At 39.7% G+C, this 142,500-nt stretch overlaps 3 protein-coding genes and 1 pseudogene across 8 annotated transcripts in view; 1 reads left to right on the top strand and 3 right to left on the bottom strand.

Annotated features, from left to right (window-relative positions):
* The first annotated feature begins 27,202 nt into the window (after positions 1-27,202).
* LOC135106772 (arginine/serine-rich coiled-coil protein 2-like) lies at positions 27,203-94,053 on the top strand. 5 transcript variants are annotated; one of them, XM_064016066.1, is made up of 11 exons: positions 27,203-27,361; positions 34,420-34,479; positions 36,752-36,798; positions 46,907-47,101; positions 62,966-63,058; positions 68,307-68,407; positions 78,991-79,135; positions 83,856-83,944; positions 85,782-85,987; positions 86,955-87,243; positions 92,330-94,053. In XM_064016066.1, exons 1-11 carry the CDS (start codon positions 27,299-27,301, stop codon positions 92,524-92,526), a joined length of 1,485 nt encoding a protein of 494 aa, XP_063872136.1. In that variant the 5' UTR covers positions 27,203-27,298; the 3' UTR covers positions 92,527-94,053. The 5 variants fall into 5 exon arrangements, with proteins under 5 accessions (XP_063872136.1, XP_063872138.1, XP_063872135.1 ...); XM_064016065.1 differs by lacking the exon at positions 27,203-27,361 and adding an exon at positions 27,523-27,651; XM_064016068.1 differs by lacking the exon at positions 36,752-36,798 and having other exon boundaries at positions 46,920-47,101.
* A 6,584-nt stretch (positions 94,054-100,637) lies between these two features.
* LOC135107110 (uncharacterized) lies at positions 100,638-101,668 on the bottom strand (annotated as a pseudogene).
* A 5,462-nt stretch (positions 101,669-107,130) lies between these two features.
* On the bottom strand, positions 107,131-108,246 carry LOC135106682 (uncharacterized). The gene has a single exon (XM_064015954.1). The coding sequence runs from the start codon at positions 107,901-107,903 to the stop codon at positions 107,307-107,309; it is 597 nt and encodes a 198-aa protein (XP_063872024.1). The 5' UTR covers positions 107,904-108,246; the 3' UTR covers positions 107,131-107,306.
* A 17,180-nt stretch (positions 108,247-125,426) lies between these two features.
* The window catches only part of LOC135106771 (inverted formin-2-like), a 24,302-nt gene continuing 7,228 nt past the window's right edge, over positions 125,427-142,500 (bottom strand). For both annotated transcript variants that reach the window (XM_064016063.1, XM_064016062.1), the window contains exons 6-16: positions 141,715-141,830; positions 141,064-141,223; positions 140,136-140,308; positions 137,319-137,398; positions 132,147-133,359; positions 129,832-129,948; positions 128,918-129,058; positions 127,962-128,140; positions 127,031-127,140; positions 126,453-126,628; positions 125,427-126,195 (exon numbers count right to left, since the gene is read on the bottom strand). In XM_064016063.1, coding sequence (XP_063872133.1) covers positions 125,956-126,195; positions 126,453-126,628; positions 127,031-127,140; positions 127,962-128,140; positions 128,918-129,058; positions 129,832-129,948; positions 132,147-133,359; positions 137,319-137,398; positions 140,136-140,308; positions 141,064-141,223; positions 141,715-141,830 — 2,705 coding nt within the window. In that variant the 3' untranslated portion in view covers positions 125,427-125,955. The remainder of the gene's footprint in view (positions 126,196-126,452; positions 126,629-127,030; positions 127,141-127,961; positions 128,141-128,917; positions 129,059-129,831; positions 129,949-132,146; positions 133,360-137,318; positions 137,399-140,135; positions 140,309-141,063; positions 141,224-141,714; positions 141,831-142,500) is intronic.

The raw sequence follows: 142,500 nt of genomic DNA, 5'->3' as shown, positions 1-142,500 counted from the left end.
CCTCCCTATCCATACACTGTTTTCTTGAAGCCAGCGCTCCTGCCTGCTCCTAGACCTGCTCTCCATTCACTTTTTCGTCCTCTTCCTTTCCATCTTCTTCCTCTCCTTTTCGTCCGTCCACTTCTCCTCACGGCACTCCAGACTCGCGGGGAAATGGAGAAGAGTGAAGAATCTGGAGAAATTAGGATCACATCTCGTTCTTGTTAAATATTTCAGCAGGCGGTGGGTGGGCTGGTGGTCTTTCTCGGCCCGTCTGGCGGCTGCTACATCCTGCCCAATAAACTACAAGGGGGGAACTGCTCTTAACTCCACCAACCGACCCACTCTCTCCTTACCCTGTAGATTTCTTCTTGTCGTCCTCCTCGTCCTCCTCCTCCTCTTCTTTCCTTTTCTTTTCCTCCTTTTCCTCTTCTTCTTCTTCTTCTTCTTTATTATTATTATTATTATTATTATTATTATTATTATTATTATTATTATTATTATTATTATTATTATTATCCCTCCTCCTCCTCCTCCTCCTCTTCCACTTCCTAGCCCTGCGCCTCTCCTCCCTCTAAGTTCCCTCCTCCTCAGTTCTCATTTCCTCCTCCTCCTCCTCCTCCTCCTCCTCTTCTTCCTCCTCCTCCTCCTCCTCTTCCTCCTCCTCCTTCTCCATTCATCCATCCATCCATCCATCCATCCATTCATTCATCTATTCATCCATCCACTGGTAAAGACGCCATTATTTCAAGAACGCTGCTGCAGGGGTTAACCTCGGGAACCCATCACAGGTGCTCGTAAACAATGGTGAGGACAGGCTTTTCGAGGTACGACTAGTGAGCACTTAGGTCGTTAGGGGGTAGTTCACGGGAAAAGTTATTATTGCGTCCCTAGGTACGTTCAGTGACGGGGCGTGAACAGTCAAGGACACTAGTAGAGGAGCAGGTTTGGATACACTAAAGTAACTACAGTACTCGCGTGATAATAGGAAGAACTCGTAGTGTTGTAAAGTAATTCGTCCTTACTAAAGAAAATCACAACAAAGGCCAATTTAGTTAAGAAGACGTTCCACTACTTCTCTCTTAAAACGTTTCAAGGCATAGAAAGGACCAGAAACAGAAAGCGGTAGAATTTACTAGTGAAAGATATGAAAGAATGAAGGTAATGGTTAACTCCTGCATTAGTGAGATGAACATCATAAAGGTGAGAGGAACTAGAAAGATTTGTACAATGAGGGCACAGGAGGGCAGGGTAGACATGCATCACAACAAATTCAAAAGAGAAATTACCATGTAAATAACGATAGAAAATTCCAATCAAATGTAAAAGATTAAAGATAAAGGGATTGAGCTACTGAGGCACTGAACAACGCAAGGTTTTTCCTGCTCCATTCAAGAATTATGGAAAGATCTTAAGCTAGGTGTTCCGTGGCTTTTCTGCGTGAAATGTTTAATTCCTGTGAAGAGGGGGGAGGGCAAGATGTTACGCTGAGGTCAATTGTGAATGATAGAAAGATGTTGGATGATAGGACGGAGCCCTGTTGAACACCACCGTTAATAGTTTTAGAACAGTGGCCTTACCGCTGGCGCGTTAGAACAGCCGGAAAGGAAACTTGAAGCAAAAGTGGAGGGGCATGAATAGAAACCCATGAGAGAAAGTTAGGATGGATACCAGACTCTATCAAAGTTTATGATGTATAAGGCAACAACAAAGGTTTCATTAAAATCCCTAAGTGAAGATGATCAGAATTCAACGAGGAGAACAAGTAGGTCACCAGAGGAGCGTTCTTTATGAATCCATATTGACGATTAGAAAGAAGCTTGTAAAAAAATTGATGGTTAAGAATCTTCTTATTTAGAGTAGACTCTAAAGCTTCAAAAAGATACAAAATCAAACTATAGGTTGATAGTTTCAGGAATTGCATTGGTCTCTCTTCTTAGGACATGTTAAATATAGACAAAATTCCAGCAAGGAGAGGTGGATGTTGATAGAGTCGCAAGAGTTTGACCAGGCATGGAAGTAGAGCTAAGGAAAACAAAAGGAAGGACTCCATCAGCCTTCCGAGAGTCAAAACCAGGGAGAACACAGAAAGCATCGTTTCAAAGGATTTTGATAACGGGAACAATATAGTCAGGAGGTGGAAGTGAAGGAAAAACAATCCAATAACCATCCGGTGTGGGATTGCCAGCGAATGTCTTAGAGAATTATTCAGCTCTCGAGATCAAGATGTCATTGGTTCCGTATGGATGAAACAGAGTAGGAAAATATAAGCAGTTGAAGATATTTTTGGCCAGGTGCCAGAAGTCTCGAGGACAAGAGGATCTAGTAAGATTTACATTGATGAAAAGACCGTTTGGGAAGTTCAAGTTTAGCATGATTTCGGCCACATATATAAAGGGCATGAATTTCAGAAAATGGAAGGTTAAGGTGCATTTGTGAGCCACCTCTCTACCCTGGACAGCACGACAACAAGCTGAACTGAACCAAGGTTTACAAGTACTAAGGTTGCAGAGAGTATGCGGAAGGTATATACCTTCATGCCAGAGACGGTCACCTCTGTTCAGCATTCTGCAGAGAGAGAGAGAGAGAGAGAGAGAGAGAGAGAGAGAGAGATGGATATCCAACACAGAAACAATAGTCATTTCTGGGAAAATCAGAGAACTAAGTATTATCTCAGGTTTTCCCATTTGGCAGAAGCGTACTGGAGCGATGGGACAGGATCCGGAAAAAAAGTTTGCTATCAGAGAAGCCCAACAGATTGAACAGTTTGACAGAATAAGTTAAAGGGATTAGGAAAAGATAAAGAATGTTGTTTGCATCTCCAGTTTCTGATGGCAATCAGGAATGTGGTTAGGATGCTGCACCAGTTGCACGCATAGTATAGCAAGCTGGTCAGTGAAAGATGACAGCCACATTTATTGGTGAACATTGAAATCCCCAAGTATGGAATTCTCAGCTAAAGAAGATGAGTGTAGTCCATATCTGAGTTCCAATAGTGATGGAATTCTATACAGTCGTATGAGTAGGTGAAAGATACACAGTAGCAGAGTAAGAGTGACAATGAAGTCTCAGGCAGATGGTGGAAAATTTAGGGAATACGAAAGGGCAGGAAAATAGCAATTTACTTGTCGTGTACGCAACTATAACGGCCAGCTTTGGCTCGAAAAATGAAGATAGAGAAAATACGAAAGAAGAAAAAAATAATAATTATAAAATAAAATGCACTGGCGTTAGTAACCTCAAACTTGACTTTAGTAAGGAGGAGACGAGGAAGTGAGGCGATGTTTCGCAGAATGAATATTATATCTAAGGCAGTGAATGTTGCAAAGATCAATAAAGAAAAAGTTGGAGGAGGCATCATAGTATCTTGAGTTAGCATATGATGGACAGCCGACCTGGGGACATTAGTATATCTACAGGGACTGCCACGTGTAGGCTGGACGGCTTCTTGCAGCTTCCTTTATTTTCTATGTTCCTATGTTCTTGCTGTCCCGTAGAACAAGTCTACGAAAATATATGCCATATTTCATACCACTGTATGGCGTCAGTAGATAAATGGTTGCGTGTGAACCGGAGCAGATCACTAAGTTGTCACACACTGTAACAACTGACTGCAACTTGTACCCCCGCTTGTAGCCTCCTCAGCATGTACTTATGTCTGTGTACATTTCTTACCAATTATCAATAGAAAGATCACCACGAATCGGGCATCCTGTACGTTCGAGACTCAGCGCTGTGCAGGTGAATAACACACAGAGTAGATTGTCCTTATGGCATCTCGAAAGTTAAGTCATCACCTCAAAGGGGTACCTTAGCTTCACCCACATCTAAAGGCACGGGAAGGATTACGGTGCGGGAACACAACACACACTTAGGGATCACTCTTGAGCAGCCTTGCACCATCTAGCAACATGAATACTAATACTTCAGGCGTAACAATCATGCAGCTTCTTCATAAAAATTGGGAATCAGTTAGCGAGACCGATCAGCTAATATTTTTGTTTAAATTCGTGATAAGAACACCTACTTGTTTTTAAATGATGAAATGAAGATCACTTGTGTGTGTCAATTCGCATTCCCTGCAGAATTACTAGGAGTACGAGTAGACCATACCGCCCCTTGTTATTTTTGTCAGTGCTTCACACTGTGCCCCGAAACTCATTCCCCTGAGTAACAGCTCATCCACTGTTTGTTTTTCCTTAGGATATTTCAGACAACAAGCATCACTTAGTATCCAGAATCACACTGTACTAATGACATGGTCATAGAAAGTTTACGTTGAGTTCAGCACATGCGGGAAGCAGTAGATTTCATCAGCTTTCTGAGATTTTCGATGACGGAAGGCAGTGATTCTATTTCCAGATTTTCGTGTACGAAGCGCACCCCTGAGAAAAAAAAAGTGTGATATATATATATATATATATATATATATATATATATATATATATATATATATATATATATATATATATATATATATATATATATATATATATATATATATATATATATATATATATATATATATTTATTTATTTATTTATTTATTTATTTATTTATCTATTTACTCTTGTTATTTACAACGGCCCATATAGTCTTTGTAGTTTATGAAGAAAAAGTCATTTTTCTCTTCAAAACAAACACACGTAAAATAAACCTTCAAATACATTTAATTTCAGCACAATCACAGTCTTGATATACCTCACCGCCCTCCCCAGCCCCAAACCTTTCCCTCCGCTCCCTTACCAGGCCTGCTCCTCTCCCACGACGCCACGCCCGCAACACACTGACAAATTACGTGTAGTGCGCATATATATATATATATATATATATATATATATATATATATATATATATATATATATATATATATATATATATATATATATATATATATATATATATATATATATATATATATATATATATATATATATATATATATTATATATATTTATATATATATAATATATATATATATTTATATATATATATATATATATTATATATATATATATATATATATATATAAATATATATATATATATATTATATATATATATATATATATATATATATATAAATATATATATATATATATATATATATATATATATATATATATATATATATATATATATATATATATATATATATATATATATATATATATATATATATATATGTATATATATACATGTATATATATATATATATATATATATATATATATACATATATATATATATATATATATATATATATATATAATATATATATATATATATATATATACGAGTATATATATATATATATATATATGTATATATATACATGTATATATATATATATATATATATATATATATATATATATATATATATATATATATATATATATATATATATATATATATATATATATATATATATATATATATATATATGTATATATATATATATATATATATATATATATATATATAATATATATATATATATATATATATATATATATATATATATATATATATATATATATATATATATATATATATGAAGTGAACAGGGATACACTAGACTTTCCTTCTTCATGTATTGCAACGTTTCACTTTCACAGAAGGCATCATCAGGCTAAAAAAAATTATAAATATAAGTACAACGAAAGAAAAATCATAATGAAATATCACAATAGGGACACAGATTAAAACACAACAGCAACCAATAAAGGACAGGCAGGCAAGCAGTAAAAAAAATCAATGTGACAATAACTTATCAACTACAGCTTACACATGACAAAAAGAATCAAACAAAATAAAGGTATAAAGGTCTGAACAAATCTTGTGTGCTCTCGCTTGTGATGTGGTGAGGACCGTTAGTTCTCACCACACCACCCTGTACAGCAATGGGTCTGCGATCGCTGGTGGTAATGATAATATATATTTACTTGAGATATTGTTTATTTATACTTTCCTTTATTCTCTCTCTCTCTCTCTCTCTCTCTCTCTCCTCTCTCTCTCTCTCTCTCTCTCTCTCTCTCTCTCTCTCTATATATATATATATATATATATATATATATATATATATATATATATATATATATATATATATATATATATATATATATATATATATATATATATATATATATATATATATATATATATATATATATATTTATTTATTTATTTACTTATTTACGTATTTATTTATCTATCTATCTATCTATCACCTCAGTCTTTCATGTCGTAGAAAATTCATCCAGAGAGTTTGGTAAGGTGTAGCAATAAGAGTTAATGTTGCATAATACACATAACGAGCCTGATATGACCCTCGCCTTTCCAGACAACACATCTCCATATCTCAGCCTCTGTCCCTCGGGCCACGCCGCTACTCCACCCAGCCTCGCGAGACCCTCACTACTTAGCCTCGGAGTTACTCTTGTCTCTAGTCCCGCTCAGACGTTACCGCAGGAAGTGGGCGTGTGTGTTGTGGTGTGTGTGTGTGTGTGTGTGTGTGTGTGTGTGTGTGTGTGTGTGTGTGTGTGGACTTTTTATTCATAGCAAATGTCTAGGTACGACAGGAGTGCTGTTAGCGGCGACAGTAAGCCTGGTGTGCAGGAGTCAGGAGAAGACGGAAAGAAAATGGAAGTGTGGTAACATAGCTGAACCTCTCTCTTCATCTCTTTGTAGCACCCGGCCTCTGCCTCCCCGCCTCTCACCGCAGGGACGGGGCAGCATTAGACCATCCCTTGGGGACGGACTGAGAGAGAGAGAGAGAGAGAGAGAGAGAGAGAGAGAGAGAGAGAGAGAGAGAGAGAGAGAGAGAGAGAGAGAGAGAGAGAGAGAGAGAGAGATCACTAAAGTAACAAAAAAATAGACACAATAAATAGCTGGCCAACACTACTTAACCAGACATTCTTGGACGGAAAGACAGCAAAGTGTTTTCACCGTTTTGCTTCGTCGATTGTCATATTATTATTTATGCAAAACTTTCATTGATGGCTCTCTCTCTCTCTCTCTCTCTCTCTCTCTCTCTCTCTCTCTCTCTCTCTCTCTCTCTCTCTCTCTCTCTCTCTCTCTCTCTCTCTCTGTCTCGTATCTTTTTAGGTTGGGAGGCGTCTACTAATCTAAGGTGAGGGAGTTAGGTAGTGGATTGCTGAGTACGAGATATGATGATGAAGGCGTCTGCGTTGAGAAGAAGACCCTTGCTTGCTCGCAAATTCGTTACTTGACGGCACCCTGCACCTGATCTGTCCAGCGTCGGTCTCTGCTGTAGTGACTGAAGTCAGCGAGGGACAGACAAGACTGCTTGTCATGACTTAATGACTTATAACAAATTATATATATATATATATATATATATATATATATATATATATATATATATATATATATATATATATATATATATATATATATATATATATATATATATATATATATATATATATATATATATATATATATATATATATATATATATATATATATATATATATATATATATATATATATATATATATATATATATATATATATATATATATATATATATATATATATATATATATATATATATATATATATATATATTGTTGAGCGCAGCAATGTAAGGTGATGTAGAAAAAAGAATGAAGAAAGAAGGATGAGAAATAAGAACAAATGAAGGAAGGAGAGAGAGAGAGAGAGAGAGAGAGAGAGAGAGAGAGAGAGAGAGAGAGAGAGAGAGAGAGAGAGAGAGAGAGAGAGGCTGGGGACGAGAATTTGACACATTTCTGACGGGTAGCCTAGCCCGCAGCTCTTAGTATAACATTTACCAATGCAGATGCTTCTTATATTCTTCACTTAATTTTCCTTATTTCCCATTGTTCATTCAATTTGAATCTCACCTAGCATTTAGTAGAAGAGTTGCTCTTGACGATCCATTATCGTCAAGAGCAACTCTTCTACTAAATGCTAGGTGAGACTCAAATTGAATAATCAGTATTCATCCAGGCCCCATAGTTTAGTCACCAGAAATTTCAGAAAAAGAGTGTTTCATTCATGTAAGCCAACTCTGAGGCAGCGGCGCAGGGTTGGGTATATCCCCCATCCCTGCTCCTCCCCTTCTGCTGTCATGGGACAAAATACCAATTAGGTAAAATTAAGAAAAAAAAGTGGGGGAGAAGACAATGTCATCCAAATAACAATAATAATCACTGGAAATTATTTTTATAGCTTAAAGGAACGGTCATGAATATAAAAAATTCCTTTCTTCTTGGCTATGTAAACAAAATTTTGTATATACTTTTGGAATCAGTAAATTTCAGAACATGAAAATTAAATGAAATTGTAAGCTATAAATTGTTAAATTAATTGTTGATATTTGGAGATGGAGCGAAGTAATATCCCTTGGTTTACAAGGCAACTGGAAAATAACCATATCCCTGGTTTCTCTTGGGCCAGTCACAAGAAAAATCCCAATAACAAAACTTTGTAGATTAAGGAAAAATATGCCAGTACTAATAATATAATGTATTTTGAGAGAAATTCTATGTTGATTTTTAGATCCAAAAAATTATTAATAGATAGTGTTAGAATCCAGGAATGCACGGGACCATTAGCAAAAATGTCCAAGAATAATTTGTGAATATTGAAGGGGTCTAAACTATTAAGGACATTGCAAAATTATGTCTTATAGTTAAGCAGAGGACTAGTTCCAGAGATGTAAGACGACTAGTATATGAGACTGGGCGCGAGATTTCGGCATCAGAAACTAATTGACATCGTCTAATTGGCGTTCGTCAGGGCCTGAAACCATGGATTGTTTGAAGGTTGTTGATATGAAAATAACCATTTTTGTACCTGTATGTATTATTTATTATTGGTGTGAGAGACTAATTGACATCGTTGTCCACAGAGAAAAGAAGGATGTAAAATTCCCTTTTCCATTTAGTTATTATTATTATTATTATTATTATTATTTATTTATTTATTTATTTATTTATTTTTATTTATTTATTTTTATTTATTATTTTTTTTTTTTGGGGGGGGAGTGGAGAACAAAATTTTTAATGTAAACAGATTAGGAAAATTGTTCTTTGATAAGGTAGGGGTCATACACCAGTGAATGTTACACACAATTGAATGCAACACCTACACAATTAGGGTGTTTTTTTACCAAAAAATAAGGTAAACCCTTGAGGTACCAATTAATTGTTATAACATATACATTTAAATTTAACTATTATGAGCTGATTAGTTATCATTGCTCCCGGTATAGAAGGTCCCACATCTCCAAGGTAACAGAACTAATTTCTAGAAACGTCATTGTGAATCAGGAGAGAAAAATAATTTGAACACTTTATTTGTTATTTAAAAGCTAACTTTAATAAAACTCAGTCCGGTTATCATGGAGTTTTTCCAGTGTCTTATAGACCTCCGGCTAAAACGCTACCATATAAAGCATAGCTGAACTTTGTTGCAGTGAAAGGTGAATTACCTTCCTGTTCGTTTGTGGGAACTTGTCTGTATTCATGTTGTTGTTGTTGTTGGGGTGTCGTGTTAAATGCTACTGTTAGCACTTGGGCAGAGTCCTCAGCCACAGAAGTGAATAGCTGTGTAGTGAACTTTACTCCCTCCTCAGGTCCTGACAAGGCCTACCATCCAGGAGGTAGTAAATAACACTAGTCAGCGAGAGATATACAGTAAAATCCCTCTCATCCGGCATTCGAGTATCCGGCGGCTTCAAGTATCCGGCACATTTTTCCCCGAGCCTTAAAATCAATAAAAAATCAATGTGTAATCATAAAATCAATTAAAATTCCCGTGCAAGGCATACTTTGTCCCCTCGCCACCAGAGCACACTGCTTTGCGCCACCCGCGGCCCACTGCACTGTGTTTACTCAGTGACTCAGTCCCGCGTGTGCACTGTTTATCGCCTGACGCCTTCATCATGCCTAAAGTTGTAGAAAAGAGGAAGCGTGTTGTGCTTACACTTAAGCAGCTGATCAGATCAGCTGCTGATTAAGATCAGCTGATCTTTGTTATGGTAAGATGCGTGAGTGTAGGGTGATGATTGTGGACATAATTTCACTTCTATTCAAGTATCCGGCAATATTCAAGTATCTGGCATGTCGGCGGTCCCGTTGATGCCGGATAAGAGGGATTTTACTGTCACATTTTGTTGGACAGTGGATGGATTTGTTACTGAGGATGGTAGTCCATCAGGATTTTATACCTCAATCTTACTTATATGTGTTGTTGCTCATTGTAATTGTCTCTCCTTAAAATGTGACGATCAGTTCTTTTCCAGCTGTTGGAGTTGATTGAAGATTAACTATTTCCTTGTCTGTTGGTGGGAGAAACAGACTGGTGAACTCATTTGTGTAACCTGGTGTTACGACCAGTGGTAAAGGGTGCAAGAGTCAAAAGAGAACCTTGTAGCCCGACTAAGCCCTGTACCCAGTCATGTAGAGGGTGACTTGGGGGAAGCTATTCCAAATGAAGCAGCTGTGGGAAGGGCAGGGATTTGTGGTTGTAACAGTATATATATATATATATATATATATATATATATATATATATATATATATATATATATATATATATATATATATATATATATATATATATATACAAAAAAAAATGTTTTCCTCCTTTTCAGTGTGTGTGTGTATGTGTGAAGACTGCTAGTGTCATACCTACAGTAATGTGTCGTTGTGATGGCAGTCGGCAGCGTTACGAAAAAATAGCAAAACATTTGGCTCTTACTCTCTGTGCTATTTATACTATTAACATTTGCTGCTCATTGTATAAACCTTGTTCTGGTATCTATGGTGTAAATATGACGATCTATTTATTTCAGCTGATTTATTTTTATTTCTCCATTTTTATAGTTTATGCAACTCTCCATCTTGATAGCAGCAGAGCTCCGGAGCCACCAGCCACACTGGGCACACCAGCCTCGGAGAAGTAGGGCCGAGCTTCTCTCTGATTCCACTAACTCCTCCTCCTCCTCCCCCTCCTCTTCCTCTTCCTTTTCTTTAAAAAAAAGTGGCAATGCGGGGAAAACGGGTCCCGCCGCGCTTCAGAAAGGTGTAGTAGTAGTGGATGCTGGGGGTGCACAGGCGGCTCGGAGGAAAGCGGCGGTGTATGAAGCGAGTGGTCATGGCGCGCTTGTTTGGCATGCGGTAGCCACGGGGCAGTTGTCGCTTCGTCTCTTGATTAAAGGCAGTAATTTTTCTCACTAAGCATTTTTTTTCCCCCGTGTTCAGGGGTAATTTCACTGGCTATGGTGTTCATTGAATAAATAGTATTGATAGATTCTTTAATAGGACGAAGTTGGGCTTCTTGTCCAGACCAAATATTCATACCTGTAGAATATAATGCAGAGTATAATCATGATTTGATAGTTACACTGCAGCATTTGAGAGGAAAAAACAGACTGGAATGCTTCGCCGCTTCAACAGAGTAGCACACAGCTTGGTGGTGGTGGTGGTGGTGGTGGTTAGTGTGCAGCAACACGACACCGTCTATTGTATCTCACGCTGATTGGCTAACCTGACCTTACTTGCTTTGTGAGTGTGTGTGTGTGTGTGTGTGTGTGTGTGTGTGTGTGTGCTAATAAACAAGGTGACTGCTAGGTAGACAGATAAATGCTGTAACCTGCCTTATTCAGGAACACAGACTTTTATGGTACGAGTATATTCATGAGTGAAAATTAATTTCCTTTGTCGTCCTCACTAAATCTCCAGAGCCGATGTTTCACTTAATAACTTACTGCACAACACTTTCTCTCAATACGTACAGTCAGCCATTCACCTAAGTCACCTGCACGGCTTGTTATTCAGTGAAGCTTCCCATTATCATGATTTTTTTTTTTTTTTTAGACTGTGTATAGCGGCTATCGTCAGATCAGTGTGAATGCTCATAAATGGTTATTGTGTTGTGGAAATGTTTCAGATGGAATAATGGAAACATTTTCAAACAACTAAATTGCTAACTTTTGTGCTCTTGTGGAAAGAAATGTAAACCGAAATATTTTGAATGTGAAACCCCAGCTCAGTCCTAACGACCAGGCGTGTGCGAGAGTGATTCTCTGGTTCCGCCTAAGCGCCATTCTTGTTTTTCTGTTTAGATTTTCAGTGTTTGTGCTTTGATGTTCTATCTTTTCACGATGTTTTTACTTTCCTTTCCAAGTTTTTTTTTTTATTCTGGTTTCCCTTCTCGTTTGTTTTTTGCAACGTTGTTCATTTATTTTATACCTTTTGACGTCTGGTATTATTTTCGGTAATTTAACTCTCTATTTGGAAGTTTTCGTGCTTTATGGTCAGACTCGATGAAATTACTGGACGGACTGATACATCTACTCTCAATATCCAAAAGCTTAGGCCATAGACGAATGCTGTGATGTTTGACCGTGTTCTATGAAGCGTCCTTCATAACATTCCTTGTGCCACATGGCCTCCATGGACACGCATTAGTTAATTTCGCTTACACAGAATGTCTTCTGGCAGACTTTCCAACTTTTCAAACCTTGGTTGTACAGTTTCATAATTATGCAGGGGCACACTGAATTCTTTTGAGATGGTCCCTTGCACAAAAAATAAACCCCATGCATGTCCATGCAGAGTGTGTGTGTGTGTGTGTGTGTGTGTGTGTGTGTGTTCAAATATATATATATATATATATATATATATATATATATATATATATATATATATATATATATATATATATATATATATATATATATATATATATATATATATATATATATTATTTTTTTTTTATGTAGGAAGGATACTGGCCAAGGGCAACAAAAATCTAATAAAAAAAATGCCCACTGAAATGCCAGTCCCATAAAAGGGTCAAAGCAGTGGTCAAAAATTGGTGGATAAGTGTCTTGAAACCTCCCTCTTGAAGGAATTCATGTCATAGGAAGGTGGAAATACAGAAGCAGGCAGGGAGTTCCAGAGTTTACCAGAGAAAGGGATGAATGATTGAAAATACTGGTTAACTCTTGCGTTGGAGAGGTGGACAGAGTAGGGGTGAGAGAAAAAAGAAAGTCTTGTGCAGCGAGGCCGCGGAAGGAGGGGAGGCATGCAGTTAGCAAGATCAGAAGAGCAGTTAGCATGAAAATAGCGGTAGAAGACAGCTAGATATGCAACATTGCGGCGGTGAGAGAGAGGCTGAAGACAGTTAGTTAGAGGAGAGGAGTTGATGAGACGAAAAGCTTTTCATTCCACCCTGTCTAGAAGAGCAGTATGAGTGGAACTCTCCCAGACATGTGAAGCATACTCCATACATGGACGGATAAGGCCCTTGTACAGAGTTAGCAGCTGGGGGGGTGAGAAAAACTGGCGGAGACGTCTCAGAACACCTAACTTCATAGAAGCTGTTTTAGGTAGAGATGAGATGTGAAGTTTCCAGTTCAGATTATAAGTAAAGGACAGACCGAGGATGTTCAGTGTAGAAGAGGGGGACAGTTGAGTGTCATTGAAGAAGAGGGGATGGTTGTCTGGAAGGTTGTGTCGAGTTGATAGATGGAGGAATTGAGTTTTTGAGGCATTGAACAATACCAAGTTTGCTCTGCCCCAATCAGAAATTTTTGAAAGATCAGAAGTCAGGCGTTCTGTGGCTTCCCTGCGTGATATGTTTACCTCCTGAAGGGTTGGACATCAATGAAAAGACGTGGAAAAGTGCAGGGTGGTATCATCAGTGTAGGAGTGGATAGGACAAGAAGTTTGGTTTAGAAGATCATTAATGAATAAGAAGAAGAGAGTGGGTGACAGGACAGAACCCTGAGGAACACCACTGTTAATAGATTTAGGAGAAGAACAGTGACCGTCTACCACAGCAGCAATAGAACGGTCAGAAAGGAAACTTGAGATGAAGTTACAGAGAGAAGGATAGAAACCGTAGGAAGGTAGTTTGGAAATCAAAGCTTTGTGCCAGACTCTATCAAAGGCTTTTGATATGTCCAAGGCCACAGCAAAAGTTTCACCAAAATCTCTAAAAGAGGATGACCAAGACTCAGTAAGGAAAGCCAGAAGATCACCAGTAGAGCGGCCTTGACGGAACCCATACTGGCGATCAGATAGAAGGTTGTGAAGTGATAGATGTTTAAGAATCTTCCTGTTGAGGATAGATTCAAAAACTTTAGATAAGCAGGAAATTAAAGCAATAGGACGGTAGTTTGAGGGATTAGAGCGGTCACCCTTTTTAGGAACAGGTTGAATGTAGGCAAACTTCCAGCAAGAAGGAAAGGTAGATGTTGACAGACAGAACTGAAAGAGTTTGACTAGGCAAGGTGCAAGCACAGAGGCACAGTTTCGGAGAACAATAGGAGGGACCCCATCAGGTCCATAAGCCTTCCGAGGGTTTAGGCCAGCGAGGGCATGGAAAACATCATTGTGAAGAATTTTAATAGGTGGCATGAAGTAGTCAGAGGGTGGAGGAGAGGGAGGAACAAGCCCAGAATCGTCCAAGGTAGAGTTTTTAACAAAGGTTTGAGCGAAGAGTTCAGCTTTAGAAGTAGATGTGATAGCAGTGGTGCCATCTGGTTGAAGTAGAGGAGGGAAAGAAGAAGAAGCAAAGTTATTGGAGATACTTTTGGCTAGATGCCAGAAATCACGAGGGGAGTTAGATCTTGAAAGGTTTTGACATTTTCTGTTAATGAAGGAGTTTTTAACTAGTTGGAGAACAAACTTGGCATGATTCCGGGCAGAAATATAAAGTGCATGAGATTCTGGTGATGGAAGGCTTAAGTACCTTTTGTGGGCCACCTCTCTATCATGTATAGCACGAGAACAAGCTGTGTTAAACCAAGGTTTAGAAGGTTTAGGACGAGAAAAAGAGTGAGGAATGTACGCCTCCATGCCAGACACTATCACCTCTGTTATGCGCTCAGCACACAAAGACGGGTCTCTGACACGGAAGCAGTAGTCATTCCAAGGAAAATCAGCAAAATACCTCCTCAGGTCCCCACAACTAACATATATATATATATATATATATATATATATATATATATATATATATATATATATATATATATATATATATATATATATATATATATATATATATATATATATATATATATATATATATATATATATATATATATATATATATATATATATATATATATATATATATATATATATATATATATATATATGTGTGTGTGTGTGTGTGTGTGTGTGTGTGTGTTGGGTAAATATGAGAGCAAAATAAATAATATTCTATGGCATTAACACATGCATATTATGATGATGATGATTATTATAATTATGTTACTGTTGCTGCTGCTGCTATTGATGACAATGATGATAATGATAATGATGATGATGAAGGGGTGGAGGGAGAGAAGAACAAATTCCTAGTGAAACCATTAGAAAAAATATATTTATCAATGAATGAAGATAGGTGACTTTTTCTTTTCTCCGATATGAGAGTGTCGAATAAAACCCGATGTCCATTTTACATTTTCCACAATGTGTGGATCATTTTGAAACTAAACCAGCCTTCCAGGCCTTTTGAATACTGACTTAGGGATTCTTGCTGCCATGTGACCTTTATACCTCGGCTGCCCTTGACCCTAACCTATAGTCACATCCAAAATCATGCAAAATTCTGTTCTACACCTAACCAAAACTCTTTCTTCAGTAACAAATGTCGAAATCTAGCTAGTTTATCTTCTCTTGACTTGTGACATCTCGCCAAATAATATCTTCAACAATTTCTATTCTTCATTTTCTCCAGCCTCCCCCCCGCCCTATATCTCATCTAAATGGCTCCACTTTCCATCCTAACGATGTAAGAGTTAATCAGAACCTTCACTTTTTCATCCCTTTTGCTGCTAATTTGGGAAATCTCTTCGTGTTTCTGTATATCCTTCAGTTTTGAGCTGCCTCCAAGAAGAAGCATCAAGACATGTCAAAAACTAAATTAGCCAACCCTTTTGGTCCGTCTGCTCCTGACTCTTTAGAGGCGGCATGGTGTGCAGACTTCTTTTATTTTATTTTCATTTGCCTTGACTTGTTTCCCTGACACAAGCACAGAATATATATATATATATATATATATATATATATATATATATATACACATATATACTACACAATTTCTTCCGTTGATGCTACTTATTGGTACAAGTTAAAGACGTAAAGAACCTTGATGGATTCCGATATGCATATCGTAATTGTAGAAAAAAAAAATGGCTCTAGTGGAGCGAGAAGTGAATGTAGTAATGAGTTCAGAGGCGCTTTCCAAAATTCTATCCAAAAATGTACTCAGCCTTATATCTGAAATTGCTGCAAAGGAGTGAAGCACAGTATTCGGTTTGTCTTAACGGCAAAGCTTGACATGTCCAGCCCTGCCTTCGCTCTCATCTCTGCAGCTCGCGTTCATCCATCACACTGCTGCTGCTCCACTCACGGCGCTGAGCAACAGGTTTAGAAAATAAACAAATCCCAAGGCAAATCCTGGTTTACTTAACACTTACGTTATAGGTTTTGGGAGCAAGTCTGAACAACAGACAAGGAAATGTTTTGTATATCTTTGTGTGTCCAGTACATCTGCGTAACGCACTGCATACCGTTCACTGGATTCAGTAGCCCAAGTAAAAAGATGAATGACTGATTTACAGAATTTATGGCTGTTCGGATTAAAGACATTTATGAAGCAACTGCCTTACAGTATCATGCCAATAGTTCTACTGACTCGGTCCATGACTTTAGTAAAATAGCACTGCGGACCCACAGCTCAATATACCAAACCTGAAGATTTGTGTGGGAGTAAGAAGGCGAAGACAGCAAGGCAGGATGACACACACCGGCACCAAGAGATAACCTTAGAGCAGAGTTGGTGCTGGCAGGAGAACCCCCGCCGCGGTGGCCTCCGTGCACCACCACCACCAACACCACCACCTCCGCTGCGGGCTCCTCGCTGCGGGTCCAACGAGCCGCCCATGATGACACTTTAATACAGATCAAAAGCAGTTCTAAGAGAGATTTAAGTTACCCAGCCGTTTCTTACCGACGCGGAGGACATTATGCTAATACATAGTGTCTATAGAGGCCCTCCTCCTCCCGCCAACCCTCTTCCATCATGACCACTCTCTCTACTCCCCCGCCCCCTACAACACACAACCTCATAACCTCATGTCAACCTCATGTCCCACATCGCCTCTCTCTCTCTCTCTCTCTCTCTCTCTCTCTCTCTCTCTCTCTCTCTCTCTCTCTCTCTCTCTCTCTTATCTAAACATTACATACAGAGATAATGAGATAACACTGAATTGCGAAAAGGACCTGTGGTCTTAAGCTAAAAATTATCACTATCATGTGTCATTTATCTGAAATCTGGTCTTGATCGTGACCACGGGAGGGCTTCGTGAACGATGTAGTCACTTTACTGTCAATATCAGACACTCGTACCTCCCTCGCGCACTTCCCTTGTCACTGTTCGACACTGTCACTGTCAGACACTCTTTCACACATTCATCACTTCAAGGCATTGTCACTGTCAGGCACTTTTATTTCCCTCGTTACTGTTACTGTCAGTTATCATGCGGCTGTGTCCGGAGCCAGGCGTGGGCGGCACACTTCACTTATTGGGAGGGCATCCTGGTGACGTCCACTGCCAAGGTGAAGGTGTTCCACAGCACTGCTATGTCGTGAAAGGAGGCACGCTGACACCTCACTGAGCGGCACCTCGGCACAGCGAGGACATTGGACGCTACCGCTCTCGTAGTGCGTTCACTCCTCCAGGGGAAGCTGAAGCGCCGTGAAGTAAGGTGTTTGCTACACCTGTACCTTATGCAGCACTGTGAAAGCATTCATTCATCTTCAGTGTTCCAGTTTGTCCAACTGGCTGTTGGGGACGTCTTGTTGCGTGTGTAGGTGGGATCGCCGCTGCCCCTGCTGTATCTGCTGCTGTTGCTGCTGTCTCCCCGGTTGAGGTTGCTGCCCCTGGCCGCCGGCACCGTAGAGGAGGCGCTCGGGCCGACGCTTCACCTTGTCCAGCTGAGAGAGGTGGGACTGGGCACTGTTCATCCACGTGAGGGGACTGACTATACATGATGGGCCTCATCTGCACCTTGTACAGCGTCGAGTAGGTACTTCACTCGACGCAGGAGTGTTATCCTCAGGGAGACCTTGCGTGCCACCTTCTCCAGGTGGCGGTCAAAGCCGAGTTTGGAGTCTACCTCTATTCCCAGAATGTTGATGTGGTCCTTGATGGTAAGGGTGTCTTCTTCAAACTTCACCTGGTCTTCCATCAGCCTGTGGCATCCTCCTGTGAACTTGAAAGGGTCGGGCTAGATTCAGAAACGCTGTGCCCTCTCACTGCAACTATTTTCAAAGACCACAGAGATGATTAACCTAGTTCTCAAGAGCGTTTCTCCTGTTAATAATGTAGAAATCTTGTTAATCTGTCACTAGAACCATAAAAACATCCTTAAAAACTCATGGAACTTCAATCAGAGGCTTCTGAATATACGATAGAGGCGTGAGCAGCGTTCCCTCGTACCCAAAACTGAAAGAGTCTTTTTTAAACTCAATAATGTAGTCGTCGCTGTCGACTACAACGCACACACACACACACACATTATTACCAATTTTTCTATTCTTCTCATTTATATCACAATGATTCCGCTTGCAACCTACTTTAATGTTTGCCTCTAATTAATTTTATGTTGTTGTTGTTGTTGTTGTTGTTCTTGTTCTTGTTGTTGTTGTTGTTGCTGCTGCTGCTGTTGTTGTTGTTGTTTTTGTTGTTGTTGTTTCTCTCTTTCACCTACGTTCACCTTTCCCATCTGCTGAAGCGTGGTCCCAATGAGGTCTTTCTTGTTTGGATCAGGAAACAGAGCACCACACATGACCTCGCCTTCATTGTTTTTACGTGCTCTCCTTGACTTAGAAATTGTCTGCAGTTTAGTTATCTTTGCTTCACATCCATTGCTGGTAAGCGTACTATACTACATATGGATGGATTACATGTCTTTAGTTTGAAGCTTGTACAATGTGCTTATCAAATGTTTTGTTGTATACTGATGTTTCCTTTTTAGCGAATTTTCAATATTGTTTGTTTTAAGTTGAATCCAGCAATTTTTTCGGGAATTTCACTTTTATAGTTTTATAGTTATAGTTTTAGTTATGCTCTGCGTTAGTAATAAACAATTATTCACTTTTACACCTGCTCATCTTTAGACATACTTACGTGGAATGAGAAAAATGCAAAGTGTAAATGGATAAGAAAAGGTTATCTCAGCTTTCCTTTCTCTTTTTTCAAATGCATCTATGTCTGTGCATCTATTTTCACATGCACGTTGTCTGATATGACTCACATATATGTATGCTTTCAATGTGCAGTTAGTGTACTGTATTTGGTGCTCGGTGAAAAATACGTCTTATGTAATCATGAAATGTCTCGATACCCTATTCCTAAGTTTGAGACACTGATCCATGGCTTTTAATTATTTTAGGAAGGAGAGTTTTACTTGATCCGATTTTACTAAAGCTAGTTGACTATCTGATGAACCAGCTTTTAGTTGAGCCTTTTTGTAATACCAGCCACATTTGTCACAGTTTGCTACTTCTTTTTAGGAATGATGCAAGGACAAGATAAATCAGTACCAGTCGTAAGTCTCACACAAGGAGCCTACATGCGCCCCTTGGTTTCACGCGAGTCTATATATTAGTGCGTTAACATATTTACAACCTTCAAACGCACCGAAGTATACACACTTATCTGTTAAGAATAGTCATAGCTTTCAGACACATCTGTCTACATATTTACAAACAAATCACAAGTCTGTCATGACATTAGTCTACCTAGATCATGCGTCAATGTTCACGGGGATAGACAATACAGGGATGAGAGAATGGGGAAGGCTGCTCTCAAGCTGGCGACCTGCTGGTGGTTTGAGGATGCTGCAGCGAGTGAGGTTATTGAATGAATGCAAAACAACTTATAACGCAGAATGGCACTTGAAAGAAATTACCATCAGGAATCACAAGCGTGGGAATTTTTATCCTGATTTTGATCTTGATGGTACAGGATTGCTCTCGAGTCATGCCTTTATAACAACAACTTGTGTAAGGGAAAAAAAAAATATAAAAAAAACTAACAGTATCCACCATACCACTAATTTCTACATCTATGTATGTCGCATACCACATTATCTCTAAGAACTACAGTATTGTGAGTATTTCCAAATATTATATGCAATGTTTTCAAACTACTGGTTAAGTTTTGAAAATATATATGCAAATTTTGATAATTTCTCCATTTGTTTCTTTTCTTCGCCCCTGTTTATTAGAATGTCTGGTACTTATATTGTTTGTTTCGTTGGTTTTAATTCAAGCAAGTTTTTTTTTTTTTTTTTTTTTTACTAAAAAGTGTCAAGCTATAAGCTGTAGAAATATATAATTCTACATGTACACGATAAATGTGTGCGGAAGCGGTGTTCGTGATGGTCTGTTGGAAGCAAAAAGGGGCGTCAGTAAGATTGTTTGGAAACCATTAGTTTAAGGAATGACGATAACTGTCTACCATTACAACAATACAAAAAATGAATTATATGTCCAAATCCTCCAGAAAACCTTTTTAATACTTAGTCGCGGTCACCGAGACTGAAGGTTGCGTCGTCGTAAGCTGGCAATCTACCCATCAACACTGTATCCAATAATCCGCTTATTCCTATTAATAATAATTATGATAATAATGCAGCAAAGCTGTATGCTGTTGAATATAGACAATTTTGAGTGTCAAATAAAGAAAATAATAAACGCTGCATGTATAAATTATGTATTAAGGGAGATGAATATACAGCATGCAGGTTGCCAACCTTTAGGCTTCGTGACCTTGACTGCAGTAGTGTAGGTCCTATCACCCACATTCTTTTTATCCCCCGAGCGGAGCGAGGGGCTTCTGATTTTGTTATCGCACACCTGTACAACCCACCACACCGCCTGGCCCGTGGTGGATACAACGATGATTTGGCCAGGAACACCTTTTGGTGTCCATTGCATATAAAAATTGAGATTTCAGTCTCGGAAATACCTCCCTTTTAGTAACTTTTGACGGTGCATCTTTCTTATTTTATGACATTTTTCTTCGTCAGACTTACTGTTTTGCTGTATTTGGCATATTTCGATATATCGGCATGTGAGCGACTTTTGTCTCGCAACCCGCGCAACCGTAGCCTCACAACTTCTTATCGAGCTCGAGCGCGTTAAATGCGGCACGCACCATTTGGAACCAGCTGAAAAAGCATTAAAAAAATAGCATCGCCACAAACTTTAATCTTGTACTTTCCTTCATGTTTCACACTTTTCTTATGTCAAACCTTCTCTTTTTCACTCAACTCCTAAACACACACACGCACACACACACACACACACACACACACACACACACACACACACACACACACACACACACACACACACACACACACACACACACACACACACACATACACACACAAAAAAAAAAACGCTAAATGCGCGATTTTTTTTTTTTTTTTAATATAGGAAGGACACTGGCCAAGGGCAACAAAAATCCAATAAAAAAAATGCCCACTGAAATGCCAGTCCCATAAAAGGTTCAAAGCAGTAGTCAAAAATTTATGAATAAGTGTCTTGAAACCTCCCTCTTGAAGGAATTCAAGTCATAGGAAGGTGGAAATACAGAAGCAGGCAGGGAGTTCCAGAGTTTACCAAAGAAAGGGATGAATGATTGAGAATACTCGTTAACTCTTGCGTTAGAGAGGTGGACAGAATAGGGGTGAGAGAAAGAAGAAAGTCTTGTGCAGCGAGGCCGCGGGAGGAGGAGAGGCATGCTGTTAGCAAGATCAGAAGAGCAGTTAGCATGAAAATAGCGATAGAAGACAGCTAGATATGCAACATTGCGGCGGTGAGAGAGAGGCTGAAGACAGTCAGTTAGAGAAGAGGAGTTGATGAGACGAAAAGCTTTTGATTCCACCCTGTTTAGAAGACCAGTATGAGTGGAAGCATACTCCATACATGAACGGATAAGGCCCTTGTACGGATTTAGCAGCTGAGAAAAACTGGCGGAGACGTCTCAGAACACCTAACTTCATAGAAGCTGTTTTAGGTAGAGATGAGATGTGAAGTTTCCAGTTCAGATTATAAGTAAAGGACAGACCGAGGATGTTCAGTGTAGAAGAGGGGGACAGTTGAGTGTCACTGAAGAAGAGGGGATAGTTGTCTGGAAGGTTGTGTCGAGTTGATAGATGGAGGAATTGAGTTTTTGAGGCATTGAACAATACCAAGTTTGCTCTGCCCCAATCAGAAATTTTAGAAAGATCAGAAGTCAAGCGTTCTGTGGCTTCCCTGCGTGAAATGTTTACCTCCTGGAGGGTTGGACGTCTATGAAAAGACGTGGAAAAGTGCAGGGTGGTATCATCGGCGTAGGAGTGGATAGGACAAGAAGTTTGGTTTAGAAGATCATTAATGAATAATAAGAAGAGAGTGGGTGACAGGACAGAACCCTGAGGAACACCACTGTTAATAGATTTAGGAGAAGAACAGTGACCGTCTACCACAGCAGCAATAGAACGGTCAGAAAGGAAACTTGAGATGAAGTTGTAGCGGGACACAAGTCACCGCTCCTTGCACTCCGTTTTCTGTTTTATTTTCACCCTTCCGTTTTCACTCTCTCTACTGCACAGGCTCTTGTCTTTCATCTCTTTTTCATCACTTTATACATTTCTCTTACTTGTCACATTCTGTGCACGCTCTTTGACACATGTATTACACATGTATTACACATGTGAAGAAAGGAGTAGTAAGATGTATTAAGAATACATCTTACTACTCCTTTCTTCACATAGACATACACACACACATACACTCTCTTTTTCCATAATTTTGTATGTGTCGTTTGTTGTGTTTAGTAATTGTTGTATATATTGTTCATGTTTTTTGCTTAATAAATCCCGGGCCGCCGAAAGGCAAAGGCCCGCGTCACTCCAACGTGACAAATCTCAAAAAAAAAAAAAAAAAAAAAAAAAAAATGCTTAATAAACAGAGAATACTCAGGCTAAGTTTCCTTTGCCAGAGCTACACAGTTATGACACTGGAAATGTTACCCTTCAAGGACTAAATACTGCTATGACCAAGAGTCGTAGTTGGGAGCCTAAACTTCTCGCTTGAGCAACTTCCGGGCGGCCAAGTAGCACCTCACCTTCGCTACAAAGTTACAGAGAGAAGGATAGAAGCCATAGGAGGGTAGTTTGGAAATCAAAGCTCTGTGCCAGACTCTATCAAAAGCTTTTGATATGTCAAAGGCAACAGCAAAAGTTTCACCAAAATCTCTAAAAAAGGATGACCAAGACTCAGTAAAGAAAGCCAGAAGATCACCAGTAGAGCGTCCTTAACGGAACCCGTACTGGCGATCAGATAGAAGGTTGTGAAGTGATAAATGTTTAAGAATCTTCCTGTTGAGCATAGATTAAAAAACTTTAGATAGGCAGGAAATTAAAGCAATAGGACGGTAGTTTGAGGGATTAGAACGGTCACCCTTTTTAGGAACAAGCTGAATGTAGGCAAACTTCCAGCAAGAAGGAAAGGTAGATGTTGACAGACAGAGCTGAAAGAGTTTGACTAGGCAAAGTGCAAGCACGGAGGCACAATAGGAGGGACCCCATCAGGTCCATAAGCCTTTCGAGGCTTTAGGCCAGCATGGGCATGGAAAACATCATTGCGAAGAATTTTAATAGGTGGCATGAAGTAGTCAGAGGGTGGAGGAGAGGGAGGAACAAGCCCAGAATCGTCCAAGGTAAAGTTTTTAGCAAAGGTTTGAGCGAAGAGTTCAGCTTTAGAAATAGATGTGATAGCAGTGGTGCCATCTGGTTGAAATAAAGGAGGGAAAGAAGAAGCAAAGTTATTGAAGATATTTTTGGCTAGATGCCAGAAGTCACGAGGGGAGTTAGATCTTGAAAGGTTTTGACACTCTCTGTTAATGAAGGAGTTTTTAGCTAGTTGGAGAACAGACTTGGCATGGTTCCGGGCAGAAATATAAAGTGCATGAGATTCTGGTGATGGAAGGCTTAAGTACCTTTTGTGGATCACCTCTCTATCATGTATAGCACGAGAACAAGCTGTGTTAAACCAAGGTTTAGAAGGTTTAGGACGAGAAAAAGAGTGAGGAATGTACGCCTCCATGCCAGACACTATCACCTCTGTTATGCGCTCAACACACAAAGACGGGTCTCTGACACGGAAGCAATAGTCATTCCAAGGAAAATCAGCAAAATACCTCCTCAGGTCCCCCCAACTAGCAGAGGCAAAACGCCAGAGGCACCTTCGCTCAGGGAGATCCTGAGGAGGGATTGGAGCAATAGGACAAGATACAGATATGAGATTGTGATCGGAGGAGTCCAACGGAGAAGAAAGGGTGACAGCATAAGCAGAAGGATTAGCGGTCAGGAAAAGGTCAAGAATGTTGGGCGTATCTCCAAGACGGTCAGGAATACGAGTAGGGTGTTGCACCAATTGCCTGGGTCGTGGAGGATAGCAAAGTTGAAGGCAAGTTCACCAGGATGGTCAGTGAAGGGAGAAGAAACCCAAAGCTGGTGGTGAACATTGAAGTCTCCAAGAATGGAGATCTCTGCAAAAGGGAAGAGAGTCAGAATGTGCTCCACTTTGGGAGTTAAGCAGTCAAAGAATTTCTTATAGTCAGAAGAGTTAGGTGAAAGGTATACATTTATCTGCCATAACTTACTTCGTATACAGAATAGCCAGTTTTGGTTGACACCATCAGACTCAGCAGTGAGTATAGGATTAAGATATTTTGTAAACACTTGACAAAACAAAAAAGAAAAATGGTATTACGACGAGTTTAACTGTGGAGATGTTAAAACAAATTTTATAACATGTTTTACTTATCTTCGCTATTTTCATGTTAATAAATGGATGCTGAAATATATTATTACATTAAGTAGGAAAAATTCTCGTGAACACGACAGTGTGATCAGAATGCAGATAAAGCTCCACATATTGAAAACACAGTCATTTATAGCAACATGTCACTCGCCGCAACCATCACGGCGGCGCGACACTTAGCGCGGCGTGTGCAAGCGAACTCTGTATGAACAGTGCTACTCGTCTAAATAATAGGTAATAGGTGCTTAAGGCACCTATTACCCGATTATTTATAAATGATCTCAATCAAACTTCTTGTTCTATCCACTCAAACGCTGATAACACTGACCTACATCTCTCAGTGTTATTTGCCAGACGTCCCATAAAGCATAAATTTAACAGTTTAGCCAGAGGAGCTATAGAACGCTTAAGCTCTGATCTTTATATAATTTCTAGATGTGGTAGGGCAACGTTGTGTTGTTCACTGCCTCAAAACTCAATTTCTTCATCTGTCCACGACACAACCTTCCAAACAAATAATATCTCTTCTTCAGTAACACAGCTGTCACTCTCCTCTACGCAACATTTTTGCGCTATCCCATATAAAGGGATGATCAACTCTTACAACCTACTAAATAGGGTAGAGTTCAAAAGTTTTTCGCTTCATTCATTGACACCTCTAATACACTGCCCTGAATGTCTCACCCAGCGCCGCAGTGTTGCATCCCTTACTCTCTTCCAAAGTTATTTCCATGGCCACTGGCATTACAGCACAATACGTTCTACTGATTTTCACTTCTATTCTGTCCAGCCTGCTATTGGAAGAACATCTTCATTCTTTCATCCCTTTTACTGGTAAACTTTGGGACTCGCTACCTGTCTTCGTTTTTTCTCCCTTCTATGACTTCATCTGTCCCAGAAGAGCACTTTTGAGACACCTCCGAAGTTGAATTGACTAACTTTTTCTACTATTATCTTTTCCAGTAGGGATATTTTTTTTTTCTTATTTTAAGTCCTTATACCCAATATCTTTATCACTTAGTAAAAATAATTCGTTAAAAAAAACATGTTGAAATATCAAGAATAACTCTTAATGTTTTGGAAATCTTTGGTTTCTTACATTCTGTGTAAGAAAAGATTTTTTAAAAAGTTTGTATTAATGCATGGGATTTATCTTTTACTATTAAAAAAAATCAATCATTGCGACATAAATTGCCGTAATGTATGTATTCCCACAAGGGTACCTCTAGAATCCCTTGAAAGGGATAATGCTCACTTACATCCTAAAAATCAAAGGAAAAATAGGTGGGCATACTGCTGTTCCCCAAAGACAATGTCCAGATACCCCTGCCTGCTACATTACTCTCTCCTCTGAACCAAGCACCAGAACTCACAGCAACTGACTCAGATTTCATTACTGTCAGGCCCAGATTTCTATCTAACATTATCGCATCCACATCCTTCATATCATTCATATCAACATCAAACAACCAAAGGGACATCAGATATCCTTGCTCCAACCATACGCGGACAGGAAATGCAACACCCATTATAACACTCGTGATTTTTAACACCTCTTGAACAATCTACTATACAACCCTGCCTGTACTACACTTGCAAAACAGTCCATCTTCCCTATCAAGTATATCATAGGCTGCAATGAATTTGTAATCACTCAGTTCACACCTCACAGCAGACACTAATCATGCATCCCCTCCCTTGTGTAGTACACAGTCATACACACTGACCTGGTCCCATCACTCATCATTCTTACTGTCTGAAATAGAATCTTTACCTTCTTGTGAGCACGGCTGTTATAAAGGTAAAGGAGATCAGTATGGATGTGCAAGTATTTGAGAATATTGTGGTTATGGTATTATATGTACAGTGTATAATATTGATTTTTACCAACAACACTAAAGAATTTTATTTCTGAAACGAGCACAACATTACTGACCTTCTTTACTTTTACATTTGGGGAATCACACATGCATATAGCATTTACATAAAAAAAAAAAATAAATAAATATATAAAAAACAGTGGATTCAGGCCACTATTGTCATCTCGGATGAAATTCTTAATCTTTCATTTTTTTTTTCTATTTATGCATCCATATATATAACACGTCGCTAGATTTATCTGCCGCTTTGTGTATTATGGTAAAGTGTAAAGGGGCTACGAGGCGTTCTGTGCATGCAAATTTTTGAAGACTACCAAGTGCGAAAACTTATGTACTTGTACTTGGGCTTTATATAAGATTATCACGGTGCACATTAATAATTAAAAATAAGAGCATTTGTGCTGCTATATCACACAAAAAATATATACCAAATGAAGCTTTCTTATTATGGGAAGCGGGCAGAGTTCCAATATTGAGCGCGGAGAAGGACGGCCATTTTGAGGCGGTGTGTGGACTGCTCATGTGCTTAGCACAGCAGAATGAACGCCTTACAGTCCTATTCCAGTGACGAGGAGTCCGGAAATGAAGCGCCAACACATAAAGTGAGTATCTTGAATAACAGCTCGGTTTTGTGTGTTCTGTGTGAGGGGTAGCCAGGTGTGATGAGTGGTCGGGTCTTGTTTTGGTCTAGGTTTGTTTTGGACTCGCACCCGGGTTTGTTTTGGACTCGTATCAGGGCGTGTTTAGGTCCGGACTTGCACCTGCACTTGTTTCGGTGATGGACTGGTTGTGTTGGACAGGTGGACTCGTGTTGCATTGTGTTGTGTGGCTGTGGTTAGGGGCAGGTGGTGGTGGCTCTGCAGTGCTGAGGGCAGACTGCTTGTGCTGCGAGGTGGGACTACACTTGGGCCGTTCTAGATACTTACCACGAAACCTCCACCAACTCATTATTAACCTTACCAGATGGAATACTGATGTCACTGATGTCTTGTGACTCTTCACCCTCCAGTCTGCTTCGCGCCGCCCCAGCCTGGCGGGGACGGTATAATTAGACAAGTGCACCCGTCTCATGACAAAAAAAAAAAAAAAAAAAAAAATGTTCTCAGTGAAGTACTTGGGGCACACATAACACTGGTGTGTATCTTTACCGCCGCAATTTGTTCGTTCCTGAGATGTTAATTTTTATCAAATTTACCAGGTTTAGTTAGGTTGATTTAATGTTATTTTGATAGATTTCTGCTTATTCATATGTGTGGTGGGAGGTATATAAGAAAAAAAAACCTTGACCTGCGGCAGAAATGATTACTTAATTCATTCAAAGCTCATCAAAATCTACCACAAAAATATAATTTCATCCAAAAATGTTAGGTGCACTTATATATATTTACCGTGGGGATGCCTCCCTACCCCACCCCACACCTGCAGGTTGTGGCATGCACATTACTATTTAACTATTATTTATATTTAATCTTTACAGTGCTACAGCATTGCTTTACTTATAGTATACATGTCATTAATAAATTTTGTCATGTTTAGGATAACTATGTTATGTGCAAATTACCCTTGCAATATATTTATATTTACTGTAACTACAGATGATTTGAAAAAAAAAAAAACTATCTAGTACTGAATGAGTTAGCCATGCAGGACCTAGTTGCTCCACAAGATCAGTCCTCCACTTTATGATTTCCTGTCCGGTTACTCCAGCCCCCTACCCTAGTCACTCTAGCATACCATCCTGGTCACCCCGACCGCCAATATATTGTAATAGATAAATTCTCAGTTTCACCCAGCCAGTGATTTTCTAATGTGCCTATATTTTTCTGGTGATACCTGTAGTGAATTAATTGAATTTCTGCCTCTTTTGTTGCAAATGTCCCATTTTTTTAGTTATGCCTCTACCCCTTATCCCCCAATAGGGTGACCACCTGTCCTTTAAAATATGGAATCATTCCATATTGAATAGTGAAAGGTTGTGTTCCATTTTGAACCAATATGGAATGCCATTTGTTCCATATTTGCCTGTATGAATAGTCAAGCAAATGAAATAATTAATTCAAAATTATCGTGACCAATTATTGAGTCAAATATATAACCAGTTTTCAAAAATATGAGTTTGTTAGGGGTCGCCGTGTGATACGTGATCAGTACATGTAGTATAGTCTCTCCTTCCACCTCCACTACCAAAGGCTGTCAGTCTAGACAGGGGTGGGGGTGGAGAATGCTGCCAGTGTGCCAGGTCTCAGCTCTGTTAGTTAATACTGAGCAATGGCTATCTCTTCAGGTTCTCTTCTTCCTCCCTCCCTTCCCAGGTGAAGAAGCAGAGATGCCTTCAGAAATATTGACATGAATGGGAAACTGATTATTCATGGCTCCAGTAATAGATTACTGACAACTCAGCTGATAAATATATCAGCTGAGTCCAGATAACCTTAAATTGCTTCTGATACAGGGCACTTGTGGAAGAACTCATCTTCAAGCCACTTTATTGTGCTCCGTAATTTTGGGGATGGAGATGGCAACTCCGTCCCCCAATGATCTTGGGGAATCTGTGGAAAATTGGGGGTTTTGGGTGGGAGGAGCATTAAATCGAGTAATGTGCATTACAGAACTGGTTGGAAAACCATAAAATCACATGAGAAAATCAATGAAAAGATATAGATTAAACCTTTGGTGATAGTGGCAGCAGCAGCAAGTGTTGCTGTGTCATTGATGAGCAGTGTTGCCAACAATTTGCTACCTTTCTGGCACTATCTACTACATGATGAAATATTAGGAACATTTTTAGCTACTGATATCAAGTAAAGAGCAAGAAATATGGCAAAATGAGCTAAATACTACTCACATTATCTCAGGTATGGGATGTATTGTCTCCTTGGGACATGATATTTTCTTCTCTGTATGAGTTTACTTTATCAATTTAAGGTATACAATTAACATAAAACTATAAATTCTGGCACATGTGAAAGAAACAGTAATATAATATTTTGATGCCAAATCTTAGCAGGATATATATATAGAGAGAGAGAGAGAGAGAGAGAGAGAGAGAGAGAGAGAGAGAGAGAGAGAGAGAGAGAGAGAGAGAGAGAATTTGGTGTGTCTGATATCAGCCAGTCCTTTTGTCTCAGCACAGTTTCAGGCATCTCAGTATCCCTTCCACACAAATAACAATACATACTCAACTTTTTTGGATTTGCCAGATAAAACATTAGTACCCTCAGAAATCAGTGGAAAAATGTTTCAAACTAAATATGTAGCAAGAGACAACAAAATAAATGTGAAAACACTGAGAGCCTATTTGTGAATAGTTAGCTTATAATATCAGTTCTGTAGAGTGTGTAACATCAGATCCCATGGGTACTGTTAGCATAAACACTTTGGTAATATTAATGTTTTGTAGTACTTACAGAGTGTAAGTTTCTGCAGATATTGCCAGAAGTGAAAGTACGTGTTATTCTAAGCTGAAAATGTTCTATGCACGCATGCATTTTGAGGTGTTGTTTAGCCATGGTGTGAAATTCAAGTGTGACCTTGCGACAGATACAACAGCCAGGCGGGGCGGGTAACCATGGCAGAGAAACACCACATCCGCACACTCAGTATTACTTCAATAATTGCATTACAATCTGAACATATTCATCATCACTGTCTTGGCAGGAAACTGCACGTGACTAACTAATAATCAGCTGATTTGTTGCTAGCTGCGCTCCTTTGCACTACCTGGCCAGGCAGGCATTGTGTCATTACAATCTGAACATATTCATCATCACTGTCTTGGCAGGAAACTGCACGTGACTAACTAATAATCAGCTGATTTGTTGCTAGCTGCACTCCGCACTACCTGGCCAGGCAGGCATTGTGTGGTGCCATGCAGCCTATTATTTTATTACATCCATACTATCATTGTGTAAAGTTCATCAGTAAATCAACTGTCTGTTCCAATTACAGTGGAACCTTAGTTCTTGAACTTAATTTGTTTCTGAATGCTGTTCAGAATCCAAAATATTTGGTAACCAAAACTATTTTTCCCATAGGAATCAATGTAGAATGGGTTAATTCGCTCCCGGACACCCACCCACTCTGTCTGAGCAGCTTATGACAGATGCATCCACTGCCAATATGGCCGCTCCACAACATCTCCAGCTCAGAAATTATTTATCCAGAAAGTATATATTGAATGAACTTAGTGACACCAAACTCCTCAGAAGATACTGTTTAGACTGTGCTGGTATTCTCTACTTATATCACTGATCTAGTGAAGGGAAGCCTTACAGAGTGACACAGAGAGGAGCAACCCACTTACTGCTAAAAGGGTGATCATAACACTTAGTCATCTTGCTGCTGGGAAAAGCTAATGGGAAAATGCAATACTGATGGTGTTGTGGGTTACTGAGAGAGCCACAGGTAGCGCAGGATCACTCCTGAGCACCGAAAAACTGTTTGTTTACATCAAGGCTCTTCAGCGGAATCACATTTAACCATTTCAGTGCTCTGGACCACGATCGTGGCTTTGAGGGAAATGCCTCCTGACCACAATCGTGGTCCCATATTTGACGAGCCACAGAATTAAATTGCGCGCCTCCTGGCTGCTGCTTGTGGCCAGCTGACACTCTCCCATCCTCGCTCGACTCATGGGACATGCCACTAGTTGTGTGGTTAGGAAAATATAGTCACAATGGCAATCACACCTTAAGGTATCAGATGCCCCTTTTTTCACAATTACAGTAAAATCCCTCCCATCTGGCATTCGAGTATCCAGCAGCTTCAAGTATCCGGCACATTTTTCCCCGAGCCTTAAAATCAATAAAAAATCAATGTGTACTCATAAAATCGATTAAAATTTCTGCGCGAGGCATACTTTGTCCCCTCGCCACTAGAGCGCACTGCTTCGCGCCACCCGCAGCCCACTGCACTGTGTTTACTCAGTGACTCAGTCCTGCGTGTGCACTGTTTATCACCTGACGCCTTCATCATGCCTAAAGTTGTAGAAAAGAGGAAGCGTGTTGTGCTTACACTTAAGCAGCTGATCAGATCAGCTGATCTTTGTTATGGTAGGATGCGTGAGTGTAGGGTGGTGATTGTGGACATAATTTCACTTCTATTCAAGTATCCGGCATGTCGGCGGTCCTGTTGATGCCAGATAAGAGGGATTTTACTGTATTATTATTTCCAGATGTCGCTAGTGGCTATTTGTGCATTTATTTAGTGAAATAACATGAGTAATGATAAAATCTTGTTGTTAGAGAGCAGATATGCCAGATATAATTCATTTATTGGTAGTATAATGCGTATTTCGTATATTACATATATGGGCATGTGTATCCTCACTTATGACTTCCTCTCGCTATATTGTTTACATAAACCTTACATGGTAACCGCACTGAAACAAAGGAGGATTGTATGGGACCCTTGAACATTCTGGAGCAATTTTGAGCAACTGCAGTTCAAGTCAGGTGGAAAATACTGCGTAATTTAGAGAGAAATGCTGCACAAGTTGCGACGGAAAATAACCACCCACTACGATGGCAACACTCAACAGTGCACAACGTATCACTAGAAATACAACTTCCCATCATTATTGCATCATTGCAATATATATATATATATATATATATATATATATATATATATATATATATATATATATATATATATATATATATATATATATATATATTTACTTTTCCCATGTCTCAGGTGAGTGGTGTGACCCACTCAGTGACTGCTATTCATTGTCACGATGGAAACATTCTTGTGACATATAATCACCTAGTTCTTGCATTTTATTTTATTTTTTCAGAGTAGAAAGAAAAAACTTGGTGGTCAGGTATTAATTGCTGTGACAGCAATGCAAGGCAAGCTTGACCTTTCACCAGTGACCCACCCTGTGAGCCCAAGGGCAAACCCTAGGCCTAGCCAGCTGGGGTTTACGGTCCCACTGGGCATTAACGCTGGCAATGCCGCTCTCTTTTCTCTTGTCTTGGGTGAGGGGTTGGATGTTTGCAGCCCAGGTATCCCTAAGCACCTTGAGATGACTAACATCATTCTCTCAGCCAGCCAGAAATGTGTGAGCCCATGTACTCCTCACTCCATGTCTTCTTCTCATCAAGTGCTACAGATTTGCTTTTATGCTCAAGTAGTATATTTACTATAGACAGTGAAGGAATGATTTTCATGTACTCAAAGCAAATAGTTTGTGTGTTGGTAAAGAAACAACAAAGCACTATAAAATGCATGCTTTCCACTAAACACGGCCAACCAGTAGCAGGCCAGAGCGTTGATCTTCTGACATACTCCACCCATGGGGAGGGGCTTGTGCTTCCAGTGATCATGAACAGAGTATGGCATGACTGGTGAGGACTGAGGAGCCTGTACTTTTCAGTCTCCTCTTGAAGTCTGAACTGCTAAAAGAGGAGTACACATGGATGCCACCACTGATAACATCACTCTTCTAGAAACCTCATCTAGACTACACTGTGCAGTTCTGGTCCCCACATTACCGGAAAGATATAGGTCTATTAGAATCAGTTCAGAGGAGAATGACTAAAAGGATACGGGGGATGAGGAGTATTCCTTATGAGGCGAGATTGAAGTTGTTAAATTTACATTCTTTAGAAAGACGTAGGTTAAGAGGGGACCTGATAGAAGTCTTTAAGTGGTATAAAGGTTATAACAAGGGGGATGTAGGCAAAATTCTTAGGATCAGCAACCAGGGTAGAACAAGAAATAATGGGTTCAAGCTTGAAAAATTTAGGTTTTAGGAAGGAGATAGGAAAAAATTGGTTCTCAAATAGAGTGGTAGATGAGTGGAACGGACTCAGTAATCATGTTGTTAGTGCTAGGATACTAGAGAGCTTTAAGAGAATATTAGACAGGTTTATGGATGGGGATAATAGATGGAAATAGGTATATTTCATACAGGGACTGCCACGTGTAAACCTGGTCGCTTCTTACAGCTTCCCTTATTTCTTATGTTCTTATGTTCTTAAGTCCTTTTGTGCACCATTGTGGGAGCTGGCTCCACAAAGTTGAAGATGAAGAGAAGGATTCAATGGTGCAAGAAATGATTTTTTATTTTATCAAGAATGGAGGTTTAGTTTTGTATTTATTGTTTTTTCACTTGCCACAAACATGGATACTGTCTTTGAACTACAGAGTAATTGCTCATATTCATTGAAAAGTAGTTTTGGACTTGAGTAATGGAAAGGCATGGCGTGGCTGAGCCATAACTCTTCTTCCTATGAAAAGACATCTGGGGATTCACAGACGTGATCACCATCAAATGTCTCACAAAACTCTCGTTGCCACTCCACATATCCCTGCCCAGTTTACCATGTGTGGGAGTTGTGCAGAGTCAGGCATGGAATTCCATGCCTGGCCACCCCCCAGTGTAGATGCACCTTAATGAACCTTTTATAAAGCAAATAATCATTTGGATGGTGAGACAATGCAGTATAGTGTTATCTGACTTAAATGTATCCAACAAGTGCATAGTGTGTCATATAAGAAATATTAAACTTAATAAAAAAGACTCATAATCTAGGTTTGGATTATTTATTTTCCAGATTTTTAAGAATTATCATGGAAACATAATATAAAGTGGGATTACAATGTAATGTGTTCAATGAGGAAGCCTAAAATATGTTTTCAAACATTTCAGACTCGCAAGAGTGGTGACCCGGGCACTAACTATGATGATGTCGGTATGGACATAAGTGAGGTAGGATACTACAGGTTTGACAGTGCTAATTAGTCAGTATTTCTATTGTTATTATGATTACTTTTTTATTTTAACATCAAATTTTATATTGTTTTTTCTTTTATTTGCTTGTGAACCACTGTATTGAAATGGAGGAAAGTCAGAGACTTCACCAATGTTCTCAGTATTTATGAAATAGGTTCAACACGATCCCTTATACTGATTGCCGTCTCACCCCAACCACGATTTTTAGGTTAAACTTGTAGATTGTCTTTGAAATGGTGAGAACTAAAAAGATGCAGGGCATTTATTTTATTTAGGATATATGTGTAAATATTACTCCATCTATTTTGAGTGCATGATTAAAAAAAAAGGTGAATCCACAAGCTACTACAATAATAACAGAGCAAGCACTATAATGAAGTCTCTTAAATTTCGTTTGATATTAATACGTTCTGTTGATATACTGAACACAAGTCGATGGAGACTTCTGCGACTTTAGGAATCGTTGGTTGGAGGTCAACACCTGGTAGCTGCAGGACCCTAAACCTTATAAAGATGAGGTGTAAGCTCTGAGTGTGAGCCCAGGTGAGTAGCGTAAGTACTTTTAAATTAAAAGAATAAGAGTTAAGGTTTGGATATTATTGTAGTAGATTTTGTGGAGAAGACTGTTTATTCCATGCAGAGGTGAGCCCCTCCCCAAAGGTGAGAAGTGTGTGGTGGCATCAACATTGTGACCATTATTGTGACAATTCTTTAAAGGGCCATTCTTGGCTCATCATTCATCTTCCACAAGTTCAGGATTGATGGTGTGTAACAGTGTGCAGAAGTGAAATGTTCTTTGTTATAGACTATGAAAGTCATGACAACAAATTGTAACTCATAGTTCTCTTGATTGAGGTTTTGTATAAGTTACAATGGCATGCCCAGATTTTGTGGCTTATAAGTTTTTTTTATTTTTTATTAATCAACTTTTTTTTATTTATTTATTTATTTATTATTTTTTTTTTTTTATGGAAAGGCAGAATTGGGTACTCATTTTATTACATTTTTATTACAAGCTGAATCAAGTGCAGGTTCACTGAATTTTAAGTAGCTAACCAATATATCATTCCATGTTTTGTAATAACAGGTGGATGTAGATCAATAAAGAAAACTTTATTTGATAACATACATCCAAGGTACCATATATAAAACTGAACAATGTTTTACCTTTTTTCTGATGTAACACAAAAATCACTATTGTTATATAAATCAGAGAAAAAAAATGCTCAGTTTGTGGGATAGTGTGTACACCTCTCCCAATTTTGGAGTGAAATACACTTAGTGTTTCAGTTTTCCTTTGATATTTTCAGTTATTCAGTTATTTCATAAAATGTCTAACATAACTTAAAAACTCAGAAATAATGTGTCATTACATAACCTGTAGAAAATGTTATAGAATTGCACCTGTTCCCATGATCCTTTATTCATGCAAACCATGTGGTGGATCTCCCTATCACCTGCCACTCCCACTCCATTTGTAAGACTATCACTTCTATACAAACAATTGAGTTCAGACAGCCTTTTCTCTAGAACAGTCATGTATGTTCACTAACACTAAATTTCAGATTTTCATGTTCCCTTCTAGGTTTATCAGAATATTAAATGACCTTAAAGTGGTTGAAATACCAGCTCAAACAACTTGATAACCTCTGAAAAGCAGAGGAAGGATAAAGCTATAGAAAGTACAGACAGTATTTGAAACAATACTTAATGGATTTCATACAATTTAAATGGAAGAGCTTATGACATTTTTATTGTGAGTTGTATTATTGCCAGAGAAGAAGGAAAAAACTGAGCAGTGCAGTTCTTTAAGACAAATTTTGCATTGCATGGAAGATATTATTATGTTGACAAACATCGCCATGAAAGAGAGGTAGTCCAAACAAGTCAGTCCCAACACTGCTGGGAAAAAAAAAAAAAAATAGAAAGGCTTGTGGAAAGTAAACGCAGTTCAGTAATTAATGTGGTGTTAAAAATATATTTGCATAGCGGTGCAATATTTGTCAATGTGGTAGAAGCATGGCAAGTGCACAGTGCCAAACAGAAATACTGATAAACTGTACAGTACATGTTAATGGAGCAAAAATATGTAGATGTTATAAGAAATAAGTTCTTTACACATATGATGCTATTTTATTTTAGTAAGTCATTTGGAAGAAGAACAAATTACTGAGTTGTATAAATGTTTATTGCTTAATTAGTTATATGTCACTAAGTTCATCCAGTTCATCTTCCCTTTCCTAAAAAGATCCTGGGAGGTGCTGGGAACTGCTGCAGCTTGAGCTGTGAGGCATGGTATGGTATCTGTCAGCTATTTCCATGGTGTTGCTTGAGATTATTGGGGGGTTGAGTCACTAGAGCTAAAATCAGAACAGGTATTACATGATGTAGCATCTCATGAGCCACAAAATACAATATCATACATTTGCTATTTATGAAGGGTGTAACACAGTATTCAACAGATAGTGCTAGAGGTGAAAGTACAAGTTATTCTAAGTAGAAAATATTCTATGCACATATACATTTTGAAGCTTTTTTATAGCTGTGTTATGAATTCTAGTGTGGCCTGGTGACATGTTCACAACAGCTGGGCTGGGTGGGTGTCCACGGTGAAGAAACACGGTGTTTCACATACTTCGCATTACTGGAAGTATGTGGTATTGCCAGCAGTTCTTTTCTCTCAAAATAAAATAAATGTATGCACCATCACTATCTCAGCAGGAAATTGAAGTGAGAAGTGACTGACAGGCAATCAGTTGACTTGATGCTAGTCTCACTCCTTCCCCCTCCCTTCTTAGGCAGGCATGTTTTTTTTTTTTTTTTTTTTTTTTTTTTTATGTAGGAAGGATACTGGCCAAGGGCAACAAAAATCCAATAAAAAAAAATGCCCATTGAAATGCCAGTCCCATAAAAGGGTCAAAGCAGTGGTCAAAAATTAGTGGATAAGTGTCTTGAAACCTCCCTCTTGAAGGAATTCAAGTCATAGGAAGGTGGAAATACAGAAGCAGGCAGGGAGTTCCAGAGTTTACCAGAGAAAGGGATGAATGATTGAGAATACTGGTTAACTTTTGCATTAGAGAGGTGGACAGAATAGGGGTGAGAGAGAAGAAAGTCTTGTGCAGCAAGGCCGCGGAAGGAGGGGAGGCATGCAGTTAGCAAGATCAGAAGAGCAGTTAGCATGAAAATAGCGATAGAAGACAGCTAGATATGCAACATTGCGGCGGTGAGAGAGATGGTGGCAAGTGACCATTTAATTTATCCCTAATTACAGCCATAGTATCCTTCTGTAATTTATATCAGTAAATCACTTGTCCATTATTACCATTCATCTCATTATGGACACTGTAATGCCCCAAAACTTGTAGAAATCATGATGGATTAATTCACAATATCACCAAGGATCATCCCAGGAGTACACATCCTGCCATGAATGCTGCCTTGCCGTTGTGAACTTGTCACCCAGCCACACTTGAATTTCATAGCAAGACTAAACAAAGCCTTAAAACGCATATGTGCATAGAACATTTTCTATGTAGAATAACTTGTACTTTTACCTCAAGCGATATCTGCTGAAACTTATGTTACGCCCTGTGTCTTACATTAAAAAGAGAAGATTCATTTTATGTATGGATGGCTACCAGTCCCCCAGTTTGCACCACAGGTATGAAGAGATATGCACAATGGTTGACTACTACACTGTCTGTCACCTGGTGGTCTCCTGGTGTACCTCATTGTAATGTACATATTTGACTAGCTACTTAGTATTATAGGTCTTTATGGGACTTTCCAGATTCTCTCTCTCTCTCTTTCTCTCAGTATTATAGGTCTTTATGGGACTTTCCAGATTCTCTCTCTCTCTCTCTCTCTCTCTCTCTCTCTCTCTCTCTCTCTCTCTCTCTCTCTCTCTCTCTCTCTCTCTCTCTCTCTCTCTCTCTCTCTCTCTCTCTCTCTCTCTCTCTCTCTCTCTCTCTCTTGGTTTCATCCAAGCTGTAATTGATATTACAATAACTCAAAATTGTTTGCAAATTAATTTCTCATGGAATTATACTTTGTAAAATGTATCATGATTTCACAACTCTATGAGATTCACCAGAATGCCAGTACATGCCCAGCAGTTAAGTACATTCATCCATTGTTATGCATTTTAAATCAGCTAATATATTTAGCTAAGGGGTTAGTGGTAAGTAGATAATGAGACAACTCACCTTGTTCAGTGCCTTAGTAATTGGAAAGCAGCATTTGTACAAGGCTGCGACTTTGCCTTGAATACTTGAAAATCTCCTGTGATGTTTTTCATTTGGTTTAACACTCCTCCTTCACCCCAAGAAAATGAGACTTTGTCAGCAGAAATGGATGTTGAAGCACTTTGGCATTGTAATTTTCAGAAAGCTGTGTGCTTGCCCATTTTATGGAGACTTGTTGCTGAGGAAAGTTGGTGATACTATATTTAAGAGGGACTGTCCAAGAAAATAAGGGGTGCATATACAATTTTCATTACGTACATGAAATATACTCTAGCAAAATTATGAAGACAAAATGTTACAATAACCACTTTTTAATTTGTTATACTGGTTTAGTAATATACATTGATAGCCACCAGAAAACATGGTTGAGATAATGGCTAGCCACATTATAGACTAAAATCAAATCTGGGTGTAAAATGAAGGTCAAGGATCTAAGTGGCTAAAATGAGTTATTTTAAAAGTTGTTTTGAGATTGAGAATAAGTGTTGAATTTAATGAAAGATTAGAGTCTACATTACTATGAGTGTTCATTGTGTCTGCTTGTCTGTATAATTGCTTTTTCTTACTGTAGTGATGCTAAACTAACATCTTGTGTGAAATTATGAATAATCCTCATTTTAAAATATTGAACAAAAAATATTTGTTTCAAAAGCTCACAGAGATCATTAGTTTAATAGGTGGAGCAGGACAAGGCTTGATTAGCATGTTGATTTTCTCCCTTCCCTAAAAATTACACATTTTCTGTGAACATGCTCATTCATCAGCAGTCCCTATTATTTTCCTTTGGTGTGCTTTACTGATATATATATATAAATAGGATACAATATAGTGGAGGAAGAGGAAAACTTCCAGTGAAATAAAAAGAACATAGAGCCAGTTTGATGAGAAAAATTAGAGAATGGGTAATAATAGGATTATAACATGCAAGTGCAGAAACAAATGCTAGTCATTCTGTCTAGAATTGGTCTTAGATAGATAGGTACTTATATAAAGTCAGTCGTTGGTTTTCAAGAAGGGAAAAGCCAACAAAGCTGGAATTTCCAGTTGATGTTAAAAATGTTAGACATTAAAGAAACACTCCTCATGATGCACATAAATTGTATGTACATATCCTGACATGATTAGTCAAGATTTTTTTTAATTATAATGGTTGGAAAGTAATATGTAGTGAAATTGGTTGTTCATTCACCTTATTTTCCAGTTTTTTTTTTCCCATTGAAATCAAAGATCCACTGTATAGTCAAACCTAGGCCTAGTAGAGACTAGTTGAAGGGTTATCCTGTTACAATTGCCATCAGAACATATTCAGGATAAGTGAAAGAATCAATCCTCAATAATTGATGCTTTTCACCATCACCACAACCCTCCAGCAAACATCACAGAAACAGGTACTACAACCAGAGTTTATGTACGTACAGGGTGTCCTGTGAGGAAAGTCATATTCTCTGAAATAAAAGGTAAGTCATTCTAAGTTGGAAAAATTTTAAAATCAAATGCTTCTTACTCCAATGGTTTAGAAGTTAAGGACATTCAAATGTGAATGTGCATCATTGGCAAGTGACTGCACATGGTGCATCCCACAATGTTCAGCTTAGTGAATCACTGTTGTTCTATGAAAGCCATTTTGTTGGCTGTATTATTTGCTATAGTGATACACTGCATTCTTGAATTTAACCTTAAGGAAATCTTGATGTGTAACAAGTAACATTAAGATGGCAATGCCCACCATTGTTGTTGTTTCCTACCTTCCTCTCCCTTATAAATTCTTAGTGCAGTCATATTTAAATGTCCTGTAGCTTTTAACCATGGCATTAAAAATATTTGACTATAAAATATTTCCAATTTAGAATTACTTGATCTTTCATTTGTAAGTGTGACTTTACTCACAGGCATCATATATATATATATATATATATATATATATATATATATATATATATATATATATATATATATATATATATATATATATATATATATATATATAGTGATTTTAATGTGCTAAAGGTGGTGTGGTATAGCATGACAAGAGTAAGTGACAGGAGGGATTCTCCAGCAAGATCCCTTGTATATATTTTACATAGGGATGTGATCATTCAAGGCTAATTTATTACAGTTTAATCATTATTGTAATACCAAGGGCAGGATGGCTACTCTTCTCTTTATTAAAGGTTCCACTTTAAAAACACTATGCAAACTTTCAGCTTAGAACAGTATTTGTATGTATTTCCTGCTAAAGTTAACTTTCTAATAACCTGAGATGTGATTTTGCATTGTGAATCTAAAGCATGGCATAGTTTGATTGTGAGTCAGCAAGATGAATACTGCAGTTACATCTGAGCTTGAGGGCATCATTTGTATCTTGCACTTTTATGCATATCTGTTTTTTGCCAGTAAGTTCATGAGCAGACTATAATCACCTAAGTTTGTTTGAAAAAGTGAACAGAAGTCATTTTAATCAACACAACAACATGCATTATACTGTATTCACCAATGTATTATCCTCTCTTTGAATCTTCATCTGAAATAATACATAAATGATGAAAATATATAGTTTTTTTTTTTTTTTTTTTTTTTTTTTTTTTTTTTTTTGCTGTGATGTTTAGCTATTGCCAAAAATCAGGTAAGGAAATTTTATTTTTTAATTTGGGTATTGCATGATTAAATGCTTCATACATTTTTATTTTAATATACTTTCAGGATATTTCAAATGTTAAGCACAAAATCCTAAATAAAAGATAAATGCCATCATCCAGCCTCTGCTAAAAGCATTGCTCCTTTTATGATTCTAATTATATAGACAAGGACTACTCACTATGGTAGAGAACTGTTGTTAGGTTAGGATGTGACCAACTTTGCCATCCCCCCCCCCCAATCTCTCTCTCTCTCTCTCTCTCTCTCTCTCTCTCTCTCTCTCTCTCTCTCTCTCTCTCTCTCTCTCTCTCTCTCTCTCTCTCTCTCTCTCTCTCTCTCTCTCTCTCTCTCTCTCTCTCTCTCTCTCTCTCTCTCTCTCTCTCTCTCTCTCTCTCTCTCTCTCTCTCTCTCTCTCTCTCTCTCTCTCTCTCTCTCTCTCTCTCTCTCTCTCTCTCTCTCTCTCTCTCTCTCTCTGTATTTAGGCATAAGCTTGTGCTATACATGTAGCACAATTACTTTTATTTATTTTTATGAAGTGGTTGTGACTGGAAGGCAAATAGGCATGCAGTATTGTTAGTTCTTCCTCTTTTACCATTCTCTGTGAGCAACAAGAGTTCCTAGGTTGATAAAACTTTATTTTATAGTTATGGAGTGACATCATGCATTGCCTCATGCTGCTATTCTCATTGGCTGGATGTGCAGCCACAAACACCAGTGTCTCCATTTCCTGCCTGTTTTCAACATCCTTGTTGGAAAGCAGATAACACTCTAGGAAACCTCATGAAAATGGAATTTTTAATACATACCCATGATGTACTGTATGGTGTATGGCAATCAGGATTTCTTTAGGTCAAAATCAGTAATGGGTTTTGAGTTTTTACTTCATTGTCCCTGAAAATGGCTAGGATGGTGAGCAGAGTGTTCACTTGTCCCAGGCCCAACTATCTATTTCTTATGTTTTTGATATTAATAGCTCTGAAAAAAGAAAATATATATATATATATATATATATATATATATATATATATATATATATATATATATATATATATATATATATATATATATATATATATATATATATATATATATGTGTGTGTGTGTGTGTGTGTGTGTGTGTGTGTAATAGTAATGGTTGAATCAAAATTGGTATCAGTTTTGGAGATTTATGAGTGAGTGAGTTTCCAGTTTTAAGTACAATACTTGGAATGACTGGAGGCAAACTTTGGAGCACATTATGTTGACTCTGTATTATGAATATTACTGTTTCTTTGAATAGCTTTTGTAGTTTATACTTATCCTGTGGAGATAGTCTTTCAAATCTACTAACATATGGTTTACTTTAATAGAGACTATTTTGGAGAATGAAGTTGGTTTGGAACAGGAATAGCTTGTTCTTAGGTTAAATTTTGGTGATATAAATTATGAAGTTACTTGCATGGCCTCTGTATAAATGCATAGAGAGAGAATAGATGTGCCATTTAAGTTTTAGTGCTATAGCAGATGTGCTTCATGATGAAAACATGTTATTATAAGCTTGTTTTATCTTTATAATAGGTTCCATTGACAATTGTTTCAGTCACAGTAAGCTAAGCTAATAAAAAAGCCACAAGCCGGGCTCCTTTCCCCACTGGTGGGCAGCTGATTGGTAAACACTTAACCAATAAATTTATACATGAGATATTTTTAACCATTGGGTTTGCCCTAAACTGATTTTTTAAAATTATCAATAGGAGAAATATAACGTTACAAAAATAATAACCATTATAAAATTTATGGAACCAAATACACAAAGCAGCAGGATATTTTATAATTATTATTATGTTGTAGGTATTATTATTGTTATTATCATTATTATTATTACTATTACTATTATTATTATTTTTATTATTATTATTATTATTATTATTATTATTATTATTATTATTATTATTATCATTAATATTTTCCCTTTGATATTTCTAGAAATAAGCTTAGGATAATCAATAAAATATCTTTTTACTGGGAATGGCAAGAACTCAAGTGCAGAAATCAGCTTCCCCACCAGAAGGGCAGAGGAGGTCAGGGGCTGTGGCTCAAGATCAACTTAGCTTGCAGTGATTATGGTTGCTTTTGTCATGTTAATATTTGTAATAATATTATGTATTGTTTAGGTTACTCATTTATTTGTTTGTTTATTTATTTATTTATTTATTTATTTATTTATTTTTTTTTTTTTTTATTATTTACTTGCTATATTAATTAAGTCATTAAACTATTTAATTATCTATTTTTGTCTGTAAGACATGTGCCTGTAAGTAATGGCATATAGTTTCTAACTTATGAAAATTTAACATTGCATATGTTTTATAAATATTTACACACACACACACACACACACACACACACATATATATATATATATATATATATATATATATATATATATATATATATATATATATATATATATATATATAGCTTATCTATTTTTTTATTTATTTTTTTATTTATTTATTTATTTATTTTTTATTATTTATTTATTTATTATTTTTTTTTGTTGAGAGTTCTGTCCAAGGACAACAAACAAACAAAAGAAGCCTACAGAAGGTGCCAGTTCCTCAAAAATATAATGACTAATCAGGTCCAAAAAGTGAATATATGAAAAGTCCCATTTTTTAAGCACTATGCAGATCCTCTGCTTGGAGATGGTTTAAGTGGAATAGAAGAAAATATCTCTATCAGGTTGTTATGAAATGCTTGAGTCAAGCAGGAAAATTATGTGGCTTTTGACAGGTGGAGTATGAGTATGGACATACCTTCAGATATTTTATTAGAGGGATGACCTTAATATTTCATTCAATATAGCAGTGTGTACAACTCTGAAGACAAATTCAATATGGATTTTTGGTTGCATCCCATTACTACTGCTTACATGAACTTTATTTTTCTCATTGAAAATCAGATGTCATCACTTATTTCTATTGATGATTAATTTGTGATAAAGTTTTGAACAAAAATGAAAACAAACTTGAAAACTTCTTTCTGCTATTTAAACTCCGTTCTTGTTTGAATTCGGTGGTTTTCAGTTTTGAGTACATTTCCAATCTACAGCCTTTCATTTGTATGTTATTACAATAGTAGATATACAGATCATGTCAAGTTTGTCAACTATGGTTAACTTTAGTTTTGGAGAGTACTCAGAGGCTGCCCAGATGGTGGGGTGTTCTGGTTTGGTGGAGAGAAGGCCACTCTTAGGAATGGCATTTGTCTCATCAGCATTCTTGTTTGACATAAATTCCTTGTTTACTTGAGCTCCAGTGAAGCCTTTAGTCAGTAATGGAGAAATCACAAACAGTCAGTTTTGTTGTAGGATAGGATATGAGTAGCCATGGTTATAAGTGACAGTTGATGCAAAAATTGCTACTTTTGGTGGCAAGATCTTAAATTGTATTGTCTGTTGCTGAGATAACCATGGTATGATGGTTGCAATATATTCTTGGGAGCTGTCAGATGTGTATTTCATTAAAATTTAGGACAGCTATTAAAGCATCTCATGTCCTGTGGATGATGGCACTGAGTAGGCTTATGATTAGCCTTATCAGCATTCCATATATAGTGGGGTATGGATCAGCTTTATTCTTGATAATGATTGGTATGATTATTAATGCTCAGTTACCAAACATAATCAAAAAGTATTGTGCAACATGAGGGTTGATGGGTTGTGATTAACTTGATTACTAATAGGTGTTGGAATGATTGTTTAAATGAACATGTGATTGATGCCACTGGATAATGTATGTTTTTTTTTTTTTTTTTTTTTTTTTTTGTAACTGAGCAAGATTTTGTATATCATTTATTATGATGTTTTATTTATTTTATTTATTTATTTATTGATTGATTGACTTTTTTATTTATTTTTTAATTAATAAATTAGTTTTGTTTTTTACTTTATTTTATTTATTTATATATTATTTATTGATTTATTTATTTATATTTTCCTTTACATGTGCATTAAGTACTCAGTTTCCCAGATATTCACTTATTGTAATTCACTTTGATTTAATACAACATAATGGGGTCTTCATGCTTTGGGTTTATTAATTATCTTTCTCAGTCTAATTACATCATATTGTATTTCATTTAGATTGATGATGTGCCACTATCATGTGAATGACATTTTGTCATTTACATGAAAGGAACTAATAGACATTTATCCTGAAGAGTACTTTAACCATATTACCTTACTTGATTGGGACTTGTGAAACCTTTCATATTAGTCAGCATTGCCTGTCAGGACAACATATATTGCAGTTGAGTTTTCATCTTTATTTATTCCACATGAAATCAATTGTTTAGAAACAGAAGACTGCATTAAAGCATTGAGGTTTGTTTTGAGGCAGACTTTCACAAATAGTGTGTTGGCAGGAGTAATGTCCTCAGCACATACCCCAAAGACTAGCCATGATGATCATGCCTTGGTTGTATCAGGTTGAAGTTTGCATTGGTAAAGTGCATGGATTGAGATTTATTTTTTAAATTCATCTTTCGTTGAGATTCTCCACTAAAGTTTCTAAGTTGAAATTCATAAAATGGAAGCACTTATGAATAAGCAATTAGTAGAAATAAAGGCCCATGATGTATCAGACTCCAAGAACACACCATGATGACCAAATACTTTATAACTTATCAGTCATTACCTCCCTCAAACTCGTGATTTGTAATTTTTTTATTTTTTTTTATTTATTTTTTTTTTCATAAAAATATTTTACTGTAACTGCCCATGTCATCAGTCATATTGTGTATCAGTCATATTGTGTCTATTGTGTAATGCTTCACTCACTCTGAGAGTTCATGAGTTTAAGCCATTGATAGGAGGAGATATAAGGGCAGTCTCTCCATACCATTGCCTCTATATTTGGCAGACCATAGGTAGCAGGTACAAGTTGGGTGATGTGCCCTACATCATGGGGGAAGTGGCTTTCCTTGGCATCTTCAGCCACAGCACTTAGATACTTGTGGCATGATAATATGGCAAGAATTAGCTCTGAAGGGATGATTCCTGTTTGTGCAAGGCACCTCTAAGGTGCTCATAAGCCCAGACATCTGCAGTGCTTCTTCCTGTGCAAGTGCTGATGTCCTCAGGTTTTAAATCACTAGAACTGATCCGTACTTTCACCCTCCATGGCCCTTCTCATCCCTTTATTCCATCAGTACTGAATGCCTCATAAATAAGACAGTAATCAGAGTTTACAGCCCAAGAAAAAAATTAGCAAGACAAAATAAGTGGAAGGACTAAAAGTGAATGATAATTTGCAGAAATATGAATTATTATTTGAGACTCGTATGAAAGGAAAGTGAGGAAGTGAGCATTTCTTGTTGAGAACTGATCTATATACAAGTCAGTACCCTATATATTCACCACATTAGCCTGTATGAGTATAAAAGATGTGTACAAATGTGAAAACTCATTTCTGGATACTATGTGTATGATTCCTGTTGATTGTGAGTCAAACTAATACAGACATTCTTGTGCGTTGACCCAGCACCTCCCAACAGGACTCTGATGAGGAGCTGCCGTCTGCCCACCAGTCGAGAGAGAAATCAGGTGCCAGACCCACAGGCAACACTTCAAAACATCTTGAATCTTCTTCGGGCAGTCGATCTTCAGAGGACCCTCCTGTGACCAGTAGTGAGAGCAACAAGAACTCCAGTGAAGTCAAAGAGGGTCAGCGATCTAGGTATGGAAGGTTGACCTGTTACTTAGTATTGACACTGTATGGGAGCCTTTATCTGAACAAACGAACAAGCTTTAAAGCATTGAACCATTCGTCTAAAGTGTAGTCAGTGACTCCTACCTGCAAATTTAATTCCTTAACCCTTAGTGCATCAGAAATTTTGTTAAGGATCAAGGATTATGTGAGTCCTGGCCCTTTATTTCATTAATGAAAGCTTTTTTTTATGGATTTTTTATGGATTTATTTACTTTTATGTTTTAATTTTCTCTCTCTCTCTCTCTCTCATCTCTCTCTCTCTCTCTCTCTCTCTCTCTCTCTCTCTCTCTCTCTCTCTCTCTCTCTCTCTCTCTCTCTCTCTCTCTCTCTCTCTCTTCTCTCCTTGGAATGATTCTTCATTCTTCATAATTGTTAACTGCAATGTGACCTCTCGTATCACATGCAGGGAGAGATCATTTTCACTTGCTCCAGTCTGCACACTCTACCACTGTCTCTTCATCCATCTCAGTTTCAGTGCCCAGTTTCCCCTCTCTGTCAAAGATCCTAATACTCTACTTGCATATAAAAGGCCTTCTTTGTACACCCACAGCATCCACACACTTGTAAATTTGCCATACCATTTGATCCCCATTCTCACCAAGCTTCTGCAGCTGCCACTTGTGTTTGGCTCTATGTTCCACAGTTCATTCCTTCTTCATACCAAACATAGCAGACTTTCATTAGACCCATGCATTATTTTCACTATGCTTCCTCTTTTCCTCATAAGCATCTTGTAAACACCTCTACTCTTCTGGCATATTAACAATGAGTGAAGTAATAATCCCTATTATGCTGTTGAATACTTCCATAATTGGAGTGTTTGTTTTTTTTACCATATAATAGATATGCAAACTTTTGCAGGAAATTAATGCACATTATTAGTGAGGTCAAATAAGGTGCTGTATGCAGTAGTCAGAAAAGCTAATTTTTGAATATTACAAAAATTGAGTTTGAAGTTTCCAAACTTCAGTAACCAAAGTATCAACATTCAAGATAGGCAGCAAATGTGTACTTTCATGTGTGTAAGTGGGGAAGCTATCTACCAGTTTCCAAACTCATTCTACTTTTCATCAGCAATGCCATATCACCTATCTCCAAAGCTGAACTATTCACTCATACTTTTGCTAAAAACTTTACCAAGGTCAGGGCTTGTTCCTCCATCTCTTCCACCATCTGACTATTTCATGCCTCCCATTAAGATCCTTCACAATGATGTTTTTCCACTGCCTTGCTGGCCTTAACCCTCATAAGGCTTATGGACCAGATTGGGTCCCTCCTATTGTTCTCCGAAACTTTGCTTCTTTGCTTGGACTTTGCCTAGTCAAACTCTTCTGATTCCATATATCAACATCTACCTTTCCTTCTTGCTGGAACTTTGCTCTCATTCAGCCTGTTCCTACCTGCCTCTTTAAAAAATTTTAATCCTACCCTCACCAGGAAGATTCTCGAACATTTATCACTTCACAACTGTGTAGCCTGTGTCAGTTCTGTCGAGGCTGCTCTACTGGTGATCTGGCTTTCCTTGCTGAGGTCATCCTCTTTTGAAACTTTTGCTGTTGCCTTTGACATATCAAAAGCATTTTCTAAAGTGGCATAAAGCACGGTTTACACGCTACGATAAATTGTAGCGATTTATTGAACACTGAGATAGTAACGATTTATTGGATGATTGAAAGAGCGTTTACATGCAACGATTTTTTATCCAATATTTTTAGTCTTTACTTGACCGTCATGGAAGAAACATTATGGTGGTCTGCATTTGGGATGTGTTTAGTGGGAGAAAGATCAAGAAAAAAACGAAAATCAAAAAGGAAATGGAGCCGTGATTGGTTAATGAAAAAACAAGTGTTTTCTCATATAACTGTTGGATACAGTCCGTAGTGAATTTATTTTTTTGACAACAGTGTTTCTTTCAGCTAAAGGATCAAACTCTTTGTATTTCTTCACTAGTTCTGCATAGGCCAGGTCCTTTTTGTTCCTATCAGAGTATTCGTGGGACTTTATCTTCCACAAACACGGAAAACTCCGATAAAGTTCAATGAATTCACTTAAGAACTCATGAGGTGTTTGCTTCGCCATCACTGTGTATTAAGTTTATATTTCGAATTAGCTCTTGCGCACCAGGACTTCACACTTCAGCAGTCAATCTGAAAATGAGCTAGATTGTAACGATATCTTGGAACCTTGTTTACACGTTCAAACTTGTCATTACGATGCATATAGATTTGAGCCTGCTGGCACCAACCACTCAATCCAATTCCAACTCCAATAAATCGCTACGATCTCCTGTTTACACGTAACGACAAATTGTAACAACCTTTTCATTACAATAAATCGCTACAATTTATCATAGCGTGTAAACCATGCCTAAAGCTTTGCTCTTCAAATTACCCTCCTACGCCTTCTATCCTTTTCTTAGTAACTTCATCTCGAGTTTCCTTTCTGACCATTCTATTGCTGCTGTGGTAAATGGTCACTGTTCTTCTCCTAAGTCTATTAACAGTGGTGTTCCTCAGAGTTCTGTCCTGTCATCCACCCTCTTCATATTATTCATCAGTGATCTAAACCAAACTTGCCTTATCCACTCCTTCGTTAATGGCACCACCCTGCACTTTTCCTTATCTTTTCTTAGACATCCAACCCTTCAGAAATTAAATGGCTCCCACAGGGAAGGCACAAAATACCTGACTTGTGATGTTTGTAAAATTTCTAATTGGGGCAGAGCAAACTTGGTATTGTTCAGTGCCTCAAAAACTCAATTCTTCCATCTATCACTGCAACACAGACAACTATGTTTTCTTCTTTAGCGACACTCAACTGTCCCCCTCTTCCATATTGAACATGTTTGGTCTGTCCTTTACTAATATTCTAAACTGGAAACTTTGCATCTTGTTACTAATTAATCTGCTTCTATGAAGTTAGACATTCTGAGTTGTCTCCACCCATTCCCCTCTCCCCCCACCAGCTAATTGTACAGGGGCCTTATCTGTCCATGTATGGAGTACACCACATGTATGTAGGGGTTCCACTCATGCTGCTCTTCTTTACTGGATGCAATCAAAAGCATTTCATCTTTGCAACTCCTTTCCTCCTCCAACTGTCTTCAGCCTCTCTCCCATCACTACAGTGTTGCATCTGCTATCTTCTACTGCTATTTTCATGCTGACCACTCTTCTGATCTTGCTAACTGACCACTCTTTTGATCTTTCCAACATTTAAACATTTATTAATAGCCAATGAAGTCAGTACTTAATATGTTTATGTATACATTGATATTAGGCCAGCCTTTTTTTAAGCATAAGCTTTTCAGGCAACTGCATGCCTCTCCTACTCCCACAGCTTTGATGCACAAGACTGTACTTTCTCTCACCCCTATCACCTCTAATGTAAGAGTTAACTAGTATTCTCAGTCATTCATCCCTTTTCTGGTAAGCTCTGGAACTCCTTGCCTGCTTTAGTATTTCCTCCTTCCTTTGGCTTGAACTCTTTCAAGAAAGTTTCGATACATTTATCCTCCAGTTTTCTGTGATTCTTTTTTACCTCACTTCAGGGACCAGCATTGTAGTGGACTTTTTTTTTTCTTTTTCTTTTTTTTTTTTTTTTTCTTTTTCTCTCCTCCAAACTTGTTGCCCTTGGCCAGTACCTCTATTATATAAATAAAAAAGGCTTTATAATGCCAGAATGCACTTTTGCCTACAAGAGAGTTTAGTTTAATACTAATGATACTGAATACAGTGATGTACTTCTTGGCATAACTGGACATTTCCTGATAATATAAATATTATAGTACCTTAATTATTCCTCTGCTTTAGATTATCTCAATGTGCTGCAAAGGTATAATTAGTAAAAACTCTCTCTCTCTCTCTCTCTCTCTCTCTCTCTCTCTCTCTCTCTCTCTCTCTCTCTCTCTCTCTCTCTCTCTCTCTCTCTCTCTCTCTCTCTCTTCCATTTCTTCCTCACCTTTTGCAGTCTCCCCCTCATTCTCTCTCTCTCTCTCTCTCTCTCTCTCTCTCTCTCTCTCTCTCTCTCTCTCTCTCTCTCTCTCTCTCTCTCTCTCTCTCTCTCTCTCTCTCTCTCTCTCTCTCTCTCTCTCTCTCTGTTTGTATTTACCTAGTTTTAACATATGAGAAGAAGGCTATGCTCATGCTGTCCTGTCTCCTTTTCTATTTTTTTTAATTCAACCCTGCCTTGAATTTGCTTGAAGTTTTTGCCAGCACTACTTGTTGCATTTTTGTAGAAAACTGTAGCTTTTTATGTCCCTCCTTGATTTAATTTCCATGGCCTCATGTTTCCCTTTTATTCATCTCTTTAAGGTTATCTCTGTCCAGTTTTTCCGCCCATTCATTACACTATGCTCCGCAATTTGATCTCCATTCAGAAGTTATGAAACCAAGTCTCTTATGTCTCTCTCTTCTTACAAAAGCTTTCTCAAGCTTGATGGTATTTAAGTTGCTTGTCTCTTTATTCCCTCCAACTTAATTTTACTTTTTATTATTTTTTATTTATTTGTTTATTTTCATTTATTTTATTTATTTATTTTATTTTATTTTTTGCAATTGTACCTTTGCAGGAGGAGGCAGTAGGCACCTGTTAAAATGATAGTTACTCCCAGTGAGGTCTAAAGCACAGGGTGCTGTGAATATATCATTAAACCCAGCTGTGACCTCACTGAACATTTCCCTTTGTGTCTCACAACACAGGGAGGCAGTCACAGCCTTCCCTCTAAAGACAACTCTCTTCCCTCACACAAAACTATAAAACATTGCACACACACCCTTCACTCAAAATTACAAATTATTTTGGCAGCTCCTACACCAAGCCTCAGAGTCCCCATCTGGGGAAGGGACCACAAATGCCCCCAGTTCAGACTGCTCTTCTGGTATCGACCCTAAGTGTCTTGACACCCCCCTCAACTTTTCCTCATTAACTTCTGCAACATTCGCAGTCTTAGATCTAATTTTTAAACTGTAGAACAACACTTCTCCTCTACTAAACCTCATCTTCTTTTCCTCATTGAAACACAGGTGTCTGAGGCAACTGACAGTAGCTCCTTTTCTGTTCTCTCTTACATTCTCTATCCTCATTTTCAATCCAAAGCTGGATGTTGCGTCTATTTGCACAATGACTTAACTTGCTCTCATGCCTACGATCTTGAATCTTCAGAGTTTTCCACTATCTGGCTATGACTACAGAGTCATTCTAAAACAAAATTTATCTGTGCTGTATACCTCTCACCTAACTCCTCTGACTGTAAGAAATTCTTTGACTTCTTAACTTCCAAAGTGGAGGACATTCTGAGTCGCTTCCTTTTTACGGAGATCTCCATTCTTGGAGACTTCAATTTTCACCACCAGCTTTGGCTTTCCTCTCCCTTCACTGACCATCCTGGTGAACTAACCTTTAACTTTGCTATCCTCCATGACTAAGAGCAACTGGTGCAACACCTACTCGTACTCCTGACCTTGGAGATACCCTCAACATTCTTGACCTTTTCCTAACCTCTAATCCTTCTGCTTATGCTGTTACCCCCTATTCTTTATTGGGGTCCTCCAATCACAATCTCATATCTGTATCTTGTCCTATCACTCCAATCCCTCCTCAGGATCCCCCTAAGTGGAGGTGCCTCTGGTGCTTTGCTTCTGCTAGTTGGGCCTGAGAAGGTATTTTGCTGATTTTCCTTGGAATGACTACTGCTTCCATGTCAGAGACCTGTCTCTGTGTGCTGAGTGCACAACAGAGGTGATGGTGTCTGGTTTAGATTTCTCAACCAAAACCTTTCTAACCTTGGTTTAACACAACCTGTTCTCATGTTATACATGATAGAGAGGTGGCCCACAAAAGGTACTTGATTGAGCCTTCCATCACCAGAATCTCATATGCTTTATATTTCTGCCTGGAATAATGCCAGGTCTGTTCTCCAACTAGCCAAAAACTCTTTCATTTATAGAAAGTGTCAAAATCTTTAAAGATCTAACTCCCCTCATGACTTCTGGCACCTTGCCAAAAACACCTCCACTAACCTCACTTCATCTTTATCTCCTATATTTCAACCTGATGGCACCACTGCTATCTCAATCCATCTCTAAACCTGAACTCTTCACTCAAACCTTTGCTAAAAGCCCTACCTTGGAAGATTCAGGACTTGTTCCTTCCTCTCCTCCACCTTCTGACTACATCATGTTACCTGTTAAAATTCCTCACAATGCTGTTTTCTGTGTCCTTGTTGGGCTAAATCCTCAGAAGTCTTATGGACCTGATGGGGTCCCTCCTATTATTCTGCCTCTGTGCTTGCACCTTGCCTAGTCAAAGTCTTTTAACTCTATCAATATCTACCTTTCCTTCTTGCTGGAAGTTTGCCTACATTCAGCCTGTCCATAAAAAGGGTTACCATTCTAATCTCTATTGCTTTAATTTCCTGTCCATCTAAAGTTTTTGAATCTATCTTCTGTCACTTCACAACCTTCTATCTGATCGCCAGTAGGGTTTCTGCCAAGGCCATTCTACTGGTGATCTGGCTTTCCTTACTAAGACTTGGTCATACTCTCTAAGAGATTTTGGTGAAACTTTTGTTGTTGCCTTAGACATATCAAAAGCTTTTGATAGAGTCTGGCACAAAACTTTGATTTCCAAGCTACCCTCCTATAGCTTCTATCCTTCTCTCTGTAACTTCTCAAGTTTCCTTTCCAACTGTTCTATTGCTGCTGTGGTAGATGGTCACTGTTCTCCTGAATCTATTAACAGTGGTATTCCTCTGGGTTCTGACCTGTCACCCACTTTCTTCCTATTATTCATCAATGATCTTTTAAACCAAACTTGTCCTATCCACTCCTACGTTGATAATACCACCCTGCACTTTTCCACGTCTTTTCGTAGACATTCAACCCTTCAGGAAGTAAATAGTTCATGCAGGGAAGCCACAGAATGCCTGACTTCTGATCTCTCTAAAATTTCTGATTGGGACAGAGCAAACTTAGTTGATTGGGACAGAGCAAACTTAGTATTGTTCAATGCCTCAAAAACTCAATTCCTCTATCTATCAACTTGACACAACCTTCCAGACATCTATCCCCTCTTCTTCAATGATACTCAGCTGTCCTCCTCTTCTGCACTGAACATCCTCTGTCTGTCCTTTACTTATAATCTAAACTGGAAACTTCACATCTCATCTCTAACTAAAACAGCTTCTATGAAGTTTGGCGTTCTGAGATGTCTCCGCCAGTTTTTCTCACCCTTCCAGCTTCTAACTCTGTATAAGGGCCTTATCCATCCATGTATGGAATATGCTTCACATGTCTTGGGTGGGTGGTTCCACTCATTCTGCTTCTCTAGACAGGTTGGAATCAGAAGCTTTTCATCTTATCAATTCCTCTCTTCTAACTGACAGTCTTCAGCCTCTTTCTCATTGCTGCAGTGTTGCTATCTCTTGCTACCTTCTACACTATTTTCATGCTAACTGCTCTTCTGATCATGCTAACTACATCCCTCCCTTCCTTCCACGGCCTCACTGCACAAGCCTTTCTTCTTTCTCTCACCCCTATTCTGTCCACTTTTCTAATGCAAGAGTTAACCAGTATTCTCACGTCATTCATCTCTTTCTCTGGTAAACTCTAGAATTCCCTTCCTGCTTCTGTATTTCTACCTGCTGATGGCTTGAACTCCTTCAAGAGGGAGGTTTCAAGACATTTGTCCTTCAATTTTTGACTACCACTTTGGACCCTATTCAGGGACTGACATCTCAGTGGGCCTTTATTTTTTAATCGGATTTTTGTTGTCCTTGGCTGGTGCCCCTCCTACATAAAAGAAAAAAAGTATACCATAATCTAGGCTGAATCTAGGTCCCAGTTGGTTTCTTCATCTGATCATCCCTTCATCCATATAACTAAAAGCTATCCATATATCACTCATTAGATTTCATGTTTCACCTGTAATCTTGTTTATGTGCCATTCTGGAGTTAAATGTCAGTAATGATCACACAGTTTCTCTCTCTCTCTCTCTCTCTCTCTCTCTCTCTCTCTCTCTCTCTCTCTCTCTCTCTCTCTCTCTCTCTCTCTCTCTCTCTCTCTCTCTCTCTCTCTCTCTCTCTCTCTCTCTCTCTCTCTCTCTGTACGCAGAAAGAAATAGCATTGTCTTAGTAGAGGGATGGTTGATATGGGGAGATGGGATGGAAGAGGGAGAGAGCAGCAAAGAGGACAAGGAAGGAATTAGGAGAGGGTAGTAAGGAGGATGTAAGTTGAGCTAGTGTAAGTTCCTTATTCCTTATCTTGTTTAGACATTTTGTCACTTCAGTAGTAGATGACCACTGTTTTCTTAAATCACAGTAATAGATGACCACTGTATTCTTAAACCAGTCAAAAGTGGTGTTTCACAGGACTCTTTTCTGGAATCCAGTCATTTTAAAGTTCTTCCTCTATCCTTACTTATGCTAATGACTACCCTGCATTTCTCATCATCTTTTATCAGATGTTTACTTAAAAAAAAAATTACATAGAGAAGCCAAACAATTCTCAATTTCTAATCTTTCTATAGTTTTTTATAATGAGACAAGGCAAATTCTGTATTGCTCAGTGCCTCAGAAATTCATCCTCATTTGTTTGTCTAACACAGCCTTTTGACAACCATCCCTTCTTCACCAACACTCATCTATCTAACATCCTATCAGTTACATTGAACACAACTTGGACTATGCTTTACTAAAAAATTTGCCTGAAACTTTCACATCTTATTTTTTGTTAAAATAACTTCTGTGAATCCAGGTATTTTGTTTAGTCTACCATTTTACTTGTCAGAGGTGCTCTTCTGTACCAGGTCCTTACCTATCCTTGTATGGAGTACATTTCCAATATATATATGGTGCTCCAATCACATCATTACTAAAAAGGGTAGAGTCAAAAGCTTTTTACTTCATCAGCTCCCCTTCCCTTAACAGAACATCTTCAGTCTTACACTCTGCCACAGTGTTGGATTTCTTGCCACCTTCTACCATCATTTCCTTGGTTACTTCTCTTCTGAATTTGGTAGCTGTACATCTTCCCTTCTTATAACATTACTGCACAAGACCTACTACTCTCACCCCAATGCCATCCATTTCAGTAATTTAGTAGTTAACCCATATTGCCATTCTTTTATTCTGTTCATTGATAAACTTTTTTTAATACTAACTCTGCCAGTAAAATGTTAGGATGCCTCAAACGAAATTGGCCTCCATTTTTATTTTTTGTATTTATTTATTTTTATTTATTTATTTATTTTTATTTTTTTACCATTGTTGTGCCCTTCCCCAGCCTCATTTATATGAAAAAATCAGTAAATTGAATAAATAGTGAGGTATGTGGGTGAGTGGCCTCAAGCAGTTAATTTATCTTTTACATAATGCAGCATTTCTTAATCACTAAACCAGTCAGTTCAGTAATGGGAATATCTATAGATCACTTGTGATGACCATTAAATGCCTTTATTCAAGTTAACAATAAATTTTAGTAGTTTATAACAGCCTGTTGTTCAGTCATAGACACTCCACGAGACCTCTGTGTTCGGTTAGCAGTCCTGCTGCCCACTGGCCAGCTGAGTTTGAAAGAAACTCAACCTCCCTTGAGAAATATATTTCTTCACTTATCAATTACACAAGTTCGGCAAAATTTGTTTACCTCCATGGATGAAACAGTATTTGTTCATATATCACAGTTTTCAACCTTGGTAGGGTAAAAACAAAGTAATTAGGGCAAGTATAATTAAAGAAGTCAAATTGTGTGGCTTATACACCATTTTACTTATGATTATGTCCAGCCATTGTGAGGTTATGCTGAAAATAAAACATGACTTTGCAGATATAAAATACTCCTGAATATGATGATGCTTTCAGATTTTGCATGAAAAGTTATATAGAAGAGAAAATTAAAGATTTTTATGAGTATCCTGTGTGTCGCTTTACATCTTCAGTATCACGCAGAAAGCAGAGCATAGAGAAGGTTGGTGATTTGACTGCGACTGTGACACATGTCTTCTAAAAGCATGCTTGCCACATGCACCTTTTATTTGGCTGGTTGAATCGTGGTGAACTTTTTCATCTACAGATTTCAGCATTGAACTAAAGTGTTACCTTTCTGAACACTTATGTTAATATCATTGTTATCAAAGACTTAAGAAAAATGTGAATTTGCAGTGTTGGAATTGTATACTTAGCAAGATGCAAAAAATAATAAATTGTACACTCGGATATTGTTATTAATCATCAACTGTGACTCCTGGAATGTGTAGAGAGGAAGGGAGGAAGGAGGGTGTGTTTATTGGAGAGATAGCAGGATAGGTGGGTGGGTGGGGAGGAATGATGCCAGGGAGGGAGGGAGGGAAACACCCACCTGCTCCCTCCTCTGCTTCTCGTGTGCTACTGGAAGATGCAAAATCTGAAAGTACCATCATATTCAGGAGTATCTTATGTCTGTGAAGACATTTTTTATTTTAAGCATTACCTCACAATGGCTGGACATAACAATTATAAGTAAAGTGGTGTATAAACTGTAAAATTTGATTACTTCATTATACTTGCCATAATTATTATTTTTTTATCTTACTGAGGTTGAACACTGTGATACAGCTGAACAAACACTTCATCTTTGGATCTAAACAAAAATTTGCTTAACTTGTGTATTTGTTGAACTGAATTAAAAAAATATAAGTATTTCTCAAAGGAGGTTGAGTTTACCCCAGACTCTATGGATGAATGGTGAGCAGGGCTGCCAACATAACACAGAGCTCCTATCTCTGAACAGACTATAGTGTTTGTGAAAAGACATCTTTGTTAGGCTTAAAGGGTTTGCTATATCTACATCTGATATATATGCTCTATCAGAATTTATTACATTGAGGTTTTGCTGCATGCATTTAGGGATTATCTATTCCATGCCAAAACAAAAAAGTTGCTACCCAATCAAAGTTTGAAAAACTTTACTCAAATTTTTGTGCATGAATGTAATCATAGTAGAAAATGAGATTATTTTATTGTTGCAAGTGATACAGATTTGAAACTAGTTATGTAAATTGTTAATGTAGAAAATACAAGCCTTGCAACATTTTGATAAATTTTCCATGAATTAGGGCATTTGCAATGGTCTGAAAACTGCTAGATTCATCAGCCTGCTGAATTTTACACAAGAAACTCAGTATGCTCAAAAAAAATCTTTACATTGTTTGTTCATTTCCAAACCAACTAGTAAAACATTAGGAACATTTATAGCAGCCATCATCAAGTAGAGAGCAAGAAGTATGGCAAAATGAATTAAATATTACACACATTAATGTAGTAGGAGACAAAGTAAATATGAAAGCACTGAGAGCCTAGTTGCTAGTGTATAGCTCATAATAACTTTTATAGAGTGTGCATCATCAGATCCCATGGATACTGTTAACATAAACAATTGGGATTAATGTTTTGTAGCATATACAGCATCTGTAGGTACAGTATATCAAAATGTATCTCAAGAGACGGTTTTAGAATGTGCATCTCCAGAGGACTTTGGAAGCATCTACTGAGTCTTACATTAAAACAGCTTGCAATTACTGGCAACGCAGACCATTGCTGATGTCCCATTTGAGCAAGACGAAATGTTTTGGTGAGACACTCAAGCATATATTACATAATTAGCCCATATCTCTGTTGTATAATTATGAAGATATTTTGGAGAAGAATTGGTAGTGGTCTGTCTGCAGAGACCAATTGGTAAAAGAAGCAGATGTGGAGAGATGCAAAGGTAAATTGAAGACTTGAAATGGGATGAATGGACAGGATAAAGAATTAAATGTAAGAGATATACATGATAGGATTGAATGAAGTGTGTTTGTGTTGACATCAGTGGGAAATAGATTCTAGAGTGTCTACAAGGGGTTTCTCCAAATCTTGTTTCATAAGCTGATTGAATCAAATGTAGAAAATTGGATAGATCTATAACAGTGTTCCAGAGTAAATTAATTCTGCTGTCATGTTTTGATGTGGTGAGACCCAGGTATACTTAAGCAGTTCACCCTTGTACAAGTGTCCCTAAGACTTTCATAATGTTTGTATGTATAATATTGTTAAAAATATATTAACCCCTAGTGTACCATCACCATATATATACAGACTAGTGCAAAAATCACAAGTACCACTTCTCTATACAGTAGGGTACACGACGACACACGTTTGTTACAACATACAACTACAATAACACACTGAAATTTTAATAAATATTTAATCAAAATAACAAACCAAAATTGGCATAATAAACTCGCTTCTTGTGCAAGCACAGGAATTTTAATAAAAATCTGATGGGAATAACAAACCAAAAAAAGCAAGATGAACTTGCCATTTGTGCTGGCACTGAAATTTTAATAAAAGTTTAATTGGAATAACAAAATTAACTTCACAAGACTAACTCGCCAGCTGTGCAAGCCGCTGCTCACCTATCTGTCAGAGATAAGGGACAAGGGAATGAAATTTCTCTCTCTCTCTCTCTCTCTCTCTCTCTCTCTCTCTCTCTCTCTCTCTCTCTCTCTCTCTCTCTCTCTCTCTCTCTCTCTCATTCATTCATTTTATATCACTTTCACCTCATTGTTTCTTGCTCTTATATACATAATTCCATTTTCATTCTAAATTCTCTCATTTTATTCAGCAGTCCTTAGGATTGTTCTTACTTTCACACACACACAGAGAGAGAGAGAGAGAGAGAGAGAGTGAGAGAGAGAGAGAGAGAGAGAGAGAGAGAGAGAGAGAGAGAGAGAGAGAGAGAGAGAGAGAGAGAGAGAGAGAGAGAATCTGACTTAGGCAAGATTTACTGTATATATATGCATGATGCTGACAGTAGGTAAATGTGACCTATAATTATCAAAACAGTGCAAAATTTGGGGTGATAATGCACAAAACTTAGCATGGTAAGAATTTAGGATTGTAATAGGTGCAAAACTCAGGACAGTACTACATATTTGTTGTGTTATCTCAAGTTTAGTAGTGCAGATGTACTCATTTTGATGTTTTTTTTTTGTATTTATTTATTTATTTTTTATTTTTTTCTGGTTCCCTGGAACCAATTAATGTTTTTCCCATAGGTTCTTCAGTCACCATAACAGATACGTATTCACCATAATGAGCACTACATTGGAATGAATTACGTTCATTGTCACGTACCCTACCATATGTATATGGACTGGTATTTCAAAAATTCGCACTGAAAAAAAACTGTAGCAGCTAGGCCACTCAAATTTGCGTGGGAGGTGGTGACACTGGCCTACCTAAGTCACACCACCTTTCCTCCCTCACTCCCACCCTAGCGGCCAGCCTAGCCTACCAAGAATAATGACTCACCTTATGTTTGCCTGCAATAGAAGGATAGTGTATGTGCCGGATTTTGGCTATCAGTTGGAGGAATGTTGTAGTGTTTTCATGGCTAGTCACCAGAATCAAAGGTTCCCAGAACTGTTGGTCATACTCGTACATTATTTCATGGCAACAGTGATATTGAAAGCAATGTGAATGATCCTGCCCCCACAGTTTGATCTTTAGTTACATCCACCTCATGGCTAGCCGTGCCAAAATTTGCAGGGGGTGGGGTATAGCCTTAAAATGGTTAAGGTCTGTAAATTTTTTTAATTTTCTACATTGTTTTTATTTTCCAAGAGATTTAGCCTTTAAAAAATTTTGAAAATAGACTGGCATTTTTGGTAGGTAGGGGCAGTCATAGGGTTTGGCAGCCGAGGGGTTAATAAGGCTGTGATATCACTGAAAATGTACATTATATTGGGGATACTTCACTATATCATTAGAAAAGCTAAAAGTTACAATCTTATCAACTATTCTTCACAGGATGGTGGGAACAGCACTAGGTGGTATCATTGTGTGTGTGTGTGTGTGTGTGTGTGTGTGTGTGTGTGTGTGCGTGTGCCTTGTCTTAGCAGTCCATCTTAGCAAAAGTGTTGGCCTAATATATAGATATGTTATGTCATGAAAACTACTTAAAAGGAATAAAGTTCGACTGCATTTTAATAAATAGATATTTTAGAGAAAAGATTGTCCTTGTAGAAGTAAGAAGTATGATTCCTTTTTTGTGATTAGTCCAGTTTTTATCTTCATATTTATGAATTCTGGTTCTGTATGCTGCATTGCTAACGTTATCATAGTATTTTTAACATTTGAGGACACACAAACATGGTAATACTACCACTGATTGATGCACTTACTTGCAGAAAGGCTTCTATATTATAGTCTCGTTTTGAAACATCCAAAAACAAATGTGTCCCACTCCTTTATACTCTTGATTTTATTTTTTATAATAAGCATCTATCTGAACACATGAAGAAAATCATATAAATGACTAAATAAGAGTGTAAGGATATAGGTAAACTACACCCTTGAAGTTTAGAGAAGTGGGCATAAAAATTGTTGTGAGAGATGGGGAGGTTGGGATCATGCACCTGATAACAAATGGATTAGAGGAGAGGCCCTGTAAGAATAGTCAACACTCCTCAAACCTCCTTCCTTACTCAAGTACTCTGCCCCTACTAAACACTTCTTTCATATCTTGACATCTTTACACCTTATTCTTCTACTTCCTTTTTCTATTAAGACCTTTAATTTTACTAACTTTTTTTTTTTTTTTTTTTTTTTTTTTTTTTTTTTATAAATTGTACTCTTCATCATCTGAATGTGGCCAGATCATTTCAGTGTGTTTCATCACCTTTTCCACTACTCCATACTTTATTGCATTTGCACAGTTGTTTGTATCTCTCTCTCATATAGAGCAAAGCATTTGCAGGTTGTTTTTATGACAAATATAATGCGTTGGTTGACAGATTTATCATTTGGTATTATATTTGGAGGCAATTCATCAAAATATGTGCAGTTTCATCATCAACACAAAAGACTTCATGGTAAAAAATTGAAAATAGGAGTTACATTTCAGACCACAAATTCATAGATATGCATGTAAAATTTTGTCAGGGTGAAATCCCATTGCTGCTAATTTTTACACCAGCACCACATCATCCATTGTTGAAATCATAATACAGACAAAGGGGATTTTGGGTCTCATTTTGTAATGCCCAGAGTACAATGATATTCTTTCAACCTGTTAACTGAGTGAGTGGTGCAGCCACGTGGTTTTCTTACTTCCACTTAGCTGCATGCAGTTTGGATTTGCCTTCTTTGTAGTGGCCTCTGGCAGTGTAGTAGTGAATAGGTACAAGATATAAGCCAAGGAGGTATGACTGTGTCTTCTGTATACAAGTGAAAAGCTAGGAATCTCACTCGTGTGTTTATGTTGTGGTTGTGAAAATGAGTGTATTTTGTTTGCATAATTTTTATCCACAATTTGAAATGCCAAGGAGCTAAAGCTGTCTGTTACTTACTTATTTTCTCAACTTGTTGTGCTTATTTCCTGAGATTCATATGAGGATTAAGAATATATATTTGTTGCCTTTTCCTGTGTCATGAAAACTAGTCAGAAGAATGATTGCAGAAAAACTTTGCCAGTGAAAAGTTTGACTTCTATTGAACAAGAAAGCTAAAGCATTATTTCAATTTCTATTTTGTTTTCATACACCTCTATGAACCACAGAATCCGCTATATAGTTCTGAAACACTGATAAGTGCTTTGGAGCAAGGAGCAGCAAGCAAGCAAGGAGGAATTTCTTGATTAAGTTTGTCTTGGACAATTAAATTATTTTCTATCCAGTTAAATGCTCCCTACTACAGAGTAGTAGTATATACTGCTATTACCAAGGAAATATAGTGGTAAGAACATTTTGCAAGTAATGTATATAAGATACTGGAGTATAGTACTGGTTAATTAATGACTTTCCTTTATCAGTCTTCAGGAGCGTTTGCTAGGCCTCGCCAGTAGAGGATCACAGCGCATGCTACCAGGAGATGATCGAGGTTCTGGCAGAGACAGAAGAGAAAAGTAAGCCTAGCAGTGACATCTTAATTAACAACTAGGGTTTTCCTCCTGAATGATTTTGTGATTTCATAACATTTAATTTCTGGTTTAGATTTTACTTAATTTGAATTCTATGTACATTCTCACCTTTCTCCAACTTAGAATTTTGGTTTCATACTTCTTTTCAGCTCTTACCTCTAATTATATTATAAACCAAAGTTAATTTATACAGAACTGGATTTTGATTAGTTTTAGCATAAATTGCCCCTGCTGATATACTTTTTGTCATAAAAGTTATTCCTTACAATTTTTAACATTATGCCAAGCATGAATGACAGGTTCTTATTTTTATCATAAAACAGAATTTGTTGTTTTGCCTGTTTCCCTTTAAGAATAATATCAGTATGAAACTTATTTGCTATACATTGTAGCTTCAATTGATATTAGTCTCACAAAGTTACTCCAAACATTTTCACTTGATTTTTTTCTTTTCTCTAAAATGTCACATGAAAAATCTAATTAGTACATCAGTATGGCAACTTTACTTTCATAAGCCTCTGTCCCACCAAGTAATACCAATATACTCTGCTCAGGAAAATTCCTTAAACTGAGTGCAAGCAGGAGGCAGCAGTTACATTTACCAGATAATTACAGGAGTGTGAAAAATATATAGGAAAGATAGATATTTATTATGTCCTTTATGAAATCACAGAAAGGATTGTAAATTCAAGGTATGATCCAAAACTTTCCAGTCTATCAATTTAGAAATTCAGACATCATACATATTGAAATCACAGCTGCTTCCTTGATAACAATCCCTTTGATAGTTGATACGTGCCAAATGTTTTTTTTTTCCCCCCCACTGTTGGAAGCATCTGTGGAACTCTAGAGAATGTTGTTTGGCTGTTCCCATGTTTACACTTGAATCACTTGGACATCACCCTATCTGTCAAATCAGTTTTAGAAACAGGGAAAGTCACAGAAGGATAGGCTCTGAGGAGTAAGGCAGATGGAGGGTCACTGCTGTTTTTGGCTAAGAATTGCAGGAGAAAGCAATGGATGACACCATTTTGTCATGATGCAGAAGTTGGTGTCACTTTTGCTAAGTTTGGAGCAAAACAAGATAAAAAAAAGTGCTGCGTCTTTGACTGCCATTCTCAGAGATAACCACTCAAAAAAAGTAAATAAATAAAAATATTTAGAAAATATAAACAGTGTGTAACACACCAAAATTGTCCATATCTACTTTTCATTGTGACAGACTGTCACACACTGTAGTTGTTTACCACTCCCTAGTGTTCCAAGTCTGTACTGTTAGCTGTTAGCTCTCCGTGTGGTCTGTTCAGATTTTTTTTTTTTTTTTTTTTTTTTTTTTTTTTTTTTTTTCTCTCACATCTTGTATATTTACAGCATAAGTTTGTGGGATATATGGGAAACTACTGAGACCAATGCAAGGGTCTTAAGAGATGTAAAGAAATTCTATGATGAGTTACTTTGGCAGTTGGTGAAATTTGCTGTGAGAAAGTTCATTGCATTATTCAAAAAGAGTAACAATTTTAAAGAAATATAAGATTAAATAGGAGTTTGCCTCTGTAGTATTCAGCACCTCACAAAAAATTGCTGCTCATCATTAGGTAGCACATCTGGGTGTGTTGGGTTTAATCCTATTATATGTATATGTGACATGTGAATGCACAAAAAAATATAGCAAGATTAGAGGTAGGTAGCATTATATTGGTGTATTTTAATATATTGTATTTAAGAGGGAAGATAGGAGAGATTACAGGAACAGATTGCCAGAATTCAAAGTTCTTTAAGTGCATAGATGTATTTTCTCATTTAAGAGACACTTCTGAATGAGGCAGTGCAAACGGTAGTGACAAGAATTTGAAGTGGATGGGTAAAGTTTAGGGAATTCTTGCCTTTTTGATGCTTACAGAACTTTACTCAAATCAAAGAGACACTTGCAAATGGTCCATGTCGGAGCTGTAATGCTGCATGGTAGTAAAACTTGGGAAATGGTAGTGGACAGTGTTTACAGGCTGAAGCAAATGGAGGTAAGGATGATATGATAGATGTATATTGCATCACTGACAGACCTGGATAGCAAATGTTGAACTGAACAAAACAAACGCTACCAACAAAGAAATTACCATCTATGTATGTATTCTGACATCCATGCAGGTTAATAGCTAAACCAGGTTCAGGTAAATACAGAAGGAACTATAAGGAATGACCAGAGACAAAGTAATGGAAATAAATTTAAAGTTGATCTAATCACGTACTTGACAAAGTATTCAAAGTGCTTTTTGAAAAATACTTTCAAGCTTGCTGTGCACTGAGATTATAGAACATACCGCAGTGATATTGATTCACAAGAAGAGAGATTTCAAAGACATTAACTTAGAAGTTTGTAACAACTTTACAAAAGTTCACAAATAGAATTAGTACAACACTTGGTTCAAATAATTCAGAGGAGCAGATAATATGATAATATGTATGATTGAGAGATACTATCTTTTATATCTAATACAATACACAAGATCTCTATACATGACTTTCATGGACTCTGAGAAGGAAAACTTTAATTTAGTAGAAATTTCTGGAGTTATAAAAGCACTTAGGAAACTGGTGATGCTGGAAATGTTTGTAAAATGAGGAAAGCACTGTTCCTGTGATGCACTTGCAAAAATTGGTAAGATAATTCTAGCAAGGAAAGGTGCCAAGCAATGCAGAGGTGATGGAGTACATATCAACCTTGGGTCCTATTTCATGTACTCTTACTCAAGTACACAATGTCATGTACTTGTACTCACACTCATACTTGGACTCAAAGTACTCAACAATTTTACAAGTACTTTAGAGTACAACCAACATTATTCAAAGTGTAGTGCAGTGTTTGACTTACAGGTGGAGGTAAGGCCAGGATAATGAAAGTTTCCTTTGTGAGTTCAGGTGACCTGGGTTGGAGCTAGTGAGGTCATATGAGGTGCAGCTGCCACAATTCCCACTCTTGCTGTTAATCTGTTTGCAACTTGATGTAAATATATGTACTTGAACTCAAGCCTGGTACATGTGGCTGGCACATGGCACAGCCATGCCTTTGGTATGGCCTCAAGATGAAATGTAAGACATGCAGGCCACTAAGTGTGAGGGAACAAACTTTGACATACTGGTCATGAAAAAATAACTATAGAATAGTATATAGGAGCTTTTATACAGAAAATTAAATCCCTCTCACCAGGACTATGCTTCATGAGGCTTCAAGCATGCCTTTCAGCAGCAGATTGGTTAGACAACAAGGAATCCCATTCAACAGGGCCCAAACAGTCCAGGCAGCAGGAAAATACAGAACAATTACAGTGAAGAAGTATACTTCAGATTATAACACCTGGATGGGATGGGATGCAGGCAGAATAGAAGGGATGTCCTGGTGGACAGAGACAGAGGAATACATATGATGAATGAATCCACAGAGGAACTATAGCAGATAGTTTTGCAATTTTACAGAAAAGTTAGAAGAGAGATCAGAAGATGATTTGAGAAAACAAATGTGATATTCAGTTATTATACATTAGGCCATGAAATTAAAAAGAATAAAAGTATTAAAATTGACCATTTATGTATCTATTTAGAACAGAAAGTTAGTTTGTCCAGATCTTGAAAAGTAAATCAAGAATAGCGATGGCTGGAGTGCTTTCACAAGGCAAAAATGGTGTCATGAAAAGTTATCAGTATCACCAAAGATGATTTATGCATCACTGACTTGTAGAGTAGAAAACTGGAATCATACAGCTTTGTTGAAAAGTGCTGTGCTACACTCAAATGCCATAGTTTTTTTTGTGTGTTTGTTGAGACTATCACAAAGGGAAGGACTCCATATAACAATTTAAAGGAATATTGTAATCAGACTTTAAAAGTAATAGAAAAATATAAGAGATGTCACCACCATAAATTGACAATATCATTAAGGCCAATAGAGTGTGTGGATAAAAGTAAGAACTGAGGAAAAAATAAATTAAATAATATGAAAATGGAAGTGTGAATAATGCAAAGAAATAAAGGAAAAAAGAATTTAGGATAGGAGGACTAATGGAATAGTACAGTGACATCACAACAACAAGAGGTGTTTTTTGATACTTTGCATCTTATCCCCAGTAATGTAATGACAACCAGAGATATCAGTACACTGAAGATATTCTAAGAAGCTGGGATATTCTGTATACCATACAAGCCAAAAAGATTTGCATCCAACCAGTCATGTCAGCACAAAGAGGCCAGGGTTATTTTAGTGTTATAAAGTAGTCAGTGTGTCCTTTCATCTTGGTACAATTTCATTCATCAAAATATCCCTTTATGATAAAAATAATACTTGCCTGATTCTTTTTGGGACTTGCCTGATAAAACATTAGTATATGAAAAAGCAGTGTGAAATGTTTCAAATAAAATATGTTGCAGGAGACCAGAAATAAATGTGAAAATAATGAAAGCTTAGTTGCAAGTATTTAGCTGTTCTGTTGAATGTGCATTACCAAATTACATGGATACTGTCAGCATAAATACTAAAGGCTAATATTTTGTTGGATATATGTATAGTGAATCAAAATGTATCACAAGAGGCATTTTAAAATGTGTATCTCCAGAGAACTGTAAGAGTGTATACCATGTCCTCTATTAAAACAGACATGATGTAAAAGCTCTGATCCAATTTATATCACCCCTTAAAAATATGACCATCTCTGCCTTTATATTTTGTCAGAATACAGATACAGACAGGGACTTAAATTTCAAAGACAGAACTGTGAAAAGACAAGAAAACGAAACTACTAATTGTGTATTGGTACATAATCACTTGTTAATGGCTGGGAAGAAGAATAATCAAAGGTGGGGAACTGAGGGAAGGAGTGGAAGCTAAGTGTATCAATGTAGTAGTGAAAAGAAATTGACAATTTGGGTATGTTGAAAGGATAGAATGATTAGATGGAAAATTAAAGGTATGAAAGAAGTTGCCTTTTTTTTTTTTTTTTTTTTTTTTTTTTTTTTTTTTTTTTTTTTAAAGAAACCCAGGAATGTCTGAAATGAAGTTAAAGTGGTCTGGTTGGTCTTTAGTTACTTGGCCTATGTAGGAAGGCAACCAGAAGCTATGCAGCCTTGTGAGCCACCACTAAGTGGACAAGGCCAATGCACTTAAGTATATATGGAGCCCTTTAGAGTGATAATGGTGATGATGAGAACATGATCTATCAGTACCTTAATAGCTTTTTAATTTTAGATCAAGGTCCAAGTCCAGAGAAAGAGAAGTTGGAAGATCAAGTCAGTCAAGCAGAGATCATGGAAGCAGGAGTCATCAGTCTCGAGAACAGTCCAGTCAAGGTAGGCTGATTTCTTGATAAATTAATCTTATACTTAAGTTATCATTGTATACATCCATTGTAACATTCATCATAAATTATAAGAATAATTCGTAACTTTCTTTTCTAGTTATGCTTAATTTTACAGTCATTACCACATATATCTCTCTTTATCTTAAGAACAAAAGTAACCTTTCTCCAGTTTTCATTGGTAATTAGCTCACTTGGTTCCATCCATCATGGTGAAGCCACATGTATGTGTGTGTATCTAATGTCACACAAATACACTGAGAATGAATTCATGTAAAGGGCGAAGAGCATCAATGTGGCAGTTCCTGTATGAAATATACCCACCTATTTCCACCTATCATCTCCATCCATAAATCTGTCTAATCTTCTCTTAAAGCTCCCTAATGTCTTAGCACTAACAACATGAGTCCGTTCCATTCATCTACTACTCTATTTGAGAACCAATTTCTTCCTATCTCCTTAAATCTAAATTTTTCAAGCTTGAACCCGTTATTTTTTGTTCTGTCCTGGTTACTGATCCTAAGAATTTTGCTTACATCCCCCTTATTATAACTCCTATACCACTTAAAGACTTTTATCAGGTCCCCTTTTAACCTACGTCTCTCTAAAGAATGTAAATTTAACAACCTCAGTCTTGCCTTGTAAGGAATGCTCTTTATCTCCTATATCCTTTTAGTCATTCTCCTTTGTACTGATGAATACTCTTTATCCCCCGTGTCCTTTTAGTCATTCTCCTTTATACTGATTCTTATAGACCTATATCCTTCCTGTAATGTGGGGACCAGAACTGCACAGTGTAGTCTAGATAAGGTCTGACCAGCGCCAAATATAACTTCAATATTACTTCTGGCCTTCTACTTTAAACACTCATAAAAATTAATCCTATTACCCTAAATACCCTGTTAGCCTTGTTTCTGGCCTCTATGCATTGCTTTCCTACACAGAGTTCAGACCTAACTATAACTCCTAAATTTTTTTCGTACCCTGAACCTACCAGAGTTTCGTTGTTTATTGCTTACCTACTGTGTGGGTTTCCTCTACCTAGGCTAAGTAGTTTGCACTTGTTGATATTAAACTGCATTTGCCATCTGTCCGTCCATTCGTTCATCCTATCTAAATCTGCCAGCAAGGTGGTGTCATCCAATTCTGACCTAATTAATCTACCTATCTTTGTGTCATCTGCAAATTTACTAACATCACTACTAATTCCACTATCCATGTCATTGATATATATTAAAAACAACACTAGCCCTAATTCTGATCCCTGTGGTACCCCACTAATTACCTGACCCCACTCGGATTTAGAGCCGTTTATTAAAACTGTTGCCTGTTGTTTTGTCGCCTGTTGCTTAGCTATGACCTTATCCAGCCTAACACCTTCCCATCTATCCCATGTGCCCTAGCCTTTCTCAGGAGCCTCTGACGGGGTACCTTGTCAAATGCTTTACTAAAATCCAGATACAAGATGTCATATCTATCACCATTATCTACTGCCTCGTACACTTTATTGTAAAAACTTAACAGGTTCGTCAGGCAAGACTTCCCTTTGTGAAACCATGCTGTGACTGATTTATCAAGTTATATTTGTCTTGAATGTCCCTTAATGTTCTTCGCTATTATTGACTCCATTATTTCACCTACAACGGAAGTTAAGCTGATAGGTCTATACTTTGAAATTAAAGTTTTATCTCCTTTCTTAAAGATGGGTACTACATTAGCATGCCTCCACATGACTGGTACCTCACCTGACTCAAGTGATTTTCTAAAGACAGAAACTAACGGCTCACTAATAACCTCTTTGCATTCCTTAAGTAGTCTGGGATATATTTCATCTGGTCCTGGTGTTTTGAACTTTTTTAGCCTGTCTATCTCCTTTTCCACTATCTCCTTAGTTATGGTAATATCTGTCAGCCTCTCATTCTCATCTGCTCTAAACATCTGTTCACTATTTAGCATATCCTGCACGTTTTCCTGGGTGAAGCGAGTAAAAAAAAATACTCGTTCAGAATTTTACTAATCTCCTCCCCAGAACTAACCAGCTCCCCATCTGCTGCCTTTAATGGACCTATATCTTCTTTGTTTTTTGTCCTATATATCTGATAAAATCCCTTGTCGTCCGTCTTCACTTGGCTGGCTACCTTTAATTCACAATTGCTTTTAGCTTTCCTCATTAACCTCCTGACTGTTCTAACAAATTCATTATATTGTGGCCTTAAAACCTCTTCCGCTGCCTTTAATCTCCTATACAGTAAAATCCCTCTCATCCGGCATTCAAGTATCCGGCAGCTTCAAGTATCCGTCACATTTTTCCCCGAGCCTTAAAATAAAAAAAAAAAATCAATGAATTGTACTCATAAAATCGATTAAAATTCCCGCGCGAGGCATACTTTGTCCCCTCGCCACCAGAGCGCACTGCTTCGCGCCACCCACGGCCCACTGCACTGTGTTTACTCAGTGACTCAGTCCCGCGTGTGCACTGTTTATCGCCTGACGCCTTCATCATGCCTAAAGTTGTAGAAAAGAGGAAGCATGTTGTGCTTACACTTAAGCAGCTGATCTGATCAGCTGATCTTTGTTATGGTAAGATGTGTGAGTGTAGGGTGGTGATTGTGGACATAATTTCACTTCTATTCAAGTATCCGGCAATATTCAAGTATCCGGCATGTTGGCGGTCCCGTTGATGCCAGATAAGAGGGATTTTACTGTATACACTTCTCTTCCACCCTATATAGTATTTTTAACCTAACAGTCATCCATTTAGGGTCATTTTTCTGTGATCTTATCACTCTATACGGGATGTTTGCTAACTGTCCTGTATGCAGTTTATTTACGAAATATTTATACAACTCATCTACACTTTACCTAATCCTCTCATCTCAGCCCCTTCCTTCTTCTCCACTCCCTCATCTACTTGCCTCAACCTCACCTCTCACATCTCAGCATGACCTGACCCTCCAGCATATTCACACATATCTTCCCCTCTCTCTCTCTCCTCCGACCCTTCTGGACACAACTTCCCTTCTCTTGCCCCACACCCTCACACCTCACCTCACCTTTCCCATCCTGCCTTATCTCTCTCAACTCCATCCCAGACCTGACCTCACCCTGCATCTGTTGCCAGTCAACTCCTTGGAGGTACCTTTTTAATCCCTCAAAATCTGTTCTTCTAAAGTCAGATATTTTATTAGTGTTTTTGCTTCTAAAAGTTTCCTTCCATTTTGATTTGTACCTAATTTCCCAATGGTCAGTGTTACCTAGCTGTCCTCCAATCTCTACCTGCATGACTGCTTCCTCCCTGTTAGTTAGAATTAAATCTAGAATATTGTTCCCCCCTTGTGGGTTTTATGTTTACCTGTTTTAAAAAATTATCCTAAATTACCTTAAGAAATTCCTCTGCTTCACTGTTATCCTCCATCAAGGCTCCAGTTGATATTCCTAAAATTAAAAAATACCACATGTACCTGACTGTACCTGCCTGCTCCATTTATTTCCTGCCATAGTGAGGTGTTAATTTCCTCTGTACTGTTCGGTGGCCTGTACACTAATCCCAGTACTACTGACTGTACCTGCCTGCTCCATTTATTTCCTGCCATAGTGAGGTGTTAATTTCCTTTGTACTATTCAGTGGTCTGTACACTAATCCCAGTACTACTGACAGTGATTCTTCCTTAATATCTACCCATATTGACTCTGTTTTGTTATCTGTTTGCTTGGTCCCATCATTTTCCAAGCATGTGTCTTGCCTATCAGCTACCTTTCCTATCCCAGCACCTGGCAAACACACCCTTGACCTATGCTTCCTATCTCTGGCACACTAAGTGCCTAACCTGACTATCACCAAGCACAAGAACTTTACTTTGGGGCAGGGTAACATGCAGGATATGCCAGATTTATGCAGGATATGCCAGATAGTGAACAGGTGTTTAGAGCAGATGAGAATGAGAAGCTGACAGATATTTCCATAACTAGGGAGATAGTGGAACAGGAGATAGATAGGCTAAAAAAGTTCAAGTCACCAGGACCTGATGAAATATATCCCAGAGTACTTAAGGAATGTAAAGAGATTATTAGTGAGCCGTTAGTTTCTGTCTTTAGGAAATCACTGGAACCAGGTGAGGTACCAGTAATGTGGAGGCAGGCTAATGTAGTACCCATCTTTAAGAAAGGAGATAAAACTTTAGCATCTAATTATAGACCTGTCAGCTTAACTTCAGTTGTAGGTAAAATGTTAGAGTCAATAATAGCGAGGAACATTAGGGAACATTTAGACAGACATAACTTGATAAATCAGTCACAGCATGGCTTCACGAAGGGGAAGTCTTGCCTGACAAACTTGTTAAGTTTTTACAGTAAGGTGTACGAGACAGTAGATAATGGAGATAGTTATGATATCTTATATCTGGACTCTAGTAAAGCATTTGACAAGGTACTCCATCAAAGGCTCCTGAGAAAGGTTAGGGCACACGGGATAGATAGGAAGATGTTAGGCTGGATAGGGTCATGGGTTGGTAACAGGCGACAGAGAGTGGTAATAAACGGCTCGAAATCCGAGTGGGGTCATGTAATTAGTGGGGTGCCACAGGGATCAGTATTAGGGCCATTGTTATTTCTAATGTATATCAATGACTTGGATAGTGGAATTAGTAGTGATGTTAGTAAATTTGCGGATGACACAAAGATAGGTAGATTAATTAGGTCAGAATCGGATGCCATCGCCTTACAGGCAGACTTAGATAGAATGAATGAATGGACGGATAGATGGCAAATGCAATTTAATATCAATAAATGCAAAGTGCTTAGCGTAGGTAGAGGAAACCCACACAATAGGTACACATTATGCAGTTCTGGTCCCCACATTACAGGAAAGATATAGGTCTATTAGAATCAGTACAGAGGAGAATGACTAAAAGGATACAGGGGATGAGGAGTATTCCTTACGTGGCGATGTTGAAGCTGTTAAATTTACATTCTTTAGAGAGACGTAGGTTAAGAGGGGACCTGATAGAAGTCTTTAAGTGGTATAAGGGTTATAACAAGGGAGATGTAAGCAAAATTCTTAGGATCAGCAACCAGGGTAGAACAAGAAATAACGGGTTCAAGCTTGAAAAATTTAGGTTTAGGAAGGAGATAGGACAAAATTGGTTCTCAAATAGAGTGGTAGATGAGTGGAATGGACTCAGTAATCATGTAGTTAGTGCTAGGACACTAGAGAGCTTTAAGAGAAGATTAGACAAGTTTATGGATGGGGATAACAGATGGAAATAGGTAGGTGTGTTTCATACAGGGACTGCCACGTGTAAGCCTGGTCGCTTCTTGCAGCTTCCCTTATTTCTTATGTTCTTATGTTCTTATGTAACTGCATCTGCCCCTTCCTTCATATCTCCTCCCGCCACGTCCATCTCCTCCTCCATCACTCCCTCCAACACACTGAAGGGGTTCCTCATCTTCACGCAAGGCACCTTGAGGACCTTCAGCCTCTTGGCGCCCCTGCACACAACTGACCACTGCTCCTCCGTCGCCTTACTAGATAAGGTGACGGTAGGGCATGACCCTCCCACAAATGCTGAGATCCTCTCACAGAACTCACCCTGCAGATCTGAGATCCTCTCACAAAACTCAGCCTGCATCTCTGAGATCCTTTGATGGAACTCAGCCTCTACCTCTGAAACCTTCGCAAAGAAGGCCTCGAGAACAGGAGAACTAACACTAGACAACTCAGCAACACAAGATGCCATGTCTACACTAGCCAGTTATAACATCAGGTCACTGCTTATTGAACACGTCCATTTGCTAAAAACCCTGACCTGACTGAGATATTAAAGGATATTTGATGACATTTCCTACAAAATTACTGATGTTATTCCCGAAAAGAGAACAATACTCATTGCTACGTTAACCTTTCCATACAGTGATGCCTACATAGGCATCATGAAGCACCAGTAGAATATACGATGATGCCTGTCTAGATGTCATAATTACACTCTGTTGTAGGTGTTGTTGAGTGATCCTGTATTCTGTCTTGGCTCTAACTAAAGATTCCATATATTGTCCTTAAGGTTCTGCTGCTCCTCCTTCCATCCCTGTTCCCACCAACCACATAAGTGAGCTACACTATGCTCCACTCTCAATCCAGAATGAGGAAGTCTCTTGGCAGATCCTTATATCACATTTTCCCCCCTATGCTCCCTCCCTTGTCCTCCATATTCCCCTGTCCTCCTCTTGATTCCATATCCCTCCACCAGGGAGGGGAGACTGTATGGGAGGTACAGTTACCCCTTCTTTAGTTCATTCCTTGCCCCTCCCCCCTCTCTCTCTCTCTCTCTCTCTCTCTCTCTCTCTCTCTCTCTCTCTCTCTCTCTCTCTCTCTCTCTCTCTCTCTCTCTCTCTCTCTCTCTCTCTCTCTCTCTCTCTCTCTCTCTCTCTCTCTCTCTCTCTCTCTCTCTCTCTCTCTCTCTCTCTCTCTCTCTCTCTCTCTCTCTCTCTCTCTCATGGAGGTTTGGGGACCTTGCCGTAAACGTTAAAAAATTGGTGGGCATGTGTATAGTACAGCTTTAATAGCACTCGAGAATGTGGGGAAATTCGATATTTTCTAAGTCCAGCAAGCTCTGCACCAGTCAAGAGTAAACATTGAAATTATTTTCTTTTGTTTATAACTGGGATATGTGGATAGCAGCATATTAGGATTTCATGGTATCTCTACAGCTGATCCCTCCATCACGCGCTTCCACTCACGAGGCCATTCTTGAGGCCACCAATTACGACTTTCCACTTTTCATTTGTTTTAGGGACACGTCAGACGTTATGATAGATGCTCCTTGTCATTTCTTAATATGGCTACCCAGTGGAGGGGGGTGAAGCGAACAGTACCAGTGTTCAGCAGGAAAAAAAGTCACTATGTGAGATATTTAGCAACAGCAGTGGTTAAGATGCAATATACAGACATAAAGAAGAGGTTCCATGTGTTTATTAAGGAAGCTGCCAAGCTGTATCCACCTCCATTAGTCTGAGAATCTCCACTTCACACCTGTAAGGCATAACAGTATAATTTTTGAGGCCCCTCGTTAGGTTAGGTTAGATTAGGTTGGGTTATGCTAGGTTAGGTTAATGTCTTAGTGGGGGCGGGTCTAGGGGTTAAGATAGGTTAGGGAAATTCAAAATATTAAAGTAAATTTTCTTAGAATTTTGAATGCCCTTACTTCACTTATTTTTCATTCCTCCCTCCCTCAGATCCCCAATTCTCCACAAGCTCCCAAGCTTGTTTGAGGGGTTTGCAGAGCAAAAAGGCTAAAAACTGAGGATGTCATGATTGAAGAAAAAACTACAGCCTTTATTACAAAACAGAAAAATGAATTTATTATAAATAAGGGAGGTGGATATGGGGGATTAAACCTGGAAGAGCCATGCTAAAAAGACAAGCCTTAACTAACTTGACTGTAAGATACCTAACAGCCAGTGCTGTTTTGGCTTTGGCTTTTTTAGTTAGTTAGCTAGGCATGTAAAAACACTCCTATTTGGTTGTATACTACTGCCAATTTGCTGGGAAGTGATCAAGAGCTTATGAACTAAGAGTAACTCATCCATACCTGCCAAGGGATGCTGTTGTAATTACACTTGAAGAATGTTGCCAGAAAGACCTCAAACTTCCCTTTTTGTTACCATCAAAGAAACCACAGCTAAGACCCATCTAGCTTTCTCCATGAAGCATGAAGATTGAGCAGTGCAAGACTGGAGAAAACTCATGTGGAGCAGTAATTCAACTTTTCAGTTTGGAGCAAAGGGAACAGGCAAGCTTTATCACCCAGTAGGTGCTGCATGTGAAACAGCCAGACCAAGTGATGAAATGAACCTGCTTGGGTTTTGAGATGGGAAGAGTGGAGCTCTTTGTACTGCCAAAAAACAAAACTGAACAGCATCCTACATTACGCCTTCCTTTTCACCATGAATTATTTCTTGTAATATATGACTATTGCTGTGATTGTCATTCCAGAAACTTTATTTTATCGTAATTTATCATTTGTGCTTGTCCCATTTATATTTTCTAAACATCATCAAAACTGACAGTTCATCTTTTTCATTCAGTTTTGGTCAAGAACAATTCTGTTCTCAGCACTGTTGAATGTTTATAAATGCACAGTGATCACACAAAGAATATAAAGTAAAATAATTGGAAATAAAAATAAATGTGAAAGCTTTTTGTTTTTTTTTAAATAATTACAAAAGTGACAAATTTTCACACGATGACACCACCAGGTGCAAGGCTCAGTGTTTAGATATGACATAATATTAGTTTATTGTCTGCATTTAATATATTCTTATTTAAAATTACATTGGAACCTTAGTTACCGAAGGGCTCCTTTTTTAACAAATCTACTCATGAACAAAATTTTCATCTCGTTTCAGTTGCCATACCCATAATTCAGTTCTGAAACAAGCCATGTGGCAGCTGGCACACAAAGGAACATAGTATTCCTTGCTCTCTCTCTCTCTCTCTCTCTCTCTCTCTCTCTCTCTCTCTCTCTCTCTCTCTCTCTCTCTCTCTCTCTCTCTCTCTCTCTCTCTCTCTCTCTCTCTCTCTCTCTCTCTCTCTCTCTCTCTCTCTCTCTCTCTCTCTCTCTCTCTCTCTCTCTCTCTCTCTCTCTCTCTCTCTCTCTCTCTCTCTCTCTCTAGCTTTATTCTTCTTTATATAGTTGTAAATGAACATACTGTATTCATTCCCCAGCTGAGCAGTACCAGCTCTTTCTGAGGCTTGAGAAAAAATTATTGGAACTATGTTTGTTAGGGTGACTGAGCTGGAAGTCCCCCACTTGGCCTTGATCACTTTACTCACCTTAAACTGATTATCTGATTTTTGGACTCATATAGTGAGAACAGCCTCTAATTTACTCATGTCATCAGTTTCCAAATGCTTCTATAACGGGATTTCCCTGTATGGTTTTATGCACAAAGTTCTGTTGTAAAGGTTTAAAAAGCAATCATCTGGTATCTGTGAACAGATTAATCCATTTTATATTGATTCTTATGGGAAAAATAGTTTTGGTTTCTGAACATTTCAGATTTTGATTGGCATTCAGAAATAAATTAAGTTTGAGAACTGAAATTCCACTGTACTATATTATTCATTCATCAACTTTTAATAAACTGAATAAATAAGGTTGATAGATGTTCATTTGGCATCTCATCTTTGGACTTGGTGACAGCCAATTAGACTGCAGTTAAAAGATTCATAGATGCATTTCTAAAATTGATTTTTATGATTGTTTTGCTTTTGAATCCCTCCATCAGCTTACATATTTATAGCCTAAAATTTCATGATAATTAGATCATATGGTATTTGAAGGATATGGTGTATGTGTAAGAGAGGGTATTTTATCTGATACAATACTTTTGAAACAAGAAATTTATTTATTTATTCATTTTTCATTTTATTTATTTATTTTTATTTTATATTAATTTTTCCACAAACCATTTTTAAGTATGTAAATGAAAGAAGCATGTACTTCATAGGTGGTTTCTGAATTGCTCACTAGGGCACTGCTCTGTAAGAGTTTTTTTTTTCCTTTTTTTTCTTTTTTTTTTATGTTGGAGGAATACTGCCAAGAGCAACAAAAGTCCAGTGAAAAAAAAAAAAAAAAAAAAAAAAAAAGACCCACTGAGATGCCAGTCCCTGAATAGGGTCCAAAGCAGTTGTCAAAAATTGAAGGATAAGTGTCTTGAAACCTCCCTCTTAAAGGAATATCATTTCATAGGAAATACAGAAGCAGGCAGGGAGTTCCAGAGTTAACCAGAGAAAGAGATTAATGATTGAGAATACTGGTTAACTCTAGCATTAGAGAGGTGGATAGAATAGGGGTGAGAGAAAGAAGAAAGTCTTGTGCATTGAGGCCACAGGAGGAGGGGAGGCATGCAGTTAGCAAGATCAGAAGAGTAGTTGGCATGAAAATAGTGGTACAAGATAGCAAGAGATGCAACATTGCATTGATGAGAAAGAGGCTGAAGATAGTCAGTTAGAGGAGAGGAGTTGATGAGACGAAAAGCTTTTGATTCCACCCTGTCTAGAAGAGCAGTATGAGGGGAACCCCCCAGACATGTAAAGCATACTCCATACATGGATGCATAAGGCCCCTGTACAGAGTTAGCAGCTGGAAGGGTGAGAAAAACTGGTGGAGACGTCTCAGATGCCCAACTTCATAGGAGCTGTTTTAGCTAGAGATGAGATGTGAAGTTTCCAGTTTAGATCATAAGTAGAGGACAGACTGAGGATGTTCAATGTAGAAGAGGGGAACAGTTGAGTGTCATTGAAGAAGAGGGGATATTAGTCTGGAAGGTTGTGTTGAGTTGACAGATGGAGAAATTGAGTTTTTAAGGCATTGAACAATACCAAGTTTGCTCTGCCCCAATCATAAATTTTAGAGAGATCAGGAATTAGGCATTCTTTGGCTTCCCTGCATGAACTGTTTACTTCCTGAAGGGTTGGATGTCTACAGAAAGTGCAGGGCAGTATCATCAAAGGGAATAGAATCAGAATATAATGGATTTTGTAGGAATTATTAACTTATCATCTATTTCTTTTCTCAGGACACTCTGGACGAAGCAGGGATTCCCGTAAGGGTCGAGAAGAAGACCGAAAAAGGAAAGATGATGAGAGGCGGACCAGGCGATCACGTTCTCGTTCACGATCAAGAGACAGACGCAGGTCACGCTCAAGATCCAGAGATCGCAGGTGGGATGGGTCAGATTCAACAATATTATCATGTTCTCATTAACTCATGGCCTGGTGGAGTGGCTGGCGTAGCTCACAAGCAACAAGACCAGAGTTCAGTCTTTCACTGAGCAGGGACAGTGGATTTAGGTGTCTTACCTTTCATGCTTCAACTCCATTTCACCTAAAGGTGTTGCCACATTTGCATGAAATGTTCACAAAAAATTTTTTACTTTGCCTCAGAATTTAATTATGTCCATGACTGCATAAAGTACTGTTTTGGAAATGTTACTAGGATGTATGTGACATGTTCCCATCATGTAATGAGCAGTGTTACAAGGAAAATTCAAGGGCAAGTTTGGCAATGCCTTAACATCTAGAGGACTTAGTCAGGACATTGTGACCTTGCTGCTTTAAAGTAGTGGAAGATCAGCAGTCCTGGTCTCATGTTTGTGTAGGGTTCTATGAGAGCAAAAGTCTAACAGTCTTACCCTCCTATGTGTGTGCATGTTTGTATGTGTGTAAGAGTGAGAGACCTACATTACAATAAAAAAGAGATGGTCCATGCCACAGTTATTGGTATTAGTAGCCATTAATACCAATGTAGCTGATTCCTAATACATCTTGTTTTTTAAACCGTGACGTTGTGTCAACTTGTTGGAGACACTACAGGTTCCTGTAATAATTGTTGGTATGCCCTGCCCCTCCCCAACTAGAAACACCAATGATATTCGCAATTCATATGCAATTGAAAGTTATGTTGAAATATGATAATATATCAATATACCTCCGTGCTAAAGAAAAGTAGTATCCATCATTGTAAGGAAGAGATTAAAGTGTTTATGAATGCACGCATTCAGGCACCTTCACCTGTGAGTTATGGTTTGTTTACATTGTGTGGATCACCTGCCACATTGAAAGAGCTGTCAGCTTCCATCACCTCTTCAAGGTTTACAGCACCTTCACATGATATCAACATTTAAGTATTTTTTTAATGTATAAAACATTAAGTTTTAGTTATTCTTGGTCAGAAACATGTTATATACTCTAATTGGGCTTTTATCAAGCTTGTGCTAGCAAACAGCAATACCTAGTAAATGGAAAAAATTGTATTTATTTAACTGAATATAGCACATCATATTGAGAATGTGAAATGCTGAAATGGATTGGCAAACAAAAACAAGATAGGATATAGTACTACAGGCGTAGGAGATCGTAGGCTACGCAGTGAGGCTATAACACTACAGGCGTAGGAGATTGTAGGCTATGCAGTGGCAGGCAAGTTGGTTATTATTAGCTGGTATGTACGAACATCTCACCAATTTCAACATGAAGCCAATATGGTAATATTCTAGAGACCTTTCCTGCTGTTATTGCTGATTATTTTCCATTCTTTTACAGACACATTTAAATAGTGTTTGGGGGTTACAGGGGAGGTGGGTTTTTCCCCCCCACTCTTATGATTTACATCTGTTCAAATATGTCTGTAAAAGAATAGAACTAAAACAACTTATAATAATGGTTGGAAAGGACTCTAGAGTATTGCCACCACTTTTTCCAGATAAATTTTTATACTCTTGTCAGTTAATCTCATAATCACAAGCCCAGGACTCCATAACCTGATTCCAAACTAACTATACTAGTTGGCAACTAAGAAAACATTCCTGGTATAGTTTTGAAAACTCTTGAAAACAATGATTTCATTGCATACATTTGTAGCATATCTAGAACTCCATCTTGTGAATAAAGCTGAGGAGAGGTGAGTCTTCCCAGAGTTGTTCCCTAAGACCAGCAAAATCCATTCACATGCCTGTCGTAGAGAGGCTCTCACCTGCCTGTACACTCCAACTACTAGAGATAAGAGAATGTGCATTCCCAACTGCAAATATATATATGCAAATAGACCATTTAAGCAGGAAAACTTTTAAAGCACTGTTCAGCTGATTGCTTTGGCTGGTACATGAGACACTTCAGAGCTGCCAACCTGTGTGAAGAGTGCTGTTGGCGTTGGTTTCTCCTAACACCACATCGAGTTTAAAAAACACATTTGCAAAGTTAGTAAGAGTATATAGGACATGGGACATGGTGTTATGATTTACTAACACTAGTGTTTAAAAAAAATTGCCCCCCCCCTCTCTCTCTCTCTCTCTCTCTCCTCTCCTCTCTCTCTCTCTCTCCTCTCTCTCTCTCTCTCCCTCCTCTCTCTCTCTCTCTCTCGCTCTCTCTCTCTCTCTCTCTCTCTCTCTCTCTCTCTCTCTCTCTCTCTCTCTCTCTCTCTCTCTCTCTCTCTCTCTCTCTCTCTCTCTCTCATCCATTATTGCTGGGGTCAACCCATTACCCTAATAGCATCTTGTGTGATAAAAAGAACCATAAGTCACAAATCTTAATAGCTTGATGTTTACTTTTCTTAGGATATTAATATCACGAGTTCTGAGAAGTTCATTACTGGATAAATGCCTTCATTGAATTGTTAGTCACAACAGTGCTTGTCTTTCCCAAGTTTTTCCTGCAAGTTTTCAGTCTCATATCTTTGTTCTGTTATTAATTAGTCTGCCATTTTTTGAGGTCTTGTCAGTCTATCTGACGCTCATTGTGCTTTTTCTAGTCTTATGTGTTGGTATTTTATTATGTATGATTTTATTTTAGGTTGTTCTCAAATTCATGATTGTCATGGATTTATTTTTTTAATTGATGTTTTTTATCCACATCTTGCATCATCTATGGTTATAATCTTAAAGGTACATTAATATTGACAGGCCATGTGTTTGAATATCTCATGATATATCTGTGCTAGCCATATTAATTTCATCCAGTAGTGGTGTCTTTTATTGTGAAGCTAATAACTGCATCTGATGTTAGATATTAAACTGAAGGGAAAATTATGGACATTGTGAAAAGAACATTAGATGCAAGAGTGTTGTCTGTTAAGTAAAGACAGGAATGTATGGAAAACAATTCTGAATTCATGAATGGAGAAAAGACCTCAATAGTCTTGACAGGAGGTTCACTCACATTTGGTCTGATCAGTAGCTCAATTCAGGTGAAGGAGAGGGAATAAGGTTATTAGGGTGTTTTGGTGCAGCATGGGGTAAAGCAGCTTTGCTTCTGGATCCTGCTGTAGCAATTCCTAATTGTGCTGTGCTAGTGACCCTCATGTATTGTGGTGTAGTAAGGATTGGTCCTCATTGTCTTAGAGCCCAACTTGATGGTAAAGATGTGAGGGGAATGATTGTAAATGTATTTAAGTGAATACCTTTTTGGCCTGTCCACATTTCAGGATAATGTCAGTCTAAAGATAGTTTTGTTTATTTATTTATTTAGTTATTTAGTTATATTTTGTTTGTGGGCACTTTGTCTTGGCTGCCCTTCAGTAGATTGATCTATTGGTTTATTTATTTATAAATTGTTTAGCATTTTTTTTTGGTAAGCTTTTTTTATGTAGGCTTTTTTTGCATGTAGGCCTTCCATTCCTAATGGATTGCATGATCACAACAACTCAACTTATGCCTGTCCTCAGGTAAGGGAGAATGTGTTTTAGAAGACAAGGCTATGCTGTCTCCTTGTGACTAATTATTCAGATCCTAGAACTGTTTTGAGCTTTACATCTACAGACTATGTATTTTTTGTCTTCTCTAGGATACCTTCTTTGAATAGAGATCCCCAGCCTGAAATATACTGTAGGTGGATAGTTTTTGCCACACAATTATGTAACTTTCAAAACTTTATTTGCATTAGTTTCAGTGAGGGTTATATGCAGTGTTTCTGCAGTTTCTAAATTACATACTTTGTTACCTGCAAAATGTTGAGGATGAGGATTGTCATTATTTTCATCCACATTTATTCTATTTTTTTTCAGTTGAGTTTGTGAAAATAATTCTAAAACATGTTGGAAATTCAGATTTTATGCTTTTCTTTGTCTTTTCAATGTTAAATATTCTCTCTCTCTCTCTCTCTCTCTCTCTCTCTCTCTCTCTCTCTCTCTCTCTCTCTCTCTCTCTCTCTCTCTCTCTCTCTCTCTCTCTCTCTCTCTCTCTCTCTCTCTCTCTCTCTCTCTCTCTCTCTCTCTCTCTCTCTCTCTCTCTCTTTTCTTGCAGAGGGTCAGTTTAATTTCTAAATTAATGCAGAAACTTATATCCAACATCTTTTATCTTTTACCACCCATTTCTGAACTATGTTTATATAGCAAGGCTGAGATATCCCTCAAAAGATTAATGTAGAGACAAAGTTTTGCCTCATTGTTTAAAATGCAACTATTGAGTGGAAGGTTTCCAATATCCATCTCCTTTTTGGTTGTAGAAAATACAATAGCAACATTCTTCCAGCTATGTCACACAGAGTGCATGGGAAGGCCACATCCTTGTACCACTGAAGGAAATACAATGTATACTTTGATAAAATCCTGTTGCTGGGGTTATGTTTTGGTACATTATATTTGTGTGCCTTGTTTTGGCTACCCTCCACTTCAGGGGAGACAGCCTTGGTATATGTATATGTATGTACATTAATATGTAGTGTTTATATATAAAATTCATGTCAAATTTAGTTACATTGTGAATCACTTCCCTGCAAAAGCAGAGACCTAGCAGCAGCTCTTTGATAGTTTGAATTTATGTCTGGATTTTCATGAAAATCTTGAGCTAAAAAAAAGTTTGTTATGGGACTGCTTGTGAGGTGAAGAATAGGTAGCATGTGGATGTATATAGTTTGTGGGAATTTTTTTTGACATAAATGCCTTCCTTAGGTCAAGGTCACGGTCCAGGTCCAGGTCTAGAGAGAGGCACCGCCGTAGCCGCAGCCATGAGAGGAAGAGACCTTTGGACATCAGAAAAGGTAAGTTGGTACAGTTTTTGGTAAGGATGCGTGAGTGTATTTGTACACCTGGTGTGTTTGATGATGAATTATTAGAGTCCCTTATTATGCTTTGATATTTTGTGTGACACTGTATCTTGCAGCACAAGGCAATCCAGTGATCTATGTTTTATTTTGCAATATATATATATATATAAATATATATATATATATATATATATATATATTATATATATATATATATATATATATATATATATATATTATATATATATATATATATAATATATATATATATATATATATATATATATATATATATATATATATATATATATATATATACATACATACATACATACATACATACAGTGGAACCTCAGTTACCAAACATCTCCCTTTCTGAACAACTCAGTTTTGGAACAAAAAAATTAACTCTTAATTGCTTCAGTTGCCATACCATAATTTGGTTTTCAAATAAAGTTACTTGATTTTAAATACTACAAGACGTAGCAAAATCTCCCATTTATTACTAATTTATAGTTTCTAAATATTTCCTTAATTTTTATATATTTGGAGGGGAGACAGAGGGTATGACAGTAATTCAATCTTTGAAATAAGTTAAATGTAATCCCATTGAAGAAGTTGAAGAACCTTGATGTAAACAAACAAGGTTTGATGCTCAGTAGTAATCCCAAGCTTCTGGTGGCTCTCTCTGTGACCCACAACATCATCACTACTGCACAACTGCATTTTCCCACTAGCTTTTCCCAGCATCTAGATGTCTAAGTGTTATGATCACCTTCATTTTGGCAGTGGGTGGGTTTCCTCTCTGTGTCACTCTGTAAGGCTTCCTTCACATGATCAGTGACAAAGAGAATGCCTGCATGGTCTAAACAATATCTTTTGATGAGTTCTGTGTCACTAAGTTCATTTAATACATCCTTTCTAGGTAAAAAAATTTCTAAGCTGAAGATGTTGTGGAGTGGCCACCTTAGCAGTGGGAGTGTCAGTCATTACCTGCTAAGACATGGTGGATGAATGTCTGAGAAGAGATTAATCGATTTTACATTGATTTATATGGGGAAAATAGTTTTGTTTTTTTAACATTATGGATTTCGAACAGTATCCAAGAACAAATTCAGTTAAAAAACCAAGGTTCCATTGTACATATAAACCGACACATATAGAAAAAAGTAACAAACAATTGGTGAGTTGTATAAGCCATTCCAAGGTCCATAAGCCTTCCAAGGGTTTAGGCCATCAAGGGCATGGAAAACATCATTGCAAAGAATTTTAATAGGTGGCATGAAGTAGTCAGAGGGTGGAGGAGAGGGAGGAACAAGCCCAGAATCGTTCAAGGTAGAGTTTTTAGCAAAGGTTTAAGCGAAGAGTTCAGCTTTAGAAATAGATGTGATAGCAGTAGTGCCATCTGGTTGAAATAAAGGAGGGAAAGTAGAAGAAGCAAAGTTATTGGAGATATTTTTGGCTAGATGCCAGAAGTCACAAGGGGAGTTAGATCTTGAAAGGTTTTGACATTTTCTGGTAATGAAGGAGTTTTTGGGTAGTTGGAGAACAGACTTGGCAATTGCCACTTTAACAAAATTGCAAGAGTGACAGATAAGCAAAACAAACAATGAGTGAGGTGACATCAGAATTCTCATGAAGTAGATTTATTAAATAAAAAAATTTTCTTCCTTTAATCTCCTACAAATCTTGGGTGCTTGTTCAAGGATGTTAGCTTTGCTAATGTTTTGTGTATGGTAATGTGGCTGTGAAGACTGAGAAAACACCTACACCTGAATGACTTCATCATAACTTTAGCTTTGTTAGTTATATAATTTTTCTTGGTCAACAGAGGCTCAACAGAAACTTGCGGCCCTGAAAGCAGCTAATCCAGATCTGACAGCAGCAGAACTTCTAAAGAGGAGTATGGATGCTCAAGTTGTTGAAGTCCAGAAGCAAACAGGCATTACCCTGCCATCATATTACAACCCTGCAGCAATGAATCCTATGAAATTTGCTGAACAAGAGCGTAAGAAGAAATTACTTTGGGGCAACAAGGTAAGAACACAGTTTGGTGTACATATAAATGTGGGCTGTAGCATATCACAACCTGCTAAATATTTCTTTTAATAATAAATTAATTACATAAACTTCACACTTTCTGTATTATGATTACAAAGTCTTAGTCCTGCTGAGGAGTGTGTGGCCACCTGAACTGATTTTCATACAGCAGATTCAATTTTCAGTGATGAGGTGATGCACTGGACAGTGTTCTCTCTTTTCTTGAAAACTCTTCTTAACCAAACATAGCATGATTAAAATTTATTCCATAAGTGGTAATTCACCTGTAGAATGGCCATTATTTGACTATGAGTGCAGGTGGTGAGCACTTAATGGAGTGTGATGGTTGTTTTTGTTATATGCAAGCATGTACTTTTGGCAGTTTGAGATGTGGTCTTGTTAACATAGTGATAGGGCTTAACCACAACTCTCACAGTAGTAGACCATCCTTATTGACACACTATTCAAGGTTAGTGATAGTGCAAAATAAATTGTAAGGGAAACTAATTTTGCAAAGAAATGTTGAGAATTTGTTGTGAAGGACACAGTGTACTCAACTAATTACTACATACTCATTTGAAAAAGCCTAGTGCCCCAAATAAAGTTCCCATTTGACTGCAGGTAATGAACCACATGATCAGTGGTTAAGTACACATATCTGTTTCTATTTCTGAGCATAACAAAAATGCTGTCCAAGACATCACCTTTTCAAAATTCAGTAACTCACTGTGTAGCCATTACTTCCATATATCGTAAATGATATATGGAAGTAACACAGGAGTTTACTCCTAATTCTGGATATTACTCTAATTACTCTGAAATTAAGTGAAATTAAATGTATGTATTTAGTTCATTCTTTTTGTAACATTTAATATTTAGGTCTCCCATACATGACACATGTTTGAAAAAAGGTTAGCAGTATCACTTAAAGAATATCTTTGAAATATTGTTGTCTTTGTTGCAGAATAAGACTCAACCAAACCCCCTCCTTGGCAGTCAAGCTGGCCCTGCAGAAAGTCCACAGGGAATGAATTCAGGAATTGCTGGAAGTAATTTTGGAAGCAAGTTTTCATCTCCAGCAACTTCAAGACCATCAGCTATGGCATTGTCACATGCAGCAACAAGCAGCAGCAGTAGTAGCAGCACCACCACTGGGGGACAAGCAGCTCTATGGGCCAACACTAGATTTTCCAATGACAGAGATGGCAAGATGGCTGAGAAGTTCCGCAGGCTTATGGGGGTTAAGAATACAGGTGAGTTTCAGTTAGTGATTTTGTATGAAAATCTCAAGAAATATTTTTCTGTGTAGAACATATTTAAATACTGAAGGTCTAATGTGACTCTCTCTCTCTCTCTCTCTCTCTCTCTCTCTCTCTCTCTCTCTCTCTCTCTCTCTCTCTCTCTCTCATCTCTCTCTCTCTCTCTCTCTCTCTCTCTCTCTCTCTCTCTCTCTCTCTCTCTCTCTCTCTCTCCAAAAAAAAACTAAGATATAATGGGTACCATATCATACCTGTGCGCAAAGCAACCATGTGTGTAGTATAACACCTAAAGCCTAGATTTTTAGCTTTTCTCACCATTTAGCTGCTGGGTGTGATTGAAGAACACAAGGTTGAGGTGTATGGATAGGTGCAAGTAGAGAGTTTTCCTTGGCCACTGCTTTGAGGAATGTCTCATAAACAGATGTCAGCAAATATGTTACATTAAATATTTCCTCGACCTTTCATTCAGAGCCTGTTCTGAGATGTATCCATTCGTTTCCTTGATCTTTCATTCAAAGCCTGTCCCTCACAACTATAGAGTAGTAACGTATCAGATATTTGCCTCAGCCTTGGCCTCTGTCTCTGGAACATCTGTTGTGAAAATATTATCCACATTTTAAAACAAAGGATCCACATCAATATCCACTACTGTATTTTCAGAGAACATACTTACTTAGAGGAATGGCATGTGTAGAGAACCTTGATATCATTGCTTTAACAGAAACTTGGTTAGATATCTCGGGAAAAGTGTTTAATCCAGAGGTTATACAATATTCTATAAAGACGGAAAACAGGAGAGGAGGAAGTGTTGCATTATATGTTAGGGACACATTGCAGTGTTGTATTAACAGTAGAATTAAAACATATAGCAAAACAATTGATACAGGTATTAAGATGTTAAGGAAGGATCACAGTCAGTAGTACTGGGATTAGTGTACAGGCCACTGAACTATATAAAGGAAATTAACACCTAATTATGGCAGGAAATAAATAGAGCAGGCAGGTACTGTCAGGTATGTGTGGTAGATTTTAAATTTAGGAATATTGACTAGAGCCTGATGGTGGGTAACAGGGAAGCAAAAGAATTTCGCAAAGTAATTCAGGTTAATTCAAAACAGGTAATTGTAGAACCCACAAGGGGGAACAATATTCTAGATTTAATTTTAACTAACAGGGAGGAAGCAGTCATACAGGTAGAGGTTGAAGGACAGCTAGGTAAAAGTGACCATTGGGAAATTAGGTACAAATTAAAATGGGAGGAAACTTTTAGAAGCAAAAACGCTAATAAAATGCCTGACTTCAGGAGAGCAGATTTTGAGGGATTAAAAAGGTACCTCCAAGGAGTTGACTGGCAACGGACACAGGGTGAGGTCAGGTCCAGGATGGAGTTGAGAGAGATAAGGCAGTATGATAGAGGTGAGGTGTGAGGGTGTAGGGCAAGAGATAAGAAGTGTCTGGAAGAGTCAGAGGAGAGAGAGTGAGGGGGAGATATGTGTGAATATGTTGGAGGGTCAGGTCATGCTGAGATGGGAGAGTTGAGATTGAGATGGGAGAGTTGAGATTGAGGCGAGTAGATGAGGGAGTGGAGAGAGGGGAATGGGCCCAGATGAGAGGATTAGGTGAAGTAAATGTAGATGAGTTATATAAATATTTTGTAGATAAATTGTATATAGGACAGTTAGCAGACATCCCATATAGAGCAATAAGGTCACAGAAAAATTACCCAAAATGGATGACTGTTAGGTTAAAACACTATATAGGGCAGAAGAGAAGTATATATAAGAAATTAAAGGCAGGAGAAGAGATTTTAAGGCCACTATATAATTAATTAGTTAGAGCAGTCAGGAGGTTAATGAGGAAAGCTAAAAGCAATTATGAATTAAAGGTAGCCAGCCAGGCAAAGACAAACCCCAAGGGATTTTATCAGGTATATAGGACAAAGAATAAAGAAGCTATAGATCTATTAAAGGCAGCAGATGGGGAGCTGGTTAGTTCTGGGGAGGGGATTAGTAAAATTTTGAATGAGTATTTTTTAACTGTCTATACCCAGGAAAACATGCAGGACATGCCGAATAGTGAACAGATGTTTAGAGCAGATAAGAATGAGAGGCTGACAGATATTACTATAACTAAGGAGATAATGGAACTGGAGATAGATAGGCTAAAAACGTTCAAGATACCAGGACCAGATGAAATATATCCCAGAGCACTAAAGAAATGCAAAGAGGTCATTAGTGAGCCATTAGTTTCTGTCTTTAGGAAATCACTTGAGTCAGGTGAGGTACCAATAATGTGAGGGCAGGCTAATGTAGTACCCATCTTTAAGAAAGGAGATAAAACTTTAATGTCTAATTATAGACCTGTCAGCTTAACTTCTGTTGTAGGTAAAATAATGGAGTCAGTAATAGCAAAGAACATTAGGGAGCATTTAGACTAATATAACTTGATAAATCAGTCACATCATGGCTTCACAAAGGGGAAGTCTTGCCTGACAAACGTGTTAAGTTTTTACAATAAAGTGTACGAGGCAGCAGATAGTGGTGATAGTTAAGACATCTTATATCTGGACTTCGCTAAAGCATTTGACAAGGTACCCCCCATCAGAGATTCCTGAAGGTGTTAGGCTGGATAAGGTCATGGCTAAGCGACAGGCGACAGAGTTGTATTAATCAGCTCTAAATCCGAGTGTAGTCAAGTAATTAGTTGGGTGCCACAAGGATCAGAATTAAGGCCATTGTTGTTTTTAATATATATCAATGACTTGGATAGTGGAATTAGTAGTGATGTTAGTAAATTTGCAGATGACACAAAGATAGGTAGATTAATTAGGTCAGAATTGGATGCCATTGCCTTGTAGGCAGATTAGATACAGTAAAATCCTTCTTATCCGGCATCAACGGGACCGCCGACATGCCGGATACTTGAATATTGCCGGATACTTGAATAGAAGTGAAATTATGTCCACAATCACCACCCTACACTCACGCATCTTACCATAACAAAAGATCAGCTGATCTTAATCAGCAGCTGATCTGATCAGCTGCTTAAGTGTAAGCACAACATGCTTCCTCTTTTCTACAACTTTAGGCATGATGAAGGCGTCAGGCGATAAACAGTGCACACGCAGGACTGAGTCACAGTAAACACAGTGCAGTGGGCCACGGGTGGCACAAAGCAGTGCGCTCTGGTGGCGAGGGGACAAAGTATGCCTCGCGCGGGAATTTTAATCAATTTTATGAGTACACATTGATTTTTTATTGATTTTAAGGCTCGGGGAAAAATGTGCCGGATACTCGAATGCCGGATGAGAGGGATTTTACTGTAGGATGAACAAATGGACGGATAGATGGCAAATGCAGCTTAATATCAACAAATGCAAAGTACAGAGTACAAAGTAGCATAGGTAGAGGAAACCTAAACAGTAGGTACACAATAAACAACAAAACTCTGGTAGGTTCAGGGTACAAAAAAATTTAGGAGTTATGGTTAGGTCTGAACTCCATCTAGGAAAGCAATGCATAGAGGCCAGAAACAGCAAATAAGGTATTGGGATTAATTTTTAGGAGTGTTAAAAAACAGAAGGCCCAAAATAATATTAAAGTTATATTTGGCGCTGGTCAGACCTCATCTAGACTACGCTGTGCAGTTCTGGTCCCCATGTTACATACAGGAAGGATATAGGTCTATTAGAATTAGTACAAAGGAGAATGACTAAAAGGATACATGGAATGAGGAATATTCCTTAAGAGGCAAGATTGAAGCTGTTAAATTTACATTCTTAAGAGAGACATAGGTTATAACAAGGGGGATGTAAGCAAAATTCTTAGGATCAGCAACTGGGACAGAACAAGAAATAATGGGTTCAAGCTTGAAAAATTTTGGTTTAAAGAAATTGGTTCTCAAATAGTGGTAGATGAATGGAACAGTCAGTAATCAAGTTATTAGTGCTAAGACATTAGGGAGCTTTAAGAGATTAGACAGATTTATGGATGGGGATGATAGGTGGAAATAGGTAGGTATATTTCATACTGGAACTGCCATGTGTAAGCCTGGTGGCTTCTTGCAGCTTCCCTTATTCCTTATGTTCTTATGTTCTTATGAGTGATGGAGACTGAATGGTATAGAATGAGTGAGGGAGAGATGGAGGTATGATTCCATTGTCGCTTTATCTTTGACAGATAAGGGGCGAGGAAATGACATAGAGTGAGGTTTTAGGCAAGATTAGGGAAGAATGGACATAGAGTAGATGGAGGAAGGAAGAAAGGAGTTCATAAAGGGAGGAAAGGAGAGTACTTAGGGCAAGGAAGTTGAAGAAGACTGAAGTAGGAGGATGGGAATAAGTGGAGAAAGTAGAGAGAATAAATATAAGCAGGAAGGGTGAGGAGGGAGTGAAGAATTATAGAGAGAGGAAGTAGTGAAAAATAAGTATTCCTTTTTCCTGTTTGCTTCTCCTTTGTGCTCTTCCTCCATCCATGCCCTTCGCTCTTCAACTCCATCCATTTCTTTGCCCCTTGTACTCCCCTTCCCCAGTTACATCTGCAGTTACATTCTTTTAATACATTATACATTTTTCATTTTTATTACATCTTTTTCTATTTATCTTTTATTTATCCATTAATTTTTCCTCTTCTCTTATTCTCTCCTTTCTGAAGCTTTGTATCACAGATACAACGAACTCTGTATTATTGTAATGTGTAAAAATTATTCACATTGGCATTTGTAACTGTGGATATGGAGGTAAAAGTAATCCATAACCATTTCCACATCTGAAGATGTAAGTATTTTAACATTGCAATATTATCCACAACCACATTTTATGAGAAATACATATCTGGCTCTGCCTCCACATCCCCAGAACTCTAAAATTTAGTTTCTAGTGCATCACTAATACAGAGCAAGCAGTTGCTTCAAAAGTCCTTTTGATAATCTCCATTTTTGTCTATAACTACAGATCAATCCTTGAAGAGCTCTTACAAGAAAACTATTAAACTATGGTTGTCTGAAAGATATTTCTTTTAGTGAAATGTATAAATCTTTATATATTTGAATAGGGAACATTTATGTGTTTTTGTGTTTACAGGAGGTGATGGAGCTGCACTTCCCAGTAAGGAAGGTGGTGGTGGAGAGGGCAACAAAGATAAAGGTATTGACATCCTTCAAAAACAAGAAAGTATGTTTTCTTCAATGGAAAGGCAATATGAGATGGCAAGGATTGCTACCCATACTCATAAAGGATTTGGTTTAGGCTTTACTAGTCAGTCATTTATACCAAAGTAATAATTTCATTGTTGACAGTCTCTCAAGCACCCAGTTTCAGTCTTGTATATACATGTTGTGGAGCGTCATAGAAGATAACTCGTGAAGAAAGTCTTCAGTGTAGGTATTCGGTCTAGACAGAGGATTGACCTATCAGTGTGATCATTGATGAAAGGCTAGACTCCTAGTTTACATCTCCTGTTGCCTCTTTCACCAGTAATAAATTTCTGAGACAATTTTGAGTCAGTGAGGGTATCACCAAAGCCAAGACTCAGACTACATATGGCCTTCCCCTCCATTTTCTTGTAATTTATAGTTGTTGCTGTGAGACAGTGGAAAAACTACTGTTCTGCCATCTTGGTCACTGGTCTGAGTCTTGCCTCTATGTCAATATGGTCAGTGTCTGCACCAAAAAAAAATAGATAATGAAATGATTCATTGTTAAGGTTAACTTAAATATTGTGACAAGCCTCCATTCTCTCTCTCTCTCTCTCTCTCTCTCTCTCTCTCTCTCTCTCTCTCTCTCTCTCTCTCTCTCTCTCTCTCTCTCTCTCTCTCTCTCTCTCTCTCTCTCTCTCTCTCTCTCTCTCTCTCTCTCTCTCTCTCTCTCTCTCTCTCTCTCTCTCTCATTTGATCTAAAGGTAAACAATATAATTTAAAAGAGTGAACTACAGTTCCAGTGCCACCTTTCATCAATACTCTCCAAATGGCTTTATTTTGATGCCAGACATCATTTGCAGCTAGTCATTATTATCAGGATTCTCTCTCTCTCTCTCTCTCTCTCTCTCTCTCTCTCTCTCTCTCTCTCTCTCATCTCTCTCTCTCTCTCTCTCTCTCTCTCTCTCTCTCTCTCTCTCTCTCTCTCTCTCTCTCTCTCTCTCTCTCTCTCTCTCTCTCTCTCTCTCTCTCTCTCTCTCTCTCTCTCTCTCTCAGACAGAATTATTCTTTTGAGCCAAAAATATGGCATTCACTGACTTGGTATTGATAAGACTAAACAAGATATAGTTTGCTGACACTTCAGCATTGATGAACCTATTTTCACATAGTGCATTTCCCTCTCCATTTTCTGCATCAGGGTATATAAACTGGTGTTTCACCTTTTTGCTGGTTTATGTGTAAGCCTCATTTTTGTTATTTGGATATCCATTTTTGAACTAAGTTATATCTTCAGGAGATTTTTCATGCAGTTATGTATATGTTCCTGCAGTTTTTAGTTCTGAAAATAGTATGGTGTAGGTATGCAAACTTGAAAGAATTCTTGCATGTGTAAGTTAATGATTCTTATAAAAAAGCTGTCAAAACTTAGATTTTATCTAGAAGATGGCACTACAATATACTGAAAGCTTCTCCAAGTGATTGCATTTAGTTAGCTTTACATACCTACAGTTTCAATATGGTTTATAATTTTTTAGGGATCATATGGAACTAAACCATACTGAAAAAAAAAAAATCTAAGAACTGCAAATACCTAAATAGAATAGGGAAAATGTCCCCAGATTTGTACGAGTATTTTAAGACACTGCAATAAAACATCAACAATGCAAGAAATTTGCACACCATGTTTTTACCCAGTTTTTATACCAGGCTGACAATCTCCTTAAAAGGTAGGTAGCAAAAACAAGGCAGCACACCTTGGTTCTCTATAGGAATAAGAATAGAAAGGGGCTGGGGGGGTGAATCTCCAGTCTTTTTTAGTCACCTTAAATAACACATAGGGAATACCATAACAGTATGGAGTGTACAAGCAAAGCCATACCTTCCCTCACCACAGGGAAAGTTATATTTGCAGAGAAATATGCATCAGGGAGTTAACATTGAGAAGTCCCAGCCCAGCCAGCTATTAAACACCAGGTGTTGCTAATATAAGCATGACATCAGTCCCTGTTATCTGGATTTGCTGTGAAATTCTTTGACTACTTGATTTCCAAAGTGGAGCACATTCTGACTGTTCCCTTTTGTAGAGATATCCATTCTTGGAGATTTTAATGTTCACCACCAGCTTTGGCTTTCCTCTCCCATCACTGACCATCCTGGTGAACTAGCCTTTAACTTTGTTATCCTCCTTGACCCTAGAGCAACTGGTGTAACATCCTACTTGTATTCCTGACCATCTTGGAGGTATGCCCAACATTCTTGACCTTTTCCTAACCTCTTATCCAGCTTATGCTGTCACCCTATCTTCTCCATTGGGCTCCTCTGATCACAATCTCATATCTGTATCTTGTCCTATTGCTCCAATTCCACCACAGGATCCCCCTAAGTGGAGGTGCCTCTGATGTTTTGTTTGCCTTTGCTAACAGGAGGAACCTGAGGAGGTATTATGCTGATTTTCCTTGGAATGCCTACTGCTTCTCTATCAGAGTCTATCTCTGTGTGCTGAGCACATAACAGAGGTGATAGTGTCTGGCATGGAGGCTTACATTTTTCACTCTTTCTCTTGATCTAAACCTTCCTAACCTTGGTTTAACACAGCCTGTTCTCATTATATACATGATATAGAGGTGGCCCATAAAAGGTACTTAAGCCTTCCATCACTAGAATCTCCTGTGCTTTATATTTCTGCCCAGAATCGTGCCAAGTCTGTTCTCAAAGTTCTGTTCCTTCATTAACAGAAAGTGTCAAAATCTTTCAAGATCTAACTCCCCTCATGACTTCTGGCACCTAACCAAAAACATCTCCAATAACTTTGCCTCATCTTTTTCTCCTTTATTTCAGCCTGATGGTCCCACTGCTATCACATCTATCTCTAAAGCTGAACTCTTCACTCAAACCTTTGCTAAAAACCCTACCATGGATGATTCAGGGCTTGTTCCTTCCTCTCTTGCACCCTCTGACTATTTCATGCTACCCATTAAAATCCTTCACAGTGATGCTTTCCATGCCCTCGCTGGCCTAAACCCTTGGAAGGCTTATGGACCTGATGGGGTCCCTCCTATTGTTCTGTGCCTTTGTGCTCACACCTGGCCTAGTCAAGCTTTCAACTCTGTCTGTCAACATCTGCCTTTCCTTCTTGCTGGAAGTTTGTCTACATTCAGCCTGTTCCTAAAAAGGGTGACCATTCTAATCCCTCAAACTGCTGTCCTATTGCTTTAATTTCCTGCCTATCTAAAGTTTTTTTAATCTATCCTCAACAGGAAGATTCTTAAACATCTATCACATCACAACCTTCCGTCTGATCACCAGTATGGGTTCCGTCAAGGCTGCTGTACTGGTGATTCTGGCTTTTCTTACCAAGTCTTGGTCATCCTCTTATAGAGACTGGTGAAACTTTAGCTGTTGCCTTAGACATATCAAAAGCTTTTGATAGAGTCTGGCACAAAGCTTTGATTTCCAAACTACCCTCCTACAGCTATTCTTCTCTCTAATTTCATTTCAAGTTTCCTTTCTGACTGTTCTACTGCTGCTGTGGTAGATGGCTACTGTTCTCCTAAATCTATTATAAACTACCCTCCTACAGCTTCTATCTTTCTCTCAAATTTCATCTCAAGTTTCCTTTCTGACTGTTCTACTGCTGCTGTGGTAGATGGGTACTGTTCTCTTTAAATCTATTATAATAGTGATTTTCCTTAGGGTTATATTGTGTCAAACCTTTTGTCCTATCCACTCCTATGCTGATGATACCACCCTGCACTTTTTCATATCCTTTCCTAGACGTCCAACCCTTCAAGAAGTAAACAGTTCACGCAGTGAAGCCACAGAACACCTGAATTCTGATCTCTCCAAAATTTGATTGGGGAGGAGCAAACTTGGTATTATTCAATGCCTCAAAAACTCAATTCCTCCATCTATCAACTCGACACAACCTTCCAGACAACTATCCCCTCTTCAATGACACTCAACTGTTCCTCTCTTATACACTGAACATTCTTGGTCTGCCCTTTACTTACAATTTAAACTGGAAACCTCACATCTCATTGCTAGCTAAAACAGCTATGAAATTAGGCGTTCTGAGTCGTTTCTGCCAGTGTTTCTCACCCCCCTCTCCTCCCAGCTGCTAACTCTTTGTAAGGGACTTATCCACTCTTGTATGGAGTATGCTTCACATGTACGGGGGGTTCCACTCATACTGCTATTTTAGACAGTGGAATCAAAAGCTTTTTTTTTTATCTTATCAACTCCTCTCCTTTGACTGTTGCATCTCTTGCTATCTTCTATCAATATTTTCATGCCAACTGTTCTTCTGATCTTGCTAATTGCATGCCTTCCCTCCTCCCACAGCCTTGCTGTACAAGACTTTCTTCTTTTTCTTATCCCTATTCTGTCCACCTCTCTAATGTAGGAGTTGACCATTATTCTCAATCATTATTCCTTTCTCTAGTAAACTGGAACTCCCTGCCTGCTTTTGTATTTCTCCCTTCTTATGACTTGAAATCTTTCTAGAGGGAGGTTTCAAGACGCTTATCCTTTAATTTTGGATGATTCTCTGTAGCAGGTTGGAGATAGTCAGGGGTGAGGAAGACGACTTCTGCTGCTGATGTCTTTATTCCCTCTGCTTCAGTACAAGTCACCCACAAATGAGAACAACTCTGACAAGCATCAAATGAACACGAATATAAGCTTGGTTCGAACTCACATTAACCCAAGCTTGTTTAAACCTAACTACCACCACCACCACACTATTTATACATTTAAACAGATTAATTACATTACACTCCCCCTTGATCCTAAAGATCACCGTTTTGGAAACGTTGCACGGGACAGCGTTCTCTCGAAGTACGTCGCGGGAGTGGTTTTCCCGGACTTGCATCATCGTCGTCGTCTCCTCCTCCTCCTCCTTCTCCTTCTCCTTGTCTCCTCCTCCTGCTCCTCCTCCTCATCTCCTCCTCCTCCTCCTCCTCGTCTCCTCCTCCTCCTCCTCCTCGTCTCCTCTTCCTCCTCCTCCTCCTCCTCCTCCTCGTCTCCTCTTCCTCCTCCTCCTCCAGTTTTTACATCTTTTACTGACTCTTCACCAGTTGTTAAAACAATATCTAGGATATTGTTATCTCGTCGGATGCATGACGTGCTGGTGGAGGGAGCTTTCAAGTATACACCCGGAGAGATGCTGGCCCGCGTGAGCCATCAGTGGTTCACCCCACCTCATGACTGGAAGATTAAAGTCCCCCATAATTATGCAATTATTAACACAGCAAATGTGCTCGATAAGATCAAAGTTTTTCATCTGTCGTGGGTGACTGGGCTGGAGGACGATAGACAAGACTTAATGTTATTTTACAAGATTTATTTTCTAACTGGATGAAAGTGACGTCTATATTAGCAATGGTTGGGGTTGGGAGTCAACGAGGATGAAGATGACTTTTTACGTAAAACATAACACCACCTCCCGCACGGTGAGTTCTCTTGCAGCTAAAAATGGTGTAGCCAGGGAGTGAGTACTCAGCTAAGTAATCTCTGCTTGATGAATTTATCCACGTTTCCTTGACACCTATGATGTCGTAGTTTTCAAGATAAATAAGAGCTTGTAGCTCATCTGATTTATTTCGTAAACTACGGGCATTGAAGTTCTGATCTTGTCTGAACCTGTGGATGAAATAATTTTGTTAGTGTTTATGACGCTGGTCCTGTTGCTCGCGCCCACATGCTTTTTTGATCTGTGGAGGCAAACTTTTTTTCATGGATTAGTCTGCCTATCCTGGCTGTTCCCACAGCGTTCAGATGAAGGCCGTCTCTCTGGAAGAATGTGTTCATTATAAAAATCGTTCCACATGTTGAGATACTCCATGTTTTCCTGTTGACAGAGAGTCTTTAATCTGTTATTTATATTGAACGCAATTTTGTAGAACCTTGCGTTCATGTTGATCCTTGGGAGAATCCTTGTATTTCGCCATCAGTTCTGATCAGGTCCACTGGACGTCATTTGTGCCTGCGTGGATAACATAAAGAGTGTCAGTAGTGGTGTCCTTGGTCATGCCCTCGATGGCAGCAGTGATGTCCCCTAGGGAGGCTCCAGGGAGATAGTACCTCCTCCTGCAAGACGGGACTCTTCCACAAAATTCCACCAGCTGTCCTCAGACGACCGAATCTCCCACAAGCCTGGTCTCTTCTGGTTCACCTATCAGTTCAGTCAGGATAGAAAAACAGTTATATGTCGTGGTGGGGAGGTGAATGCGGCGCGTGTATTGTCTTGATCCATTCCTGACTGGGGTGAAGGCTGCATCCTGTGAGAGGGAGGCATCAGGTGAGGTGACAGGAGAGGCTCGCGGGGTGGTGGAGCGTCGCTGCGTGGCAGGGGTCAGCAGCTGTTGTCTCGTGTCCATGTCCATGCCCGCGCCCACATTTGCTGTGGTGAATTCCTGTAGAGAGTCAAAACTGTTTTTTTTTAAATTCGGTATACCTTGTTTCCTTCTGCCACTGCTTCTTCAAGGCGTGATCGTATGTCACACAGTCTGCAAGCAGGCCTTGAGAAGTAGTCACTGAAGTACTGCTTGGCAAACGTCCCGCAGCAATCTCTGCAAGATTTTAAATCAGAAGGCATTTTTAATGTAGTAGTATAGTTTTATTTAACCTATTTTACAAAGATCTTGTGGATACCTTAGCGTATAATGGTGGAGTTGTTATTGGTTCCAAGTCTTTTAATGTTTTTAGTTATGCAGATGATATTCTTTTATGTAGTCACAGTCTGCAACAAATGATTGAGGTTTCTAATGAGTATGCAAGTAATCATGGCTTGTCTTTTAATCCCAGCAAGACTGAATGTATCATTCGGGGAATGTTATTTTAACGGAGCATCCTGTATGGCACCTAAATAGAGATATTTTGAAAAAATGTGATGTGTTGAAATACCTGGGAGTGAATCTTTCCCATAGAAAACCTCACGCTCATGTGAATGAACGCAGTAGTGCCTGCAGAAAAGCATTTTACGCCTTACAAGAAGCAGGGTTGTGCAACTTGGAAACTAATGTTGACACAGGTCCTTATGTCTGGAAAACTGCATTTAGGCCTGTAATGACATAGGGATTGAATACTGTTAAGATTGATAAAAGACACATGAATGAGTTAGAGTCCACGCAAGGAAAACTTGTAAAGGCTATGTTCGGACTACATAAATACCTTATTGAAAGCCTTAAGGATCCCTCAGTGGAGTCTACGGTGGATGTAATTATTAGGCCAGATTTTTCATAATAATTCAAAAACAAGATGCTTTTATATATATTGCTATAATAAAGTTTTGAATGAAAGGGAATTCAGTTCAACAGGCTTACTCGGAAGAGCGAGGGACATGTGTTCAAAGTACAATGTAAAATTTATGAAATACCTGTTTGACTCTAGCTATGCAAAGAAGGCCAAATATGAAATAAAACATCAAAGATTTGATAATGATGGGTTATATGACAGTCTCCGTGTCCTTCTGGCAAGTGAAAATTCACTTGACAGGTTTTAAATTTGATACTTGCTCCATTTTAGTCTCATGATAGTGTAATTTAAAAAATAACTATGATTTTAAAATTCACGCTTTTATCTATGTATAATTTTGAAATTGTTTAGCTAATTGTAAGATTTCCCTTGTATACTTATAATTGACTCCTTTCTTTTAGTACTCTAAATTTTATAACGATGTAATCTTTAAATTGTTTTTTAGTCTCAAATTAATTTTATGAATGACGAGATATTATGTTCTTTTCTCGTGAAATATGTTTATAGTGTCCTATGTATCTTCTTTTGAAGACAAATAAATTATTATTATTATTATTATTATTATTATTATTAATGTGAAGGCTACGACAGTTGGATAGGCGGGAATTTAAAAGTAATTAAGGGATTAGCAGTCAAGGGGCTCTGCGTACTAATCTGGTCTCTGGGGAGGCGATGGTGTGCAGGTGGGGCCAGACAACTCTCAGGGGAATTTCAGCTGCGGAGTCTCACAAGATTCCTGTAATAAAAGTATCATAAAACAAGGAAGAGCAACAAACAATTATCTCAATTTTTAATAGAGAAAGAAAAAGTACCCAAGCTACAAGCACAAAGACAATAAAAAGTACTACTAGAAACAGACGAACAGGTGAAAAGAAACGGAGACCTAGTACTGATATCTAACAAATATATCACTGTGTTTGCGTCAAGAAGTGTTGTGTAATTTGTATAGAGTCTGAGCTGTACAGTAAAACAGAACAGGTAAAACAAAATAAACTTAGCGCTTAGGCTGCTGGTCCTGCGTAGGTCAGGTCACAACATCTCAAGTTTCCTTTCTGACTTCTACTGCTGCTGTGGTAGATGGCTACTGTTCTCCTAAATCTATTATAAGAGTGATTTTCCTCAAGGATATGTCGTGTCAAACATGCAAGAGCGCTCGCGTCCACCCATAAAGTTGCTTCGTCTCCTACCACGTTCCACCGTCCTCGGGCCGGGTCAGACTTCTTTAAACGTCCAAGGGTCTCTGTGAGCATCGTAAGCAAGCTGGGGTCAGTGATCTCATCGTCCCAGGAAGCGGAGGCTGCATTAGCACGTCTTTTGATGTACGATGCCGCCACACGCAGCCAGCCACAGGCAGGAAGATGACTGCCCACAGACGGAAAACACATGTCGCCTTGTTAACTTCTCCGGCAATTCACCAATCTCATTGTCATGCCTCCAAACGAGACCGCGATGCTCCCCCCAGACTCTGATACCCAGCACTCGAGTTCTATCATGCACATGCTCAGGTGGTTTGCACACCAGGCCGTGGCGCCTCAGGTGACCCTCCACAGCCGCTGCAGTCGCGATGCTTTCATCCACGAGGATGTCATCCAGGTAAGGAGAAGAGGCGCTGTGAATCTTTTCGTCCCAACTCAGCACGTGAGCCAGAAACTTCTTTAGGACGAGAGGCGCGATGTTTAGGCCAAAGCCTAACCTCGTTAGGCAGTACCTCCTTCCACGGAACACAACAGTTTGTTAAGACCAGAGAGACGGGTGCACATGGATTTGTAGGTAAGCCTTGCGTAAGTCGATGAGAGCAACTTTTTGACCACGACGGCACCACTCACGTATTTTTTTCTCTGCAGACATTCGCTTTAGCTGTGTGCAGATTGAGATGGCTGTTTAGTTCTCTGAAGTCAAGCACGGGGCGGACCTTTTGCATGTTTTGCTGCACAACAGCCATTAACGGGATGGTTGCTCTCACTGGCCCGTATATGCCCTCATAAGGAACCAGCCATCCGTCGGCAATCCACCGAGTTAATTCATTTTCATATTATTGCCGGGCCTCTCTTGGCACCTTGTATTCTGACGCAGAGTTAACTAGTTGTGACGGTTCCGTGCTACCACACCAATTCCACAACACTGTCCACTTTGAAGTCCCTTTCATCAGTATCCAGAAAAGTAGCCGCCGCCACTGCTAAACCCTGCTCTTGCTCAAGACCGAACAGTACATCTATCTGTGAACGCACTCTAACACCGTGTGGCGCTGTTATGCCATTCATGCCGAGAATGAAAGCAAAGTTAAGCGGTTTGGAAAACGCTTAAACAACACTCACGGGCACAGACACTCCCGATGCCAGGCAGACCTGCACCACTCCTGATCCCATACACTCATAAGGTTCCCCACTCAGTCACCACACTGATCCTTTCTTTAGTCCATCGAGAGCACAAGGACACGTGTGCAATACACTTCGTAGAACCGGTTTCCACCAAAGCTTCGTTAACATTGTCTTACTGTCGGTAACGCGCCTCTCATTGGTGGTGCAGAGAGGAGGCTGGCGCCGAGCTCACCTCTCCAAACGCGTTTCCCGAACACGTTGAAGCGATGTGTCCTCGCCGCTCACAATGGGGAGTTTTCGGAACTAAACCGCTAGATGTCGTTGCTGCTCATCTAACTTTTCTTTTTTTTTTTTTTATGTGGGATGGACACTGGCCAAGGGCAACAAAAATCCAATAAAAGAAAAATGCCCACTGAAATGCCAGTCCCATAAAAGGGTCCAAAGCGGTAGTCAAAAATTGATGAATAAGTGTCTTGAAACCTCCCTCTTGAAGGAATTCAAGTCATAGGAAGGTGAAAATACAGAAGCAGGCAGGGAGTTCCAGAGTTTACCAGATAAAGGGATGAATGACTGAGAATACTGGTTAACTCTTGCGTTAGAGAGGTGGACAGAATAGGGGTAAGAAAAAGAAGAAAGTCATCTGCAGCGAGGCCGCGGGAGGAGGGGAGGCATGCAGTTAGCAAGATCAGAAGAGCAGTTAGCATGAAAATAGCGGTAGAAGACAGCTAGAGATGCAACATTGCGGCGGTGAGAGAGAGGATGAAGACAGTCAGTTAGAGGAGAGGAGTTGATGAGACGAAAAGCTTTTGATTCCACCCTGTCTAGAAGAGCAGTATGAGTGGAACCCCCCCCCAGACATGTGAAGCATATTCCATACATGGACGGATAAGGCCCTTGTACAGAGTTAGCAGCTGGGGGGATGAGAAAAACTGGCGGAGACGTCTCAGAACACCTAACTTCATAGAAGCTGTTTTAGCTAGAGATGAGATGTGAAGTTTCCAGTTCAGATTATAAGGACAGACCGAGGATGTTCAGTGTAGAAGAGGGGAACAGTTGAGTGTCATTGAAGAAGAGGGGATAGTTGTCTGGAAGGTTGTGTCGAGTTGATAGATGGAGGAATTGAGTTTTTGAGGCATTGAACAATACCAAGTTTGCTTTGCCCCAATCAGAAATTTTAGAAAAATCAGAACTCAAGCGTTCTGTGGCTTCCCTGCGTGAAATGTTTACCTCCTGAAGGGTTGGACGTCTATGAAAAGATGTGGAAAAGTGCAGGATGGTATCATCAGCGTAGGAGTGGATGGGACAAGAAGTTTGGTTTAGAAGATCATCAATGAATAATAAAAAGAGAGTGGGTGATAGGACAGAACCCTGAGGAACACCACTGTTAATAGATTTAGGAGAAGAACAGTGACCATCTACCACAGCAGCAATAGAACGGTCAGAGAGGAAACTTGAGATGAAGTTACAGAGAGAAGGATAGAAGCCATAGGAGGGTAGTTTGGAAATCAAAGCTTTGTGCCAGACTCTATCAAAAGCTTTTGATATGTCCAGGGCAACAGCAAAAGTTTCATCAAAATCACTAAAAGAGGATGACCAAGACTCAGTAAAGAAAACCAGAAGATCACCAGTAGAGCGGTCTTGACGAAACCCATACTGGCGATCAGATAGAAGGTTGTGAAGTGATAGATGTTTAAGAATCTTCCTGTTGAGGATAGATTCAAAAACTTTAGATAGGCAGGAAATTAAAGCAATAGGACGGTAGTTTAAGGGATTAGAACGGTCACCCTTTTTAGGAACAGGTTGAATGCAGGCAAACTTCCAGCAAGAAGGAAAGGTAGATGTTAACAGAAAAAGCTGAAAAAAGTTTGACTAGGCAAGGTGCAAGCACAAAGGCACAGTTTCGGAGAACAATAAGAGGGACCCCATCAGGTCCATAAGCCTTCTGAGGGTTTAGGCCAGCAAGGGCATGGAAAGCATCATTGCGAAGATTTTTAATAGGTGGCATGAAGTAGTCAGAGGGTGAAGGAGAGGGAGGAACAAGCCCAGAATCGTCCAAGGTAGAGTTTTTAGCAAAGGTTTGAGCGAAGAGTTCAGTTTTAGAAATAGATGTGATAGCAGTGGTGCCATCCGGTTGAAATAAAGGAGGAAAAGAAGAAGAAGCAAAGTTATTGGAGATTTTTTTGGCTAGATGCCAGAAGTGACGAGGGGAGTTAGATCTTGAAAAGTTTTGACACTTTCTGTTAATGAAGGAGTTTTTAGCTAGTTGGAGAACAGACTTGGCATGGTTCCGGGCAGAAATATAAAGTGCATGAGATTCTGGTGATGGAAGGCTTAAATACCTTTTGTGGGCCACCTCTCTATCATGTATAGCACGAGAACAAGCTGTGTTAGACCAAGGTTTAGAAGGTTTAGGACGAGAAAAAGAGTGAGGAATGTACGCCTCCATGCTAGACACTATCACCTCTGTTATGCGCTCAGCACACAAAGACGGTCTCTGACACGGAAGCAGTAGTCAATACAAGGCAAATCAGGAAAATACCTCCTCAGGTCCCCCCAAACTAGCAGGGGCAAAACGCCAGAGGCAGCTTCGCTTAAGTACCTTTTGTGGGCCACCTCTCTATCATGTATAGCACGAGAACAAGCTGTGTAGACTCCTCCCTGAGGAGGGATTGGAGTGATAGGACAAGATACAGATATGACATTGTGATTGGAGGAGCCCAACGGAGAAGAAAGGGTGACAGCATAAGCAGAAGGATTGGAGGTCAGGAAAAGGTCAAGAATGTTGGGCGTATCTCCAAGACGCTCAGGAATACGAGTAGGGTGTTGAACTAATTGCTCTAGCTCGTGGAGGATAGCAAAGTTGAAGGCTAGTTCACCAGGATGGGCAGTGAAGGGAGAGGAAAGCCAAAGCTGGTGGTGAACATTAAAATCTCCAAGAATGGAGATCTCTGCAAAAGGGAAGAGGGTCAGAATGTGCTCCACTTTGGAAGTTAAGTAGTCAAAGAATTTCTTATAGTCAGAGGAGTTAGGTGAAAGGTATCCAGCACAGATAAATTTAGTTTGAGAGTGACTCTGTAGTCATAGCCAAATGGTGGAAAACTCGGAAGATTCAAGAGCGTGGATACGAGATCACATAAACGCACATAAACGCAGCATCCAGCTTTGGATCGAAAATAAGGATAGAGAAAGTAGGAGGGAACAGAAAAGGGGCTACTGTCAGTTGCCTCAGACACCTGAGTTTCAGTGAGGAAAAGAAGATGAGGTTTAGAAGAGGAGAGGAGGTGTTCTACAGATTGAAAATTAGATCTTAGACCGCGAATGATGCAGAAGTTAATGAAGAAAAAGTTGAGGGGGGTGTCAAGACACTTAGGGTCGTCAACAGAAAGGCAGTCCGACCTGGGGACATTTATGGTCCCCTCCCCAGATGGGGACTCCGAGGCTGGTGTAGGAGTCGCCATGATGATTTTAAAATTTTTGAGTGAAGGGTGTGTGTGTTATCAGGTGCTTGTAGTTTTGTGTGGAAGAAGAGAGTTGTCTTTAAAGGGCAGGCTGTGACTGCCCCCTTGTGTTGCGAGACACAAAGGGAAACGTTCAGTGAGGTCACAGCTGGGTTTAATGATAAGTTCACAGCACCCCCTGAACAGTGCTTTAGACTTCACTGGGAGTAATTATCGTTTCGGCAGGTGTCTACTGCCTTCTCCTCTGTAGGAAAGAGACTTAAAATATTGTTGTAGTAAATCCCAGGTGCGTAAAGATGCATAAAACATTGATCATCATGATACTGTTGAAATGATGTATCGACTTTTCAATATCCGGTGTGGATAATATTGAGAATGTGGTCAAATTATTATTTTTTTTTTTTTTGTGTGTGTGTGTGATTATCGAGTAAACTGACAGCATTATCTTAAATAAAGCATATTGCAAGTATAAAAACTATTGATTTGGACAATGAAAAAAAAAATCACACTGTACTGTATAGTATGACACAACCTACTCAGTAACATCGTGATATATGGCTCTAGTTTTTTTTTGTAGGGATTTTAGCATCCCTCTCACGAAGCGAGCGACAAGGCAAAGTAATCGAGAATCAAAACAAACATCTCTCAGGCGATCCTGCTGCTGCTGTAGTGTCCAGCTACCGTAATCCATTGCTTCGGGCGTAGTGGAGATGGGCACCGCAGCAACATTGAACTTCTTGTCCAACAACGTGTTTCTTAAGTTCAACCTGCGCGGCCGAGTCAGGTGTCTGTTTTGGTTAGAGATACAGCATTACTATCGCCAGGACACTCGAGTTGCCAATTTTTTTTTTATTAAAATTGCTGTTTCCATAAACTAGGAAGGAGATCTATTAATTTGGACTTTTGACTGTCACAGACATGTTGCCTTTGTTTTGTTTTTTTTGTTTTTTTTTTATTATGTAGGGCCAAGGGCAACAAAAATCCAATAATAAAAATGCCCACTCAAATGCCAGTCCCTTAAAAGGGTCAAGGCAGTGGTCAAAAATTGGTGGATAAGTGTCTTGAAACCTCCCTCTTGAAGGAATTCAAGTCATAGGAAGGTGGAAATACAGAAGCAGGCAGGGAGTTCCAGAGTTTACCAGAGAAAGGGATAAATGATTGAGAATACTGGTTAACTCTTGCGTTAGAGAGGTGGACAGAATAGGGGTGAGAGAAAGAAGAAAGTCTTGTGCAGCGAGGCCGCGGAAGGAGGGGAGGCATGCAGTTAGCAAGATCAGAAGAGCAGTTAGCATGAAAATAGTGGTAGAAGACAGCTAGATATGCAACATTGCGGCGGTGAGAGAGAGGCTGAAGACAGTCAGTTAGAGGAGAGGAGTTGATGAGACGAAATCCTTTTGATTCCACTCTGTCTAGAAGAGCAGTACGAGTGAACCCTCCCCAGACATGTGAAGCATACTCCATACATGGACGGATAAGGCCCTTTTACAGAGTTAGCACCTTAATCTAGACTGTCGTCTAGATTAAGACGTTTCCAATCAAGAGTGTATTCATTTGGAAATGTTATGATGACCAAATAAATTTAAATGTCGATTCACTAGAAAATCAACTTATATACATTTGTTCATGAAAAGAGTTTGATTTTACTTGTGTTACTACTTATTTACTTGTGTTACTACTTAGAAGGGATTATGTAGAAAAATATATTATATGAGCCCATTGCATCTTCATGTAAATAGAATAACACTGTAGGTATATCTGATACTGCTTGTATGTGAGAGAAGAGTTTGCGTCTGTGCTGCCACCTGGTGATAACCACTAGTTCTGAAAACTTCCCATTGTAGCAGCGCACGTTGCCACGCCCATCTCTTCGTGCACCACGTCCAGCCAGGCAGTCTCAGACGTAGTGATTTGGCTGGTTACAGGGCAGACAGCGCACAGCACCACCCTCTGACGAGGCAGAAGCCGCTGCATGCTGACTGAGACAGGAAACGTGTGTTGGCGACCCGACACCCAGACTGTCGTCCGCCAGGAGAGCTCGGGCACAATTCAGGAGCTGACAGATATTCATGCTTTCCAAGCGGCAGCCAGCTCTCAGACTGTGACGAGCAGCTTCAGGAAGGCCGGCCACAAAAGCACAACTTAGACCGGCATCAGGAATATCACCAAAGAGCCCAGCAAGGCGGCGTAAGTCAGCCAAGTATACATCGACAGGCTCGCCATCACGTAGTTTGCGGGCGACGAACTGCTCGTAGGCCAAAAATTTGTCAGTAGCAAAGACAGAGATGAGCGCTGCTTTCATATTCTCGTACTCCTCCTTCTCCGAGCTTGTTAGTTGTTGATACACTGAGAACGCCCCAGCACTGAGCCGTAGCGGTACAACAGTGTGCAACTCAGTGATCCCATGTAACTTGCAGACAAGCTCCAGCTTCTTCAGCCACTCCACAGCTGCATGAGGCGCGCCATCAAATTCTGGGATTAGGCGTAGGTCCATGGTAGGGTAGTCCCTTGGGATGGCAGCAGCTGTCTTCTTATCTTATCTCATCGTGGAGCAGCAAAATGCCTAGAGAGCTTGTAGCAGGTTGGAGATTGTCGAGGGGTGGAGGAAGACGACCTCTGCTGCTGATGTCTTCATTCCCTCTGCTTCAGTACAAGTCACCCGCATATGAGAACAACTCTGACGAACATCAAACGAACCCGAATAGAAGCTCGGTTCGAACTCACATTAACCCAAGCTTGTTTAAACCTAACTACCACCACCACCACGCTATTAATACGAGTACAAGTCATTAAGTAGATTAATTACATTACATTCTCTTGACATCTCTTTTGGGACTGGCGCATAAATGTTTCTCTCTCTCTCTCTCTCTCTCTCTCTCTCTCTCTCTCTCTCTCTCTCTCTCTCTCTCTCTCTCTCTCTCTCTCTCTCTCTCTCTCTCTCTCTCTCTCTTCCCAGTTTTGTTTCCCTTGGCCAATGACCCTCTTACATAACACACACACACACACACACACACACACACACACACTAAAGCTTCATTAATCTGACTTCATCCACAGACCTCTACAGAGGGAGTGGTCATCCTCAACGACCATCCTTGCATATAGAGCAGTGTGGCAGGCAAACCCGTCTCCCCACATCAGGGGGGTGTCTCCTTTCCCAGATTTACTCTGATCACTAGAGTGATACACTTCATTCAACATAAAAAAAAAAAAAATCCCTTTGTGTTTACCAGCAGTCAAGCATTATTGCTTTTCCAACCTATATCAGAAATTGGAATAGTTCTGAGTTATATGTACATACATAACTTGAACTCATAATTAAATCAATTTAAGTAGCATGTTTAGCAGGATACACACAGTACATCTTTTACTGTAGTCATGTAGCATTAAATGAGAAAAAAAAAAGGAAGAAGGCTGTGTTTTTTTTTTATGTTTTCCACAAGATCCTTAAAAAAAAATAAATTAAGATAAAGTCAAACCATCTGATTATTATCATGACGTTTTTTCTCTCTCCCTCTTCAAGAGAGCATTTCCAAGTATTCCGGTCAACTATTCGTATGATTTTATAGATAACTGTGGAAAAATAATGGAAATAAGGCAAGAGAAGTGTTGTTATTGTCCATATCAATAATAATGGGCGCTTTTTTTTCCTGCTCTTTTTTTTTTTTTTTTTTATGTAGGAAGGACACTGGCCAAGGGCCAGTGTACATACGTGTACATACACGTATAATAATATCTTCCTTGAAGGAAGTTTTACCTTCAAAATATTTTCCCTCGCCTCATCATTATAAGGCTGACTGAGCAGATTTTTGACATGAGAAAAACATCAAAGTATTAATCCCTGAAAAAGATAATTGATGTGGAGATGCAGCGCGTTTTGGTACATTTATTTATTTATTTATTTTTTATGTAGGAAGGACACTGGCCAAGGGCAACAAAAATCCAATAAAAAAATATGCCCATTGAAATGCCAGTCCCATAAAAGGGTCAAAGCAGTGGTCAAAAATTGATGAATAAGTGTCTTGAAACCTCCCTCTTGAAGCAATTCAAATCATAGGAAGGTGAAAATACAGAAGCAGGCAGGGAGTTCCAGAGTTTACCAGAGAAAGGGATGAATGATTGAGAATACTGGTTAACTCTTGCGTTACAGAGGTGGACAGAATAGGGGTGAGAGAAAGAAGAAAGTCTTGTGCAACGAGGCCGTGGAAGGAGGGGAGGCATGCAGTTAGCAAGATCAGAAGAGCAGTTAGCATGAATATAGCGGTAAAAGACAGCTAGATATGCAACATTGCGGCGGTGAGAGAGAGGATGAAGACAGTCAGTTAGAGGAGAAGAGTTGATGAGACGAAAACCTTTTGATTCCACCCAGTCTAGAAGAGCAGTATGAGTGGAACCCCCCACAGACATGTGAAGTATACTCCATACATGGACGGATAAGGCCCTTGTACAGACTTAGCAGCCTGGGGGGTGAGAAAAACTGGCGAAGATGTCTCAGAACATCTAACTTCATAGAAGCTGTTTTAGCTGGAGATGAGATGTGAATTTTCCAGTTCAGATTATAAGTAAAGGACAGACCGAGGATGTTCAGTGTAGAAGAGGGGGACAGTTGAGTGTCATTGAAGAAGAAGGGATAGTTGTCTGGAAGGTTGTGTCGGGTTGATAGATGGAGGAATTGAGTTTTTGAGGCATTGAACAATACCAAGTTTGCTCTGCCCCAATCAGAAATTTTAGAAAGATCAGAAGTCAAGCGTTCTGTGGCTTCCCTGCGTGATGTTTACCTCCTGAAGGGTTGGACGTCTATGAAAAGACGTGGAAAAGTGCAGGGTGGTATCATCAGCGTAGGAGTGGATAGGACAAGAAGTTTGGTTTAGAAGATCATTAATGAATAATAAGAAGAGAGTGGGTGACAGGAAAGAACCCTGAGGAACACCACTATTAATAGATTTAGGAGAAGAACAGTGACTGTCTACCACAGCAGCAATAGAACGGTCAGAGAGGAAACTTGAGATGAAGTACAGAGAGAAGGATAGAAACCGTAGGAGGGTAGTTTGGAAATCAAAGCTTTGTGCCAGACTCTATCAAAAGCTTTTGATATGTCCAAGGCAACAGCAAAAGTTTCACCAAAATCTCTAAAAGAGGATGACCAAGACTCAGTAAGGAAAGCCAGAAGATCACCAGTAGAGTGGCCTTGAAGGAACCCATACTGGCGATCAGATAGAAGGTTGTGAAGTGATAGATGTTTAAGAATCTTCCTGTTGAGGATAGATTGAAAAACTTTAGATAGGCAGGAAAATAAAGCAATAGGACGGTAGTTTGAGGGATTAGAACGGTCACCCATTTTAGGAACAGGCTGAATGTAGGCAAACTTCCAGCAAGAAGGAAAGGTAGATGTTGGCAGACAGAGCTGAAAGAGTTTGACTAGGCAAGGTGGAAGCACGGAGGCACAGTTTCGGAGAACAATAGGAGGGACCCTATCAGGTCCATAAGCCTTCCGAGGGTTTAGGCCAGCGAGGGCATGGAAAACATCATTGCGAAGAATTTTAATACGTGGCATGAAGTAGTCAGAGGGTGGAGGAGAGGGAGGAACAAGCCAAGAATCGTCCAAGGTAGAGTTTTTAGCAAAGGTTTGAGCAAAGAGTTCAGCTTTACAAAATAGATGTAATAGCAGTGGTTCCATGTGATTGAAATAGAGGAGGGAAAGAAGAAACAAAGTTATCGGAGATATTTTTGGCTAGATGCCAGAAATCACGAGGGGAGTTAGATCTTGAAAGGTTTTAAAATTTTCTGTTAATGAAGGAGTTTTTGGCTAGTTGGAGAACAGACTTGGCATGGTTCCGGGCATTATGTATAGCACGAGAACAAGCTGTGTTAAACCAAGGTTTAGAAGGTTTAGGACGAGAAAAAGAGTGAGGAATGTACGCCTCCATGCCAGACACTATCACCTCTGTTATGCACTCAGCTCACAAAGACGGGTCTCTGACACGGAAGCAGTAGTCATTCCAAGGAAAATCAGCAAAATACCTCCTCAGGTCCCCCCAACTAGCAGAGGCAAAACGCCAGAGGCACCTTCGCTTAGGGGGATCCTGAGGAGGGATTGGAGTGATAGGACAAGATAAAGATATGAGATTGTGATCGGAGGAGCCCAACGGAGAAGAAAGGGCTCATAAGACGCTCATAAGCAGAAGGATTAGAGGTCAGGAAAAGATCAAGAATGTTGGGCGTATCTCCAAGACGCTCAGCAATACAAGTAGGGTGTTGCACCAATTGCTCTAGATCATGGAGGATAGCAAAGTTGTAAGCTAGTTCACCAGGATGGTCAGTGAAGGGAGAGGAAAGCCAAAGCTGGTGGTGAACATTGAAGTCTCCAAGAATGGAGATCTCTGCAAAAGGGAAGAAGGTCAGAATGTGCTCCACTTTGGAAATTAAGTAGTCAAAGGATTTATGTGAGAGGTATACAGCACAGATGAATTTAGTATGAGAGTGACTCTGTAGTCGTAGGCAGATGGTGGAAAACCCGGAAGATTCAAGAGCGTGGGCACGAGAGCAGGTTAAGTCATTGCGCACATAAACGCAGCATCCGACTTTGGATCGAAAATGAGGATAGAGAAAGTAGGAGGGAACAGAAAAGGGGCTACTGTCAGTTGCCTCAGACACCTGAGTTTCAGTGAGGAAAAGAAGATGAGGTTTAGAAGAGGAGAGGTGGTGTTCTACAGATTGAAAATTAGATCTTAGACCGCGAATGTTGCAGAAGTTAATGAAGAAAAAGTTGAGGGGGGTGTCAAGACACTTACGGTCGTCGACAGAAAGGCAGTCCGACCTGGGGATATTTATGGTCCCTTCCCCAGATGGGGACTCCGAGGCTGGTGTAAGAGTCGCCATGATTTTTAAATTTTTGAGTGAAGGGTGTGTGTGTTATTAGGTGCTTGTAGTTTTGTGTGGAGGAAGAGAGTTGTCTTTAGAGGGCAGGCTGTGACTGACCCCTTGTGTTGTGAGACACAAAGGGAAACGTTCAGTGAGGTTACAGCTGGGTTTAATGATAAGTTCACAGCACCCCTTGAACAGTGCTTTAACCTCACTGGGAGTAATTATCGTTTCGGCAGGTGTCTACTGCCTCCTCCTATGCACATACCGATGTGTTTGTGTAAATAATAAGAATTTGTTCTCAGGAAATTTTCTGAGGGATTAATAATTTAATACTTTTGTTTCTTTATTGGTATTTCCGGAAATCAACTTAAGGCAAGGGTAATTGATTAATAAATATCTTAATAAACGGTTACAAAAGTGAAAAAGGACTATGAATGCACCAATCAGATGCCGCGCAGGAAGGGAGGAGGAGGCAGTGTGTGGCTCATTGAACAGCATAACGACTAAATTTGATTGCTTCTTATTCAATAAAAATAAATAAATAAGTAATCAATTAAAACAATTATCATAATTAATACAGATATTTATAATTAATACTGCGTCTTCACAAACTTGTTATATTGCCATTGTCTTCTGAACATTATTTGATTTTTTTGTCTAGTATTAAAGGAGTGGTGTGTAGATCTAACAATAACAATAACAATAAAGAAAGAAAAGATGGGGAGGAGGAAGTGGGGATAGTGGGAAGAATAGGGGGGGTGATAAGAAGGGAATTATAGTAGGAGAAATAGTCACTAGGGCTTGACCCCAGGCACAATTTGAATTTTTGTTTTGTTATTACGGAGGACGTCTATTTGAGACTTAATATGTTTATGTTAAAGTGGCAAGGGAGACAAGGTCCTCATCAGGGGAAGCAGGAGAGTCCGCCACCCACCGAGCAAGCCAAGCCCAACACAGCCGCAGCCACGGACGCCGCCCACGCACCCAAAACTCGGGGCCGAACCCCGCACCGGCTCGTCGCCAGACTATCCAAATCCTGCACCATCAGGATGTGAAAGATGAGTGAAGGACAGTCAGAGTAGAAAGTGTGTTTTTTTTTTTTGTGTGTGCTTTTATTGGTTCACAGAAGGACAGAGGAAGAAGTACGTCCGTATAGCGGAGGGACCTACAGTTTTACGTGGGTTCCGAACCACGGATAGTAGTAGAGTGATTTGGTGATGGCAGGGATCTTTATTGCATGATGTAATGTGATGGGTGAAAAGAGCGGTGTCGGTCCTTTCTGCTCGTGTCCTCTGACTCGTCCTGCAAAAAGGCCAACCTGCTAAAGAAAAAAAAAAAGAAAAAACTGTCGATTTATGAAGTGTGGTGCATGGTGAGGGTGAGGATGGTTTGTGATAATAATTGATGTGATGGTAGGATGTGCATTGACAGAGGCTGGAAAGGTTCCCTCACCGCAGCGAGGGGTCAAATCTACCACCATCTGTTTTCACGCGGTAAGTCGCCGGTGGTGGGGGTTGAATGGGGATTCCTGCATGGATGCTTCCAGGGCCCCGCCCCACCATCTCTTGACTACCTTCCTGCCCAGCACTTGCCGCACCCAACTACCTCTGTGTGGGGGATGAAGTGGCTTCCACTGAATGGTGTGGTTACCGTCCCCGTCATCAGTACTGGCCGCTCCTTAACTGCCGCGGGGGGACCGCTACCGGAACGTCATGCCGACGGCCCGGGGCCCCATTGCCGTGACGTCAGTGGGAGGAGTGCGGTTCGTACTATCCCCGTCTCTCTGGGAGTGGTCCGCTGCCCCTTGAAACCTAGGCTGCGAGGCGAAAAAATAATGCATAAAAAACAAAAATATGAATACAAAGCCATACGACAAAAAAAAATATGGAAAAACCACTAGGTGTTGGCACACGATCCCACTCCCTCGGTCAGAGGCATGGGATGTTAATGGCGGTGTTTTTTTGTCGCGTCCCTTTCCCAGGAGCGGTCCGGTGCCTCCTTAAAACCTAGGCTGCGAAACAGAAAAATAATGCATAAAAACAAAAATATGAATACAAAGCCATAAGACAAAAAATATGAAAAAACCACTAGGTGTTGGCACACGGGCCTGCCCACGTGAACGAGAGAACAACGATGATGCCACTCAGACACCATGAGTGGTACAGAGAGAAGAGGCAGTGAAGGGAAGAAAGGAGGAGTCCATTATTTGAAGATAAGTTCAGGAGGCACAGTGGGAGGGTTAAGGAGGTTGGAGTGGGGCAGGTGACGGAAAGCTGGGGGGAGGTTGGTTATGAAATTGTATGTGATTGTGTGTCTGTCGGAGAAGGAGCTTAGTTGTTTTTTTCGATTCTGTTGTAGTGTTATGTTAAGGGGAGGGATGTTGGACTCCTCGTGAATGGAGAGAGAGGTTCGGAAGTCGAACCATTTCGTCCCAAGAGCGAAACGAATTGCTTGATTTTGAACCTTCTGGAGTTTAGAGAGGTTGGAGGGAGCAGAGAGAGAGAGGGCAAGAGGGCAGTAGGTTAAGAGAGGGAGAATGAAAGCTTTGTGGAGGTAAAGTTTTGTTTTTGTGCTGCTGTCGCGAAATCTTTCCAGGTTGCTCAGGGCCTTGGCGGCTATGGTTGCTTTTTGTTTTATATGTAAATTGAAATTGAGGTGCTTATCAATGGTGTGGCCAAGCACTTTGTTGTTGTTACTGATGGGGATTGGGGTGGGGATTGGGTCAATTCTGTTTAGTGAAATTTGGCGGGGCTGACTTCTTTCAATGTTGAAATAAGTGACTTGATTTTTCGGGATGGGAGAGAATTCGCCATTTCATCTCCCATAGGCTAGTCGCCGTCAGTTCCCGTTGAATTTTACCAGTGAGGAGATCTAACGACCTGGCACGGGCCAATTGTGTTACATCGTCCGCGTATTGAATAGTTAGTGAGTCATTGTGGACTGGGAGGGGCAGGTCAGCTGTATTTGAATAGTTAGTGAGTCATTGTGGACTGGGAGGGGCAGGTCAGCTGTATTTAGGAAGAGGAGGCAGTAGACACCTGCCGAAACGATAATTACTCCCAGTGAGGTCTAAAGCACTGTTCAGGGGGTGCTGTGAACTTATCATTAAACCCAGCTGTGACCTCACTGAACGTTTCCCTTTGTGTCTCACAACACAAGGGGGCAGTCACAGCCTGCCCTCTAAAGACAACTCTCTTCTTCCACACAAAACTACAAGCACCTGATAACACACACACCCTTCACTCAAAAATTTTAAAATCATCATGGCGACTCCTACACCAGCCTCGGAGTCCCCATCTGGGGAGGGGACCATAAATGTCCCCAGGTCGGACTGCCTTTCTGTTGACGACCCTAAGTGTCTTGACACCCCCCTCAACTTTTTCTTCATTAACTTCTGCAACATTCGCGGTCTAAGATCTAATTTTCAATCTGTAGAACACCACCTCTCCTCTTCTAAACCTCATCTTCTTTTCCTCACTGAAACTCAGGTGTCTGAGGCAACTGACAGTAGCCCCTTTTCTGTTCCCTCCTACTTTCTCTATCCTCATTTTCGATCCAAAGTCGGATGCTGCGTTTATGTGCGCAATGACTTAACCTGCTCTCGTGTCCACGCTCTTGAATCTTCCGAGTTTTCCACCATCTGGCTACGACTACAGAGTCACTCTCATACTAAATTTATCTGTGCTGTATTCCTCTCACCTAACTCCTCTGACTATAAGAAATTCTTTGACTACTTAACTTCCAAAGTGGAGCACATTCTGACCCTCTTCCCTTTTGCAGAGATCTCCATTCTTGGAGACTTCAATGTTCACCACCAGCTTTGGCTTTCCTCTCCCTTCACTGACCATCCTGGTGAACTAGCCTACAACTTTGCTACCCTCCATGACCTAGAGCAATTGGTGCAACACCCTACTCGTATTCCTGACTGTCTTGGAGATACGCCCAACATTCTTGACCTTTTCCTGACCTCTAATCCTTCTGCTTATGCTGTCACCCTTTCTTCTCCGTTGGGCTCCTCCGATCACAATCTCATTTTTATCTTGTCCTATCACTCCAATCCCTCCTCAGGATCCCCCTAAGCGAAGGTGCCTCTGGCGTTTTGCCTCTGCTAGTTGGGGGGACCTGAGGAGGTATTTTGCTGATTTTCCTTGGAATGACTACTGCTTCCGTGTCTTTGTGTGCTGAGCGCATAACAGAGGTGATAGTGTCTGGCATGGAGGCAGGCATACATTTCTCACTCTTTTTCTCGTCCTAAACCTTCTAAACCTTGGTTTAACACAGCTTGTTCTCGTGCTATACATGATAGAGAGGTGGCCCACAAAAGGTACTTAAGCCTTCCATCACCAGAATCTCATGCACTTTATATTTCTGCCCGGAACCATGCCAAGTCTGTTCTCCAACTAGCCAAAAACTCCTTCATTAACAGAAAATGTCAAAACCTTTCAAGATCTAACTCCCCTCGTGACTTCTGGCATCTAGCCAAAAATATCTCCAGTAACTTTGCTTCTTCTTCTTTCCCTCCTCTACTTGAACCAGATGGCACCACTGCTATCACATCTATTTCTAAAGCTGAACTCTTTGCTCAAACCTTTGCTAAAAACTCTACCTTGGACAATTCTGGGCTTGTTCCTCCCTCTCCTCCACCCTCTGACTACTTCATGCCTCGTATTAAAATTCTTCGCAATGATGTTTTCCATGCCCTCGCTGGCCTAAACCCTCGGAAGTCTTATGGACCTGATGGGGTCCCTCTTATTGTTCTCCGAAACTGTGCCTCCGTGCTTGCACCTTGCCTAGTCAAACTCTTTCAGCTCTGTCTGTTAACATCTACCTTTCCTTCTTGCTGGAAGTTTGTCTACATTCAACCTGTTCCTAAAAAGGGTGACCGTTCTAATCCCTCAAACTACCGTCCTATTGCTTTAATTTCCTGCCTATCTAAAGTTTTTGAATCTATCCTCAACAGGAAGATTCTTAAACATCTATCACTTCACAACCTTCTATCTGATCGCCAGTATGGGCTCCGTCAAGGCCGCTCTACTGGTGATCTTCTGGCTTTCCTTACTGAGTCTTGGTCATCCTCTTTTAGAGATTTTGGTGAAACTTTTGCTGTTGCCTTGGACATATCAAAAGCTTTTGATAGAGTCTGGCACAAAGCTTTGATTTCCAAACTACCCTCCTACGGTAGAGTCTGGCACAAAGCTTTGATTTCCAAACTACCCTCCTACGGTTTCTATCCTTCTCTCTGTAACTTCATCTCAACTTTCCTTTCTGACCGCTCTATTGCTGCTGTGGTAGACGGTCACTGTTCTTCTCCTAAATCTATTAACAGTGGTGTTCCTCAGGGTTCTGTCCTGTCACCCACTCTCTTCTTATTATTCATTAATGATCTTCTAAACCAAACTTCTTGTCTTATCCACTCCTACGCTGATGATACCACCCTGCACTTTTCCACGTCTTTTCATAGACGTCCAACCCTTCAGGAGGTAAACATATCACGCAGGGAAGCCACAGAACGCCTGACTTCTGATCTTTCTAAAATTTCTGAATGGGGCAGAGCAAACTTGGTATTGTTCAAAGCCTCAAAAACTCAATTCCTCCATCTATCAACTCGACACAACCTTCCAGACAACTATCCCCTCTTCTTCAATGACACTCAACTGTCCCTCTCTTCTACATTGAACATCCTCGGTCTGTCCTTTGCTTATAATCTGAACTGGAAACTTCACATCTCATCTCTAGCTAAAACAGCTTCTATGAAGTTAGGTGTTCCGAGACGTCTCCGCCAGTTTTTCTCACCCCCCAGCTGCTAACTCTGTACAAGGGCCTTATCTGTCCATGTATGGAGTATGCTTCACATGTCTGGGGGGGTTCCACTCATACTGCTCTTCTAGACAGGGTGGAATCAAAAGCTTTTTGTCTCATCAACTCCTCTCCTCTAACTGACTGTCTTCAACCTCTCTCTCACCGCCGCAATGTTGCATATCTAGCTGTCTTCTACCGCTATATTCATGCTAACTGCTCTTCTGATCTTGCTAACTGCATGCCTCCCATCCTTCCGCGGCCTCGCTGCACAAGATTTTCTTCTTTCTCTCACCCCTATTCTGTCCACCTCTCTAACGCAAGAGTTAACCAGTATTGTCAATCATTCATCCCTTTCTCTGGTAAACTCTGGAACTCCCTGCCTGCTTCTGTATTTCCACCTTCCTATGACTTGAATTCCTTCAAGAGGGAGGTTTCAAGACACTTATCCACCAATTTTTGACTACTGCTTTGGCCCTTTTATGGGACTGGCATTTCAGTGGGCATTTTTTTTATTAGATTTTTGTTGCCCTTGGCCAGTGTCCTTCCTACATAAAAAAAAAAATACATGTTGAAAAGGGTGGGGCAGAGTACGGAGCCTTGTGGGACTCCAGCTTGAGGGGGGAAAAAAAGTCGAAAAGTTGCCCTGGTGGCGGATTCTTGTCTGTCTCTCCAGAAAACTACACAAGATGCGTTGCGTTAGAAAAGGGAGGTTGAAGTTAATACAAATTTTGTATTTTAAACCGGTGTGCCAAATTGTGTCAAATGCCTTTTGACATCTTTTGTCACGAGGGCTGTCTTGTAATATGGCTTGTTGAAATTTAGGTAGGCTACTATGCTGTTAAGGGCGTCCTCCGTTGAGGCGTTCCTCCGGAAACCGAACTGCTGTGGTGCCAGCAATCCTTTACCTTCGAGGAACGCTCTCAATCTTAAATTGATTAGACGCTCAAAAGTTTTTCCAAGAATTTCAAGGAGGCTTATGGGACAATAGTTTTCTGGTAAGTGAGAGTTTTTACCGGGCTTGGCAATAAGGGTGATGTTTGAAATTTTGAAAGCCTTTGGGAAGTATCCGGAGGCAAGGCAAGCATTGAAAATTTTTGTCAGGCTGAATATGATTTCTGGAGGAAGGCTCCGCACCATCGGCCAGGGGCTCGCCACCGAGTGTGCCTGAGCAACCTGGCGACATCCTCCTCCTCAATGGGTGTGATGAGAGGGTGTTGGGAGTCTAGGCGTGTTAAGTGTATAATGTTATGTGGTAGCGTGTTTGCTAGGTTTCGGCGCACAAGATCGGTGATATGGTGCATGTGGGCAATACTGGGTTCATGGGGAGGGAAGGGGTTAGGTTGGAAGGTGTTGTGCCAGTGTGTCTGGAAAGTGTTGGTGACTTGGTCTGGGTTGTTGACTCGATCACCTTTCACTAGGAGGTACTCGAATCTTTCCTGCTGGCATCCCTTCAGCTTGTGCACCATGTGCCAGAACTGAGTAGGATTTCTGCAGCGAGCTCCGTCCATACGGGAGACTAGATTCCTCCAGTGAGCGCTGTGGTCATCCTGTAGGCTATTTAGTATGTGTGTGCGAAGGATGCAGAGGTCTCTGTAGATGGGTGTGTGGTTGTGCATGTTTTGTAAAAAGCGTGTTCTGTAGCACACTAGTAGTCGTGGTGTTCTTATGGAGGGTTTGAAGTCTATGTGAATTTTGTGTTGCTTCTTTGATGTGTCTGTTGGCTGATGCCAGGATGTCATTGTGTAATGTCTCTAGGGCGCTGTCTGTTTCTGTATAGGGTTGGCCTTCGAACTGTGTTGGTCGGTGTATATCTGTAAGTGTTTCCTTGAATCCCTCCCAATCAGCGGAGCGGTAGTCGGGGACAGGTGGGGATGGGATGGGTATGGGGTTGGAGGATATTTTTAGGATTAGGGGAATGTGGTCTGAACCACAGAGGGGTCCATGGGAGATGTGGTGGTGGAAAGATAGGGATTGCCGATTGGAGAGGATGAGGTCCGGCCTGCCATTCCCATTGTGACTATAGCAGGTAGGAAAGTCAGGTCCAAGGAAACGGAGGCGTTTTAGTTGTGTAAGTTGCAGGAGTTCGTGTCCATGTTGGCTGTTTTTGGTGTGTCGAAATGCTGTGTGACTGGCATTGAGGTCTGCCAGTATGTAGACTGGTATGTTTGTGTGGTTGAAGAGATTGTTGAGGCTGGTGAGTGGAGGCCCAGTATCCGGTCTGCTGTACGTTGTGGTGATTAGAAATTGCCCGTGTTGTGTTTCGATCTTGGTGGCCAGGAAGTGGGCTGAAGGCCAGTTGGTTATGTGTATGTGTTTGATGGTACATTTTACCATGACAGCTACGCCGTCATAGCGCGTATCTGTCGTGTAACGTGTGTTGTATCCGTAAAGTTTGATGGGTTTAAGAGGTGTGCCTGTGTGGTTGAGGAGGACGATGTCTGGATCGATAGATCTAATTGCTTTTGAAATAAGGTGTCTGTTATTCCAGAAACCGTGACAGTTTAGTTGTACTACTGTGATCATTGTTGAGTGTGTTAGGTGTTTTTCCTACCCCTTGATGCGGTTCATGTAGATGGGAGGGAGGGTTGGGGTGCGGTTGTGAGCTGACGTTTTGTGTCAGTCTTTTTTGTGGTGTTATTGGTTGTGTTGGTAGTGGTAGGAGTGGATTGTGTTGGAGGGGGCTTCTGGGGCTGCGATTCTCCAGAAGCTGAGTCCTCTTCGGTGCCCAGGTCCCTAGGTGAGGGGGAACTGGTTTCGTTGGGTGTGGTAAGTTCGGGTTCCTGGAGTGGGGGTGTTGGAGTGTGTGTCTCTTCGTTTTGTTGGAAATGTTGTTTAAATTGTTGTTGGTTGGTTTGTTTGAAGTTTGGTGGAAGTTTAATTGTGGGGCAACCGTTGTATTCAAGCAGGGAATTCATGGTTTCTGACTGTTTTTTCAAGTCGCCAAAAGAGGTCTGGATTGAATACTTTATGATAATTTCTGCAAGCAGAAGTTTCTCTGTGTTTGTGTTGGTGTTAGGGGTAGTTTGTGTGAGAGTATTGGGTGTGGTGGCTTGGACATAGGTAGTTGTCATTGGGGTAGGTTTTGGAGAGTTTTGCTGTTGCTGACTCTCACGTTTTATGGGACATCTAAAAGAGACCGCTGTGTGTTCCCCTTCACAGTTTATACATTTTAGGGTGGGTGTTTGGCAGTTCTTGTAGTCGTGGCCCTTAGCTGCACACTTAGAGCAGACCTGTTCAGTTTCTTTGCACTGGTTAGTGCAGTGGCTGAATTTATAGCATTTAAAACATTGTGTGACCGGTCTGTATTCTTCAATATTACTCTTATAAGAAGGTACTATTTGTGAAAAGACTTTGATGCCTTTATTTTTGATGAGGTCGGTCTGTTGTTTCGACCGGAGACGTTTTTTAATCATGTGAGCCTTCGGGATTGTGTGTATTTCATCAATTTGAATTTCGTTTCTAGCTTCGATTTCCGTTCGGAGATCGTCGTTAGTTTTTTTCAATAAATAATCGTCCACTCGGCGGGCAAGGATGGTCCTGGCGGATATTTGCTCCGGAGACTCTACGAGCTCGAAGCCTAGGAGTTTTAGGTTTTCGTTTGCTTGGTGGGTGGGATGTTTTTCGCGGTCAGCCTCACTGGCTAGACCAATGATGATGTAAGGGCCAGATTTAAAGCATTTTGTGTGGGGAACCTGGGTCCTGGTAAAAAAGGCATTGCTGAGGTCGCCAAGGATGTTAGCAGTTTTTATCCGGTACCTTATTGTCCGGTCAAGGAGGCGTGGGGCGGCCATCTTGTCATAGGGCAGAGCCCTATGATGCTGCAGCCCTGTAGGAGAGAAGCTGTGGTAGAAAGTGTTATTATCGTGAGCGGCACTACAGCCTTTTTTGGCGCTACAGCCTTCAAGGTGCTGCAACCACGAGTGGGCTATAAACAACCTATTGTTGTTTCCTATCGCCCTAGTGCCTATTTCCCGAGGGGGATCCTAGCCGGATGGAGGAAACCCTAATTAGCTAGCCCTGAGGTAGGGCATGTACGCTGCCGAGGTGTCTCTAGGCTAATCTGGCCAGCACTAGAGGCCCCGGTGGCTAAAGAGCGCGGAGCGGGCTTGGTGTAGTACTTTACTTTACTTTAATTAGAGAAAGAAGGTGAATGAAGAAGAGTTTGGACAGAGGAAGGTGTATAGTTAGAAATGGAAAGACTGTATAGAGAGAAGACTGTGGGCAGACCACATTGCTATTTTTATATAGGAGGTTTTCTGTCTGTGTCTGCATCGGTGGTTCAGTGGTGCTTGGTGTAGATCTCGGCATAGGTAACTTAAATAGAAGAGCAGCACCGAATGACGCATGGTATGGTTGCTAGATGTTGCCAGCGGACAAAAAAGTAATTTTCGAGGTACGACCAGTTTCTATCGTGACTAGTAGTAATACAGTACAGTTTTTTTATACAGTACTTGTATAAAAAAAAAAAGAGCATATTGTTCTGTCAGAAACATCTGCTAGTTTTAAATGAGAAATCTTCCCCTTCATTTTATTTATTTATTTATTTATTTATTTATTTATTATTATTATTATTATTATTATTATTATTATTATTAATATTATTATTATTATTATTATTATTATTATTATTATTATTATTATTATTATTTCATTGTTATTATTATTTCATTTATTAATTCATTTATAACTCAGAACAAACAGTGGGAGGGCGGCCCTCTCCAAGGATATTATCTATAAAGCTCTGGTCCTCCCTACCTCTCTTCCGCCCACCCCACTGCCCTCATTTTTCAGAAGTCTATGTGAGTATATGCGCTCGCCTGTGATTACTGCTGGTTGTAGCTCTGAAACTAGCCACAGGATATTTTCGGAAATAACTTTATTGTGATTCCCACACAAAGTTGTCATGAGGAAACTACATACATAATTAGCTTAAACCTAGCTTAGACCAGCTTTTCCAGACTTGGGAAATATGCCGCTCGCCCCTCTCGCGCCATCCTTGCAGTTCACCTCCTCAGGCAGCTGCATGCAACATTACGTTCATCCTCCTACCATCTATCTTCCTCACACACACTACATTACTCTCATTTTCTCTATTTTTCCTATTTTTTTACACACTTCAAACTTCTCAACCAGTGCCCTCTGTATGCTGGGATGCCTCTGAACTATCAACGTGGTGTTATCAGCAAACAACAACTGATTCATATTTTTACTCTCTATGATTAGCTTTCACCAGACTCACACCACTATTTGACATTCTCGAATTCCATTCTGTTCAAACCCCATCCTAGTAAACATTAATCAACCACAGTGACATCACACATCCGTGACGTCTAGGATGTCGACTATGTTGACTATTACATGTAATTGTGAATAATCATCTAAAATTAAGTTATAAGTTATAAGAAATTAAATGTTCCGTTTATATGACACATCCGTAACATTTTAGTCTAGTTAGAAATCTTGTGACGCAAGTGACGTTTGTGAGATTCGTTGAGTTATGAATGTTTTGTGTTGTAATGGATACCTTATTTATGTTTTCTTGAAATATTTCATGTCATCGTGATTACGGAAAATTTTGCCGCAGACTAGAATTATTTGTTTAATTTCATGAGCAGCATGTGATTTATTAGAGGAATATATATATATATATATATATATATATATATATATATATATATATATATATATATATATATATATATAGAAGTAATACATATACAGTACTTGTATAAAAAAAAAGAGCATATTGTTCTGTCAGAAACATCTGCTAGTTTTAAATATATATATATATATATATATATATATATATATATATATATATATATATATATATATATATATATATATATATATATATATATATATATATATATATAAGCTACACATGTTTTCATTTTACAAACATTACAAGGTTTTTTTTTTTTTCGTTTGTAAAACACTGACTGGGATTTTTATGTGTTAATCATGCATCAGTTTTTAGAGGTGCATATGGAGCCGTTGAGAACTTCCTTGCTTGAGGAAAAAGGCACTGTACACACAGGGAGCGAACATAGTCGCAATGCCCAAAAGTCTAGAACCAGTGCATGAAAGGAACTTGCATTGTTCGCCTTTCTAAGACACAGATCTCCAATTTTTTATAACTCGAGAGAAATCCACAGAAATTTTACTCTCCACACGCTCAGCAAAAACGGCGGCAAAACGCACAGCAGCAGTCTCCAATTCTGGTTCAGTTTTTCGCTTCACTTAGAGTGAAAGTTAGTTAGTCTCTACCATACAAGTGAGGGTCACTCTTCTCTTTTGCCATTGATTATTTCCTGCTTAACTGTAAGAATACATTGAAATGTTTTCAGAAAGTAGTGATTTGTAAATTATAATGTGTCACAAGACCATCACCCAGTAGAAATATAGGCATACTCGCAAAATAAATATGATAAAGACTAGTATATTGTTCATCAGTGTTGAAAGGCATAATGAATAAATTTTGCAGTCTTTTCACGCAGTTTTAAACAACAATCCATCATCCTCCTCTAACTCAACCAAAAGTAACAGATCGCCGAGTGAAATTGCTATACGAGAAATTTTGCCCACCATTAGAAAAGCGAGGACGAGATCAAAGCACCAGCGTGTGTTGGATCTCACTGTTGACATCTGCGGGCGCCGGTGATATCATCCCTTCAGTTCTATTTCGTGAGGAATGCAAACAATAAATCTTACCAAACAATCATTTCAATGTAACTAAACTCTCTCTCTCTCTCTCTCTCTCTCTCTCTCTCTCTCTCTCTCTCTCTCTCTCTCTCTCTCTCTCTCTCTCTCTCTCTCTCTCTCTCTCTCATAAAATAAAAAGAAATGTAGGTCTCTTCCACTGTTTGCAAGCTTGTTAAATCAGCAGATAGTGGAGAACTTGATGGCCGCACCTCTGTAGAGGCGCCCACCTTTTCGGGTATAGAACTGGATTTGTTTACATTTTTCTTATTGCTATTCTGTTTTTAAAATTTCGTATTTCATGCGAAATTTTCTTCTTTTGTTGCAGCTTTAGCACGATCAGAAGGTAAAAAAGAAAAAAAAAATGAGACAGCAGCAGCATGTGTACAAATGTATTCAATATGAGAAAAGAACGTTGCACCAGTATTTTAAACCTGAAGAAAACAGGATGTAACACAATGACGGGAAGGGTCTCAGACCAGGAAGTGACTTCCACTAACAAATCCACAATGCCTTTCAAACGTTCAGTTATGGTGTGACCTCACATTCTCGTCATGATGTAATTAACGAAGCTATTACGCTATCATACATTATCAACTAACATTCAGTAGCTAGTGCAAAGGATTCTTTCTCAACAATCAAAGTACTCATACTGTATTTTATTATTGTTTTTTATTAAATAACTCATTATTTACTTATTCTATATTCCTTAAAAGTTACTGAATATACATACCTATTTCACCATTTTACAAATTCTTGCTTGCAGAAGCGCTCAGTTAAAACATGGATGGCTAACAGTGTCCACCATACAGCAGCTTGACTCTTTACTGAAGGGCACAAGTTATACTCAGAAAAATAAACTATATATCTCATGAATAATCTGTTAAATCAACTTATATAGGAGGGTAAAATACAAAGCACAGAAAGCTTTTTGTCCTTTTCCTTTTATAGATCTGGTGTAGCATACATAGGAAAACAAATGAATCTTTACCTTTGAAGCATTTTCCCTCATTTTCGAGTCAGTGAGAATAACATCCCAGTGAATACAGCACACTTCATTTTGCATTGTCCAACGAGAAAAAAGCTCACCCCAAGCAATGAAAGTCAACCTGTCTTCTGTTAGGTAGGTCTTTCTTTTCACCTAATCCGGAATTGGAAGTGGAAACTTGCCCTGGTAAGCCTTAGTTTGACGCACTCATAGTCGGAGCATGTGATTTTTTTCTAAGCTTGAAGTCCCCTTTGCGTATATCAGCCAAGAGACGGTCAATCACACACCCACCACTGTCTTCTTGAGGGTTTGACAGTGGCGGTCCTTTTCCTCTCTTCTTGCCGCTGGTTGCCTCCCTCTCTGCCGCCTGCCGTCGATGCTCCTCTTCCATCCGCTTCTTTCGCTCCTCCCTCTTCCTTCGTGATTCGTTGTCCTGCGGGTGAAAGTACAGTTTGAGGAAAACGGTGGAAACACAAGTTAGAAGGTAACTAATGAGGCAGAGGCTGGCAGCCATGGCAGCCAGTATTGGGGTTGTGTTGTTTTTCCCTTACTGGTTCAGTGTCTTGTAGCAGGTTTGCAGCATCAGACTCATCCAGATATCTATGAATTTTGGAATTATGTAGAAATATAGTCTTTTTGTCTGTGTAGGAGCAAGAACGAATACAGTAAAAGAACCAAAGCTACACTCACCTTTCTGGCAGTCTGCACCTTACACGACAAAGTGTGAAATATAGACACACAGTCTTCCAGGCGGAACTTTGACTCGTCCTCACAGAAGTACTGAGCCAGCTTGATCTTGGAGCGCTCCAGCTCCTGGAGGCTAACTTGCAGATCATGCGTCACACCTGCTGCCTTCTTGGTGAACTCTGTATGGGAGAAATATTCAGATGATGATGCGTAAAGAAAAGCTGAACATCAAGCAAACATTACTCAGCTTCAGTGGTGGACAGTATCGCCAGTAAAAATAACAAAATATTTTTTTCACAGATCAAAGACAAAATATTATCGAGCAATTATTTTTCTCATGTAAAGCGTAAATTGTTCTTCAAGTTTTCATCACACACACACACAACACAACACAACACAACACAACACAACACACACACACACACACACACACACATACACACATACACACACACACACACACACACACACATACACACACACACAACACAACACAACACAACACAACACAACACAACACAACACACACACACACACACACACACACACACACACACACACACACACACACACACACTCACCTGAAAAGCGTTCCTGGATGTCTTTGGGAGCATCGTGTAACTTTTTGGTCAACTCTGTCAGGTCAGAGTTCAGTGTCCCAACCTCCTCGCTCAACCCCTCCACGCTTAACCTGTTGGGGGGCAGAGACTGTTATACCATCACACTCACACATACTATCAATTTTTCTAGTTCATATTTTTTGAAATCGCACTAATATATATATATATATATATATACATATATATATATATATATATATATATATATATATATATATATATATATATATATATATATATATATATATATATATATATATATATATATATATATATATTGAAGGTGATAGCCAATTAGGCGTTAATGATTTTCTTTAAAGTATTTTCTCTACACTTTAAAAGAGGTTAGAACACTTTTAAGGTGTAGAGAAAATACCTTAAAGGAAATCATTAACGCCGAATTGGCTATCACCTTCAATGAAGTATGCCTTAGAGAGAATCTCCTGCCCATATATACACTTTATATATATATATATATATATATATATATATATATATATATATATATATATATATATATATATATATATATATATATATATATATATATATATATATACACACACACACACACACACACACACACACACACTCACATACACACGATATGCAGTTTATGTGTGTCTTGGAAAAAAAATAGTTGGTGTAAATGAGTATGCAAAGGAAGAGGAGGCGAGGTGTTACGTGGCACGACAGAAAAGTATATGCACAGCTGCGGCTTGGGTTTCACTGCTGCCAACGTCATCCCTTGTGGCGAGTTTCCGCTGAAGAAAACGAGACATCAGAGACAATGATAATTATTAACTTATCCATAACTTGATCCGGTATTCAGGTCTGTGTGTGTGTGTGTGTGTGTGTGTCTGTGTGTGTCCATCACTTCCATCCCACCCACCTGGCAGGGGAAGAGAGGTCACCAAGGTTATCAAGGAAAGCGAGGATCTCAAGTTCCTTCTCGTCCACAGTCTCCACAATGTAATGCAGCAGGGTCATGCCGGGAGTGTTGGCGCGAGTTTCCCACAACTTGGAGATGGTAGGTAGCCGGAATCCGATGGCGTCCCCAGCGTAACTCCCCTGCGAAGTGGTGGTGTGTGGTAGCTTTAGTGCGCGTGATTTTGGCTGCGTGCCCGAGTTATGGCACAACCATAGCTTCATTGCGTGTAAACTGTATAACTTATCGGCCTTCTTACAGGACTATTTTGTAAACATTAAACACCTCAAACTCTAAAAAAAAAAAAAAAAACTCTTACGATGAATTTATAATTATTACTGTAAAATATTGAACGAATGGTAAGATTTGTGGAAATAAATGTATGAATAGATAACAAAAGGATTGAGCAATCTTCAGATCACACACGCCAAGTTAACATGCACGTAAAGTACCTCAATAATGTAAATTCATACCACTGACAGGTCTTGCATTTTTCTTGCAATAAGCTACAGATAAGCGTTCCTAAATGTTGGCCTGTAAGACAAAATGACAGGATCTACTGGTTGCCATGAAGAGCCCGCATGTGTGTGTGTGTGTGTGTGTATATTCCCTTTCATCATTTCTTCCCCACCCAGTGCTAGAAACTAATACACACTGATAATATTCCACCACCACTACAAAGGTGACGAGCCTCGCCAGGTTCATGATAATAATAATGTACTTATTGTATAAACAACTTCATGGTCTCAATAATCTACGATCATTACAGACTCGTCTTTGCTTGATCGGAGCAGGTCATTTTCGTCACGTAGCAACTTGAGAAACGTAATACCTGACTATATACATAGCTTGCTTTCCCACCAACAATCATAACATTTTCTTTCTTTCTTTTACAGTGATGAGGATAACGACCTACTTACCATGTTTATAAAGTTTCCCAGGGTAAGGATGTACGCAAAGAACTCCTTCAGGCTGTCGCTAGTAAGGATTTTGTCAGCGGTGGTGAGAAGCGAGGTGATCTGTGGCTTCAGTTTCTCTGCAGCGGGATACAGCTCTTCCATCTGGGGAATAGGAGCGAGTAACGGTTGTGAGGAAGTGAAATGTATAGACAAGGGATGAATGAGAAAAGAAAGGTGCAAGGACAGAAGGAGCTGCAGGAGTGAAGAAGCGAGAGGAAGGGGTAGGACGAAGGAAACACGTGAGAAGTAAGAGTGGGAGATACTGAGATGGAAAAGTAGTGAGGGAGGGCGAATATGTGAGTAGAGAACACCGGAAATACGTGGGAGGGAAATAAGTACATTTATAATGGAGAGTGAAAAGTAGAGATTGAAGGCGAATTGGTCAATCCAAGAATGTTCGTTAAGCTCCCGTCGCACTAGCGCTGGTGCCGTCGACCTCCTTACAAAGATGAACACTTTCAGACGCAGGATTGTAGGCCGCACAATTTTTCAGAAGCAGCGTCAACAGGCGAAGGTAAACATCCAATATATATATATATATATATATATATATATATATATATATATATATATATATATATATATATATATATATATATATATATATATATATATATATATATATATATATATATATATATATATATATATATATATATATATATATATATATATATATATATATATATATATATATATATATATATATATATATATATATATATATATATATATATATATATATATATATATATATATATATATATATATATATATATATATTATTTATGTATTAATTTCTTTATCCATCCATTTCTTTACTTATTTTTTACTTATTCATTTATATATTCAACCCACGGGCGTCAGTGGCGTACCTGTATCATGCCTTCGAGGCGCACCTGGTAGCCTTCCACCCGCAGCAGCTCTACGTAAAACTTTTCAGCGTCGCCCAGCTTGGCTTTGTCCCCTTGGTACTCTTTGATCATGCCCACCTGCAGAGCAACAAGTGGAACCCCTTGAGTAGACACACCTTAAGAGAAAAATTATGATGCGCCCACACACGCACGCGCGCGCGCGCGCGCACACACACACACACACACACACACACACACACACACACACACACACACACACACACACACACACACACACACACACACACACACACACACAGAAAGCTAGCTTGTGGGAAGATGATGCATTTAGAGATTTTTGATCATGGAAGAAAGTGACAAGATGCTTGCCTCAACTTTTTGTCCTGCCCTCGAATGCACTCCTGTTACGTGTAAATTAGATGCCTGACGAACCGAGATGCTCCATGAACACAATAATAGAAACCATTTAAAGGCTGTTTTATAAATAATTGCCGTTGATTGCAACAAAAGCACATATAACAGGATAAAATGTATGAATGGAGTGAACCTCGGAAAATATGAGTTAATTGCTAAATATCATGTCTTACAAGTGGAAAGTGAGCGCGAAAGAGGTACTGTACAAAGGAAGACACTGTTTTCCTATAAGAAGCTGTTTCTAATAAGAGGCACTATTCGATTGCGAGGGTGACGAAGTACTGGAAAGGCGGAGACAAACACAAAATTAGCAAAAGACAGATAAAAGGTGCAAGAACCACGACATAAGATCAATTACCAGAAAAGAAGCACATTGATAGAACCACAAGAGGAGCATACGTATTACTGAACATGACAGTGACTTGTAATTGTGTGAATGGAGACACGATGCGAAAGTTAGTGTCAGTGTTCATGACGCCACCTGGACTAAACCGATGGTAGTTTTATGGTTACCACATTAAAAATAATTCAATAAAATGAGAGTAGATAAGAGTGACCACTAAAAGTTGTGCTTATTCTAAGGCAGAAGACTGAAAAAGCTGAAATCTGTGGAGAGAGAGAGAGAGAGAGAGAGAGAGAGAGAGAGAGAGAGAGAGAGAGAGAGAGAGAGAGAGAGAGAGAGAGAGAGAGAGAGAGAGAGAGAGAGAGAGAGAGAGAGAGATGAATATTTATGATATCGAAGTACTTATGATATGGTCGTAACGAGCGAACAGGAAGGATGTGGTGATGCGATGAAATGGTAATATTGGAGAGCAGGAGTGTCAGGTACCAGGTGCTCAAGTGATGTGATAAATCAAGCCTCCAGAACAAAAGCACTGATACTGGAATGAGTTAGAAGCAGAGCTGATAGTACGATGAATACCAGTGATTTCAGGCCAAGGTTAAAAAAAAAAATAGAGCCAACAGGAGCCTAGATTCTTCCCATACTAGAACTACACACACACACACACACACACACACACACACACACACACACACACACACACACACACACACACACACACACACACACACACACACTAAAATAAAAACTTGAATTTAATCCTAAGATAAGTCATGTGATGGAGATGGGAAAAAGTAAGAGGAGACCTACATGGAATTATAAAATGAGTGAGGATACACTAATGAAATGTAATAAAGAAAAGGATTTGGGGTTGATTATGCAGGACACACTGTCACCAGAGAAACATATAAGTGGGATGTTTGGCTCTACATACAAGATGTTAAGTAACATTAGAGTGGCTTTTACCTACATGGGCATGGATATGATGGAAAATTAAAAATTACAACCATGATACGTCCCAAGTTGGAGTACGCTGCACATACGAAGAAGAATATAAAGAAACTGGAAAGAATACAGAGAAAAACAACGAAGATGGTGCCAGAATTGAAGGAAAAGACTTATGAAGAGCGACTGGAAGAAATGAGATTAATAACACTGGAAGAGAGAAGAAATGAGGAGACTTGATAATAAGGTGCTGAATAATAAACCGTATGGAAAAGGTAGACAGACAAGTTTTGGAGATGCATGCGAATGAGGAAACAAGATGTACAAGAGGACAAACAAAAAAGATTAAGAAGAGTAAATGTCTCAGTGACACCAAGAAATATAGTTTCCCGTGCCGAAGCATTGATCTCTGGAATAGTTTGAGTGAGGAGGTGGCTACAGTTGATAGTGAGAGCAAATTTAAAGAGAAATTGGATAACTGCAGATATGGAGACTGGATAAATGAACACTAGCTCGGACCCTGTACAGTACAACTAGGTAAACACACACACACACACACACACACACACACACACACACACACACACACACACACACACACACACACACACACCTCACTGTCTTCCGGCAGGATCCTTAAAAATCCTCTGAGTCGCTCTGCGCCGATCTCCGCACTTCGACACTGCCTGATGAGATCCGCCACCTCCGCATGCGATATTTTAAATTGTTTTAGGAAGATATTGACGTTAAGAGATTTTTTGGGATCCAGGAGAGACACTTCACTCGCCGACTGTGCACGTGAGGGACGCGGAGTGGGCGGGGCGCGGCTTTTCTGGCAGAACAGTTGCTCCACTTGTTGGTAGTTTATGTTAGCGATCGGCGAGACGCTCAAGTCTTGCTGCACTTCTTGCCACACAGAATTACTGATGGTGTGGCGGTTCACTTTGCTCCAGTTGAGATGCTTCATCTTGATGGTGGGGCGCGGCAGCCTTTGGCTCAGTGTGGCAGCGCGGGACAGGGCGGGTGGGGCGGAACCCCCACCTACGGGGGGAGGACCTCCAGGTATAGGAGGTGGAGGTGGAGGAAGAGGAGCTCCAGGTATTGGAGGAGGGGGAGGCGGCGAAGGAGCTCCAGGTAGTGGGGGTGGTGGTGGTGGTGGTGGTGGACCTCCTGGTAATGGGGGAGGTGGTGGTGGTGGTGGTGGTGGTTGACCTCCAGGTAATGGTGGAGGTGGAGGTGGCGGTGGTGGACCTCCAGGCAGTGGTGGGGGAGGAGGAGGAGGAGGAGGAGGAGGAGGAGGAGGAGGAGGAGGAGGAGGAGGACCTCCAGACTGTGGAGGAGGTGGAGGCGGTGGGGGTGGAGGAGAAGGGGCTGGAGGAGCACTAGGCTGGGGCGGTAGTTGGGGCGAGGGTGAGGGTGATAATTTAGAGTCTTGCCGGTAAACCTCACCAGACGAGGGGGGCGCGGGCGGGGGAGGAGGAGGAGGGATGGAGTTGAGCACGTGTATGTCCTTAACAGTGCTGGCGCTCTCCTCCACCGGGGCCCCGCGGAGGTTGAGTCCCTGACTGGCAGGTGATGAGGGCGGCTCGGGACTTGAAGGAAGACTGGAGGAGGGGAAGGGTCTCTCAGCAAACCCTTCCGGCACCTCCACATTAAGCTGACGAAGGTCGACAGGCGTCGGGGGGCGCATCATGCGGCGGGCGGTGGTCTGGGTCGCCACACTGCGCCTCTCCTCCTCGCCGGCCACCGATCGTGTCCAGCTGGATGCATGACCTCCCTCTGCAGCTCGCAGCCCGATGCGGTCCAGCAGCGCCCACACAGCGTCGCTATTAGACAATTATTACAGTAGTGTCACGATTACATGGCCACTAGACCATTTACATAGCCTTCAGAGGCAGCATCCAGAACTCACTAAGACTATAACCCTGAGTCACCAAAGCTGTTGTAAGCATGCAGCAGGAGATTCGCCAAGTCCTTATGAATTAAAGACATACTATGTCAATGCAGCAGAAACCATAATCTGTCTCCTACATGAAGGTGTGGCGCAACGCTCATGACAAACAAGGCGAGTCGCGTGTTCAAGCATGGACAGTCATCCGTCGCTCTTCAAAACCTAAATGAATACAGTAACACAAAATAATAATATGTAAGGCCTTACACAATTGTCTGCTAGTTGCGGCACTGAAAAAAGTGTATTTTTAACATAAGAAGTATGAATAAATAAATGCATAAATAACGCACGCGCGCGCACGCACGCACACACACACACACACACACACACACACACACACACACACACACACACACACACACACACACACACACACACACACACACACACACTTGGCAGCAGCCGACATCCAACAATTCAGTGTAGTGGAAGGTAGTAAAGCCATAGAAACCTGGTCCGCTGTTTACTGACGAGCACTGAATCAGAAGAGCCAGCCAGCTTCATACCGAATTTTCTGCGACCAGCTGCGAGGCACATGCGACTGTGACGTCATGAGGCAGGTGACGACCCGTGCCGGGCATCGTTACGTTATACTCCACTCAACCGCAATCCGAAGTGAGACGAAGCCTTCAAATATTTCATTATTGTTTGTCAGGTGATGACGGGGCCAGTGGTGAGTCACAGCAGACCACCTGAGCACTACGAAGGGTCTTCCATCCCCGCCATGTTATGACCAGAGACTGCAGACTGACATGCATTACACACTATCGGTTGCAGCACCAACACCTATTTTCGTTTCCTCACATCCCTCCACATGCGCCTGTTTCTTCATCATTCTAGACTCGTAGCTTCACACAACATAGACGAAGCGCTTGGCTATAGCCAAAGCCTTCTGGAAGGATTACGCAATTCATGTCTAGATGCACTAACATAGGACGGACTGCATACGATTGGGCACCGAGGCTGACGTCTCTGTTGTTAGACACTGCTAAGAGAAGTACGGAAGATGGCAATACGGTGCAGTAACCGATAGAGGGATGGAATGTTGACTAGCGCCCAATCGCCGCCACACTCGCCACTACCAGCCATGCCGTTGCTGCCACAGATGTTCATATTAACCGTAAGATAATTGGTTTCGACTTGCCAAGGAACATGCCAACGTAAACATTAAATAAAACTATAAATTTCTGCACGTGTGAATACAAAACCGCGGTATTTCACAGTGTAGCAACGTGGGTTCCAAATAAGGGGCATGGAAATTACAGTAAAAATTGAATAAATAAAAATCTGTCCCCAACGCGCACCGCAGTTGGTTACTTGTCTTACTCATCACACCTGAACAGCTCCGGGCTCCCGCCTCCCGCCCCCTCACCTGTCCTGCTCTACACCTAACCTACTTCCTTCCCTCATATCAATTATAAATCGATTTCAGAGTTTGCATCCACCTTTTTTTTTACTCACACCCCTATACACCCACCCAGCCACACACACACACACACACACACACACACACAGACACACACACACACACACACACACACACACACACACACACACACACACACACACACACACACACACACACACACACACACATATCGTATTCACACCGCATAGTGTATTGGTCAGCACGCTCGGCTAATAACTGAGAAGGCCTGAGTTCAAGTCCTGGCTGCGGCGAGGCAAATGAGCGAGCCTGTGTAGCCCCTGTTAACCCAGCAGCAAGTAGGTGTGGGATGTAAGCCGAGGGTTTGTGACCTCGCTGTCCCGTTGTGTACTGTGTGAGTGGTCTCAGTCCTACCCAAGGATCGGTCACCTTGAGGTATGAGCACTTTTCGTAGAGAACGACTGACTGGGTGACCAGCAGACGACCGTAGGTCTTCCTCCCTCTATTATATATATATATATATATATATATATATATATATATATATATATATATATATATATATATATATATATATATATATATATATATATATATATATATATATATATATTCAGGATCTTTCAAAATGGAATTGCCTCTGGCGTTTCGCTTCTACTAACACGGAGGAACTAAGGAGGTATTATTGTGATTTTACATATAATGGTTACTACTTCTGAGCCAGAGCTCCGTCTCTGTATGTTGAGCGCATAACAGATGATAGTGTCTGGCATGGAGGCGTACATTCCTCAGTCTTTCTCTTCCTAAACCTTCCAAACTTTGGTTTAGCGCAGCCTGTTCTCGTACTGGACATGATAGAGAGGTGGCCCACAAAAGTTACTTGAGCTTTCCATCACCTGAATCTCATGCACTTTATATTTCTGCCCGAAATCATGATAAGATTGTTGTTCTCTGACTACCCAAAAATTTCATCAATAGAAAATGTCAAAATCTTTCTGAATCTAACTCCCCTTGTGACTTCTGGCACCTAGCGAAAAATACTCGTATCTCAAACAATTTTTATTCTTCATCTTTCCCCCTTTCGTTTCAGCTTGATGGTACCACTGCCATCTCATCGGTCTCTAAAGTGAACTCTTTGCTCAAACCTTTGTTAAAAACTCTACAATGGATGGTTCAGGGCTTGTTCCTCCCTCTCCTCCAGCCTCCGACTACTTCATGCTATCCGTTAAGATCCTTCGCAGTAATGTTTTCCATGCTCTCGATGGCCTTAACCCTCGGAAGGCTTATGGACCTGATGGGGTCCCTCCTATTGTTCTCCGAAACTGTGCCTCCGTGCTTGCACCTTGCCTAGTCAAACTCTTTCAACCCTGCCTGTCAACATCTACCTTTCCTTCTTGCTGAAAGTTTGCCTACATTCAACCTCTTCCTGAAAAGAGTGACCGTTCTGATCTCTCAAACTACCGTCCTATTGCTTTAATTTCCGGCATCTCTAAAGTTGTTTTTAATTTGTCCTCAACAGGAAGATTCTTAAACATCTATCACTTCACAACCTTCTATCTAATCGCAAGCATGGGTTCCATCGAGGCCACTCTACTGGTGATATTCTCGCCTTCTCCGCCAAATCTTGATGAAACTTTCACTGTTGCCTTAGACATATCAAAATCATTTCATAGAGTCTGGCACAAAACTTTAAATTCCAAACTACTCTCGGCTTCTATCTCTGTAACTTCATCTTAAGTTTCCTTTCTGATCGTTCTATTGCTGTTGTGGTAGACGGTCACTGTTCTTCTAAGTCTTTTAACAGTGTTGTTCCTCAGGGCTCTGTCCAATCTCCCATTCTTATTTTAGTATCCATCAATGACGTTCTAAATCAAATTCATTGTCCTGTCCGCTCGTACGCTGATGATACCATCCCGCACTTTGTCCAACCCTTCATGAATTAAAGAATTCACGCAGGAAAGCCACAAAACGCCTGACTTTCTAAAATTTTAGATTGGGGAAGAGCAAATTTAGTGTTTTTCTGTGCCTCAAAAACTCAATTCCTCCATCTATCAACTTGACACAACTTTCCAGTTAACTATCCTCTCTTCTTCAATGACAGTCAACTGTCTCCTACAGTGAACATCCTCCTTTACTAATAATCTAAACTGGAAACTCCACATCTCATCTCTCACTAAAACAGCTTATATGAAGTTTGGCGTCCTACATCACCTCTGTCAGTTTTCTCACCTCCCCAGCTACTAACTCTGCACAGGGGCTTTTTCCGCTTGTGTATGGAAGGGTTTCAGTCACACTACTCTCTCGAACATGGTGTAATGGAAAGCATTTGATCTCCTCAACACCTCTCCTCTAAATGACTCTCTCTCTCTCTCTCTCTCTCTCTCTCTCTCTCTCTCTCTCTCTCTCTCTCTCTCTCTCTCCACTGGACACACCGGCGCATAGCTCACCTCTCCTGGTCGTCAGGGTTCAGCTGGGTCAGGTTTATCAGCAGCCCCAGCAGCTGGAGGGCGTGAGGCGTGTCCCGTACCTGGAGGAGGAGGAGGAGGAGGAGGAGGAGGAGGAGGAGGAGGAGGAGGAGGAGGAGGAGGAGGAGGAGGAAAAAGAACAGAAGGGGGGAAGAGGAACAGAGGGGAGGAGGAAAAGGAGGAGGAAGAGGAGGAGGAAAAGAACAGAAGGGAGGAAGAGGAACAGAGGGGAGGAGGAAAAGGAGGAGGAGCAATTATTTTTTTTTTCGTCTTTTTTTTTATGCACCTAACGCCAGTCACGTATTGTAGACTATCACACATGCAAGGGAAATTTATCGTATTTGCATTTTTTTTCCGTGATTTATTATTCTATATTAGCTTTTTACGACACTTATCTATATATTTTATATTATCTTATTTAATCTATTTACTCATATTTCTTAATCCATTTCTATTATATATTTGTTCATTCATTTATTATATATTTTCTTCTTTTTAAGGGGATAAATGTGTAGCGAGGCGGGAAGAACGGTGTGGCGGGAATAGGATGAGGAGACACGTGCCGGAGCTGCTTTTATGTGGCCTTGCTTGAAGTAATTACACAAATGACGCAAACTCCTTTTGCTTTCAGATGATGTGGTTTTTTGGTTGAACGGAAGCTGGATGAGCTAGTGTCGGTCATGACTGAGATGGCTGACTGGATGAACTGGTATGTAATGGCTTCCCTTTATCATTCATTCTAACTCCACAACACGAAAAAATACATTCATGATAAAGGATATACTGTAAGTTTGGAGCTGTTTCACTTATATTTCTAGACCGGAGTCACTAAAATACATCTCGTCTCGTTGTGTAGTGAAAATACGCCCTTCTTGGCCCAGCGAGTATTATACATTACTACACAGCCACGCCACTTAGAGTTCATTAAATTTTGTGCTTACACATCACGAGTTACGTACAATACACATGAATCAACGTGGGGCATGGAGCTTGAGTCGGGAAGGAAGGACTCGATGAAAGTCGAGTCCTTCCTTCGCAGCAGCTTTAAATGTTCTCGCAGCAGCTTTAAATGTTCTCTTGGGCAAAGGTTAAGATGAAGGCCTATAAATATTTTTGAATGAAGCAGCTTTCGTTATAGTAAAGTACACATTTCACCTTCAATGGATTTTTCGTTTCTACAAGCGCATACGTTACCTAGCGGCGCCGTAAAATGAAGCTAGAAAAGAAAAATATTCAGAAGATTAAGTATAAAGTTTCAGAGAAATAGTAATTGCTTAATTAAGGAGGGTCGGGTAGGCAGGTGGAAAACGCGTGGGTTTCCGAAGGACATGTGGTATGTCCGGATGGAAGGCAGAGTGGGGCAGGGTTAGGTTTACTTTCCCTTTCCTTCCCTACCCTGACAACAAGGACCACTGCCCCAAAGTTGCCATTAACTTTTTTTTTTTTTTGAGCGGGAAGTTGTTTAAAAAATAAAGTGGCAAGCCCTGGACATTGCAAATTTGTGAAGTATGAAACGAGAATAAATCACTGCAGAGGTGTGTGTGTGTGTGTGTGTGTGTGTGTGTGTGTGTGTGTGTGTGTGTGTGTGTGTGTGTGTGTGTGTGTGTGTGTGTGTGTGTGTGTGTGTGTGTGTGTGTGTGTGATTTCAAAACACCGGCAGTCGTTACCAATGTGACCAGCGGCAGAGCAAGGCGAGGGTTGAGGGGCGGGGGCCACAAAAAGCTCACAACAGGAATGTTCGCAGTTCGGGCGGAACACTGACCTTCCCACCCTGCAGACTGATACACAGCCCCCGAAGTGAGCGATCGTCCCTGGCGTCATCACGTGTGGCATGAGCCGCGCAGCTCGTTTTGTGACAAGCTTTCCTCATTGCACTTTCATTTTTACCACAGAGGGAAGGAGAGGTTGCATTTCGTGTGTGATCAAGTGGGATTTTTTTTCTTTGTATTTTGAACAACACATTACATAGTTACTATATGAAATGACAGGTTTATTAATTTTATTCATTCATTTACTTATTCATTAATTTTTATATGTGTGCTTTGCTAATTTTCTTTTCCTTGAAGTGAAGCAAAACCAGTCAAAGTGTTATTCAGTTATCGATGTATGTTGCCATACAAAGTTGCAGAGTAGTAGAGTGATGACATTGATTTAGCAATTAATATATCTTAGCAAACTGACAAGGCTATTTCCTACTTATAGTCAGCGAAAGTCAGCCAGTATTAGATGTCAATAATTAATGTTCAGTGAAACGATGGTCTTTGTTATGCTGCCCTTAGTGCTGAGATGTTGAATGCCACGAAACAACAACATAAATATAACGCTGCTCTGATCCTTTTATAAGTAAAATAAATTATATCTATAAATGGCGATTTATGCCATTTTAGTAAAGCCTCACGTTCCATGGTTGTCACAATGACTGAAACATTTACTTTCCAAAATTGTTTGTTCTAAATATTCATGACATCGGTAGATAAATGAGCATAACGTGAAGTTGGAAAGAAGTCAGAGTCGATTCACGCAGCCTCTACCCAAGGATACGTTCATCGCGAGACAGAAAAAAATGTGTCCGAAGTGTCACCGCTTATAATATTATGATTCATGTAATCTCGTAATATATTCGCAGTATGATTTACCTTAGAAGATCCATTACTCCCTAGAAACTGATCAAAAAGGTTCCACATCAAAATACAACATGCTATTAAAATAGTCTATATTCGTCGCTAAACTATTTCACACATCATAACAAGCAGGTGTTACTACGATAAGGTAGAATGAAGTGTGCGATATCCAACTCACCTTGACGAAGAGCGAGTTGAAGGCGTCGTAATGGTTGAGATGGTGGGCGGCGTCCGGCCCGAACAGCTGCTCCAGGTCGTCCTCGTAGCTGTCTTCAAATGCGGCAACCTGCACCGCTAGAACCTCGTTGTTCTTTGCCCGCAGGGAGTCCAGAAGGCCCAGCAGATCCAACCCTGCAGCGGGAACAGTGATGCCGATTGTACGAGTAATATAAGCAGTAATAGTAGTAGCAGTAGTAGTAGTAGTAGTAGTAGTAGTAGTAGTAGTAGTAGTAGTTGTAGTAGTAGTAGTAGTAGTAGTAGTAGTAGTAGTAGTAGTAGTAGTAGTAGTAGTAGTAGTAGTAATAAGAGACGAAAAAGAGAAACATGAGATGAAGGTGTGGGAGAAGACAAGACAGAATTATGGCCGCCTAGAGCAGGAATCTGAGATCGTAACACTACTGATAAACACAACTAAGGAAGAGAGAGAGAGAGAGAGAGAGAGAGAGAGAGAGAGAGAGAGAGAGAGAGAGAGAGAGAGAGAGAGAGAGAGAGAAACGGCAGCATTATGTCATTCAACCGGATGAACGCGAAAGAGAACACCAATATCGGAAAGCTGAATACGAACAAAACTGAAAGAAACTTAAAGAAATCACTGAACATATTTTTCCAATAATTATCTTCAACTTTTTAGACGCATATATTTTGTACTAATATCTTAAATAGTTTCGTAAATTGGAAAATCACTGTCCTTCATTAACCTCCAAAGCAGTATAAAAATTGCTTGCGTGTAGACAGAGAAGACAAAAGAGAGAGAGAATAACAGGTTAATCTTATCTTCTTTTTTAACCTACATAAATACGTAAGAGAGTTAAGTACAAAAATTTTATGATTCAAGGAAAAAACAAAAAAAACTGTGCAGCAGAGAAAGGTTTAGTGATGAAACTCACCAATAAACTCATTCCTAAGAGCGGTCCGCGTAGGGAGGCTGCCGGCCCCCAGCACCACGCAGTTGATGAAGGCAAGGAGAGTTGTCTGGTATTCCACCACCTCCGTCTCCTTTAGCTCCTCCACCACCAGTTGGAACCTGTACCGCTGCTTTTTGTACACCTGTGGGACGCAGCAGCAGCAGTAGTAGTAGTAGTAGTAGTAGTAGTAGTAGTAGTAGTAGTAGTAGTAGTAGTAGTAGTAGTAGTAGTAGTAGTAGCAGCAGTAATAGTAGTAAAAGTGGTAGTGCTAGTAGTAAAGGAGACTATATAGGAATAATTATGGAGTTCTGTCATAAGAGATGAGAGGAGGAGGAGGAGGAGGAGGAGGAGGAGGAGGAGGAGGAGGAGGAGGAGGAGGAGGAGGAGGAGGAGGAATAGAGTGGCCTTTAATTGACATGCAGGAGAGAGAGAGAGAGAGAGAGAGAGAGAGAGAGAGAGAGAGAGAGAGAGAGAGAGAGAGAGAGAGAGAGAGAGAGAGAGAGAGAGACTACGATACAAACGCAAAACTCTTTCCCTGTTTAAAGATCTACAATGTTTCTGGACATTCGTAATTGCGATGAACCTTTGCCAGCAGTATTTCAATAAGAGTGCGGGGAAGGAGGCGACCCTTACCTTGTAGTTGTTGAGGGCGTCGAGGGCCAGGCCGTGACCACATTCCGAGTACACACACAGGGCGGACAGAAGCTCAAACACTTGCTTCTTCACCAGCATGTTCTTGGAGTCGAGCGCTGCCAGAGAGTAGAGAGGGAAGTGTAGCTAGTGATGTGAGGGAGTGTCCATTTATGGGTACTTTTGTTGCAGCTATTTAGGGAATAGTTTGAGTTATTAGGGGTAGTAGAAGAAAACATAAACATTACTTCATATGCAAAGTTTCATATACGAGAAATTTCTCTTTATTTTTTTCTTTTCTTTTTTTTTTCATTCCCACACCGATAAGCTCTCTCTCTCTCTCTCTCTCTCTCTCTCTCTCTCTCTCTCTCTCTCTCTCTCTCTCTCTCTCTCTCTCTCTCTCTCTCTCTCACGCACACACACACAAAAAAAAAAAAATCATCTTTCCACCAGGCCATACAGTGTGAGAGGGGCGGTGGAGGAGAGGATGAGCCGCTGCGTGCATGGTTAACATGCACCCGATAGTCTCTGGTCCCTGGTGCACTCAGTAACACCAGGAGCGAAGGGAGGATGATGCTGCACAGTATGATATTGAGGTGCACACTTTGAATCTGCGTTATCGTAAGATGTCAAGTTTTTGTCTATCAACACTAATTAATATACCACATGTGATTAATGGGTAATTTCTGTTCCTCCTCCTTCCCTGATAACTGTTCGAAGCTCAAATTCTCTCTCTCTCTCTCTCTCTCTCTCTCTCTCTCTCTCTCTCTCTCTCTCTCTCTCTCTCTC

The sequence above is a fragment of the Scylla paramamosain genome, chromosome 14 (genome assembly GCF_035594125.1).
Source record: "Scylla paramamosain isolate STU-SP2022 chromosome 14, ASM3559412v1, whole genome shotgun sequence".
Classification (NCBI taxonomy): Eukaryota; Metazoa; Arthropoda; class Malacostraca; order Decapoda; family Portunidae; genus Scylla; species Scylla paramamosain.
Note: the sequence above shows the minus strand (reverse complement) of the source record. Positions and strands in the feature narration are given on the sequence as shown.

Coding starts and splice junctions, on each gene's coding strand:
- LOC135106772 (XM_064016065.1), top strand. CDS start 27,538: ATGGACTGGTTGTGTTGGACAGGTGGACTCGTGTTGCATTGTGTTGTG. Junction 36,799..46,906: donor AGCTTGAGCTGTGAGGCATG/GTATGGTATCTG, acceptor GCGTTGACCCAG/CACCTCCCAACAGGACTCTG. Junction 83,945..85,781: donor ACCTTTGGACATCAGAAAAG/GTAAGTTGGTAC, acceptor CTTGGTCAACAG/AGGCTCAACAGAAACTTGCG.
- LOC135106682 (XM_064015954.1), bottom strand. CDS start 107,903: ATGGACCTACGCCTAATCCCAGAATTTGATGGCGCGCCTCATGCAGCT.